The 114,975-nt window shown below is 44.4% G+C and overlaps 2 protein-coding genes and 1 non-coding gene across 4 annotated transcripts; 1 reads left to right on the top strand and 2 right to left on the bottom strand.

The window, feature by feature from the left end:
* The first annotated feature begins 299 nt into the window (after positions 1-299).
* On the top strand, positions 300-49,323 carry RNF141 (ring finger protein 141). 2 transcript variants are annotated; one of them, XM_060018485.1, is made up of 6 exons: positions 300-389; positions 18,270-18,463; positions 21,387-21,495; positions 35,514-35,695; positions 40,588-40,695; positions 45,614-49,323. In XM_060018485.1, the coding sequence occupies exons 2-6, from the start codon at positions 18,321-18,323 to the stop codon at positions 45,762-45,764; spliced, it is 693 nt and encodes a 230-aa protein (XP_059874468.1). In that variant the 5' UTR covers positions 300-389; positions 18,270-18,320; the 3' UTR covers positions 45,765-49,323. The 2 variants fall into 2 exon arrangements, with proteins under 2 accessions (XP_059874468.1, XP_059874469.1); XM_060018486.1 differs by having other exon boundaries at positions 306-548.
* Positions 30,056-30,162, bottom strand: LOC132430406 (U6 spliceosomal RNA). The gene has a single exon (XR_009520497.1). It is a non-coding gene; the product is annotated as a U6 spliceosomal RNA (small nuclear RNA).
* A 6,457-nt stretch (positions 49,324-55,780) lies between the features above and the next one.
* Positions 55,781-97,874, bottom strand: AMPD3 (adenosine monophosphate deaminase 3). The gene is made up of 15 exons (XM_060018484.1): positions 97,796-97,874; positions 88,463-88,688; positions 82,449-82,653; positions 79,059-79,221; positions 76,419-76,638; positions 74,438-74,567; positions 70,111-70,305; positions 67,939-68,070; positions 67,240-67,403; positions 66,397-66,523; positions 63,546-63,709; positions 62,403-62,523; positions 61,092-61,265; positions 59,379-59,489; positions 55,781-58,317 (listed from the first exon to the last, which is right to left on the bottom strand). The coding sequence occupies exons 2-15, from the start codon at positions 88,681-88,683 to the stop codon at positions 58,141-58,143; spliced, it is 2,304 nt and encodes a 767-aa protein (XP_059874467.1). The 5' UTR covers positions 88,684-88,688; positions 97,796-97,874; the 3' UTR covers positions 55,781-58,140.
* Positions 97,875-114,975: the final 17,101 nt, after the last annotated feature.

The raw sequence follows: 114,975 nt of genomic DNA, 5'->3' as shown, positions 1-114,975 counted from the left end.
GGGGCCAGGAGAGCCAGCACCCGCCAGGCCGCACCCACTGAGGCCCCACGGAGCCTTAGCCTCGAGGAGCCTGCCAGGCGAGGCCTCTTCCGCCGCCCCTAGGGCACGGCCTCCTCCTAGGCCTCCGCCGCCACTTCCCTATCGGACGGCCTCCGGGTCCGGGACCTCGCAGGTCCTCAGGAGAAGCTGAGCTAGCTAGCGGAAGTTCTGGGGAGGAAGGTTGAGCACCGTTTCTAAGCAACGCGCTGGGGCGGGGGTGGTGGTGCACGCCTTGTACGTCACTGAGGTGCGACCGGGTAACGGCCGGAGCCGCCGCCGCCGCCTGCGGGTCTGAGAGGCTGGCTGAGGGTTCGCCGCTGCTGCCGGAAGCGCGATGCCTTGAACCTGGGGTGAGCTCCGTAGCGCTGGTCTGTCGCCGCTTCTCCTGCGCTGCCCCACAGCCCTCGGACAGGGAGGAGAGACGCGGGCCAGGCCTCGACTGCCGCGCCGGGCTTCCGTGGGGAGACAAGCCCCGACCCGCCGCCGCCGTCTCTAGGCCTCAGCTTAGGGTATGGAGCTGGCTTGGGAGGCCCTCCCGTGGTCGTACTGTCTCTAAGCCAGTGGTTTCCAGTGACTGAGCGTGAAAATGGCTTGTCCCGTTTTGGGCGGGGCGGGGGGCGGGGGGGGAAGTGGTTCAGGGGGATCGGGAGACAGCTTTTCCTCCTCGAGCGCGGATCCGCTTTTGAATGTTGCCGCCGGCGCAGTCAGTCGGCCAGCAGACGTAGCTGTTGGTTCCGAGTGCAGGTGCGCTTGAGGCGGGGTGGTGGCGGAAGGGTGGTGGGTGTGTTGAGTTAACGCGCGAGTGAGGCTAGAAACCTGTGCGCGTGCCCCACCCTGGACACCCCAGTTAGAAACCCTTGCCTGGGTGATGGCTCAGAAATGGCCAAGTCCGTCTACTTAACCCGTCCTCCCGTTCTAAATTAGCTTAGGCAGCTCCCCTTGCCAAAGGCCTGGCCTTGTCGAACCAGCCACCGTGAGACCCGGCAGAGACCAGAAGTTTTCTGGCTACTAATTGTAGTATTCATTCTTGGAAAGGAAACTTTCTGTGTCGCTTTTGAAATGATTTCTTTGTTATTTTTATCGTGTTACAGAATGTGAGTTTACTATTATTGTTCAAATTTATCCCCAGCCCCTTGAAAATTGCAGTGTACGTCCGTGTTCTGACCCTGTCCTATTTCACCGTGCCAGGTGATGCAGTTCTCATCTCTGGCGTATTTCTAAAGCGGCCGTGACACTTCCTATGGCTTATAACTCTTAGATCTTATGCATGAAGTGATTCTTTTCCACCTCCCCCCTCCCCGCGCGCCCATTCTTCCTGCTATAAAATGAGCTCCATCCGTTCTGAATTTCATCTGGCACATGAGGTGCCCCGGACCAACGATCCTAAATTAGTCGCCTCTATATTGGAAAGCCCTCTAAGAAGTGATGCTTTCTGAATTAAGAACTCAAAAATAGTATGAATATTTCTCCTTTCCTCTGATGCTGCCTGGCTGCAGTTTCTAAATATTTCCCTCCAGGATATGCTTGTGTGTTTCCAAAATGTGTTCTTTGTCATTTGATAGAAGTGAGTTTTATATTTGATGTGTTTTGTCTGATCCTTCTAAGTTCACATTTAAGCACTTGACACACTTCCTTTCCCTTTCTCTTCCCCAAAGGCAGAGAATGTCCAGAGAAAATGCTTACAAGTCTAGTTAGTGCATTTTCCACATATGAAATGTATTTAGTAAACACCCTGGTGATATCAGAAACCCATGTTTTCAGCCTCCAAGTACTATCCTTTTGTAGTTTTTCTTTGCATAAAATTTTTGTCTGATTAAGGTCTTTGACCCCAGAACAGACATTCTAGACTCTACAGTGGCTCTGACTAGTCTGATAGTTTCACTATGGTCTGTAATAACTGCTGTTACTTTCTTGTCTTGCAGGACAGCTGATAATCTGTTTACAGATCTAGAGTTTGAGTAAACAATGAGTAATAAAATAGGGACCTAGTTTTTAGTACTTAGTTTTTTTCACTGATGCTAAAACGGAGTTAATAGTGAAAATAGTTGATGATTATTTCAACTATAAATATCTCTTCTGTAACTAAAGAAGTTGATACTAGATTTCATGGAGGTCTCAGAGAGGTTTTCTAAATACTGCAGTATTTGTGAGCTAGTCATCTTGTACTTCCAGGCTTTTCATCTTTGCTTTAATCCTTTTATGAATGGATATGGTTTAAATTTTCATGAAAGTTTTTTTTTTCCAGTTACCCATGATGTGATTTTTATAGCTTTACAAAGAATATTTGAACTACAGCAATTCATTTTGTTAGAAAAAGCAGTGATCAAGTGTTATGTTACCACCCACTAGGGAATGTGGCATTTTTGGAATCCTTGATATTCTTATGAGTTTCAAAATAACAATTATTCTTTATTTAGAAAATCCTTCAAATGTTTTTTTGAAAGCACATTGTTATCCTGCTTGAAAGGACTAAATTATAGGGGCACAATAGCATGAGAGCTGCCAGTTCTTTGAGAAGTCTTGACCAGAGATTTATCTTTTGCTGAATTCTATGCCAGTGGTTGGCAAATTAAGTTCCTGTTCAATACTACTGTTTCATGATCTAGAGGGAAGTATTTTGCTTCTACCAAATAATGAAAGTTTCTCAATTTACATAAACATTAATGATACATTTTTACAATTTTATATTTTTTCTTCCATGTATTTTTTTTTAACTTCAGCTTCTCTGCAACTAGTAGATGACTGAACAAGTTAACAAAACTGAAAAGAATACTAAGTTAATAATAAAAAACCAGAAACTGTCAGCAATATTTACTGTATCCATTCATAAACATTTATTGTGTGCTTATGTATATGCCAGAAGAGAGAACACAGCTACTACCCTCAAGAAGCTCATAGAGGGGGATGGTCAAGTGACCTAACTGATGATATGTGCTGTGATAGAAGAATGTGCCTAGTCACCAAAGAGGAACATTGAAAAACCTGTGGCGGGTGACGAGAGGGTGGCCTCAGCAGATTGTTTCATGAACATGCATGCACCCTTGATTGTGGTTTTATTTTTATGCCCATGATGGACGTTGACATTTATCATTTTATGGTATTCAAAATGAATTGTAAATCCTGGGCCCTCTCCACTGAACCAGGTTGAGAACCAATTTTCCTTTTTTTTTTTTGCGGTATGTGGGCCTCTCACTGTTGGGGCCTCCCCCATTGCGGAGTACAGGCTCCGGACGTGCAGGGTAAGCGGCCATGGCTCACGAGCCCAGCCACTCCGTGGCATGTGGAATCTTCCCGGACCGGGGCACGAACCCATGTCCCCTGCATCGGCAGGCGGACTCTCAACCACTGCGCCACCAGGGAAGCCCGAGAACCAATTTTCCATGCCCTTTCAGTAGTCTCTAGATAGTGTTCCCTTTTAATCTGAGGAGTTAATAATCAGGTTTCCCAGATACCTGATACCAAGTGGAATTATAAGATAACAAGTTAATATGCTGCCTCAAATTATAAATTTTATTCAAAGTTAGGACACCAGTTCAAAACAATGCAGAAACAAAAGGGACCATTTTCTTTTTTTTGTGGGGGGGAGGTACTGTTTATTGAGGTATAATTGATGTTCAATATTAAATGTTTCAGGTGTACAACATAATGATTTATAATTTTTAAAGGTTGTACTCCATTTATAGTTATTATAAAATATTGGCTATATTCCCTTTGTTGTACAATATATCCTCATAGCTTACCTATTTTATACACAATAGTTTGTATATCTTAATCCCCTATCCCTATCTTGCCCCTCCCCTTTTCCCCCTCCCCACTGGTAACCACCAGTTTGTTCTCTGTTATATCTGTGAGTCTATTTCTTTTTTGTTATATTCACTAGTTTATTTTTTTAGATTCCATGTATTAGTGATGCATATGGTGTTTGTTTTTCTCTGTCTGACTTACTTCATTACTTCAATTTCAGGTGTACAGCAAAGTGAATCAGTTATACATATACATATATCCACTCTTTCTTAGATTCTTTTCCCATATAGGCCATTACAGTGTACTGAGTATTGTTCCCTGTGCTATACAGTAGGCCAATATTAACTATTTTATATATAGTAGTGTGTATATGTCAATCCCAATCTCCCAATTTATCCCTCTCTCCCTTTCCCCCTTGGTAACCATAAGTTTGTTTCCTACATCTGTGACTCTATTTCTATTTTGTAAATAAGTTCATTTGTACCATTTTTTTAGATTTCACATATAAGTGATATCATATGATATTTGTTTTTCTCTGTCTGACTTAATTCAGTCAGTATGACAATCTACGTCCATCCATGTTGCAGCAAATGGCATTATATTTCGTCCTTTTTATGGCTGAGTAATATTCCATTGTATATATGTACCACATTTTCTTTATCCATTCATCCATTGATGGAGATTTAGGTTGCTTCCATGTCCTGGCTATTGTAAATAGCACTGCAATGGATATTGGGGTGCACGTATGTTTTCAAATTATGGTTTTCTCTGCATATATGCCCGGGAGTGGGATTGTTGGATCATATGGTAGGTCTATTTTCAGTTTTTTAAGGAACCTTTATTTTGTTCTCCATAGTGGCTGTACCAATTTACATTCCCACCAAGAGTGTAGGAGGGTTTCCTTTTCTCCACACCCTCTCCTGCATTTATTGTTTGTAGATTTTTTGATGATGGCCATTCTGACCGGTGTGAGGTGTAGGTTTGATTTGCATTTTTCTAATAATTAGTGATGTTGAGCATCTTTTCTTGTGTTTGTTTGGCCATCTGTATGTCTTCTTTGGAGAAATGTCTGTTTAGGTCTAAACATTTTTTTTTTTTTTTTTTTTTGCGGTACGCGGGCCTCTCACTGTTGTGGCCTCTCCCGTTGCGGAGCACAGGCTCTGGACACGCAGGCTCAGCGGCCTAGCCGCTCCGCAGCATGTGGGATCTGGACACACAGGCTCATGGGCCTAGCCGCTCCGCAGCATGTGGGATCTTCCCGGATCAGGGCACGAACCCATGTCCCCTGCATCAGCAGGCAGACTCTCAACCACTGCGCCACCAGGGGAGCCCAAGTCTGCACATTTTTTGATTGGGTTGTTTGTTTTTTGAAATAGAGCTACATGAACTGTTTGTATATTTTGGAGATTAATCCCTTGTCAGTTGCTTCCTTTGCAAATATTTTCTCCATTCTGTGGGTTGTCTTTTCGCGTTTATGGTTTCCTTTGCTGTGCAAAACCTTTTAAGTTTAATTAGGTCCCGTTTGTTTATTTTTGTTTTTCTTTTCATTACTCTAGGAGGTGGATCAAAAAAGATCTTGCTGCGATTTACATCAAAGAATGTTTTGCCTATGTTTTCCTCTACGAGTTTTATAGTGTCTGGCCTTACATTTAGGTCTTTAATCCATTTTGAGTTTATTTTTGTGCATGGTGTTAGAGAATGTTCTAATTTCATTCTTTTACATGTAGCTGTCCAGTTTTCCCAGCACCATTTATTGAAGAGACTGTCTTTTCTCCATTGTATATTCTTGCCTCCTTGGTTGTACATTAATTGACCATAGGTGCATGGGTTTATCTCTGGGTTTTCTATCCTGTTCCATTGATCTATATTTCTGTTTTTGCACCAGTACCATACTGTGTTGATTACTGTAGCTTTGTAGTTTAGTCTGAAGTCAGGGAGCCTGATTCCTCCAACTCCGTTTTTCTTTCTCAGGATTGTTTTCACTATTCGGTTTCTTTGTGTTCCCATACAAATTAAAAAATTTTTTTGTTCTAGTTTTGTGAAAAATGCCATTGGTAATTTGATAGGAATTGCATTGACTCTATAGATTGCCTTTGGTAGTATAGTCATTTTGACAATATTGATTCTTCCAATCCAAGAACATGGTATATCTTTCCATCTGTGTCATCTTCGGTTCCTTTCATGAGCATCTTATAGTTTTCAGAGTACAGGTCTTTTGCCTCCTTAGGTAGGTTTATTCCTACGTATTTTATTCTTTTTGATGCAATGGTAAATGGAATTGTTCCCTTAGTTTCTCTTTCTGATCTTTTGTTGTTAGTGTATAGGAATGCAAGAGATTTCTGTGTATTAATTTTGTATCCTGAAACTTTACCAAATTCATTGATGAGCTCTAGTAGTTTTCTAGTAGCATCTGTAGGATTTTTCTATGTATAGTATCTTGTCATCTTCAAACAGTGTCAGTTTTACTTCTTCTTTTCTAATTTGGATTCCTTTTATTTCTTTTTCTTCTCTGATTGCCATGGCTAGGACTTCCAAAACTACGTTGAATGAAAGTGGTGACAGTGGACATCCTTATCTTGTTCCTGATCTTAGAGGGAATGCTTTCAGCCTTTCACCATTGAGAAAGATGTTAGCTGTGGGTTTGTCATATATGGCCTTTATTATGTTGAGGTAAGTTCCCTCTATGCCCACTTGCTGGAGAGTTTTTATCATAAATGGGTGTTGAATTTTGTCAAAAGCTTTTTCTGCATCTATTGAGACAATCATATGGGTTTTATTCTTCAGTTTGTTAGTGTGGTGTATCACTGACTGATTTGTGGATATTGAAGAATCCTTGCATCCCTGGGATAAATCCCACTTGATAATGGTGTATTATCCTTTTAATGTATTGTTGTATTCAAATTGCTAGTATTTTGTTGAGGATTTTTGTGTCTATGTTCATCAATGATATTGGCCTGTAATTTTCTTTTTTTTGTGGTATCTTTGTCTGATTTTGGTATCAAGATGATTGTGGCCTCATAGAATGAGCTTGGGAGTGTTCCTTCCTCTGCAATTTTTAGGAAGAGTTTCAGGAGGATAGGTGTTAACTCTTCTCTAAATGTTTAATAGAATTTGCCTGTGAAGCCAGCTGGTCCTGGACTTTTCTTTGTTGGAAGTTTTTAAATTACTGTTTCATTTTCAGTACTTGTGAGTGGTTTGTTCATATTTTCTGTTTCTTTCTGGTTCAGTCTTGGAAGGTTGTTTCTTTCTGGTTCAGTCTTGGAAGGTTGTATCTTTCTAAGAATTTGTCCATTTCTTCTAGGTTGTCCATTTTATTGGCATGTAGTTGTTTGTAATAGTCTCTTATGATCCTTTGTATTTCTGTGGTGTCAGTTGTAACTTCTATTTCATTTCTAGTTTTATTGTTTTGAACCCTCTCCCTTTTTTTCTTGATGAGCCTTGCTAGAGGATTATCAATTTTGTTTATTCTTTCAAAGAACCAGCTTTTAGGCTCATTGATTTTTTTCTGTTTTCTTCATATATTTCATTTATTTCTGCTCTGATCTTTATGATTTCTTTCCTTCTACTAACTTCGGGTTTTGTTTGTTCTTCTTTCTCTGGTTGCTTTAAGTGTAAGGTTAGGTTGTTTATTTGAGATTTTTCTTGTTTTCTGAGGTAAGATTATATTCCTATAAACGTCCCTCTTAGAACTGCTTTTGCTCTGTCCCATAGGTTTTGGATCTTTGTCTTTTGTTGCAATTGTCTCTAGGTATTTTTTTGATTTCCTCTTCGATTTCTTCAGTGATCCATTGGTCGTTTAGGAACATATTGTTTACCCTCCACATATTTGTGTTTTTTTACAGTTTTTTCCTGTAATTGACTTCTAGTCTCATAACGTGGTCAGAAAAGATGCTTGATATGATTTCAGTTTTCTTAAATTTGCTGAGGCTTGATGTGTGGCCCAAGAGGTGATCTATCCTGGAGAATGTTTCATGTGCACTTGAGAAGAAATTGTATTCTGCTGCTTTCGGATGGAAGTGTATATTTATATATATTTATGCTGCTTTTGGATGGAAATATATATTTATATATATTATATAAATATAAATTAAGTCCATCTGATCTAATGTGTCATTTAAGGCCTGTGTTTCCTTATTGATTTTCTGTCTGGATCACCTGTCCATTGATGAAAGTGGGTTGTTAAAGTCCCCCACTATTATTGTGTTACTGTCAGTTTCTCCTTTTATGGTTCTTAGCATTTGCCTTATATATTGAGGTGCTCCTATGTTGGGTGCATATATATTTACGATTGTTATATCTTCTTGGATTGATCCCTTGATCATTATGTAATGTCCTTCTTTGTCTCTTGTAACAGTCTTTATTTTAAAGTCTATTTTGTCTGATATGTGTATTGCTACTCCAGCTTTCCTTTGATTTCCATTTGCATAGGATACCTTTTTCCAGTTCCCTCACTTTCAGTCTGTATGCGTCCCTAGATCTGATGGGTCTCTTATAGACAGCATACATACAGGTCTTGTTTTAGTATCCATGCAGCCAGTCTATGTCTTTTGGTTGGTGTATTTAATCCATTTACATTTAGGGTAATTATTGATATGTATGTTCTTAATGCCATTTTGTTAATTGTTTTGGATTTGTTTTTGTAGGTCTTTTTTCTTCATTCTCTTTTGTTCTCTTGTCTTGTGATTTGGTAACTAACTTTAGTGTTGTGTCTGGATAGCTTTCTCTTTTTTGTGTATGTATCTACTGTAGATTATTGGTTTGCAGTTCCCGTGAGGTTTTGATATAGCAGTCTATATATATATGATTGTTTAAGTTTCTGGTCTCTTAATTTCTAATGCATTTCCAATATCCTGCATTTATACTCTCCTCTTCTCACAGTTGCTGGCTTTGATATCATATTTGTGTGTGGATGATTTCCTACCTTTACTTTATATTTGCCTTTACCAGTGAGCTTTCCCATTTGTAACTTTCTTGTTTCTAGTTGTGGCCTTTTCTTTTCGGCCTAGAGAAGCTCCTTTAGGATTGTTGTAAAGCTGGTTTGGTGGTGCTGAATTCGCTTAGGTTTTGCTTCTCTGTAAAGCTTTTGATTTCTTCATCAAATCTGAATGAAGCGCTTGCTGGGTAGACTATTCTTGGTTGTAGGTTTTTCCTTTTCATCATTTTAAATATATCATGCCACTCCCTTCTGGTCTGCAGAGTTTCTGCTGAAAAATCAGCTGATAACCTTATGGGGATTCCCTTGTATGTTATTTGTTGCTTTTCCCTTGTTGCTTTTAATATTTCTTCTTTGTCTTTAATTTTGTCAGTTTGATTAATATATGTCTTGGTGTGTTCCTCCTTGGGTTTATCTTATATGGGACTTTCTGCACTTCCTGGACTTGAGTGAGTGTTTTCCTTCTCATTTTAGGGAAGTTTCTGGCTATAATCTCTTCAAATATTTTCTCAGGCTCTTTCTGTCTCTCTTCTCCTTCTGGGACCCCTATAATGCGAATGTTGGTGCGTTTAATGTTGTCCCAGAGGTCTCTGAGACTGTCCTCATTTCTTTTCATTGTTTTTTCTTTATTCTGTTCTGCAGCAGTGATTTCCACGACAGTCTTCCAGCTTACTTCTTTGTTCTTCTGCCTCATTTATTCTGCTGTTGATTCCTTCTAGTGTGTTTTTCATTTCAGTTATTGTATTGTTCATCTCTGTTTGTTCTTTAAATCTTCTAGCTCTTTGTTAAACATTTCTTGTATCTTCTCGATCAGTGCCTCCATTCTTTTTCTCAGATCTTGGATCATCTTTACTATCATTACTCTAAATTATTTTTCAGGTAGATTGCCTATCTCCACTTCACTTAGTTATTCTTTTGGGTTTTCATCTTGTTCCTTTGTCTGGAGCATATTTCTCTGTCTTCTCATTTTGTGAAACTTTCTGTGTGGATGGACTCCTTTCCACAGGCTGCAGGATCATAGCTCCTCTTGCTTCTGGTGTCTGGCCCCTGGTGTGTGAGATTGGTCCTGAGACTTGTTCAGGCTTCCTGGTGGGAGGGACTGGTGCCTGCCCACTGGTGGGTGGAGCTGGGTCTTGTCCCTCTGGTGGGCAGGGCCATGTCAAGGGGTGTGTTTAGGGGTGGCTGTGACCTCAGTACAGCTTTAGGCAGCCTGTCTGCTGATGGGTGGGGCTGTGTTCCTGTCTTGCTGGTTGTTTAGCCTGAGGCGTCCAGCACTGGAGCCTGTAGGCTGTTGCGTAGGGCTAGGTCTTTGTGCCAAAATGGGGACCTCCAGGAGAGCTCACAATTATCAGTATTCCCTGGGGCTTCTGCCACCAGTGACCTTACCCCCACAGTGAGCCACAGACAACCCCTGCCTCCACAGGAGACCCTCCAAACCCACAGGTAGGTCTAGCCCAGGCTCCTATGAAGTCAATTCTTTGTGCTGGGTCCCAGTACACATGAAATCTTGTGTGCGCCCTCAAGAGTGGAGTCTCTGTTTCCCTCAGTCCTGTGGAGCTCCTGCACTAAAGGCCCACTGGCCTTCTAAGCCAAATGCTCTGGGGGCTCCAATTCCAGACCCCTCAGGCTGGGGAGCCTGACATGGGGCCCAGAACTCTCACTCCTCTGTAATACAATTATTTTCCAGTTTGTGGGTCACCCATCCGACCGGTATGGGATTTGATTATATTGCAGAAGTGCCCCTCGTACAATCTAGTTGTGGCTTTTCCTTGTCTTTGGATGTAAAATATCTTTTTTTGTAAGTTCCAGTCTTTTTTGTCCATGGTTGTTCAGCAGTTAGTTGTGATTTGGGTGTTTTCATGTGAGGAGGTGAGCTCAAGTCCTTCTACTCTGCCATCTTGTTGGGAATCAAGAGGTTGCTTTTGGTTTGGATGCTTGCTGCCTCTTTCCTCAGTGTGTGTTAGCTGTAATTCCTTTGATATGAGGTGTGTAGGTGCAGCAGGCCATGCTCACACCTGATACAGCAGGGACAGCAATTGACTTTTCCTCCCGTGTATCCCAGTGGCAACTATAGCCCACACACTCCCTGTACAGCAGGGGCAGTGCTTGACAGCTGCTCGCTGCCTGTGCACACTCCCCAGATGGTGGGGGCAGCTATTGCCGCCTGCTCACAGGTTTCCCAACAGTAGCGATGGCCCACGCCCCCCCGGGACAGTGGGGGCAACACTTGGCACCCATTCATGGATCTTGCAGCGCCGGCCCTCGCCCTCCCAGGACAGCAGGGACAGCAACTAGATCCTGCTCGCAGGTCTCTTAGTGGTGGCGGCTACCTGTGCCCACTTCTGGAGCCCATCATGACAGTGGCGGTGGCCTGTGCCTGTCTCTGGAGCCCACAGTGGCAGTGGAAGCTCACACCTGCCCCCAGAGCTTGTGTAGGTGGTGTCCTGTTGCCTGAGACCATGCCTGCAGGGAAGGAAGCTCCTATAGTGGTCCCACCCCTCTCCTTGCACACCCCCCCAGGAGTGGCGCCTTGCCTCTCTGGTTGGCCCAGGCTTCTTCTGAACACACCCTCAATTGCCACACTCTAGCCTCTTCGGGCTGTGTCCACACAGCCAACCCTGGTCCTTTCCCTGGGTCTGACCTCCGAAACCTGAGCTTCAGCACCCAGCCTCCGCCCACACCGGTGGACAAGCGTCTCAGCCTGGGGAGTACAAGGTGACGGTACCAACGTCTGTTCAGGTCACTCTCCATTTTGCCTTCCACAATCCGGTTTCTGCACTCCACTCAAGGCTCCAAAGCTCCCTTTCCATCCAGGCTGATCTCCCTGCCAGTGAGGGGACTTCCCCGGGTGCGGGAACCTTACCTCCTTCACAGCTCCCTCCCTAGGGTGTAGGTCCCATCCCAATTCTTTTCTCTCTCTTTTCTTTTTCTTTTGTCCTTCCTGGTTACATGGAGGTTTTCTTGCCCTTTAGGAAGTCTGAGGTCTTCAGCCAGTGTTTGGTAGATGTTTTGTGCAAGTCGTTCCACTTGTAGATGTGTTTTCGACGTATTTGTAGGAAGAGGTGAACTCCATGTCTTACTCATCCGCCATCTTGATTCCTCTCCCTCATGTAGTTTTGATTTGCATTTCTCTAATAATTAGTGATGCTGAGCATTTTTTCATGTGCCTATTGGCCATTTGTATGTCTTCTTTGGAGAAGTGTCTATTTAGGTCTTCTGACCATTTTTTGATTGGGTTTTTTCAAATTATTATTATTGAGTTGTATGAGTTGTTTGTATATTTTGGAAATTAAGCCCTTGTCAGTTGCATCATTTGCAAATATTTTCTCCCAGTCCGTAGGTTGTCTTTTTGTTTTGTTTATGGTTTCCTTTGCCTTGCAAAAGCTTATAATTTTGATTAGGTCCCATTTGTTTATTTTTACTTTTATTTCTGTTGCCTTGGGAGACTGACCTAAGAAAACATTACTACAGTTTATGTCAGAGAATGTTTTGCCTATGGTCTCTTCTAGGAGTTTTATGGTGTCATGTCTTATATTTAGGTCTTTAAGCCATCTTGAGTTTATTTTTGTATATGATGTGAGGGAGTGTTCTAACTTCATTGATTTACATGTGGCTGTCCTGCTTTCCCACCACCACTTACTGAAGAGACTGTCTTTTCTCCGTTGTATGTTCTTGCCTCTTTTTTCAAAGTTTAATTTACTGTAGGTGTGTGAATTTATTTCTAGGCTCTCTATTCTGTTCCATTGATCCATATGTCTGTTTTTGTGCCAGTACCACACTGTTTAGATTACTGTAGGTTTGTAGTTTTGTCTGAGTCTGGGAGGGTTATGCCTCCATCTTTGTTCTTTCTCCTCAGAATTGCTTTGGCAATTCTGGGTCTTTTATGGCTCCATATAAATTTTAGGATTATTTGTTTTAGTTCTGTGAAAAATGTCATGGGTAATTTGATAGGGATTGCATTAAATCTGTAGATTGCTTTGGGTAGTATGGTCGTTTTAACAATATTAATTCTTCCAATCCAAGAGCATAGAATATTTTTACATTTCTTTGAATCAGTTTCCTTTATCAAAGCTTTATAGTTCTCAGCATATAAGTTTTTCACCTCCTTGGTTGGGTTTATTCCTAAGTATTTTTTTGGGGGGGAGGGGGTGCAATTTTAAGAGGGATTTGTTTTTTTACTTTCCCTTTCTGGTATTTCATTGTTAGTGTAAAGAAATGCAACAGATTTCTGTGTGTTAATCTTGTATCCTGATACCTTGCTGAATTTATTTACCAGTACTAGTAGTTTTTGTGTGGAGTGTTTAGGGTTTTCTATATATATTATCATGTCATCTGCATATAATTACAATTTTACCTCTTAAAAGGGTCCATTTTGTAACTCAATAAACAAACAACTAAATCTCTTTAATATCTGTTTGGTGAGCATATTGATTAAATTATCGTTAATATTTTACATGAAATCTTAAGACCATATATTTCAAAAGTTTAATTTTTCTTTGTTAAGAATTGTAGGTATAATTTAAAGTTTTCAGTCTGGTTGATTAGAATATTTTATTGCATTTTTATTAAATCAGTACAGGAATGCTAGAGGGAATTTAAGTTTCACTTTGGGAGCAAAATATTAGGTTAGAGGTTGCCTTCTCCACTTCTCATTAAAGCAAAAATTTTCTCTAAAACACTAATTAGATGAACTTCTTATTTTTGCTTAAACACCTCCACCTTTCCAGTGAATGCAGGCTCACATGCTTTGCAAGACAGCCCTTAACCCTTCTGGATAATTATGGATGATAGGAAATTCTTATATTGACCTGAAATCAGCCTAATTTATACTGGCCATTCTGGTCTCTGTAATTATATAAAGTAAATATTACTTCCTCTTCCACATGAAAGCTCTTCAGGTGTTTGAACAAACCTATCACCATGCTCCATGTTGTTACTGAACTATGATTATCTAGAATAAATTGCTTTGTTTCCTCTTCTAGATCCATAACATCTTGCGTGCTTTCCCAAATATATTCAAATGATTAGTGCCCTTTAAAAGTGTCACTGCTTAGAGCTGATTAGAGAACTCTGGTGTGTTGGAACCATTACAGAGCACAGCGGAACTAGGCTCTTGCTCTGGACATCTGCTTCTAGCAAGAGTTTAGGATTATTTTAGCATCTTTCTTATCACTAGTTACTGTTTACTTATTTTGACTGGAACATTCAGACCTTTTATATTTTATTTGCTTTTAAACATAACTTACCTGTGTGCTTTATGTGCCTTTCAAAACATATTCAGGATTTAACTTTTAGTCATATTTGACATAAAAATTTATTCTATTTCAGAAAATCAGTATCCATTTTCAGTCTTGATTCTGGTATTCTGTGGACATTATTCATTCATTCCAGTTTCAGTCATCCACAGATTGGGCAGGCATGCAGTCTTGTCTTTGTGTCATAAACAAAAATGGTAAACATCCCATCTCTTGGTGCCAATCTCCCTCTCCTTCTGCCTAGGCTTTAGTCACTCCGGCTTTTTTTTTTTTTTAACCTCAAAGTCACCATACTCCTTCCTGTTTAGGCGCTTTCTATAACCTCTGCCTGGAATGTCCTCCCCTTGCCATGCCTCTATCCCTCTCTTCTCTGGCTAACTCTGACCGATAGCAAATCAAAGGTTTGCCCAAGGACTTCTTCCCTGTCACAAGACCAGGTCAAGTCCCCCTTTTATAGGCTTTCAGTACCCTATACTTGTTTGGCTTAGCACTTACTATTTTGAAATTATGTATTTATTGGTGTGATTGTTGTCTCTTCCCCACTGAATCAGATGCTCCATGGTGGCAAGAACCCTGTTTCTTACACTCACTGTTGTATCCCCAGAACACAGCACAGTGCAGGCATATGGTGCTTGTTGAATTTAATTTTTTAAAAGGCCATGTAACAGTGGCTCCCTAACACCAGTGTACAGCCTTTGGCTCCTGATGATTTTTTCACACATCTGGATTAGAACAAGAAAAATAAGGACCATAGTGTTACTGTATGTAGTATAAGTCGGTGTGAAATTACTGCCTTCTTGGGAAGGACTTTTATTCTAGTATTATATCCTTCTATTTCCTAGGTTATAAGTTATTCTTTAAATTTTTGTTAAGTTTTAGAGATTTTTTTCATTTATTTTTGGAAAGTATCCTTACTTAGAATAGAAATAAATGTGTAACATCATGGTGCTTTGAGACTTTATATTAGACTATGAAATCCAGAAATTACTAATGTTGAGTACTCTAGAGACCTCCTCTAAGCTAAAATCTTTGTTTCTCTTTGAATACGATTGCTATGAATCCATTTGGCTATATTTAAAGTATATAATTTTGCCTTCAGAGATGTTTTCTTAGTGGCCTGGATCTTCCTCAACAACTTCCTTTCATTTATCTCTGTAATACATATTTATCATTGCCAAGTAGGCTCAGATTCAAAACAGTAATTGTTGAGTTTTTCTCTTTAGAACAGTTGTACTTTTCCTATATTTAATGTGACTAAAAGAATAAACCTCAAATATAACACATTAAATTTGAATACAAAGCAAAATTTGCATATTTATGGTTACTGAGAACTCTTATTGTAAATGATTTTATATTTTAGAGTTATAACTTTTCATTTTTTTGATTAAATGATAAAGCAGGTTTCCTGACAAAATTTTTACTATAAATTGTTACTGTTTCACCTGCTTTATATGATATGAGTGTTAATTCAGGTGAAGTAAAATGATAGTCTTTGACATGTAAATAAAATGGAATTTCTTATAGGAGGGGGGAGGATCAGATTCTTTTTAATTTTAATGCTTTTTTCTTTTTCTAACTTTATTTTTTTTTAAAAAGTCTAATATTAGCTTTGTGGCTTTATTAATTTAACCTCTCTGTGCTTGTTTCCTTAGCTATCTTGTTTCTTCATCTGTGAAATGGTTATCATGAGGATTTAAATGACTAAATTCATGAATATACATAAAGTACTTAGAAGATTGTGTTACACAGTAGAAGTGGTGAACGAATATTAGTTGATTTTACTATTATTAGTAGTGGTATTCGTATTGAATTGGGATTTCCTTATTCAGCTGTAGAATATATCAGGATACATAAATACTAAAAATTTATCTTATTTTCTATTTTAACCGTATCTCCGTGCTTAATATTTTGATAAATCATTATTTACCAAAGGAGAAAAAACTGTCTAGAATAAACACATCCAACTCTTCTCTAGCCACAATACATAGAATTATATCCTTCAAGACTTTAGAGTGATTATTAAATAAATGTTTTGTGATTAAATTTTAAGTCAATTCAGTAACTTATTGATCTACCTTGATAGTAGATTATTAAAGTAGTGATCCAGCCTTTTAACTAAAATATCACCTTCATATTTAGAAAACAAGTTATATAAATTCGAAATTAAAAATACCTAGAGGAGGGACTTCCCTGGTGGCACAGTGGTTAAGAATCCACCTGCCAGTGTGGGGGACATGGGTTCAAGCCCTCGCCCGGGAAGATCCCACATGCCCTGGAGCACCTAAGCCCGTGTGCCACAGCTCTTGAACCTGCGCTGTAGAGCTCATGAGCCACAACTACTGAGCTTGCGTGCCACGACTGCTGAAGCCCGCGTGCCTAGAACCCGTGCTCCACAACAAGAGAGGCCACCGCAATGAGAAACCCATGCACTGCAACGAAGAGTAGCCCCCACTTGCCGCAACTAGAGAAAGCCTGCATGCAGCAACAAAGACCCAATGCAGCCAAAAATAATTAATTAATTAAAAAATAAATACCGGGCTTCCCTGGTAGCACAGTGGTTGACAGTCCGCCTGCCGATGCAGGGGACACGGGTTCGTGCCCCGGTCCAGGAAGATCCCACATGCTGCGGAGCGGCTAGGCCCGTGAGCCATGGCCACTGAGCCTGCGCGTCCGGAAACTGTGCTCCGCGACGGGAGAGGCCACAACAGTGAGAGGCCCGCGTACCGCAAAATAAATAAATAAATACCTAGAGGAGTTAAAAAGCAAAAGCACTTTTTTTTCTAAGCAGAAAATGTAACATAGTTGAATTAGCTAAAAAGTCTGTTTAATTTACATATATTTTACAATTAAAATTAAGTTGTACATTTATAAATAAAGTAATTCTACAATAAATTTTTTAGCTGATCTATTTATATCATGATTATACATCACAGTATATCATAGCGTTAAAGAATATAAGCACTAGAATCTAAAAAACATGAGTTCAAATTTCACTTCAACCATTTACCAACTGTTTGTTTTTCATATAAATTTATTATTTAGTTTTGGCTGTGTTGGGTCTTCATTGCTGTGCGTGGGCTTTCCTTCTAGTTGCGGCGAGCAGGGGCTACTCTTTGTTGCGGTGCACAGACTTCTCATTGCGGTGGCTTCTCTTGTTGCGGAGCACGGGCTCTAGGTGCATGGACTTCAGTAGTTGTGGCACGCAGGTCTCAGTAGTTGTGGCTTGCCAGCTCTAGAGCACAGGCTCAGTAGTTGTGGCACACAGGCTTAGTTGCTCCGCGGCATGTGGGATCTTCCCAGACCAGGGCTTCCTGCATTGGCAAGCGGATTCTTAACCACTGCGCCACCAGGGAAGTGCTACCAACTGTTTAATGTTTTTTGGGGGGCTGCGTTGGGTCTTCGTTGCTGCGCGTGGGCTTTCTCTAGTTGTGGCGAGCAGAGGTTACTCTTCGTCGTGGTGCGCGGTCTTCTCATCGCAGTGGCTTCTCTTGTTGCACAGTACGGGCTCTAGGCATGCAGACTTCAGTAGTTGCAGTCCCCGGCCCCTAGAGTGCGCAAGTTTCAGTAGTTGCAGTGCATGGACTCAGTAGTTGTGGCATGCAGGCTCAGTAGTTGTGGCGTACAGGCTTAGTTGCTCCTTGGCATGTGGGATCTTCCTGGACCAGGGATCGAACCCGTGTCTCCTGCATTGGCAGGCGGATTCTTAACCACTGCACCACCAGGGAAGTCCCCAGCTGTTTAACTTTAGATAAGTCACTCAACTCTATTTCCTTATCTGTCAACTAGGAATATAATAATGCCTACCTCTTAGGGTTATTGTAAGAGATAAATGAGATAATATATGAAAGCCCTTAGTTTGGAGCCTGACATGGTAAGCAGTCAGGAAATGTTCTTAGGAAAATTATATGAGGTAAACAAACTTCCTATTAAATACAATCACTTAAATGCCTCTGTGTGTGTGTGTAATGGTTTTTAACTTGGCAAAATTATAGGAATTCACCCTCCCAATAAGATAAATGAATCCTGTATTCTCATTTACCTGTATGATCTTTAAAAAATAGAACTGTAAATCTTTACTTTAAAATATAGTTGTTTAAATAAATTCCACCTTAGACTCATGTAAGTCTGTTGAGATCTCACTTAAAAGTATTCCTGTTTTGCTTTACTTTCTTGAAGGGATGGGTATGTTGCCATTTTTATATTACATATTAAAAGTATATATTACATATATATATATATATACACAATATATATACCATATATTACATGTAAAAGTAACTTTTATGTATATTTGACAGAAACGATGTGAAGCAACACTCTTTTTGGATTTCATAAGACATCATTTCATCATGGGACAGCAAATTTCGGATCAGACGCAGCTGGTTCTTAACAAGTTACCAGAAAAAGTAGCAAAACATGTCACATTGGTTCGAGAAAGTGGCTCCTTAACTTATGAAGAATTTCTTGGAAGAGTAGCAGAACTTAATGATGTGTAAGACTTGCTCTTTTTCATTTTATTTTCTCCCCTTGACATATTGCCCCAGTGTTATGACTGTCTGAGAGATAACCACACGTATTGGTTGGTAAGAGAATGTTTTCAGCAGCAGTTAGCAAATATTTATTGAGTACTATAAGACTTTCTATGTAGCTATCTAAAAATATGTCATAGGACTAAAAGAACAGAAGGAACTTAAAACTGAATTTTGACCACAGGTGTGTAAATTGACCCTTGTTTGAAAGCACTGAAGGAGGTGCATAACAGAAGAGAATATACCAGTTAGTCATCTAGAGAAAGGCACCTAGGATAGTTAAAGGGCACTTCAGGTTTCTGAATATCAACCAATTCATCTAGTTAATAAATAAATCTTCTGTGTTTGTTCATTGAACCATTATTTTGCCAGAGAAATATATATATATGGTAATAATTCATTTGTCATCACTGAAGAATAAGATATTTTGTTTATAAATATTTTCTAATTAGCTATCATGTTTACATCTCTACTTAACTCTTGAATAGGTTTCTAAGATGGAGTATAAACTTCTCTGCCTCCTTAGCACATCCAATAGAACAGCCTTCTCTTTGTGAATTATTCTTTATTAAATCAATTTTTATACTGATCTGTATAGAAGCTATTAAAATATACTGAGCTCTGTCCCTGAATGACCCCAGATTGTTACACTTTTAAAATATTCCATTTTTGTTTGTGTGTTCTCCCTTAGTGACAGGAGAGCAGATGTCACTTCTTTCTATTAAGTCTTCCTCTAGCAGCACCCATATCCAACTCTCTTTGTATATGTATCTTCTGTCTCCCTGGGGGTATAGTTATAACTTATTGGCATTGCCTTTTAAATGAGATCTTAAAGGTTCTTTCTTTAGTCTATCCAACTTAGCTAACGTTCACTGAGCCCATAGTATGTGCAAGGCACTCTGCTGACAGTCTGACATTTTAACTGAGGCCTAAAGTGATTACCTAAGTATCGATGGCAGATCCAGCTTTCCCCAAGTCTGAAGATCTTTCCACTATCCCATGTTACCTCTCCTTAAACCCCAAAAAGGCCAAACAAAATCACCAAGCAGTTTGGAACCACTTAGTATATATAAATTTATATTATAGTCACTATTAATAGTTTAGGGTAAAATACATGAATGTACTCCTTAAGCTTTGCAATAACTGTATTGGATAAGAGACATATTATACTTGGCCATTTAGAACACATTAGATAAAGAGAAGGAAATGCAGTGTTTTTATGGACATGGCTGGAGTGTCCTGTTATTAGCCAGTCATGAAGAATAAAGCATTCTTAACTCTTAAAAGTTATCTTAGAAGATCATTTCTTTTAAGAACACTGGATTTCACTCATTAAAAACAGACAAACCAAAAAGAAGCCCTGTATGGATATATGGATGGATCCTGTGTAGATATATATATATATATAAATGCATAGAAAATGAACTGGAAAGATATACACAGCTCTCTGGGGAGGTGATGGAAAAGGGGAGCAGAGAAGGGAGATTTTACCTTTTACTGTGTATATTTGTGTATTGTCTGATCTTTTATAATAAAAATGTAGTCATGGTTTTTAAAACTCTAGCATTTTACTTTGTTCTTTTTTTTTTTTTTTTTTTAAAGATCATCCAAATGGTAGCATTTGAGGCATTACTTCTGAGACTGTATTCTTAAGGAATAAAATTCAATTGAGAATTTAATAGTATCATAAGAGTGGAATTTTTATGTATATTGTGTCAACTTTTTTGAAGAGTAATCAATGACATTTGCCATCCCTTTAGAGTCTTAGAACTTACATACAAAAAAACCTAGTCTCTTATATGAAATTTTGTTTTTTGGCCTAAAGATACTGGATAAAATGTGTCCTATGAAAACATCCTCAAGCTAAGCTTACTGTGTAATATAGAGGTGATGGTAAAAGAGTATCTCCCTTTTATTTATTAGCACAGAATGTTTCTGACTGGATTTGCTTCTTAAAACCAATTCCCCTGGGTCAGAGTTGGAATTTCACAAGTTCAGTGCTGTCTGAGAACTATAAAGTTAAACCTACGCAAAAGACGCATGGCTTGATAGCTAGAAAACAGAACTGGGAACTGGCAGTACTACTTTCACTGGCAGACTTTGTTACCTAGGGCTAGTTACTTAATTTTCAATGGCCTCAATTTATTTAGCTGTAAGTTTCTTAGTTCTGACTGTGATATCCCCACTGGTGCTCAGAGAGAAATGTGAGTAATGATAAAAGGGAGCTGCAATACTTATGTCTTTGAACTGATTTAAATTGGCATTGTTGCACGATATTGAGTTATCCTAAAAAGTGTTATATTTTTTATGTTAGTATCCTGTTGCTTTCTAAATCAGAATTACTCTGCTAGGGGAGGACAGTAAAGTTACATAAGCGTCTCAAAATCATTTGCTTCATCCAGTTTCAAATTATCTGTAAAAATTGTCTTCAAAGAGGTATATAAGTGTTGTTGCTTAAGGAAGGACTCAACCAAGATCAACATTTTTTCACACTTTATATACATCTGAGGCACTAGTCAAAATATGGATAAATGAAACCAGCTAAATTTTTTCTTTAAGTACCTGATTCCTTGCACATGTTTTTCCTAGCTGTCTTTGTTAGAAATTTAAAGACCATTGAGATATAGATATGAAAAAAATAGATTTATAAATATCATTCCACTATGCTTTCCACCTTGAAAATTAAATTGTATGTTTATAGTCAAAACATTCTCTATCCCTGTATTTTAAAAATCTAATTATTACAATCACCATTATTGTTATTTGTCTTTCTGTGTTTTCTTCACATTTCCTCCTCTGTCTTAAACTTTCTTGAATCTGGTTTCGTAGCTCCATTATTTTACGTGACTTTTCATAAAATTAACGAATGTGTTTACCTCTTTTCAGAACTGCTAAAGTGGCTTCTGGCCAGGAAAAACATCTTCTCTTTGAGGTACAACCTGGGTCTGATTCCTCTGCCTTTTGGAAAGTGGTTGTACGAGTAGTCTGTACCAAGGTGAGAGTGATAAATATTTCCAACTCTGAGCTTAAACTATTTTGGTGGTTAGAACCACATTTAATAGTATAATATAATACAGTGGAAATAAATGTTTATAATTTGGTTGTTATTAACATTTATTTGTAAAACCATATAAAACAGTTTTGATACTATTTTTGCCTTCCAGGTTAACTGTTTGAATTTCACTGGTTGTATAATTGCCATATAGCAGAGATTTATTTTTTAATTTAATTTATTTATTTTTGGCTGTGTTGGGTCTTCGTAGCTGCATGCAGGCTTTCTCTAGTTGCGGCAAGCAGGGGCCACTCTTTGTTGCAGTGCAAGGGCTTCTAACTGCGGTGGCCTCTCCTGCTGTGGAGCACCGGCTCTAGGCACTCGGGCTTCAGCAGTTGCAGCATGCGGGCTCAGTAGTTGTGGCATACAGGCTTAGTTGCTTCATGGCATGTGGGATCTTCCCAGACCAGGTATTGAACCTGTGTCCCCTGCATTGGCAGGCGGATTCTTAACCATTGCACCACCAGGGAAGCCCCAGAAGAGGTTTTTATAATCAAGGAAAGTGGTAGTAAACGTTCATCCTTATCTTGTACCTCTCTTTTTGGAATTTAACTGACTGTGGAATCCTAAAGTAACACCCTACTTAGCTCTAAGATGACTTCTTAAAAATTAAGTGTCTCTTAGTTCATCTTTAAATTTTAGATAATAGAGTATATCAACTGTGCTAAAAAATATGGCAGCTGTCATAGAGTATTAGGAAGCCTCATCCACTAATGGGTAGATTAGAATATGTGGTTCTTAACCTTTTTGAGGCCATAGAACTTTTGGTGAAATTAAAGGCATGAATTTTATTAAGCTTCCTCCTATCCCAACCCTTGCTCTAAAACACAATAAAATCATCCATATGCATATAAACAATAAGTTGTGCATTCATGAATGCCTTTATTTCAACTCCTGATCAATCCATGAAGAACTCCTGGGTAAGGAGATTTTTTTCTTTTGTATCATGGACACTGGATGTTACCCAAATAATATGTCACATTTCCCCAGTGGGTTGATTGCCACTACTATGCTATAAGTGGAGTAGGATTGATTGTGTTTAGTTGATCGAATTTGAAGGTCTAATTATTTAAGTAATAAAAGAACTTTAAAAAGGATTAGAGGAACAAAGACAGAGAGATCTTAATTCCAGACTTGGCTAAGTGCCTGAAGTTGAATGGCACCTGTTAAAGTTTACAGTTGATTTAGAGAAAATATATAGTATAGTTTAATACCACTCAGCTGTGTCTATCAACACTGAACATTTGCTTATTGATTTTTTTTAAGTCCAAATGTTAAAAAGCACTTAACAGCTGCCAGAGAACCATCATTCAAAAATTTTTTGCATTATTCATGACAGAGGTAGTTAATGTGATACAGTGTGGTGTGGGTAGCAGTGTAACTTTATATAGTGTATAATATGTCACAAATCATAGTAACAGAATACACACTGAAATACAGCTTGATCCAAGATCACATTTTGTTATTTATACTTAGATTACTGGGCTCAAAAACTGTATACCAGGGCTTCCCTGGTGGCGCAGTGATTAAGAATCCCCTGCCAGTGCAGGGGACATGGGTTCGAGCCCTGGTCCAGAAAGATCCCACATGCCGCAGAGCAGCTAAGCCCGTGCACCACAACTACTGAGCCTGTGCTCTACAGCCCGTACACCACAACTACTGAAGCCCACACGCCTAGAGCCCGTGCTCCACAATAAGAGAAGCCACCACAAGGAGAAGCCCACGCACCACAACGAAGAGTAGCCCCTGCTCACTGCAACTAGAGAAGGCCCGCACGCAGCAACAAAGACCCAACACAGCCAAAAATAAAAAACAAATAAATAAATAAATTTATTTTTTTTAAAACTGTATACCAAACACATATTTTTCCATTTTCTGTTTGTTTTGGGGTTTATATTATATTTATATTACATTCATAAGCGGTTTTTTACAGTGTTATAAATATGCATACTACCAAAAGAACTTTTGAATTTGCAAAGGAATAAGGTAAAGAAGAAATGAAGAACTGTGCTTAAAACATGTAAAACCATTCAAATAGACTAAGTAAATCCCATACAGTACTCCCATCATCTTTGAGTTTACACTGCACATAATCTTTCAGGACTATTTGAAAGTCAACTTCAGAGGACACATGGGTGAATTTATAAGAACTCTAGTGACAAAGGTCATTTCTGAGAACTGTGCATTCTTTCTCCTTTTCTTGCTCTCTCTTCCACAGTAACCATCCAGCTGATCTTTTCAGTTTTATCTCTACTAGGTTTCACTTGAGTTTACTTGTAACACAAAGTTCACACTCTCAAGGAGACTGTAACTAATGCTCAGGCCCCTCTTTCTTCTCATCCAGATTACTTTAGATTCAGTGATTAATCTCCACGCCTTCAGACTCTTCTCCTAATTCCAATTTATTTATTTATTATTTTTTAATAGCTCTTTATTGGAGTATAATTGCTTCACAATATTGTTAGTTTCTGTTGCACAACAAAGCAAATCAGCCATATACATACACATGTCCCCATATCCCCTTCCTCTTGAGCCTCCCTCCCATCCTCCCTATCCCACCCCCATAGGTCATCACAAAGCATCGAGCCAATCTCCCTGTGCTATGCTGCTGCTTCCCACCGGCCAACTATTTTACATTCAGTAGTGTATATATGTTGATGCTACTCTCTCTTCACCCCAGCTTCACTCTCCCACCCCATTTCCTCAAGTCCATATTCTGCCTCTTTATTCCTGCCCTGCAACTAGGTTCATCAGTACCTTTTCTGTTTTAGATTCCATATATATGCGTAGCATATGGTATTTGTTTTTCTCTTTCTGACTTATTTCATTCTGTATGACAGACTCTAGGTCCATCCACCTCACTACAAATAACTCAATTTCATTTCTTTTTATGGCTGAGTAATATTCCATTGTATATATGTGCCACATCTTCTTTATCCGTTCATCTATCAATGGACATTTAGGTTGATTCCATGTCCTAGCTATTGTAAATAGAGCTGCAGTGAACATTATGGTACATGTCTCTTTTTTTTTTTTTTTTTTTTTTTTTGCGGTACGCGGGCCTCTCACTGTTGTGGCCTCTCCCTTTGCGGAGCACAGCCTCCGGACGTGCAGGCTCAGCGGCCATGGCTCACAGGCCCAGCCGCTCCACGGCATGTGGGATCTTCCCGGACCGGGGCACGAACCTGCGTCCCCTGCATCAGCAGGCAGACTATCAACCACTGCGCCACCAGGGAAGCCCCATGTCTCTTTTTTTTTTTTTTTTTTTTTTTTTGCGGTATGCGGGCCTCTCACTGTTGTGGCTTCTCCGGTTGCGGAGCACAGGCTCCGGACGCGCAGGCTCAGCGGCCATGGCTCACGGGCCCAGCCGCTCCGCGGCACGTGGGATCTTACTGGACCAGGGCACGAACCCGTGTACCCTGTATCGGCAGGCGGACTCTCAACCACTGTGCCACCAGGGAAGCCCCCGTGTCTCTTTTTGAATTATGGTTTTCTCAGGGTACATGCTCAGTAGTGGGATTGCTGGGTCACGTGGTAGTTCTATTTTTAGCTTTTTAAGGAACCTCGATACTGTTTTCCATAGTGGTTGTATCAATTTACATTCCCACCAACAGTGCAGGAAGGTTCCCTTTTCATCACACCCTTTTCAGCATTTATTGTTTCTAGATTTTTTGATAATGGCCATTCTGACCCGCGAGGTGATACCTCATTGTAGTTTTGATTTGCATTTCTCTAGTAATTAGTGATGTTGAGCATCTTTTCATGTGCCTCTTGGCTATCTGTATGTCTGCCTTGGTGAAATGTCTCTTTAGGTCTTCTGCCCATTTTTTAACTGGATTGTTTGTTTTTTTGATATTGAGCTCCATGAGCTGTTTGTATATTTTGGAGATTAATCCTTTGTCTGTTGTTTCATTGGCAAATATTTTCTCCCATTCTGAGTGTTGTCTTTTTGTCTTGTTTATGGTTTCCTTTGCTGTGCAAAAGCTTTAAGGTTAATTAAGTCCCATTTGTTTATTTTTGTTTTTATTTCCATTACTCTAGGAGGTGGGTCAAAAAAGATCTTGCTGTGGCTTATGTCAAAGAGTGTTTTTCCTATGTTTTCCTCCAAGAGGTTTATAGTGTCTGATCTTACACTTAAGGCTTTAATCCATTTGGAGTTTATTTTTGTGTATGGTGTTAGGTAGTATTCTAATTTCATTCTTTTTTTTTTTTTCTTCTGTACGTGGGCCTCTCACTGTTGTGGCCTCTCCTGCTGCGGAGCACAGGCTCCGGATGCACAAGCTCAGCGGCCATGGCTCACGGACCCAGCCGCTCCGCGGCATGTGGGATCTTCCCAGACCGGGGCACGAACCCGCGTCCCCTGCATCAGCAGGCAGACTATCAACCACTGCGCCACCAGGGAAGCCCTCTAATTTCATTCTTTTACATGTAGCTGTCCAGTTTTCCCAGCACCACTTATTGAAGAGGCTGTCTTTTCTCCACTGTATGTTCTTGCCTCCTTGTCGTAAATTAGGTGCCCATATGTGCATGGGTTTATCTCTGGGCATTCTATCTTGTACCATTGATCTATATTTCTGGTTTTGTGCCACTGCCATACTGTCTTGATTACTGTAGCTTTGTAGTATAGTTTGAAGTCTGGAAGCCTCATTCCTCCAACTCCGTTTTTCTTTCTCAAGATTGCTTTGGCTATTTGGGGTCTTTTGTGTTTCCATACGAATTGTAAAATTTTTTGTTCTAATTCTGTGAAGAATGCCATTGGTAGTTTGTTAGGGATTGCATTGAATCTGTAGATTGCTTTGGGTAGTATAGCCATTTTCACATTATTGATTCTTCCAATCCAAGAACATGGTGTATTCCTCCATCTGTTTATGTCATCTTTGATTTCTTTCATCAGTGTTTTATAGTTTTCTGAGTACAAGTCTTTCACCTCCTTAGGCAGCTTTATTCCTAGGTATTTTATTTTTGTTGCAGTGGTAAATGGGAGTGTTTCCTTAATTTCTCTTTCTGATTTTTCATTGTCGGTGTATAAGAATGCCAGAGATGTCTGTGCATTGATTTTGTATCCTGCAACCTTAGCAAATTCATTGATTAATTCTAGTAGTTTTCTGGTGGCATCTTTAGGATTTTCTATGTATAGTATCATGTCATCTGCAAACAGTGACAGTTTTACTTCTTCTTTTCCAATTTGTATTCCTTTTATTTCTTTTTCTTCTCTGACTGCTGTGGCTAGGACTTCCTAAACGATGTTGAATAGTAGCAGTGAGAATGGGCAACTTTGTCTTGTTCCTGATCTTAGAGGAAATGGTTTCATTTTTTCACTTTTGGGAGCGATGTTGGCTGTGGGTTTGTCATATATGGCCTTTATTATGTTGAGGTAAGTTCCTTCTATGCTCATTTTCTGGAGGGTTTTTATCATAAATGGGTGTTGAATTTTGTTGAAAGCTTTTCCTGCATCTATTGAGATTATCATATGGTTTTTATTACTTAATCTGTTAATGTGGTGTATTACATTGATTGATTTGCATATATTGAAGAATCCTTGCATCCCTGGGATAAATCCCACTTGATCTTGGTGTAGGATCCTTATAATGTGTTGTTGGATTCTGTTTGCTAGTATTTTGTTGAGGATTTTTGCATCTATGTTCATCAGTGATATTGGCCTGTAGTTTTTTTTGTGACATCTTTGTCTAGTTTTGGTATTAGGGTGATGGTGGCCTCATAGAATGAGTTTGGGAGTGTTCCTCCTTCTGCTATATTTTGGAAGAGTTTAAGAAGGATAGGTGTTAGCTCTTCTCTAAGTATCTGATAGAATTCACCTGTGAATCCCTCTGGTCCTGGGCTTTTGTTTATTGGAAGATTTGTGTGTGTGTGTGTGGTACGCAGGCCTCTCACTGCTGTGGCCTCTCCCGTCGCGGAGCACAGGCTCTGGACGCGCAGGCTCAGCGGCCATGGCTCACAGGCCCAGCCAGTCCGCGGCATGTGGGATCTTCCTGGACCAGGGCACAAACCCGTGTCCCCTGCATCGGTAGGCAGACTCTCAACCACTGCGCCACCAGGGAAGCCCTATTGGAAGATTTTTAATCGCAGTTTCAATTTCAGTGCTTGTGATTGGTCTGTTTATATTTTCTATTTCTTCCTGCTTCAGTCTTGGAAAATTGTACCTTTCCAAGAATTTGTCCATTTCTTCATGGTTGTCCATTTTATTGGCACATAGTTGTTTGTAGTAGTCTCTTATAGTCCTTTGAATTTCTGCAGTGTCAGTTGTGATTTTTCCTTTTTCATTTCTAATTTTATTGATTTGCGTCCTCTCCCTTTTTTTCTTGATGAGTCTAACTAAGGGTTTATCAATTTTGTTTATCTTCTCAAAAAACCAGCTTTTAGTTTTATTGATCTTTGCTATTGTTTTCTTCATTTTTATTTCATTTATTTCTGCTCTGATATTTATGATTTCTTTCCTTCTACTGACTTTGGGTTTTCTTTGTTATTCTTTCTCTAGTTGTTTTAAGTGTAGGGTTAGATTGTTTATTTGAGATTTTTCTTGTTTCTTGAGGTGAGATTGAATTGCTATAAACTTAGCAATTTCTTAGAACTGCTTTTGCTGCATCCCATAGGTTTTGGGGTGTCGTGTTTTCATTGTCATTTGTTTCTATGTATTTTTTAAATTCTTCTTGGATTTCTTCAGTGACCTCTTGGTTATTTAGTATCTCACTGTTTAGCCTCCATGTATTTGTGTTTTTTACAGTTTTTTTCCTGTAATTGATTTCCAACCTCATAGTGTTGTGGTCAGAAAAGATGCTTGATATGATTTCAGTTTTCTTAAATTTTCTGAGGCTTGATTTGTGGCCCAAAATGTGATCTGTCCTGGAGAATGTTCCATGTGCACTTGGGAAGAAAGTGTATTCTGCCACTTGCAGATGGAATGTCCTATAAATATCAATTAAATCTATCTGGTCTATTGTGTCATTTAAAGCTTGTGTTTCCTTATTTATTTTCTGTTTAGATGATCTGTCCATTGGTGTAAGTGGGGTGTTAAAGTCCCCTACTGTTATTGTGTTACTGTTGATTTCCCCTTTTATGGTTGTTTTAGCATTTGCCTTATGTATTGAGGTACTCCTGTGCTGGGTGCATAAATATTTATAATTGTTACATTTTTTTCTTGGATTGATCCCTTGATCATTATGTAGTGTCCTTATCTCTTGTAACAGTCTTTATTTTAAAGTCTATTTTATCTGATACGAGTATTGCTACTCCAGCTTTCTTTTGATTTCCATTTGTATGGAATATCTTTTTCCATCCCTTCACTTTCAGTCTGTATGTATCCCTAGGTCTGAAGTGGGTCTCTTGTAGACAGCATATATATGGGTCTTGTTTTTGTATCCATTCAGCCAGTCTGTGTCTTTTGATTGGGGCATTTAATCCATTTACATTAAAGGTTATCGACATGCATGTTCCTATTACCATTTTCTTAATTGTTTTGGGTTTGTTTTTGTGAGTCTTTTTCTTCTCTTGTGTTTCCTGCTTAGAGAAGTTTCTTTAGCATTTGTTGTAAAGGTGGTTTGGTGATACTGAATTCTCTTTAGCTTTTGCTTGTCTGAAAAAGCTTTTGATTTCTCCATCTAATCTGAATCAGATCCTTCTGGGTAGAGTAATCTTAACTGTAGGTGTTTCTCTTTCATCACTTTAAGTATATCCTTCCACTCCTTTCTGGCCTGCAAAGTTCTGCTGAAAAATCAGCTGATAACCTTATGGGGACTCCTTTGTATGTTATTTTTTGTTTTTCCCTCGCTGCTTTTAATATTTTTTCTTTGAATTTAATTTTTGTTAGTTTGATTAATATGTGTCTTGGTGTGTTTTTCCTAGGGTTTATCCTGTATGGGACTCTCTGTGATTCCTGGACTTGGATGACTATTTCCTTTCCCATGTTAGGGAAGTTTTCAACCATAATCTCTTCAAATATTTTCTCAGACCCTTTCTTTTTCTCTTCTTCTTCTGGGACCCCTATACTTCGAATGTTGGTGCATTTAGTGTTGTCCCAGAGGTCTCTGAGATTGCCTTCAATTCTTTTCATTCTTTTTCCTTTATTCTGCTCCTTGGCAGTTACTTCCACCATTTTGTCTTCCAGCTTACTTATTCATTCTTCTCCCTCAGTTATTCTGTTATTGATTCCTTCTAGTATTTTTCATTTCAGTTATTGTGTTGTTCATCTGTGTTTGTTTGTTCTTTAATTCTTCTAGATCTTTGTTAAACATTTCTTGTATTTTCTCAATCCGTGCCTCCATTCTATTTCCAAGATTCTGGATCATCTTTATTATCATTACTGTGAATTCTTTTTCAGGTAAATTACCTATTTCCTGTTCATTTATTTGGTCTTGTAGCTTTTTTCCTTGCTCCTTCATCTGTGACATATTTTTTTTTAACATCTTTATTGGAGTGTCATTGCTTTACAATGGTGTGTTAGTTTCTGCTTTATAACAAAGTGAATCAGCTATACATATACATATGTAAAAATATGGAACGCTTTACGAATTTGCGTGTCATCCTTGTGCAGGGGCCATGCTAATGTTCTCTGTATCATTCCAATTTTAGTATATGTGCTGCCGAAGCGAGCACTGTGACATGTTTTTTTGCCATCTCATTTTTTTTTTTTTTTTAATGAGTGGGGTTGTATTCCTGTCTTACTGTTTGTTTGGCCTGAGTCTTCCAACACTGGGGTTTATAGGCTATTGGCTAGAGCTGGGTCTTGCTGCCGAGATGAGGAACTCCATGAGACCTCGCTCCGATGAATATTCCCTGGGGTCTGAGGTTCTCTGTTAGCCAGTGGTTCAGACTCGGAGTTCCCACCACAGGAGCTTCAGCCTGACCCCAGGCTCATGAACCAAGATCCTGCCAGCCACCTGGGGTGGCAAAATAAAAAAAGAACAATAACAAAGTAAAAAATAAAATTAGACTAGGAAACTAACAGATATGCTAGGAAGAATATAAAACTGAAAATATAGATGACTCAACAACCAGAAGGTACATCAGTACCACAATAGTAAAAAAGAGGAGGGAGGAAAAGAAAAAAAAAGGGTGGGGGGAGACCTTGGCTGTGGAGGGTGGGGCCTAAACATTGGTGAGGTTTGGGTGGTGGGCAGGGACAATGCTCAGGACCCACAGGGCTGGAAAAGGCCCTGTGGGCTGTGGGGGGGTGGAGCTTAGGCTCAAGGAACAGAAGGGGCCCAGGTGTGCCCCCCACCCCTGGTCTCAGAGGGCAGCAGACCTCACCTGGGAGCCCAGCAGGCTTCCTGGGCTCAAATGGGTGGGGCAAACGCCCTCTTCTCCTCTCCTCCGGTCTGGGAGGGCCCCTCCCACCTGCCTCTCCTGATCTCCTCTGGCCTCCCTCCTGTACCTCCAAGGACCCATGGGGCCTGGAGGGGATTTTGAGGGCAGGGGATCAGCCTGGGACCTCATCAGCCTCCCCGGGCCCAAATGGGCAGGGCAGTTGCCCCCCACTCCTTTCCCACTCTTCTCAGAGAGTCCCTCCCACCTGCCTCTCCTGATCTCCCTGGCCTCAGGGGCACCGATCCTGTCTGGCCTCCACTTGTCCTCCTGCCTCAGTCCCCCATACGTCCTACCAATTCACTTTGGGGTTCCTCAAATCTCCTTGGGTGTCAGAGTCTCCCACCATTGGCTGGCAGTCGCCCTAGTTGTGGGGAGACGCTAACCCCACGTCTTCCTACACCGCCATCTTGACTCCACCTCAGTTCTAATTTATGATGCTGTGAGAATAACCTTTCTAAAGCACAGCTCTCATCAGATCACTTTTCTGTTTAAAATTCCTCAGCAGTTCTTCCATGGCTTCAAAATAGTCCCAACCCTTTGACCTGGCATTTGAGGCCCTCTACAATATGGCTCCAAGCTATCTTTTCTGTTTTACCACTATCCCCTTTTGCAGTCACCAGGCTTAACTAATTTAAGGTTGTATAGCTGTTACTTTCCTATCTCGATGCCTCTGCTCACTGAGTTCCCTCATCTAGAATGTCCATTCCTCTGTTGTTTAAATTGCCATCAGATACAAGTCACAAAAAAACCCTATTCCACCAGTTTAAACAAAAACAGTATTTATTTTCTCACTTATCAAGAAACCCTAATATAAAGTACCTCCTCGATTGGTTAATTCAAAGACCTAGCAGATCCCTCTTTCAAACTCATTGGGTCAATATTAGCTCACATTCCCCTTCTTACACCTACACTGGCAGAGGGGATGTGATTACTGTGATTGATTTAGATGAGACTAACAAGGATTGACTCCTGAGTCATTTCAGGGAGTGGTAGTCACCAAAACAAAATTAGGGCACTACTGGCACAGTAAAAAGTGGGAATGGCATTTGGATAATCAGCCAGTAGTTTCTGCCACATCTTTTATTTCTGCATGTCTAAATTTGAGGTCTCCTTAAAGGTCCACCTCAAATACCATCTCATCCATAAAGTTAACCTAAAGAAATTCTTTTGGCTCTTCTAAACTCCAAAAGCACTTTATTTATACTTCATGATTAAATTTTACGTTATGACTAAAATTATTTGTTTAGGTTCTTAGTTTCCCTAGAAGATATTAAGCTCCTGAGAGCAGGAACTCTGTCTAGATTCATCCTTGTATCTCTTACAGCCTGTAATGCTTAGTACCTGGTAAGAACTCAATATATGTTGAGTGAACAAAAATCTGTTGAAGAAATATTCTCATTTTAAATGACTGGGATAGGTTGAAGCTTTCCTTGTGTATTGATATAGTATAGTACCTAAATTACATTCTCCATCTTTGTTTTATAAATTACTCAGCTCACATTGAAGGGCCCAGTAGAAATTGTAGAAAACTGTAGGAATATGAATGTAGCAGATTTCTGATCCCTTAGTTTTCTGTTGCTTTTCTTTGGCAAACACAGAATTAATGTTTGATTTTACTATTAGTCAAAAAAAATTTTTTTTGCCTCAGTATCTCTAACCATTATATCTTTATGGTGATTAAACATCATCCTTAAAATAAGATTCTAAGTTAGAAAAACAAAAGTATTAAAAACATAGGCAATCAGACCTTTCATTTGTATAATTTTTCTTGATTTTAGATCTAAAGAAATGTTTTATTTGCATTTCTTAGTTTCTTTTTGAAAGACTCTATGAGAAGTCAGTGTTAACATTAGAAAAAAAGAGTTAAAGTCCAGTATAAAAAGCTGATAGTAGGGCTTCCCTGGTGGCGTAGTGGTTGAGAGTCCGCCTGCCGATGCAGGGGACGCGGGTTCGTGCCCCCGTCCTGGAAGATCCCACATGCCGCGGAGTGGCTAGGCCCGTGAGCCATGGCCGCTGAGCCTGCGCGACCGGAGCCTGTGCTCCGCAACGGGAGAGGCCACAACAGTGAGAGTCCCGCGTACCGCAAAAAAAAAAAAAAAAAAAGCTGATAGTAGACTGAAATTTTATATTTCTTAATCTTAAGCAACTAAAAGCCAATTTACAGTAAGACCTTATCCTGAGTATCTGCTATCTGCTGTGGCGGTTATACTCAAACATTATAAAAAAATAATCTAAATAATGTTTAAATGGAATATTTTGTGGAAATAATATTAGAAAAATTAACGGGTTAAGTAAAATTATGGACTAAGGTGGCTGTTAAGAAGCTTCATGAATTATTTTATTTTCATCCATCTTTTTACTTAGACCAACACCTTGGAGTCATCCTTGACTTCTCTTTTTCTCTTAATACCCACCCCACAGTCAGTGTATGAGTGAATCCTGTCAGGTTTCTCTTCAAAATATATTCAGAATGTGACCAACTCTTACCATTGTCATTACTATCACCTTATTCCTAGCAACCATCATCTCTCACTGGGATTATTCCAATAGCCTTCTAACTCGTCTCCCTGCTTCTGCCCTTGTCCCCATTATGTCTAGTCTCAGCACAATAACCAGTCTGTTCCACTCATAATCTGAAATGAAATTAGATCTTATTACTCCTTGGCTCAAAACCCTCCAGTGACTTGCCATGCCCTTGGAGTAAAAACCAAAGTCATTACTATGAACAGCAAAGTTCTATACATTCTGTCCCCACCTCACTCCCTAACCCTATCTTCAACCACTCCTCTCTCTCTCATTCTGTTCCAGCCACGCTTGGCTCCTTGCCAGATTCACTTCTGCCTTTGCACTTGACTGTCATCCTGGAATGCTCTTTCCCCCAGATATCCATATGACTGATTCGTGCACCTCTTTAGTTCCTAAATGTCACCTACTCTGTGAGGCCTTCCCTGTAGCCTTTCAGCATTTTCTCTCCTCTGTTTAATATTCTCCATAGCACTTATTTCCATCTTATCTAATCTGTATTTTATTTGTCTGTCTCTCCTACCTATAGTGTAACCTCCATGAAGACAGGGATTTTTGTCTGGTTTTTACACACTATGTCACCAGTGCCTAGAGCAGTGCACATAGTACGTGTAACACCCACATAATGGGTACTTGATAAATATTATGTGAATTGTATGATTATAATAATAACAGTTTGTAGCGAATATAACAAAAAAGAAGACTCACGGATATAGAGAACAAACTAGTGGTTACCAGTGGCAGGGGTGGGTAGGTAGGGGCAATATAAAGGGAGGGGATTAAGAGGTACAAACTATGAGGTATAAAATAAGCTACAAGAATATATTGTACAACACAGGGAATATAGCTAATATAATAACTATAAATGGAGTATAACCTTTAAAAATTGTGAATCACTATATTGTATACCTGTAATTTATATTGTACATCAACTATACTTCAATTTAAAAAATTGAAGTTTGATGAGCTTTGCTATTAAATACTAAGTTTATATGAATTATTCCCTAATTTCTGAACTGTGCAGTTCCAGAGGAAGACTGGCCCAGTTTCCTCAGCTCTGAAAGTCTTATTTTGTAAGCCTGTATAAATTCCTGTCACCTTTAATGCTATTTATTTGTTCTCTACCCCATGTATAGTCTTTTATTACAAAGAATCTTACATATTTGCATCTCTGTAGAGACCTTACCTTCCCCAAATTTAATGAATTTTCTGATTACTAGAGATGGTTCTACCATTTTCACAGTGGAATCTGATTCATACTTGATTCTGTTTTTTCTCTTACTGCCCTCTCAAGTAATAATTAATAAATGCTAGTTACAAATATTATTTTATTCAAAATATTGAAATGTTGCTATAATCATGTCTTTTTAATATAACCTAACTATTGTACTTCACTTTCTCATGTCTCCAGATTGTAAGTTTTGGTATATAATAGAACTTAAGATATTCAAGAAGGAAATCTGTTGTTTCAGTTATAGTAGAATGGCATGTGGTTGTTGGATTCAAATAAATCTTTAATTAAAAAATTCTATAGGGGCTTCCCTGGTGGTCCAGTGGGTAAGGCTCCGCACTCCCAATGCAGAGGGCCCGGGTTTGATCCCTGATCGGGGAACTAGATCCCACATGCATGCTGCAACTAAAGATCCCACGTGCCACAACGAAGATCCTGTATACCACAACTAAGACCCGGCACAGCCAAAATAAATGATAAATGAATAAATAAATAAATATTTTTAAAAGCTGAACCTTAATTTAAAAAAAAAGAAATTCTTTAAATAAATTAAAATGAAAAGGATTGTCAATACTGATCTCTAAAATTAGTTTCTTAATTCTGGGAAAGTTGCCTGACCTCAACAACTAAACAGGATGATGGCTAATCAACCCTACAGGTTATTTTGAGTATCACATGATATAATATTGTATATTTTGAACCCCACAAATGTAGGGGACATGATATTATTCATTTGCTCAGACTCTTGCTCTCTTGTTAGGTAATTTGCAAACTTTGAAAACTTCTGTTTCCTAGGATGTTTGACTAAATATTTCTTCCCCTTTTTTGGGAAAAATCGATCAAAAAAATTATCAACTTTTTTTTTTCATTTTCTTTGTATTTTTAGATTAACAAAAGCAGTGGCATTGTGGAAGCATCACGGATCATGAATTTGTACCAGTTTATGCAGCTTTATAAAGACATCACAAGTCAAGCAGCAGGAGTATTGGCACAGAGCTCCACCTCTGAAGACCCTGATGAAAACTCATCATCTGTAACATCTTGTCAGGCTAGTCTTTGGATGGGAAGGTATACAGTTCATAAATACCATGTTTCTCTTATTTTCCAACATGCAAAGTACTGAAATCGCATTAATGTTTTTGCTGGTGTTCTCCATGACATCTTAAATCACATTACTTTTTGTCTTAGTTGATATTATATCCCAGATCTGCTTTTGGATTATTCTGTGTGTCAGGACATTGTTAGAGTGCCAAATAAAAGAAAAACTAAAGTGGCTCACACCAGGTAATGCTTCTGTCAATCTAGTTTCCATGAATCCACTCTTCGCTCTACCTGCTTGCATTTAATGACAAAGGATATAGTTAATACCCCTCTTATAATAGGCATTTAGGTTCTTAGACAATCAAAGCTCTTCAGGGAATTAGGTCCAAGAATCTGGCAAAACCATTCCAGTTTTTCTTAAAGATATCTGACTAATTGGAGCATTAACATTGTAAATACTGTCTCCAGGACTTGGCAGTCCATTCAGGAATTAACAAGTAGTTGGTACACATATTGCATGTACTGAGTTACCAGAAGGAAATGAAGTCAGACAGCATTTTCTGTGATGGTGCTTGTTTACTCAGGCCTAATATATTATTGTTCTATCTAAACTTTCTTTTCCTTCTCTGTAATGCTTTTGGCATGTGAAAACTCCCACCTGTTGCCACTTGACAACCATGACCATAATTTAACTTTATAAATGCCTCATTGGAAAAAGGCTTATGTGGGTCCAGACATGTTGACATCCTGTCTTATTGTCATACAGGGTAGACAGCACAAATCTGAATTGACAGTGTCTTTTAACTTGAAGTTAAGAATATGGTTAACAAGAACTTCTTTTTTATTGCTCCATTTACAGTTGCATTTTCCGATCCATTCTTAACCACCTGGTTTCCAAATACTATGTTGTAGTAAGATTGTATTTTAACTTATCATTTCCTGTTTATCTTTAATAGGATTGTTTGGTTTTCTACGTTTGGGCTGTACAAGTGTTGCTGATGAAATGCCAAATGAGTTTTAGAGTATTATAGGCAGGATTTTGGCTTATCTTTCCTGTATTTTGTAAAGTTAATCTTTCAAAGACAGGCGTCTGATTTCCTGCTTTTTGTCCTCTCCCTCTTCAGAATGGTGATTTTTTTTTTGAGTATTTTGAAAGTTGACAATAGTATTTATTAGTAAATAGTATTTACTAAGCTCGATGGTAGCAAATTAATTGAAAGTAATACTTTTTTCTTATTGCAGTCATTGTAATGAAGGAGGTAAGAGTGTTATTCCTTTTCATGTGCGCTTGAGACTGGGAAACTCAATGCCTGATTGGTAGGTTAGGGCTGCTTCTTGCCTTTGTATGATTTTTGGGTTTTTTTGTTACACCCTGATACACTTAGTTCATAGAAAAACAGACTTTTCAAGTTGAGAGGGATCTTAAGAGGTATTTATTTGGTTCAGCCTTACATCTGGTGCCTATTTCTATTAGTGGTTTATATTTATTAAGTACTTGTAGGGTATTAGGCATTGTGATGAGTGCTTTACACGTATAAACTCATTAAATCACAACAACCCCATAGGAATACAATTATTGGTTCATTACAGATGTAGAAACTGAGGTTTAGACAAATAAATGACACGGCTAGAAATTGGCCTAGCTGAGATTCACATTCTGGCCTGTCTGGCAATACAGCCATGCTCGCAACCTCTGCATTAGTACTCTCTGGTGCAGGAAGATCCTATATTAGAGTGCTTCTTAAACTATAATATTCACTGGTTTTGAGAAGGAGCTTGAGATTCTGTCAGGTTCCCAGGTGTTGTCACTACTGCTCATCCATGGATAGCACTTTGCATAGTGAGACTTAACCACATTTAGCCAAGGTAGTCCAGCTTGTACATGAACACCTGCAGCTGTAAGGGACTCACTGCCTCAGAAAGGCAAGCCTTTTGATTCACAAATAGCTTTAATCACTATGTAATTTTCCCTTTTGCTATTTTCCTCAGAGACAAAATCTGGCTCTCCTAAGGCGGCATAGCACAGATTCTAGAACCAAATTGCCTGTTTTCAAATCCTGGCTCTACTCCTTACTATGTCACTCTGGACAAGTTATTAAACTCTCTTTCCTCAGTTTCCTCATCTTTTAAAAGAGGATGACAATGATAAGATCTACTTCATAGGACTCTTGGGAGAGTTAAGTGAGTTAATATATGTAAAATGCTTGGGGGCTTCCCTGGTAGTGCAGTGGTTAAGAATCCACCTGGCAACTCAGGGGACATGGGTTGGAGCCCTGGTCTGGGAAGATCCCACATGCCACGGAGCAACTAAGCCCATGTGCCACAACTACTGAGCCTGCGCTCTAGAGCCCATGAGCCACAACTGAAGCCCGCACGCCTAGAGCCCGTGCTCCACAATAAGAGAAGCCACCGCAATGAGAAGCCCGCGCACCACAACTAAGAGTAGCCCCTGCTCGCCGCAACTAGAGAAAGCCTGCGCACAGCGACAACGACCCAACGCAGCCAAAAATAAATAAATTAAATAAATAAAATGCTTGGAACAGTGCCTGGCCCATAAAAAAAAAAAAAGTGTGTAAAAGTTAACTATCATTATTCTTAAATTATTACTGTATTCTACTTATTTCAGTGACACTGCCCTCTGGAAATCCACCAAACAAGTCTGTTCTCTCTTTCAGTCCTTCAAATACTTGAAAACAGAAATCAGATTCTCACTGAGCCTCTGTTCTCCAGGATAAGCCTCCCCAGTTCCTTCGGCCTTTGTTTGTATAGGTCTCTTCTATATCCCAGAGGCTTTCCTGGATGATCTTTTATTTGTCAATTTGTCTTTCAGGGTAGGGGGCAGAGAACTGAATTCTCCACTTTACAAGTGGTCTAATAAGGACAAACAGAGCAAGACTCTTCCTCCTTCCTTCTTCTGGTCACTGTATTGCTAGGAAGGTAGCAAGAAAAGTGAACATAGTACAGCTTCTACTGGCTGCTTCTGTGTCTCCTGTTCTTTCTTTCACCTCCATCCAGAATGCTGTTCTTTGTAACCCTCTACTCCTCAGTTTTAAACTCTAACCGTCAGGACTCTGTCACTGTTTATGGATTCAATTATATTCTCTGCTACTGACACCCAAGTCCATGTCCTTAGACATAAATTGTAAACTCCTCAAGAGCAGAGACCCTAGTTCTTCTGGGTCTGGCACAATACGTGGCACCTAAAAGGCATTTAAACATTTAAATGAATAGATATAGAAAAATTCAAATAACATTAGATCCACATCCATCTAGGGTTTCATTAAGTTTCCCCATTTCAATTCAGGGGCTGCCCTCTTTTATGCATTGCTAAAGCATAGCATTTAGTCTATTACCACATCCTGATGATTTGTCTTTTGTAATGCCACTTAGACCAGGCCCTAATTATCTCCCAGGTGAATTGCTGAAATAAGGATCTGATTGGTGTTCCTCCCTCTAGACTGTCCTCCATACTGCTCTCCCAATTAATCTCCTACAGCATTATTTCCAATGGGGGTTCACTTTCCCCTTGATTAAACTCTGTCAGAACAAGTTTAAACTTATTATTTTGACATACAAGGATCAGATTATCTCTGCTATACTTAAGCAATCTTTTCTCTTATTTTTCTCCCCGGAGCATGATGCTAGCCTCCTTGTTACACACATATACAGAGTTTTGGGGTTTTTTTTTCCTACCTCTGTAGCTTTGTTTATTCACATAGAACGTCCTCTGTCTGTCGAAATCCTATCATTTTTTTCTACCTCATCTTTCCGACAAGTTTGAAATATACTCATTTCTTCCTTCTTTACTTAGCACTTACTACATGTAATGCACATTTGACATTTGCTTATCTTCTATATACAAATTGACAGATTTTAAAGTACTATATAATGTCTTATATACAGTGGTATAAGCACAGCAGGGAATAAAAACATGTTAGAGATAGTTCCTACCCTCAAGAAGCTTATAGTCCAGTGGCTATACTTTGAAACATTTAATTTTTGTATAATTATAAAAGGTAGTACATGCTTGATGAAGTAAACCTAAAAATTACAGAATAGCACAAAGATTAAAAGCAAATTAAAATCACTTCAAGAAACATGTATTGAGAACCTAAGACAAACTCCTTGTATTCAAAGAGCTTACAGTGTATGGATAGACCAACCAATAAATAGCCAATTAAAATACAGTATTTAAGTCCTTTAACTGAGGAAAATGTTGGTTTTGAGAGCATAGAGAAGATGGTATCTTGAGCTGAGTAACTGAGGTTGGAGTTTACCAAACTCACAAGAGTATGCCAGGAAAGGAAAACACCACATACAAAGGTCCTTGGCTCATTCAGGGGCCTTCAGAATTGTGGCTGGAGTAGAAGGTTCAGTATCTCTTTTCTTCCCAAGATGAAAGAGCTCTTTGAGGACAAATAACTTTGCTTTCTAACTCTTTTTGTATTTCATATAGCAAGCACCTGATCCTTAAGACTAAGCTATTCTTTCACTTATATGCCCATTATCAGCAGTAGCATAACAAGACCCTGATGGCAGGATCCCTATTTTAGAAAGCTTTGTATCCTGCATGGTACATAAATCATATATTGGTTGAATTCATTTATAAAAATTCAATATGATTAAAATGGGCTAAGTTATTTTCCAGTTTTGGTCCATATTTTCCTTTTAACCATCTCAGGATTTATCTTTTATCCAGTCCTTCCTTTATGGAATTTGCCCCTCTAGTACTTCTTCCCTAATATATTAGCTGTCCCTAAAAGATAAGTTAATTTACTCTGATATTGCATGAGTCATATTGTGCTTTATGTTGGGGGCACATAGATGCTTGATAATGCTTTTTAAGGCAATGGAAACAAAGTTTACTGCACAGTGACAACAGAGAATATCATTGCTCCAGCTCAGTTTTCACATTGCAGGGTAAAGCAGCTGACTGACGAGGAGGAGTGCTGTATCTGTATGGATGGTCGAGCTGACCTCATCCTGCCTTGTGCTCACAGCTTTTGTCAGAAGTGCATTGACAAGTGGTAAGTAATCTGCTGCTTTCATGGGTTAGGCCAAGATCAAGAGGGAGAGTGTATATGAATAAACTTCAAAAAATGCAAAAATATTATAGTTAAGTATAAGAGATTTTGTTCTTTAGTACTTTGGATTTTATGACATGCCTCCTACTGGTTAAAATATTTTTATACCTAAAGTTTATAAAATGTGGGGATGTATCTTAGTTTTGACAATTTACTTTTGCTGTAAGGAGATTTGTGCCTGACTAGAGTCTAGAATCAAACATTCCGCCTTTTCTTCTATTTTCCTCCTCATTTCTACTTTTTTCCTCCATATATGATTAGAAAGAATAATATGAATCCTTGAATATTGAATATTGGACCTGGAGAGAACTTTAGAGAATAGCTAGTCAAGCTCATTATTTTACAAAATAAGAATCAAGTGTTCAGGAGAATTTATAATTGACATACAATATGTCAGTTATAACTACATATATTTAACGTACAATTTGATATATTTTGATATATATATATGCCCATAAAAATCATCATCACAATCTAGGTAATGAACAAATCTGTCACTCCCAAAAGTTACCTCATGCCCACTGTAAGGTCTCCTTCCCCCCACCCCTTCTTTTAGTCCCCAGACAACCACTAATATGCTTTCAATCACTATAAAATAATTTGGATTTTCTATAATTTTTATAAATGGAATCATACAGTATGTACTCTTTTTTTGTCTGGCTTTTTTCATTCATTATAATTATTTCAAGATTTACTTATGTTGTAGTATGTATCAGTAGCTCCTTCCTCTTTATTACTGAGTAGTATTCATTGTATGGATATACCACAGCTTATTTATTATCCATTCACCCATTGATGGACATCGGGTTGTTTTCAATTTTTGGCTATTACAAATAAAGCTGCCTTTATATATACTTTAAATGTACATTTGTGGACAACTGCTTTTATGGACATACATTTTGTTTTTTTCTTGGATAAATAACTAGAAATGGAATGGCTAGATCATACGGTAGGTATATGTTTAACTTTGTAAGAAACTGCCCACTGTTTTCCAAAGTGGCTGTGACATTTTACACTCCTACCAGCAGTGTATGAGAGCTCCACTTGCCACACAACCTTGCCAGTACTTGGTATTTGTCAGTCCTTTTAATTGTAGCCATTCTAATAGATGTGTAGTGGTATCTCACTGTGGTTTTAATTTGCCTTTCCCTCCTGACTGATGATGCTGCGCATATTTTCTTATGCTAATTTTCCATCTGTATTTATTTCATCTTTGGTGAAGTATTCATTCAGATCTTTTGCCCATTTCTTTATTGGGTTGTTTTGTATTAAGTTTTGAGAGTTCTTTATGTATTATGGATACATGTCCTTTATCAGATATATGATTTGCAAATATTTTCTCCCACTCTGATTTATCTTTTCATTCTCTTAAGAATGTCTTTCAAAGAGTAGACGTTTTTAATTTTGATGAAGTCCAATTTCTCAGTTTGTGATTAATGGATAATGATTTTTTACTGTCATATCTAAGAAATCTTTGTGTAACCCAAGGTCACAAAGGTTTTCGTCCATTTTTTCTTCCAAAAGATTTATAGTTTTTAGGTTTTACATTTTGGTCTATGATCTATTTTGAGTTAATTTTTATATATGCTGTGACATGTGGATCAAAAAGTTTTTATTTTACGCTTACATGGCTTTCCAGTTGCTCCAGCACAATTTGTAGAAAAGACTATCTTTTCTTCACTAAATTGCCTCTTCACCTTTGTTAAAAATCAGTTGTTAAAGCACAGGTGAGTCTATTTCTGGACTCTATTCTGTTCCATTGACCTATTGTCTATTTCACACCAATACCACACTACATAGGTTAGTGTAGCTTTGTAAGTCTTAAAATCAGGGAGTGTTAATCCTCCAACTTTGTTCTTTTTCAAAGTTGTTTTGGCTTTTCTAGATCTTCTGCATTTCAGTATGAACTGTATAATCAGCTTGTCAATTTCTACAAAAAAGCTATAAGAATTTTGATTGGGATTGCATTAAATAATTTTGAGAGTGTTAACTTCTTAACAATACTGAGTCTGCCAACGCACATCACAGTATATTTCTCGATTTATTTAGGTCTTCTTTAATTTCTGTCATCAATATTTGTAGTTTCCAGTGTTGCATATCCTTGACAGATTGATCCCTAAGTATTTTATAATTTTTATGCTACTTTAAATGGTATTTTTAAATTTCAGTTTCTGATTATTGTATTTCTATGTACTAGCAATAAACAGATTTTGTGTATCAATCTATCGTGCAACCTTACGGATTTATTTATTAGCTCTTATAGCTTTATTGTAGATTCCATAGGATTTTATCAAGTGTGTGAAAAACACTTTTGAAAGATATTTTTTCTGGATATAGAATTCTAGACTGATATTTTTTCTCTCAGTACTTTAATGATGTTGCTCCCCCCCCTTCTTGCTTACATCATTTCCTGTGAGAAATCTGCTCTCATCCTCATCATTTTTCCTCTGTAGGTAATGTGCCTTTTTTTCTCTGGCTGCTTTTAAGGTTTTTTCCCTTTATCACTGATTTTGAGCAATTTGATTGATGTGCGTTAGTTTTCTTCATGTTCCTTGCACTTAGGGTTCATTGAGCTCCTTGGATTTGTAGGTTTATAGTATCATCAGTTTTGGAAATTTTTCAGCCAGTATTTTCTCAAATATTTTTTTCTGTTTTCTTTTGTCCCCTCTCCTTCTGAGACTCCAGTTACTAATGTATTAGACCACTTTAGGTTGTCCCACAGTTCACTGATGCTATTTTCCTTCTTTTTTTTTTTTTTTTTTTTTTTTGCGGTACATGGGCCTCTCACTGCTGTGGCCTCTCCCGTTGCAGAGCACAGGCTCCGGACATGCAGGCCCAGCAGCCATGGCTCATGGGCCCAGCCGCTCCGCGGCATGTGGGATCCTCCCGGACCGGGGCACAAACCCATGTCCCCTGCATCGGCAGGCGGACTCTCAACCGCTGCGCCACCAGGGAAGCCCTTTCCTTCTTTTTTGAGTCATTTTCTCTGTATTTCATTTTGGATATTGCTATATCTTTTCAAATTCACTAATCTTTTTTTCCTGCAATGTCTAACTTGCCATTAATCCCACCCAGTGTATTTTTTTCTTGAGATATCTTAGTTTTCATCCAGAAGTTTAAGTTTTTAATATCTTCCAATCTCTGCTTAATATGTTTGTCTTTCCTCTACTTTTTTAATATATGGAATATAATTATCATAACCTTTCATTTTCTTGCTGCTAATTCTAATATCTGTGTGAGTTCTGGATTACTTTTGATGGATTTTCCTCTTCATTTTGGGTTGTATTTTTATACTTCTTTGTATGACTGGTAGTTCTTAACTGGGTGCCAGACATTGTGATTTTTTTACCTTTTGGGGTACTGGATATTTTTGTATACGTATAAATATTCTTGAGCTTTGTTCTGGAATATAGTTACTTGGAAACAGTTTAATCCTTTTGAGTCTTGCTTTTATGGTTTGTTAGGCAGGACCAGAATGATGTTTAGTTTAGAAGCTAATTATGCCCCACTAATGAGACAAGACTTCAGAGTACTCTACCCAATGCTCCATAAATTATGAGGTTTTCCACGCTGGCTGGTGGGAACAGGCAATGTCCCAGGCCCTGTGTGAGCTTTGGTTACTGTTCCCTCAAATCCTTTTGGGTGATTCCACAGCCTCGAGTAGTTTCCTCACATGCACACACTGATCATTACTCTACTGAATATATCTACGGGGACCTTCAGTAGACTGTGGGATTCTCCCTTTGTGTAGCTTTCTCCTTTGCAGTACTCCACCCTATGAACTCTAGCTGCTTTGGCTTCCCGAGGTCCTCAGCTCTGACTTGTCAACTCAGGGAGTCTACCGGGCTCCATCTCAGTCTCCCCTGCTTGCTCTGTAGCCTGGAAACTCTCAAGGGCAGTAAGCTGGGCAATTATAGGCTCACCTTCTTTTGCTTCCTATCTCTCCAGGGTTATAATCTTTTGTCATCTTATGCTTAGTGTTGAAAACCATTATTTCATGTATTTTGTCCAGTGTTTTAGTTGTTTCAAGTGGGAAGATAAATCTGTTCCCTATTGGCCAGAAACTGACTGTTTTAAAATTGTAACTTTGTGCACAGAAAAGCACACAATTATCTTGAAAAATATCTCTGAGGAACCAGAAATGAATCTGAATTATATATGCCAGCTCTACTTTCACATTGAGTTTTTGGAACAGATTTCTAAATTTTTGCACAGAAGCCAAGGAGCAATTGATATAATTTAATTACTTTGGTCTCAGACTTCACTGAGAGATGAAGAGAAAAATATTTTCCCTCTATGACATGTTTCTGGCTCAAATATGTTATTTTTGAAATTTCCAAAATAATGTTTGACAAGACAAAAAAATCCCTTTGGAAAACATAATCTGATTTAAGTGATTATATATAAGCTCTTTCCTCCCCCCAAAATTATTCTGCATGTAAAGTTCATTTATTATTTTAAACCTTGAATGCTTCCATTCCATTGTTTATAGCAGCAAAAGATAGGAGAAAACCTAAATGTCCTTCTATGGGAGATAAGTTAAATGAAGTATGGCCTATCCAAACAGTGTATGTTTATTTTGAATAGACAGCTCTAACAGGTGCTGATACTTGTAAAAAGAGCAGTGATGTATAGATACACACAAGCTTGGTCATGCCTGGTCTATCTCTAGAAGAATGTATAAGAAACTGGTAACAGTGGTTGCCTCTGGGGATAATAATTAAAGACTGGGATAGGAGGAAGAGATATATTTTTCACTATATACTTTTATGCTGTTTACTTTAAAAAAAATGTACTTGTATTCCAAATCCATTTTTTAAACAGAAAAAGAAAACAAACTGTTATTTGACTTCTCTAATAGGAGTGATCGACACAGGAATTGCCCGATTTGCCGCCTACAGATGACTGGAGCAAATGAATCTTGGGTGGTGTCAGATGCACCCACTGAAGATGATATGGCTAACTATATTCTTAACATGGCTGATGAGGCAGGCCAGCCCCATAGGCCATGACCTTGGGGTGAAGTGTTCTGTTGCTAATGTGGGCTACAAACACTTTGGTCATGGCGGAAGAATGCAGGGATGTTGTAGGACAGACACAGAGAAGTCAATTTTCCCCACCCTCTATTTTCACTATTCTGACAATTTGTCCATTTCCTTTGATAAACTTTCCATGTCTTCCATTTATGGTAAACTAAAACTTGCTACTGTTTTAGACCATATTTTCCTATTGTTTATCTGTTCTAATATATATTAGGACTAATAGCTCTTGACTCCTTTGCTGAGGTAACAGCAACATTTCCAGGGGCTTCTGAAATACTATTATTTTTCAGGGCAAGAGTATTCTGGAATCTATTTAGTTAGGTTTAAAATAAACCTTGAATGTTAAAAAGCTGTAGCCATCTGAGAGAAAATCTTAAATGACTGAAAATGTAGAATACATCAAAGTGCATGTTACTACTTAAATTAGTCTTACTGCTGGAATCTAAGGAGTATGTATGCCCCCTTGTGGTTAGCTATTGCTCCTTTTATAGTTTTTACTTGAAATAATCCGCAATTATTTCATAACTTTAAGTGTTTTGGAACTACATGCTTTTCACTTAAAAGTTTTCTCCCCCCTCCCCCATGCTGTATAATTTGGATTAGGACTATAAACTTGGGCAGGACTTTGCCTTGTAAATGGATTTCTGCTGGAGAATCTTCTTGGCTATTCTGGAAATGCTTTCCCACAGCTGGGAAACTGTTCTAAATAGCTTTTGATAATACGTATGTATCTTGCCGTTTCAGATGGAAATTTTTCTTCATCACAGACCCTAAATTTTATGTCCAAATTATGATAAATCATTCAATATTGGTTTATGGTGCTTTTATTTTCTTAATTTGAAGGCATCTTTCTGAGGTCCCAAAGTCTTCAAATTTCTTAGATTAAGAGAGAAGAAAATAGGGTGTAGCCTTTTAACCATACATACATAAAACACCTCTGAAAGTTAGGAGATTAATTTGACTTACTGTTTCACTGCATTTTATTTGAAATACCCTGAAAGAGTATAGTTATGTTCAGTGGCATTTGAACCATTTTTTTAAAATTTTGCTTATAAAGTAAAATTTTTTATTTTATGCAAACACTAACATTTCAGCATATAATAAACTAGGGCCTGATGTCTTTAAAAAGTATTTTAACATTCCATGTAACTTTTCTGATTTATTATTGGTAAATTGCAAATGTTACTATTTTCCAGAGTACCAAAGTATACAATTTAAGTTGCTGCTTATTGACAGCAGAATTTTTGGATACTAGGGACTTTAATAGGCATGCAAATTAAGTAATTCATTTTTAGGAAAAATGTCTGACAAAAGGTAGCTTGATTTTACCCCAAAAATAGTGATAACTAATTGGTTGACATTCATGATGGGGGCAGCTCAGTACCAAATAGCTAAACACTTGCTATGGACGCTTATGCAAGTAGAGTACTGGGGGCTGTAGCATATCAACCTGGCAGTGTACTTGATGGCTGTGTGACCTAGAGAAAGCCCCTTCCTCTGGTTTGTAGGTTCTTACTTTAGAAACAGACTTTATCTGTGGTTTTCACACTTTATTTCAGCAATAGAACTTTTTTTTCAAGTAAAAATCTTACTCAGAACCCTTACACACACGTGCTGCACATGCATGAACACACACCCTACCCCACTAAATGTCATTTTATCATTATAAATTTCCTTATATAAACTTTATATACCATAATAACTAAATATTTATGAAGTCAACCAATGAAAACATGTATTAATGCACTGGTGATTACCAGTATATTGGAATCTGATGAGTAATACAGTTGTATGATGGGACTTGTTTTTAAAATTTTTTTTCAAACGAAAGAATTAAATAATTCAAGTCAAAATCCAGAACTCTGAATCTCCTCCATGGATTCTTAGTACTCCATGGAACCTCTTTTGAAAACCTTGAGACAGAGAATCCTCTGAGGTGTTTTCCAGCTCTAAGATTTTAAATTGTCTTTATGGATTAGATTTTCTGAGTCTCATTCAGATTGCCCAATTTAAGAATGTTTCTGAAAATGAACAAAGTGGCTTTACTGATTTTTAGATCTTTCCAGGTATAGCCAATGATTTTATCCCCCAGAATCCTTCACCTTTCAAGGAATTATTTAACAGTGAGCCCAGTGACTTGATATTGCCCAAACCTTTTATTTATTTTCCAATATGAGCTCCAAGACACTAACTGATCTACTGTGAAATTAAACGTTTTTACTAGCCTTATCAAATAAAGGAGCACAGTTTTTTGCTCACTCCATTAAACTGGGTGATAATTCTTCAGATGTGAATGTTAGGTAGGTTCTACTGTAATAGCTAATCATAGAAGTTATAAATTTGTTTAATGGATGAAATGTATACTTTTTGTATTCTGTACAGCTTGTCTTTTTTAAATATGAAGTACTTAAACGCACTTACTATGATAGGAAATATGTGTGCCTTCTAGGATTTATGAAGTGGTTTCATGAACTCTTAAGAAATTTGTTTTATAAGTTATAAAGTTTCCCTATCTTAACCCAATAACAAAGGGTTTACTCATAATACTGTAGAACTTTAGTTTGAGAAAGTGGATTTGACTATGTACTGAATTTAGACGTTGAAAATAATAGTATCTGTTTTATTCTTAGGGCAAACTGACATATTGTGCAATAAATAATCTTTAGCAAGTAAATTTTAGCTAATTGAAGAGATTTTTTTTTCTTATCATGTAGTTTCACATTCTTATATACTGTGTTTATATTCCTTAGAGGACTATTTTGTATTGTGCTCTGGGGGATTGTAATGTTTTTGTGCTATGTTTTAAAACTCATTTCAAATTAGACTCAATTTCCTTATACCTAATATATGTATGGGTAATAAGGCTGCTTGAAAATATATTTTGGTTCAGTGATTTTTATCACTGGAAAGTTGGATTCATTAAAAGGTAGTCCAAAGAATTTGCACTTTTCACTGTTTTTTTCTTCATTAAGTAAGTCCAGCTTACTTTGTCTGTCTAGGAATAAGAAAACTACTTGGAGATTAGGGAAATCAGCTGTTCACCCACATTTAAAATGGGCAACACAATGACAATATAATATAAAGAGTTAGCAACAGACTTTCATTTGTTTTCATGGTCTTTTGTTACCCTACTGAATAGTAAAAATAATCGATAAAATACTTTATGGTGGTTTTGATGTTTACCTTATAAGATCATTTCTAAGATAAAAGAATGTAATTAGAGAAGCAGGCTAGAATCTTAGTGCTGAGAAGTGGAAAGCCATTTATAAGAAGGAGTAGCAGTTAATAATTAATGTATATAGTCATGGAGAAGTACACATTTTGGTATCAAAGACATAAACGTCCCCTCAGATATATTTTGATAATCTTGCAGCTGTTTATAGTCTTAATTCTTTGGCATCCTCTTTCTAATCACATATTCCTTTAGAGGTTGAAGGTATAAAAATTTTCAAGGAACTGTGTCTGATGAGTGTTCCTTTTATTGCAGTTATACTTTTTTTTGAGATTTTAATTCTTTTTAATTTTTTTATTGGAGCAAAATTGCTTTACAATGTTGTGTTAGTTTCTGCTCTACAGTGAAGTAAATCAGCAATATTTATACCAATATCCACTCCCTCTTGGACCTCCCTCCCCACCTTTGCCCTCCCCCCCGCCCCCCCCAATCTAGATCACAGAGCACCAAGCTGAGCTCCCTGTGCTATACAGCAGGTTCCCACTATCTATTTTACACACAGTAGTGTATTTATATCAAACCTAATCTCCCTATTCGTCCCACCCTCCCTGTCCCCCCCATGTCCACAAGTCTGTTCTCTATGTCTGTGTCTCTATTCCTATCCTACAAATAACTTCATCTGTACCATTTTTCTAGATTCCACATATATGCGTTAATATACGATATTTGTTTTTCTCTTTTTGGCTTACTTCACTCTGTATGATAGACTCTAGGTCCATCCACATCTCTACAAATGACCCACTTTCATTCCTTTTTATGACTAATATTCCATTGTATATACATACCACATCTTCTTTATCCATTCATCTATCGTTGGACATTTAGGTTGTTTCCGTGTCCTATTGTAAAGCGTGCTGCAATGAACATTGGGATACATGTGTCCTTTTGAATTATGGTTTTCTCAGGGTATATGCCCAGTAGTGGGATTGCTGGGTCATATGGTAGTTCTATTTGTAGTTTTTTAAGGAACCTCCATACTGTTCTCCATAGTGGCTGTATCAATTTACATTCCCACCAACAGTGCAAATGGGTTCGCTTTTCTCTACACCCTCTCCAGCATTTATTGTTTGTAGATTTTTTGACGATGGCCATTCTCACTGGTGTGAGGTGATACCTCATTGTAGTTTTGATTTGCATTTCTCCAATAATTAGTGATGTTGAGCAGCTTTTCATGTGCCTCTTGGCCATCTGTATGTCTTCTTTGGTAAAATTTAGGTCTTTTGCACATTTTTAAATTGGGTTGTTTTTTTGATATTGAGATCCATGAGCTGTTTGTATATTTTGGAGATTAATCCTTTGTCTGTTGCTTCATTGGCAAATATTTTCTCCCATTCTGAGTGTTGTCTTCTTGTCTTATTTATGGTTTCCTTCGCTGTGCAAAAGTTTTTAAGTTTCATTAGGACCCATTTGTTTATTTTTGTTTTTATTTTCATTACTCTAGGAGGTAGGTCAAAAAAGATCTTGCTGTGGTTTATGTCAAAGAGTGATTTTCCTGTGTTTTCCTCTAAGAGTTTTATAGTGTCTGGTCTTACATTTAGGTCTTTAATCCCTTTTGAGTTTATTTTTGGCTGTGGTGTTAGGGAATGTTCTAATTTCATTCTTTTACATGTAGCTGTCCAGTTTTCCCAGCACCACTTATTGAAGAGGCTGTCTTTTCTCCATTATATGTTCTTTCCTCCTTTGTCATAGATTAGGTGACCATATGCGCATGGGTTTATCTCTGGGCTTTCTATCCTGTTCATTGATCTATATTTCTGTTTTTGTGCCAATACCATACTGTCTTCATTACTGTAGCTTTGTAGTATAGTCTGAAGTCGGGTACCTGATTCATCCAGCTCTGTTTTTCTTTTGGAAGAGTGCTTTGGCTATTCGGGGTCTTTTGTGTTTCCATACAAATTGTAAAATTTTTTGTTCTAATTCTGTGAAGAATGCCATTGGTAGTTTGATAGGAATTGCATCGAGTCTGTAGATTGCTTTGGTAGTATAGTCATTTTCACAATAATTGATTCTTCCAATCCAAGAACATGGTATATTTCTCCATCTGTTTATGTCATCTTTGATTTCTTTCATCAGTGTTTTATAGTTTTCTGAGTACAAGTCTTTCACCTCCTTAGGCAGCTTTATTCCTAGGTATTTTATTCTTTTTGTTGCAGTGGTAAATGGGATTGTTTCCTTGATTTCTCTGATTTTTCGTTGTTACTGTATAGGAATGCCAGAGATTTCTGTGCATTAATTTTGTATCCTGCGACCTTACCAAATTCAGTGACTAGTTTAAGTAGTTTTCTGGTGGCATCTTTAGGATTTTCTATGTATAGTATCATGTCATCTGCAAACAGTGACAGTTTTACTTCTTCTTTTCCAATTTGTATTTCTTTTCTTTTTCTTCTCTGATTGCTGTGGCTAGGACTTCCAAAATTATGTTGAGTAAGAGTGGCAGGAGTGGACATCCTTATTTCTGATCTTAGTGGAAATGCTTTCAGTTTTTCATCATTCAGTATGACGCTTGCTGTGGGTTTGTCATATATGGCCTTTATTATGTTGAGGTAGTTTCCCTCTATGCTCATTTTCTGGAGAGTTTTTATCATAAATGTGTGTGGAATTTTGTCAAAAGCTTTTTCTGCACCTATTGAGATGATCATATGGTTTTTATTACTTAATTTGTTAATGTGGTGTATCACATTGATTGATTTGTGTATATTGAAGAATCCTTGCATCCCTGGGATAAATCCCACTTGATCATGGTGTATGATCCTTTCAATGTGTTGTTGGATTCTGTTTGCTAGTATTTTGTTAAGGATTTTTGCATCTGTGTTCATCAGTGATATTGGTCTGTAATTTTCTTTTTTTGTTGTATCTTTGTCTGGTTTTGGTATCAGGGTGATGGTGGCTTTGTAGAACAAATTTGGGAGTGTTCTTCCCTCTGCAATTTTTTGGAAGAGTTTGAGAAGGGTCAGTGTTAGCTCTTCTCTAAATGTTTGCTAGAATTCACCTGTGAAGCCATCTGATCCTAGACATTTTTTGGAAGATTTTTAATTACAGTTTCAATTTCATTACTTGTGATAGGTCTGTTTATATTCTGTAATTCTTCCTGGTTCAGTCTTGGAAAATTGTACCTTTCCAAGAATTTGTCCATTTCTTTGAGGTTGTCCATTTTATTGGCACATAGTTGTTTGCAGTAGTCTCTTATAATCCTTTGTATTTCTGCAGTGTCAGTTGTGATTTCCCCTATTTCTGATTTTACTGATTTGCATCCTCTCTTTTTCTTGATGAGTCTGGCTAAAGGTTTATCCATTTTATCTTCTCAAAGAACCAACTTTTAGTTTTATTGGTCTTTGCTATTGTTTTATTTCTATTTCATTTATTTCTGCTCTGATCTTTATTATTTCTTTCCTTCTACTGACTTTGGGTTTTCTTTGTTCTTTCTCTAGTTGCTTTAGGTGTAAGGTTAGATTGTTTGAGATTTTTCTTGTCTCTTGAGGTGAGATTGAATTGCTATAAGCTTCCCTCTTAGAACTGCTTTTGCTGCATCCCATAATTTTTGGGTCATAGTGTTTTAATTATCATCTGTTTCTATGTATTTTTTAATTTCTTCTTTGATTTCTTCAGTGATCTCTTAGTTATTTAGTAGTGCACTGTTTAGCATCCATGTATTTGTGTTTTTTAGTTTTTTTCCTGTAATTGATTTCCAATCTCATCCCATTGTGGTCAGAAAAGATGCTGGATACGATTTCAATTTTCTTAAATTTTCCGAGGCTTGATTTGTGGCCCAAGGTGTGATCTGCCCTGGAGAATGTTCCATGTGCACTTGAGTAGAAAGTGTATTCTGCCACTTGCAGGTGGAATGTTCTATAAATATCAATTAAATCTGTCTGGTCTATTGTGTCATTTAAAGCTTGTGTTTCCTTATTTATTTTGTTTGGATGATCTGTCCATTGGTGTAAGTGGGGTGTTGAAAGTCCCCTACTGTTACTGTGTTACTGTCCGTTTCCCCTTTTATGGTTGTTTTAGCATTTGCCTTATGTATTGAGGTACTCCTCTGTTGGGTGCATATTTATAATTGTTATATTTTTTTCTTGGATTGATCCCTTGATCATTATGTAGTGTCCCTTATCTCTTGTAACAGTCTATTTTAAAGTCTATTTTATCTGATACGAGTATTGCTACTCCAGCTTTCTTTTGATTTCCATTTGCATGGAATATCTTTTTCCATCCCTTCATTTTCAGTCTGTATGTATCCCTAGGTCTGAAGTGGGTCTCTTGTAGACAGCATATATATGGGTCTTGTTTTTGTATCCATTCAGCCAGTCTGTGTCTTTTGATTGGGGCATTTAATCCATTTGCATTCAAGGTTATTATGAAGATGTATATTCCTATTACCATTTTAATTGTTTTGGGTTTGTTTTTGTGGGTCTTTTTCTTCTCTTGTGTTTCCCGCCAGGAGAAGTTCCTTTAGCATTTGTTGTAAAACTGGTTTGGTGGTGGTGAATTCTCTTAGGTTTTGCTTGTCTGAAAAAGCTTTTGATTTCTCCATCGAATCTGAATGAGATTCTTGCTGGGTAGATTAATCTTGGTTGTAGGTGTTTCTCTTTCATCACTTTAAGCATATCTTTCCACTCCTTTCTGGCCTGCAGTTTCTGCTGAAAAATCAGCTGATAACCTTATGGGGATTCCTTTGTATGTTATTTTTTGTTTTTCCCTTACTGCTCTTAATATTTTTTCATGAATTTTTGTTAGTTTGATTAATATGTGTCTTGGTCTGTTTTTCCTAGGGTTTATCCTGTATGGGACTCTCTGCACTTCCTGGACTTGGGTGACTATTTCCTTTCCCATGTTAGGGAAGTTTTCCACTATAATCTCTTCAAATATTTTCTCAGACCCTTTCTTTCTCTCTTCTTCTTCTGGGACCCCTATACTTCGAATGTTGGTGCATTTAGTGTTGTCCCAGAGGTCTCTGAGAGTGTCTTCTTTTCATTTTTTCTTTATTCTGCTCCTTGGCAGTTATTTCCACCATTCTGTCTTCCCACTCACTTATTCATTCTTCTCCCTCAGTTATTCTGTTATTGATTCCTTCTAGTCTATTTTTCATTTCAGTTATTGTGTTGTTCATCTCTGTTCGTTTGTTCTTTAGTTCTTCTAGATCTTTGTTAAATATTTCTTACATTTTCTTAATTCATGCCTCCATTCTGTTTCTGAGATTCTAGATCATCATCTTTACTATCATATCTCTGAATTTTTTTTCAGGTAGATTGCCTATTTCCTCTTAATTTATTTGCTCTTGTAGGTTTTTACCTTGCTCCTTCATCAGTAACATATTTTTTTGTCATCTCATTTTCTTTTTTTTTTTGGATGGCTGGGATTGTGTTCCTGTTTTGCTGGTTGTTTCGCCTGAGGCTTCCAGCACTGGAGTTTGTAGGCTGTTGGGTAGAGCTGGGTCTTAGTGCCGAAATGAGGACCTCACTCTGATGAATATTCCCTGGGGTCTGGGAATATTCTCTGTCAGGCCAGTGGTTTGGACTCGGACCTCCCACCACAGGAGCTCTGACCCAGCCCCGGGCTCGTGAACCAAGATCCCACAAGCTGCATGGGGCAGCAAAAAAAGGAGAACAATAACGAAGTGTAAAAAATAAAATTAGATTAGAAAACTGACAGACATGTTAGAAAGAATAAAAAAATAAAAATATAGATGAAAACAACACCTGGATGGTAAAACAAAACCACAATAGTAAAAAAAAAAAAAAGCTTGAAAAGGCCTTGGCTATGGGGGGCGGGGCTTAGGCAGCGGTGGTGTTTAGGTAGTAGGCAGGGCCTATGCTTAGGACCCACAGGGCAGGAAAAGGCCCTAGGGGTGGGGGAATGGAGGGGGGCTTAGGCTTAATGCAACAGGAGGGGCCCCAGCCCTGGAGGGCAGAGGAACAGGTCCAGGACCCGAGCAGGCTCACTGGGCCTGAGTGGGTGGGGGAAACACTAGGCACATCCCCCCAATCCTCTGATCCCAAGGGCCCCTCCCCATTGGACTCTCTTCTTCTACCTGCTCCTTCCCTCCTATGCCCTAGGACCCATGAGGCTGGAGGGGGCCTTGGAGAATGGAGGACCAGGCCCGGGAGCCCAGCAGGCTTCTCAGGCCCCAAGTGGGTGAGGGGGAAACACCTGCCACACCTCCCCTGATCCTCCCGTCCCAGAGGGCCCCTCCCATCCACCTCTCCTCATGTCCCCGCTTCCCTCCTATGCCCCAAGGACCCATGCAGCCCAGAGTGGGGTCTTGGAGGGCAAGGGACCTGGCCTGGGAGCCCAGCAGGCTTCCTGGGTCCCAGTTGGTCAGGGGAGATGCTAGGCGTGCTCCCCCTTGATCCTCCAAGCCCCAAGGGTCCCTCCAGGAGTGGAAACCCCTCCCCTCTCCCAACTACCCCTCAGGTGCATTGGTCCTGTCCAGCCTCCACTTCTCCCCCCTCACTGCCCCCTCATCCTACCCGGTCGCTCGGGGGTTCTTCCCGTCTCCTTAGGCATCGAGGTCCCCCACCAGTGTCCAGCAGGCACCCTAGTTGCGGGGAGACGTGAACTCTGCATCCTCCCCCGCCACCATCTTGACTCTGCCCCCTCTATACTTGTTCTTTATAACAGTCGTAGTTCAGGTAGAGAATACCTAGGTATATTACCAACATATCACCTTCAGTTGTATCTGCAAACCCAGAGAAAGGTGGTTTCACCAACACAGCACTCAAACAAGTAAAGAGAAAGCCATAGGGATGTGCTTTCAACTCAGCTTTATCCAAGGTAAGAGAAAGTAAAGGCCCAGGACAGGCCTTGGTAAATACCACCCCAGGAGCTTGATTGGTTTTTATGAGGCAAAGAACAATAATATTGATCATTTCAGCAATGCAGTTTGAAGTAACATATAATGTGAACTTGAGCCTTTTAGAGTAAGCAAGGGATAACATGCCTCAAAAACCATTCTTTTAGAAATGTGGGCTAGTATACAATTGGTTTTGAGTCCAGCTCTGATCACAAAAGAAAGTAGAGATCCACCCAAAAAGGCCAATTAGGTACAATGATGTAATAACAGTGCACAGTGCTATAGAAAAAGGTATCTGAAAAGCTTGCAGGACAGGTAAAATCCAACAGGTGTTGGCTGAACAGACTGAAGTTATATCCAAGGAAAAGGAAATGACCATGTGAGGCTTTGGTCATGAACTGTTACAGCAGAAGTTAGAGAAAAAAAAGCAAAGTTTTACCTTCTGGGTTTTGCTTTGTAAAGCTTACTTTGCAAGCTTCAGTTCAAAATCTCTGAGTTTTCCTAGTGAATCATCCATACCTGAACCTTAGTAAACAGATAAATTAGTAATTATTATTGATAGCTTTTCATGATGCCCATCTTTCTTAAAAACTTAAAGATATGCCTTAAATAGTTTACTAGTTAGCCACAGTCCTAACAGACTTTAATAATAAAAACAAATACTTGATACAGATAAAATGACAATGAAAAACTGTACAATACTTGCTATGTTAGGGCAAAAGTATACAAATGGCTTTTCAAAAAATAGTGGATGCCTAACACAAATACTCGGTTTTCATTCAATTTCATGATTAGCTGTAAGATAGCACATGTCTGCCTAGTAAAAAGACTACATTTATTGTTTGTACTAAGTTGACCAGTAGAGGTGATAAGCATTATAAAGTAACAGGACAAAACAATCTAAAGTCAGGTAAGCATTTTCACAGGCAAAAATCGGGTTCTTCTAACTCTGTAATAATTCAGAAGGGCTTCCTGTAGTCTGCATTTGCCCACAGAGATAGACAGGAAGGTCCTTGAGCAGCTTGGTGAGTACCAGAAGCACACATCCTTAAAAAGTTGCTAAAAGAGGAAATTCATTCATTTATTTAATATACATATATTGAGCACCTACTATGTACCAGGCACTAGTAACACAGATGAAGAATACATTGGTAAAGCTTAAATTCAGACTAGTCTTTAAGAATGCTTTCTACCTAGCCCCAGGGACCACTTATATCTTCTGAAGAAGTCTGCATATTAGGTAAAGGTGAGATTTCACCTGGGGGTGGGGGAATGCACCAGGTTACAGTGACAAAAAAAATCTACATTTGTGAGGTCTGATGGAATAGTGGGGAAAGGACTGGATTAGGATAAGGGAAACCTAGTTCTAGTCCTATTACTTATTAGAGCTGTGTGACCTTAAGCAAACTTTACTTCTGTGGCCCTAACTCTTCATAAGTAAAATGATAATTGGGCTACAATCATAGAATATTAAAGCCAAAAAGAACAGAGGTCATCTAGTCCTGTGCTTTTCAAAGTCCTTAGTTCAAATGTAAATACACAGAAGTCCCAATGTAAAACTGATGAAAGCAGAGTCACCTTGAAGAAGTAAAAGCAGCACCCCAGAACCTCATTCCCCCCTGCCCACCCCTGCCTTGAAGTGGTCCAGGAGGCGAACTCACAGACCACCACCTGAAAATCACTCATCTAGTGCAAACTCTCACCTTTCAGATGAGGAAACCAAGACCCAAAATAGGAGTGATGGTTGTGATGTGAATATTTGGTTTCCTAAATAGAAAGGGAGGGAGGCTAAATAAAAGTTTTAAAAACTCATTAAAAAAAAAAAAAAAGCACAACAAAGGAAGTTTTCTAATTCTCTCGAAGTAGCTCCTTTATGAAAGGGAGCTTTGAAACAGACTTTAAGGCAGCCAGCCCATCAGAGGCTGAAATGAACAAATACCAACTAGTCTGCAGGGCCTACAGAGAGGACTGTGGCAGAAAACCACACAGCCCTCATATATCAGTGGGCACTGGACCATGTAAGATCCTTGTCCCAACAATGCAAGCATTAGCACTTTCAAGAGAAACATCTGGAAAATTAGGAATGAATATAGACAAGTGTCTAGCTCCCAGATCCCCAAGGAGGATTCACCATCTATTACTCAAAAATATTAACAGAAGTGGGCATATTAGACCTTAAAGTGAACAGTGCAACCAAAAATCACTAGTTTGAAAGTTCTTCACAGGCATCCTCTCCGTGGAGGATAGTTTGGTATCTTGAACACTGTTAATCACAGCAGATTTGAAATTAAACCAGAAAGTTAAAATGCATGTCTAGTGCTCGACTACTTGGTCAGGGCTGTGATCTCTTCTGATTTCATGGCGTCAGACAGGAAGCTGAGCTCATTGCATAAGGTCTCATATCGGAACGCCATCCGGATCTGAGCAACATTTGTCTTTCGAATATCATTTCCTTCAGGTCCCTCTTTATAATAATTTTGTCCCAGAAATTTTTGCTTTTCCTGTGGACCAAGAGAAATACAAATGAAACAATATACCTTAGAATCACTTTCTATATCCACATGGCAGCTCTGACATTAACCACACCAAGTCAGGCTAGTCCTCCAAAGCAGGTCCTCCATCAAGACATCTTTCCCCACAGAGCTCTTACAAAATTCCTCCTGGCCTCCCTCTCCTCGGGCTTGTCACCCTGACAACCACATTCATTCCCGTCATTTCCAACTGTGCTTTCCTTGGTCAGAAAGGCAAAGAACTACAAGAGCTGCTGGCAATGAAGAAGGCAAGATGAAGGCGTGAAGACTCTAGCAAGGCTCTCCCGGGAGCTGACAAGAGCACAGGTGTGTCTGGGGACAGCCAGTCCAAGGAATCATGTCCCCACAAAATGAATCTTGAGCCTTAACTCTTGTCTACATCAGCATCCAACAAGAGCAAGATGCAGCCCTCTCCCTGTACCAGTGACACCACCCAGCGAAGGTACCCAGGGACCTAAGACACCATCTGGAGCAATGGTTCTCAACCCTGGCTCCATGTCAGAATCACCTAGGGAGCTACAAAAAATTTTTTTGTAATTACTGATGTCTGGGTCCCATCCCTAGAGTTTTCTATTCAATCTAGGTACTATTCATCTATTCAAGAAGTATTGAGTGCCCACTATGTGCCAGGGTCTATTCTAGGCCCCAGGGCTATAATGCTGAACTTACATTCTAGAAGGCAAGACAGAAAAACACATGACTACATATGGCAATGTCATATAGTAATAAATGTTATGATGGAGAATGAGGGCAAGTGTGTGGCTATTGTAGAGTGGGTAATCAGGGGAGGCCTCTCTGAGGAGGTGACATATGAGCAGAGGTCTGAAAAAGGTGACAGAGCATCCATGAAAATTCAGGAGTCTCCACAGCGTTCTCCCCTAGAATATGAGTTTTCAGTGTGACAGAGACCCTGCTTGTTCTGTTCATCCCCAGTCCCAGGGCCAAGAAAGTGCCTGGCACACAGCAGGCATCCGATGTACACGTGTGTTGAAAGGACAGGAGGGATGGGGTGGTGCAATCACACGGCGTACCTGATGCGAGAGGCCGCTCTGCAGCACACTGTTCCTGGCGATCTCACACAGGTCACACGTGCTCAGCTTCCACACTTGAGCCGCAATTGCATATTCTTCCATAAGTGCTTCCTAGATTCCCCCAAAGTAAATGTGTTAGATGGGAGACTATCCATTTCAATGCTTCACATATTTCCCAAGCTAGAAACATCAGACTGACATTGCAGATTTCATTTTTCTTTAAGGACTGGCACCTGAATAATAAAACAATATCCCCCCACCTTTAAATTACAAACTCCGGAGATCTTTGTGTGAAAGCTCAGGTTGCCAAAGCCAGATATATCAAAGAACACCTACAGATTTATCTGTTGACCAACACATGTTCCAAGCCCTGTGCCCATGACTGGGGATGCCAGCCTGCTCTCCTGTGCCTGTCTCCCTGTCGTGCACACTTTTAGTACCCATCCTATAGTCTTGCTTTGTATTTAACACATTTTCTTAGGATCATCCAAAATAAAAGTTAATCTGAGTAAAGAACAGAGATGGAACATTAAATAGGAATGAGAAGCGATCAAGGATCAGTAGTGAGATAGTGTTAGCCCAGAAGCATTTGGGTTTGAGCTGTGCTTATACTTTGTCCTCTGGGATGTGAAACGTCTGACATTTATCACAAGCCCTTCCGTCACCTCTTTGCCACATCATTGCCTCTGTATTGTAGAGCAGTGGTTCTGAAAACATGGTCCCAGCATTCCTGAGGGTGCCCAAGGCCTCTGGAAGGTCCTCCCTTTTCCAACTATGCATTTTGTGAGGCAAGATTTTCTTCATACACCTTGATAAAAGTAATTTATCACAGCAGATTAACTGAAGAAGCAGAGATGAGAATCCAGCTGTCCTCTATCAAACTAGACATTAAAGAGATTTTCAAAACGCCATTCTTGCCATTCTCAGTATTTTGTTATTGTAGTTTGCAGAAATATGGTTATTCTCATAAAAATTGCTAAGTTTGTTAACATTTAATGATTTATTAGTGTTATTTTACATGAGTTAGTATTTTTCAATTTCACACAGTTAAGTATCACTAGATACAAGGCATGTCAACCACAGCTCTCTGAGGGCCTCAGTTCTTCATAATATAAAGGGGTCCTGAGACCAGAAGCTTGGAGCTTGGAGCCTGTCCTAGAAGACCCAGGCACCTCTATTTTTACTAATCCGTGGCTGGTCTTATCAGTACCACCCAAACGTGCTTGTACACTAAGTGATGCATGGCATCGCCTTTCCCTTCCTCTTCAGTTTCCCAGAGATCCACAGTGTGCTAGTAATAATAGTGGTAACAAAAATGGTAGCTAACATCTTTAATACATGCTGTACGCAGACACTACATTAGCCACTGATTCATTATCTTAATGAATCCTTAGAATAAGGTAGAGGTGGACATAGGAACAATTTTATCCCTATTTTACACATGAAGAAGGATAAAATACAGAGAGGTCAAGTAAGTAGCTCTACCAACATCACAGAGCTAGTGAATATCAAAGACGGAAAATGAAAGGCAAAGAAAAATCCTCAAAGATTCAAGAACCCCGAGGGCTCCTGGAAGGAGCACTTCGCTCACCAGAAAGTTACCTCTTGTCTTCAGTGGGCCACCAATGCCACCCCAAAGGCAGAGCTGAGCCATGTGCTCAGGTGCCAGCAGTGGGAGGCCCTACAGTCCTTATCTGCCCCTAAAGTCCTCACCTTCGTGTAGTGGAACTGCATGGGGTCATCGGTGGAGAGAGAAACATGCAGTCCCTTATGCAGGAATTCTCTCAGAGGGTTTTTGGAATATTCGAGGAACAGACTGTTGTTGCTAAGAGGAGACATGGCAATGGGGATCTGAGCAAGGTAGTAGAGATACTGCAACACTGGACTCTGCAAAAGAACCACCAAACTCAGGAAACAAGAGCCAGCGAGGGGAGGGAGGGATGGGAGAAGCATTCACCAGGGGAAACCAGGGGTCCGGGCAGTGTCTGCGGGAGCCCCCAGTCACCCCGAGCTCCACAACGCCAGGACCCCCAGGCCCACCCTCCACATTTACCTCACTACTGCATCAGGGCCCATCCCTCCCTGGGACTGCTCTCCTGCCCACTAAGCGCTCCCTCTTGGCTCCAGACTGGAGGCACAGCTCAGGGCAGGAAGGGAAGGGCACCTACAAGGCCCCGGGCTGACCCCAACCTACGTCCTCAGCTGCCCTCCCCCAGGAGCTGACCCCAATAGGTCAGTCCTGGAGATGCCCACTTTTGTTGCTTTGCGCTCTGACCACAAACATTCAGGTTGAGACTGTAAACACTGCAGCTCCTCGGAGGTAGGAAGGGGCGGACCTGACCGGGCCAGAGTGGTTCTCTGATGTAGCAGCCACCCCACACAGAAATGTGAAACACGGTTCGACCTCCCCAGGACCAGGGAAGGAGAGGAGTTGGAACAAATATCCTTCCTATGGAAGTGAGTCAAAATACGGAGAAGACAATGCACAGAGTTCATGGTAGCATGATTTACACGAGCAAAAAGTTGGGTGGATTCTGTGCAACAGCTAGAGCCTGGCTGAATCAGGCACAGCCCAAGCAAGTGGCAGCCGTCCTTTCAGCAGCCTTTAGAATGAGCAGCGCAGAAAAACGCTTGTGACGATAAGGGATGAAGAAGGAACCAAAAATTTGTGTTCTTTATGATAATAAGCATATTAGAAATATGTTCTGGAAAAAGATGGGAATTGGAAATACTAAAAAGCTAATAATGCTGTTTCTATTAAAGTAATAGCAATAAGGACGTTTTTCCATTTCTCCATTTTTTTGAAAATCTAAATTGTGATGTATTTGGCTATGTTTTTTCATAATGAAATACGAAGCCAAGAGACTACAGACGGCACAGCCCAGAAAAAGGCCCGGCCTTCCTGCATCACTGGCCAGAGCCTCCCAGGGCGCAGGCAGGAGCCCAGGTGGTCCCACTCCTCCCCAGGGCAGCCCCGGGCGGGACTGTCACTGCAGGGCAGCCATCTGTCAGGGGCCCAGTTACCTTCTTGAGGAGCAGCCCATGGGAAATGTTGTCGGCAGTCAGGAAAGCAGATACCAAGTGAGTGATGGAGCCAGACTCCCCGCAGTGAGGCCGGAACAGGAACGTGCTCAGGCCCCGTTCCCTGCAGACGTGAGGCTTGTGGTGAGAAAGAACCCCTGGTCCACCTGCCCCGGGCCCCACAGGCCTGCACTGCTAGCTCAGGGCCCACTCCAGGGGAGACAGTCCCCCATGGCAGGGTCCGCACCGCTGAGGCAGGGCACCCTGGAAACAACCTCTCCCCAGGTGCTGAGGCCCAGGCCCAGAGCTCCTCAGAACCAAGAGACCTCATCTCTGGGAAGAGAGGGCCTAGTCCTCCATCCTCTCCTCCCCTTCCCCAGGGCCTGGTAGCCCAGATTCATAGACCTTCAGAGCAGGAAAGCCCACGAGAAACTGTGGAGTCCAGCCTCCTTGTTATAAAAAGGGGTAAACCCAGATGTCAGAAGCCACCGAGAGGGCAACAGCAGAGCTAGAACTAGAGCTCCTACCTCGGAGAGCTCAGCCCAGGGCTCCAACCCTGGCCGTCTCCTTTCAATCATGGTCCCCCTCAAAACTTCCACACCCACAAACTAGCGCTGGCTGAGGCTGAGCTCTGAGGCCCCGTGGCCCAGCAGGGGTGGGAGGACACTAGACGTGTGGGGAGGGACTGGCTCAGCATCCTGCCTCGTGGGCCTCGCCTCCATGTGTGCGCTGTGGGGAGCCTGGGCGTGAGACCACTGGATGGAAGCTCCATGAGCACGTGGATGCAATGTTTTGTTCCCTATTATGTGTCCCGTGCCCAGGACCGTGCCTTAACATGGCAGGTGCTGTGATTCACTGAATGGATAGACGCACGTGTGAACACCACTGGCGTGGAGGTTAGTGAACGTGTATCAGCAGGTCCTGTGTCTCTATCATATCAGGGACAGACGTGCACACATGTAGGTGTTGGTGAGTGTGTGTATGGACGTGTGTCCAGGCATGGGGTCTGGCTGCCTTGTATGTGTGATCGTATCTGTGGCAGCAGGCACGCCTGCATGTGTGTGTAGCCCTATGGGTACGTGCCCTGTGGGGTGGGCCCAGGAGCATCCCCTGGTTTGAGGTGTGCACAGGGGCCAGCTCACCCACCTGCGGAGGTTGTTGAGCACCATGATGTTGGCATACATGTAGTACAGGTAGTAGCTGTAGGGCGGGTTCTGCTCGCTGGTCCAGACGTCCGGGCTGGGGCTCTTGTCTGAGAACATGTGATCGCTGTGCTTGGACTCATCATCCACGCTGTCAAACCCCGTCACCTGGGCAGGAGGAGGGGTCCTGGGTCAAGCCAGGGCAGACGAGCTGCCAAAGGCCTTGGCATATGTGCAGCTGAAGTGAGCCTGCTGAAGGCGTGGGAGCCCAGGCCTCTCAGCTGTGAAACCTCAGCTGGGGACCCCCTGGCCTGCCTGAGCCCCATTCTTTCCAGGGATAGTGAGTGGGTGCAGCGCCCCAGTCTGTCCCTCCGGGGCTTCCAGAGGTACCCGGGAAGTCAGTCTGGAGAGTGCCAAGCCCCTGTGTGGTGGCAACAGTGAAGGGGAGCTCAGGCCAGGTGAGCGGTGAGGCAGCTATACTCACCTCCCATCCTTAGGCTGTGCCAACAGCAGCGGTGACAACAGCTGTGAGGGGGAAGGGGACAGGCATTTCCCCTGCACCTACTGTATGTCAGGGCCTGCTTGAAGCACTCACCACACATCAGCTAACTTAATACTCAAGTGACCCTGTGAGGGAGGGCTTGGCTGACAGCAAAGCAGGGCCAGTTAAGGAGCTTTCCCACGTGAGACGACCAGCTCTGAGCCTAAACGGGCTCAGGGTCTGCACTGTTTGGGGCTGTAGGTGGAGGATGCCCTAGAGCGGCCATGATGTCCCAGGTGTGGCCAGCTGGGATGCCTCTCAAACAGGCCAAGGTGTGTGCCATCCAAGAGGGCCCCTTGGCAGGCTGAGCCACGGCTCTTGGGGTCAGAGCAGCTCAGGAGATGCCCACCCTCCCCCTGCACTTACACCTCAGCTGGGGCCCACACTACACCTCCAGGGCCCCACCCGAGTCACAGGCTTCCCGTCACCTGCTCCCAGAGGTCAGGCCCTGATGAAGGATGTACCTGCAAGGACCCAGCTCTCAGCCAGCATGCAGAGCAGTTTTGCTCCTGTCCCTCAGCCACAGCTGTGCTTTGGGAAGGGGCCCCTGAAGGACCGGCTGAGTCTGCCTGTTCCGAAATGGCAGTAGGGGCCCAGAGGAGCAAGCGGCCACCAGGGGCTTGGCAGAATCTTCCCTGTCACAGTCATCATGTGTCAAAGGAAATGACAGGGTCCCACTGCAGCTCTCAGCACGGCCTGGACAGGTCTGGGTGCCAGGGCGGACCTCGAGTTCCGCTCTGCTCTGCGCTCACTAGCTCCATGCTGCACCTGAACTCTGGGGGCCCAGCATGGGGGCAGTGTCAGCCCCTCTCCTGGGCTCTGCTAATGCAGGGCCCCAAACTGGGCCTCCCATGGCCTCAAGCACAAAACATGTCCAAACCCCAACTCCTCCTCCCCAAGCCTGCTGTCCCCCCATAGTTGGCAGTGTCCTCTGAAAGGCACACCATCTGCTCCCCAACGAAGCCAGGCACCAGGAGGCCCCCCGTGACTCTTTCCCCTTGCTCACCTTCAGGGTGTGCCCAGGCCCCATCCATTCTCCACCCGTGCCCATGCCCGCCCAGCAGCCCCGCCCACCGTCTGTATACATCTCACTTTCCTTAATGTGGGGATGACAACACCTAGGCCAGGGACCTGGGTACGAATTCCACTTCTGCCCCTTTCTAGCTCTGTGATCTCTCAGTTTCCACTTCCTCATGTGTAAATCGGAGCTAGTAGCTTCACAGGACGGTCGTGAGGATTAAGTGAGATAATCCACAGTGTCTAACACACAGCAACACATAATCATGCTGCTTACTATTAACACCTACAAAATGATGTCAAGGGGGGCAACCGTGAGGCTGAAGCAAGATCACGTCATGGCGTGGATCACCAGAGCAGGGAGCGAATAATCAGTGTGAGCTGCGACTGCTGGTCCAAGGCCCCCGCACGTCTCCATTGCTGGAGCAGGCCCCTGACTCTCACCTTGCCCCCTTGCCCCCCACCTCCAGCTCCTTCTGTTCCAGGCCTTTCTTCACACAACAGCCTGCATGGTGTTTGTCTAAGACATAAATTCAGTGCCGTCCCTCAGCCCCTTCGAACTTTCCTGGCAACCCCCCAACTCCCCCAACTCCCACTACACACACACACACACACTCTCACACACACACACACACACACACTCACACTCACTCAGTCACCCCTCCTTCCCCCACTCCCAGCCCTCTGGTATCTTCCCCACCTCCCTCACTGTCAGAAACCATCCCCATAAACTACCAGGCACTGAACTTGCTTCTCACCACCTGCAGCCAATTCTATTCTGGGCACCCAGGAGGCGGGACCAGCTCCTGTCCCCCTGATGCCCTTTCTGGTTAAGTCTCTCTTCCACGCTTCTCACACTCTCCCACAACTAACCAGATAAATATATTTTGTGGGGCTTGTGTGCTTAACCAAACAAGGTGGGAGGACCATTGGTTTCTAAGCAAAAGCAGGAGCCTGAAATGTCTGCATTTGTAACAACCTGAGGCTACAGCTGGGACAGAGGCCAGTCCTTCCAGCCCCACCTGGTCAGGAACTAACTCCTCAGTCTTTCTGCCTCACGGCTGCCTTCCCAGCACCCCACCCATGCCCGCAGGCCTGCCCCAGAGGAGCAGGCTCATTATTCTAGACATTCAGCTTCTTGGGCTGGCCACCTCATGCCTGGGGCACACCAGTGACAGGATCTTAGAAGGGAAGGCTGACCCTACCCACCCCCCCCCCCCGCCCCCCCCCGCCCCCCCGGGGATTCCTCTCGTCCCTCCCTCACTGGGCACACTGCCTGGGCACCACCCACACTTACATATCTGAGGAAGAGGTGAAGCTCTCGGTGATCCTGAGGATTAATGGTGGCCTCAAAAAGGGGCAGGAAGATGTTCTCCAGCATCTTCCCAAAGCTTGGCAGCAGCTTCTTTGACCTAAATATGTCACTGGGGGAAAGCGGAGACTTGCTGATTAAGGTGGACCCAACAGCCCCCTTGGCCCATCAGAGACCAGCCTCCCCAGTCCCTTCCCTCAGGCAGCACAGATCCCCATTTAAACACCCAGCGTAGATTCAGAGGTAGGGCTCCAATACAGATCCTCCCCTCCTCGCCAAGTTCTGCAACACTAGGCATTGGTGGCACGCTCAACACCTACCCATGCCCATCAGAGAGCTTTCTCCAGCTAGAGGCCAATCTGGGAGTGGGGTGCCAGGATTCAGGCTGATCCAACTCTCTCCCCTCAGCTCAGTTCCCCTAAACCACGTGTCCCAGGCCCATCCAGGGGCCACATTGGCCAGACTGGAGAGGACAGTGGTGGTCTGAGTCATATCCAGGGAGAGGGCCAGCAGTGTAGGCCCCGCATCAGGTCATTCAGACCCTGGGCCTCACCCAAAAGGATAGCCCATCCTCAAACCACAGTGACAAGAAGATGGGCAGTAGTTCCCACCAGGCCTCTACGCATGTATGTTCTTCAAAGAACAGAGTTGAAGTGTCACAAGGACGTCTTTGCCAACCACCCCGCCCTGTAGGAAAATCCCTGGGGCAGAGAGGCCTAGGCTGGCACTGGAACAGGCCCTGTCCCTCAGCAGCACAGACTCAGCAGCTCCTGTGGGACAGGCTGGCGACCCCAGAGGACACAGGTAGACAGCAGCTGCCTCACTTACTAGATCCGGGGCACCTGGATGATCCAGCGCATGTTGGGTGAGTAGACCTTGTGCTGGATGAACCAGCGGGCCAGGTTGGACCACTCCTCAGGACTGCAGCCGTAGATGGAGAGCCGTGGCTCTGAGTACTGGTACTTGCTCTCCTCCAGCTCCTGGGCCACCTCCTGGCACCAAGAAGAGCTCAGGTCAGCCCAGAGCACCCCAGCTGCTAGATCCTGCAGCTCCCTCAGCCACCTGCTCCTGGGCTCAGAAGGCCTGATCTACATCCCCTTGCTGCCCCGTCAGCACTAACTCCACCTTCCTAGGGAAGAAGGCCTTGGACCTGCACAGTCACACACATGACCAGGCCAGACAGCAGAAGCATCTCCAAATGGGGCTAACCTATACCCGGTGCAGGCTGCAAACACACAGAGCAGCAAGCCTGGATGCCGAGAGCTGGGCCAGCGGTGGACACCCTCCCCCCCCTCTTGCCTGCAGTCAGCACAGTCCACACACAGCACAGCCTGCGCACTCGGGAGTCAGCGGCCAGGGCCACAGCACTTGGCACCCAGGCACCTGCACCTCGCCTGAGCTGGATGGTGGATGGACGGGGATTCACGAAGGGGAAGAGGACAGGAGGCCCTGCGGGGGCCCCACCCCATGAACGCAGATGCTGTCAGGAATCCGAGGAGGGCTTGGAGAGGTCCAGGGCTCACCCACCTTGACCATCCGAGCAAAGTACTCTCCTCCCAGGTAGTTTTCAGTTTTCAAATACAGGTCTCGGAGCTCACTGGCCCCCACAGGGTTGTATTTGGAGTTGAACTTGTCAAAGCGGTGGAACGTCTGCCGGCCCTGGGGAGAAGGGACACCAGCCAGATCACCATGCAGCCACCACACACATGACCCCTTCAGGCCTTTACAAGGTGGCCTCTGTGAGCCACACTGAAAGATACCTTCTGTGTCAGTTCTTGCATGAAAACCTGAGAAGTCCCAGGGCCAGGATCATGCATCCTCACTCAGCCAGCACTGGGGGCCTTTTGCGAGGCCCTCTGTAAAGGGGGATCGAGGGCCTCATGCCTCCAGGAGCAGGGCTGGCTGAGTAAGCCAGAAATACTGAACCATCAGTAATAATGTGTGTCCTATTACCGTTTAGACTTCATAAGGCACTTTTCTCCACGTTGCCTCATTCAGTGTCCGGTTTAAGATTTTTTTATTGTGGTGAAAAGTACATAACACAAAATTTACCTTCTTAACCATTTTTAAGTATACAGTTCAGTGGTATAAAATACATCCACGTTGCCATGCAGCTATCACCACCATCCATCCCCATAACTCCTTTCATGTTGTAAAACTGAAACTCTGTACCCACTAAACAATAGCTCCCCCAGACCCTGGTAACCACCATTCTCCTTTCTGTCTCTATGAGTTTGCCTGTTCTAGAGGCCTCATACAAGTGGAATCATACAGTATTTGTCCTTTTGTGTCTGGCTTCTTTGACTTATCATAATGTTTTCAAGCTTCATCCATGGATGTAGCAGATATCAGTACTTTATTCCTTTTTAGGACTGAATAATATTCCAGTGTGTGTGTGTGCATTTTATTTATCCATTCATCTGTTGATGGACACTTGGTTTGCTTCCACTTTTTGGCCACTGTGAATAATGCTGCTATAAGCATTAATGTGCAAGTAACAGTTTTAGTCCCTGCTTTCAATTCTTTTGGGTACATACCTAGGAGTGGAATGGCTAGAATGTATGGTAATTCTATATTTAACTTTCTGAGGAACTGCCATACTGTTTTCTATAGCAGCTGCAACATCAGTTAGTATTTTAATAACTTTGTAATGTCAATAAGGCACGTGGCAGTCACCATTTTATAAGCAAGGAAATAAAAGCTTAAATGAGTTGCTTAAGGGCATACAACTCCTAAGTGAAATTAGAACAGGGACCTCCCTGACCAAGTCACACACTCTTTTCCCCTGTCCCAGGGCTGCTCCCAGCCCTGTTACTCTCTGAGGACAAACTACCTCTCACAGTCCCCATGAGACAGGCTGGGACCTGGGACTCCTTGCTGCAGTGCTACAGTACTTGCACCTGGACAAACGTCTCCTCAAGCAGCAAAATGCAAAGAAACTATATAGGACTAAAAATAACTGTGTGCATGCACAGTTGGGGCAAATTATGGACAAAAGATACAAAGAGGGCTTCCCTGGTGGCGCAGTGGTTGAGAGTCCGCCTGCCGATGCAGGGGACACGGGTTCGTGCCCCAGTCCAGGAAGATCCCACATGCCGCGGAGCGGCTGGGCCCAGGAGCCATGGCCGCTGAGCCTGCGCGTCCAGAGCTTGTGCTCCGCAACGGGAGAGGCCACAGCGGTGGGAGGCCCGCGTACCGCAAAAAAAAAAAAAAAAAAAAAGATACAAAGAGACCAAAAAACCCAACTGCCACTTCTGAAGAGCCTGGAGCAAAAACGGGGTGTTGGAAGCAAAAGCAGGGTACTGAGCATGCCCCCTGCACTCAACACCACCAGAGGGGTGGGCAAACCACCTAAGCCACCGCTCCCGCCCAACCCCGGGACACATCCCTACCCTTACCCCATATAAGGTACAAGCTCACTCCCCACGCAGGGAGCAAGCACGAAAGGGAACCTGTTTGTTCTCACTCCCCCCTGCTGCAGCAGGGTCCCCAATAAAGCCTTGCGTAAATTTCTTGTCTAGCCTCTAGTCAATTTCTATTGATCAGCAAGGCCAAGAACCCTGTTCCGTATCATCCACGGCTAGAAGAGAAAGAGATGCCTACGTGGCCAGCCTCTCTCCAAGCCCAATCCTGGCTCCTTTCCAGGGGGCTGAGTCCCCTGCCAGGACTGCACGAGGCCCTTTGGCCAAGCTCACTCACCGCATGGACATCCAGCGAGTCCACAGTGAGGTCGTACGGGTCCATGTGCAGGCTGTCGAACACCTGCCGCAGGGTGATCTTCCGGCCCCACTTCTCGGCAACTGTCCGGTCGGGCTCCGTCTGGTACGTATGCTTGATGAAGCGCAGCAGGTGCTTCTGGTTCATGCAGGCAGCTGCGTGGATGTGCGTGTCCACCTGCAACACAGTGGCCCCCAGCACGTGAGCTGGGCCACCTCCCGCCGGCAACAGGAGCCAGGACATCCAGGCTTCGGTGTGGAGCGCAGAGCCTCAGCACCTGCACTGACGCCAGATCCCCCGCCCCATTTCTCCTGTAGACTTTGGAACTGGTCTTCCTCCGTCTAGCCTTGCTGCCCAGTCCCCCTCCTTACAGCACCAAGAGATCTTTTTTAAATGTAGGTCAGATCCAGCCACTATCCCTGTTAACAAATCATCAGTGCCCCCAAGTGTTCAAGATAAAGCCCAAGCTCCTTAGCCTGAGATTCAAGGCTTACTTCAAGCCTTAAGTCTCACCTTGCCACTGCCCTGCTCTCTGCTCCAGCCAGGACACCCCCACTTACAGGTGCCCGAGGTGCCATGCTATTCACACCGCGTGTCCTCAGCCTGGCATGCCTTCCCTCCTCCCCACCGATCCATCCACCAAGAAATTTCCCACGACTTCCTCCACGTGGCAGCCTGTCCTGATCCCGCAAGCACAGCGGATCATTTTTTCCCTTGCCCAACCTGGGACTCTAGCACAGACACTCCCGTCACTGTTTATGTCCTCCAATCTGATCTAATAATTTTCTGTCTACTTCATCACTAGACTGGGAGCTCAGTCCTCAAGGACAGGGACCATGTCTGATGCATCTAAGCCTCCAGCGCCTACCCCAGAGCCTGGTATGATGTTGAATCAATGGATGGATGAATGGACCGATGAACAGGTGTGGGAGGTTCCAATAGTTTCGATGATACCCACAACCTCCTAGAAACCTGAGGACCCACCTAATGCCCCACAAAATCCCACACTTGCCATTGACCTCTCTGGAGCCCTCAGAGCATTCCCCTCAGCCACTAGCCCTAAAGAAACGGAGGCCTGGCTAAGCTGAGAGATGGCCTGAAGTCACAGTGAACATCCTGACCCCCTTCCGTGAGCCCAAGGGGCCTGAGGGAGGTTCCCCCAGGAGGGTGGCAGCAGCCTCACTGACCAGGGTGCTGCCAGCTGCCAGCCCACACTCTGCAGTCCCTGCTGCAGCTGACTGGGCACGCTGCCAGGGCTGGGGTGAGGAGGCGGCTGACCTCAGGCCAAAGAATGCTGTTCACAGCTGGCCAGGCATCTCCAAGTCATGCCAAACCAGACATCTGATCCACTGAACCTCTGTGAGCTTTTTAATCAGCCAGCCCATATCACTGACCAACATCACTCACTCATCAGAGCCCTTCCTGCCCTTAATCCTGCCACTCCTACCAGAAAAACAGACCACTAGGCATCAGAGAAAGGAAGCACCAAAAGTTAAAACGTCACACAGCAGTACACAGGCCCAGGCACAACACGGATGGGCTGGGCTCATGTGGGACACACAAGCGGAGGTCAGCCGGAGTAATCTCATCTGGACACAGCTGGGCTCAACGACCTCAGCATGACTTAGCACATTCTGGGCTTTCTTGCTGTCCTCTAGCATAGCAATGACACACGGCAGGGGGTGCAGCCTGTCCTCATTCCCAGGAGTCACTAGAGGAGGGAGGAAAACAACTGGATAATCCAGGAAGCATCTGATCCAAACTTCAAACTTACCAAGGTGATTATTTTAGGAACAAGTAAAAGAGCCTGTCCTTGGAGGTCAGCATTTTCAACTCACCAGAAGACCCAAGAGCATTCCTTGCTTTCATCTAAGACCTGGGTCTAAACGAACAGTAGAGCTTCTAAGCAGGGCTGGCCAATACCCGGCCCCTAAGCCAACGCTGACTATTTCCACCCCTGTGGCAAACATCGGTGATCAATTACAGCACTCTTCACTAAGCTTCGGGAGTAGCCTCAGGTAGCCGCTCCCCGTTGATCAAGTTTGGCACAGAAGACGAAACCTATCTGCTATCCCTGATATGACATTTAAACCGAAGTGGGTAAGGCCTAATCTTACCCAACTCCCAAGCAGCGAACACTCAGCCCCTCATTCTCAGCTCTGAGCAGAAAACAGTCATCTCAGTGACACAGTCCTGCTGGTTTGGCCTCACGGTGCCATAACCCATGACCTGATGTGACGTTGCAGGTAATTTCACAAGTACCGCCCACACTGACCCACAGCCAGGCACAGCTCCTGCCTCAGAGCAGGACCCTGGCCTGCCCCTGTGACACTGACAGCCACTTGGAAGTATGGAGGCCACCTCCCAGCCCGGCCTGAACTTCAGCAAGTCAGCTCTCCTCCCCTAGCACAGGCTTCCAGGGTAAGATGAAGCAGCCAGCACTCAGGAGGCAGGGAGGGGCGGGCACAGCCTGACCTGGACGTGCGTTTACGGATAGCTGTGGTGCCAGAGAACAGCCCACTGTGTCAGAGCACAGGGCTCAAGGCCACCTCTGTCCAGAGAGCACATGAGCCCCCAGACTGACAGGGAACGCGAGGATGGGCTCTGGTATGTAACCACAGCCCCTTCGCCCCCTGCCCCCTAGGACTCTCGCCCTCATGGTGGCCAGAGAGCGCAAACACCCACTGGGGCCCCGCCTTAGAAGCAGACAGTGTCGGAGCCAGTGCAGTCAGGCGCAGGCAGCAGGAAGCAGTCAGGCCCAGAGCGCGCACGTGGGCAGAAGGCAGGGCTGCGCAGGGCTGGGCAAGGAGTTTTCTTGGACACCCATCTGGGCGTTGTAGGGTTCCTTCGGGCAGGGCAGAGAGGAGCTGACCTAATGACTGAGGCACCCAGCTGTCTGAGCACCTGAGGATCACACAGAAGAAACAGATGGTGCTTGAAGGTGAATATGCCACGGAGGTGGTGTCTACCACACATCCTTTCACCTCTGCCTGGAAATCCCCGAGACTCTTCCATGAGCCTCAGAGCCCAGGAGCAGAAGCCTAACTTGCACCCTGGGGGCTCTTGATCCCATCCAAGTGGGATGCAGCTTAGCAGAGGTGATCTCGGGGCCTCACTGGAGAAGGCCGTCCACGTAGTACTGCTGAGTGCTCCCAGGCAGGGGGTCAGGGAGGCCTGAGCTGGGCTCTCCAGAGGAGACACAACCTCCTCTGGCCTACCCTCCCTTGTCAAAGCTGACCCCAGGGAGAGGGTGGCACTGGGACAGAGGCCCCTGTGGCCATGACAACCCTGCTGTGACTCAGTTCAGATGTGGCCACCCCTCCTCCGGGCATAGCCTTACCCCACCCTTCTCCTGGAGCTTCTGTCCCAGAGCAGCGCCACACCCCCGCCCGCCTCCCTGCTGCCTCTGACAAACCTGTGGGCCCTTGCGTGATCCAGAACCTCACCCACACCTGCAGGCTCACTCCCCACAGCCCGCCACGAGCCTCTGCCCCCACCCCCGAGCTCCAGCCACACTGCACCCCTTGCAGCTGTACCGGCACCCTCGCGCTCCCTCCTGTCTCAGGCCACTCTCCCCCTGCTGCTGCTTGTAGCCACAGCTCCCTCTACCTGCTGGGCCATCACTTCCACCCCCTGCCCTGCCCTCTGCCTGGCAAACTCCTACGCAAAGTCACCTCAGTCCTGGCCTCTCCCTGAAAGACACCCCGGTCACACACCTATCACACTAACAGTAACAGGCTGGGAGCTGCTTGTGGACAAGAAGTCCTCTCATTAGGCATCAAAGGCCCCACGCTTGGCACTGATCCCACGCTCGCTGTATATTAGTCACACGGAATAAAATGGCAAAGCGGAAGTCCGTGATCATTTAACCTGCACGTCGGCCCCGACTGCGGCCCCTGCAGGCTCTCCACTCTAGGGGAAGGCCAGAGAGGGGGGCACATCGGATGCTATTCCTTAAATACGCCCCATGCAGAAGGAAGCAGGGCCACAAACTCCCAAGTCCAAAGAGGCCTTAATAGCTTTTCTCGATCCATGATAAATTTAATACGTTCTCTACTGTAAAAGTAGGCTGGTCTCCACTCTCATAACCACTTAATAGGCCATGCCCTATTTCTCAAGGAGGAGGGCACGTTCCAACAGATACACAACATGGACAAAGGTTTCCACCATGTCACTCCAAGTACCACCTGAGGCGTGGCCTGCCGCACGGAAGGCAACTGGCCAGTCTTCCCTCTGTACATAGGAAGGCTACGCAGGGGGCCGAGCCCGGACGGGCTAGGGCACCGGCTCTGAACACCGGCTCACGCACCTTTCTCACGTTATAGAAGTCTCGGTGAGGGTTGCTCTTCAACTCTTTGAACTCGGCCATTTCATTTAGCATCTCGTGAAGGCTGAACTTGGATTCCAGAAAGTTCAGTCGCCGGTGACAATACGTTTTCCTGCAGATTGGGAAGGGGGAGAAACCACAGTTGAGAAGAAGGCACAGCAAGCTCTCTAGTTTCGAGACCTCCAGTGTCTGCGGCGACCGACCCCTGGGCGGAAGGTCAGGACGGAGCAGGGAGGGGTACGGAGGGGCCCGCTTTCTGCAGACCCAGCTGAAGTGTGGAACCACAGCCATGTGAGTCGATGGGGGCAGTAGAGAGCTGACTGCAACCTCACACGGGTTCCTTAACTTCTAGCCTTACGGGCTTAGGCAATTCATCCCAAGCTGCTGCCTCTCATGAACAGATATGGAGCCAGCAATGCCCAAGACTGAAACGAGGGTTAAACTGGCTTATGTGTGTGAAGGGCCCAACTCAGCAGAGTGGACACTCAAGGAAGATCTCCCTCCTTCAGCCCTTCCGTCTTTCCTTCCTCCCATCTATCCTCAGCCACCTTTCACTCCTTGAAAAGAGTGAAAAAGTGAAAAAGATTGATAATACAGTCAAACCTTAAGGCGTGACCTGCCCACCTTGGCAGCAGAGAACCACCCTGTGACCAAATGACATCCCCCAAACCCTGAGACCTGAAGACTTCTCAACGCTGAGGCTTCAGGATGAGGGGAGGATGTTCTGCATCATGGGCCACTAGAAACGTAGGGGTTACCATCTCTGCAAGGACTGATGTCCCCACCGGCTGGCAAAGGCCACTGCAGGTGGGAGCACTCCCTATTCTCAGCCAACTGCCAGGTGCCTGTGCCCACAGCCACGCGGAACCTTCAATCACAAGCCAGGCCACCCTGCTTCCCTGTGGCCCCCAAACACACACAGCTCCTCTGGCGCCCCGTCACTGAGACGTGCGTGAAGAGCAGCCGCCGGCCCCGCACCAGCACCATCAGCTGGATGAGCCCCAGAGCCAAGCACGGGACAGTCTGGGTCGGACGGGATTCCCAAGGCCATATCACCCAGTCCCTTCCCCAGCGGGACTCGCCCTGACGACAGCCACTGCTCACACACGTGGGGAGCAGTCCCATCCCCCAGGCTTCCCCTCAAAGCTCCTGCTCTTCCTGGCTGAGGCAAGCTCCCGGGAACTACCCTTTCCCCTCCCGGCTCTTACGTCTGCCCTCAGATCACCGAGGACCAAGACCCACTCTGTCCATCCCTTCGGGGCCCACCCTCCCACCTCAGACACGGCACCACCCCATTTCCAGCGAACCCCAAAAGGCAGGGCAAGAGATAAGTCCCTCAGCCGTGACCAGCTTCCTCCCCCTCCCCCGGACCCCCAGTGCTGGCTTGGTATTCACAGCACAGCCGCTGTCAGAGGGGCTCAGGGCCCGGGCGGGCTGAGCCTCCACTGCTGATTCACTTAAGTGCTCACCAAGAAGCGAGGGCCCAGGAAGACAGCTCCCTGCCAGGTTAGCTCGAGCCAAGCCTACAGGCAACACGGGGGTCGTGGCTAAGTTCCCAGGCTCCCTGCACTCTCCCCTCCAGAAACACAGAAAAGCCAACAGAGGAAGCAACAGTCTTCATCACTCCCCCACCTGCAGTAATGCCCTAGGCTGGTAACTCTCTGCAAGGCTGCCGTCCTGCCTGGGGGGAGGAGTGGCCGCCATTTTAAGGTGCACAGGTGGCCAGCGGCAAGCAGATGCCCCACACCTGCGCGTGCAGAAGGGACAGGTAGTAGCGACTTTAAGAATACGTCAGCCTGTGAAGGAAGATTGTGGCAGAAACCCACAAAGCACTGGGGAAAGGGGAAACCACTCTCTTTCTGGGGGTGGTTTAGCTGAGGAGAAGCCCACAGCAAGAGGCCTCCCCCGGTCCCTTCCTACAGGATAGCACCCCTGCAAAGAGAGGCAGACTCGGGGGGCTTACGTGGGGCCATGGGTGATGAGAGCCAGGATGTGGCTCATGTCCACCGTGTAGGTCTCCAGGTCCGGGTAGGGCAGGCTGTGGGGCTCCTGGCATTCCAGCATCTTTGTGTTATCGTACACGTAGAGGATGCCCCCCTGCATGCGGACCAGGAAGCCCAGGTTTCGGGGAGCATCATCCAGGCAGTAAGGGTCTTCCTGGGGCAGTGGGGGAGGGTGGAAGTCTGCAAAACAGGATTGAGTGATGGCCAAGTGCCCTTCACCTCAGGAGCTCACAGGGGCTCAAAAGTCGCATTCCGGGCTTCCCTGGTGGTGCAGTGGTTGAGAGTCCGCCTGCCGATGCAGGGGACACGGGTTCGTGACCCGGTCCGGGAAGATCCCACATGCCGCGGAGCGGCTGGGCCCGTGAGCCATGGCCACTGAGCCTGCGCGTCCAGAGCCTGTGCTCCGCAGCGGGAGAGGCCACAACAGTGAGAGGCCCGCGTAACGCAAAAAAAAAAAAAAGTCACGTTCCCACCGAGGCCTGCCCTGCTTGTCTGATCTAAAACCTAACCACTCCCACTGCCCCCGACATCTCATATCCCCTTCCCTGCTTTATTTTGTCTCCTCAGCACTTGCCACTATGTAAAGTAATTTCTCTTCTTTATCTTGGGCAGTATATGTTCATTTTGTTCACTGCTGTGTCCCCATTCCCTAGCACGGGCCCTGGCACGCGGCTGGCCCTTCACTGCTTTAACTGAAACGAGCTTCAGCCTCCTGGGAACTTCAGGGACACGAGGCTTATGAAAAAGGGCAGCTGTGTCTTCCCCTAATAAGAGAACAGACAGAAGCTGGCACTGCCCGGTGGGAATAACCGTCCCTGCCCTTCCACATCTTCCTGAGCCCAGGGAGGCTAAGGGGCTAGAAGCCATCCCCTCCACAAATAAGCACAGAATAGGGAACGCGTCCCCCCCAGAGACAGAGCTGTCTGTCCCTACGGCTGCAGGCTGTTAGCCCACAGGAGCCAGAAAAGGCCTCTTGGCTATTTCCCAGCTACGACTTGGAGCAAACGACGTTACCTCCTGAACCTGTCTGCTCACCTGAGGATGACACCCTGCCTTAATGGGCTGTTGTGAGGGCTGCGCTAGCAGGTAGAGGAAAATGCTTTGTAAACAGTAATACATCGTAAGGCATTATTCTCATTGCTCTCATAGTGGGTTTTCCTGGCTCTCGATAAGCTCTGTTCTGGCCAAGGAACAGGTTATGCCGAGCGGCAGTAGAACTGGGGGCTTCAGCTCTGCACATCAGCCAACCCTGCACAGGGTCCAGCTGCCTGGCTGCCACCCCAGGCAGGAGGAAACCCTGGAATCTTCATCAATGGAAGGAATGAAGGCGGAGTAGCTGCCTGGGCAACCCCCATCAGTGCTTGGAACAGACTGCCCTAGAGCAGATGTGAGGCATCACGGGGGCGGGGAACTGATGCCCCCCACACACACTTCAGGCACGGCCACAGGCCAGCTCAGGAGTCCCTGATGTGTGCCAGTGCCTGTGAGACACACACAGTCCAAAGGCCTGGGGGGACCACTGCCTCCACGTCACCACACTCACACCCGGGCCCCCGGGGACTCTGTTCTGTATAAAGTACACCTTCAACAGTCAGTCCTGCCTGCCCTTGCCAACACTGGAGCAGGTGGGATCAACTTCCCTCAGACAGACAGGGAAACGGGTTTGGGAGGGCTGAGACTTACCCAGGGCCCTAGGTAGTCACAGATGCCCAAAGTCGAGGTCTCAGAGCTTCAAGGAAAGCAAGAGACAGGAGACATCTTGGCACCAACTCACCCCCGAGGGGGCAGCCAGGGTCCTGGGTGCTGGCACAAGACCACCAGGCCCTCATCCGATCCCCCACCACCAACCTTCAAGATCAAGGTTTCCTGTTGTCTTCATTCATATTAGTTAACTTGCAGCCTCTACTGCTCCTGGGTCTTTCACAGGCCAGACTCCACCAGAAACCATCCTGCCTTCTCTGATCCCTCCTTCCCCAAACTCCACAGCATCAACGTGACTCCTATTCACCAATCACTCCCCAGATGCCAGAACTGCACTAACCACTTCACGTGCGTTCTCTCGTTTCATCCTCACAACTGGCCCAAGAGATAGATATTATTAGTATTCCCATTTTACAGACTGAGAAACTGAGGTTTGGAGAAATACCTTCCTTGCCCAAGACAGTGGTGGAGCTTAGATCGGAATGCAGGTGTGTTGGATTCCAGAGCCAACTTCCCTGCCCTGGGAACACACCCTCTCTACTTACCCACACGCCACCCACCTCACCACCAATTTGGCATTTACTGTCTGATTGTGTTTAAATATCCAGCATGAGGCTGCCTGTCTCCCTGGAGGACCCCCAAGATCAGGGACTGTTTTCACCCCCTCCCCTGCTTTGTCTCTCTCAAATTGTACAGCTCAACCAAGGGCAAGGCACACAGTGCACGTGGAATCAATCCTTGGGGAAACCAGCAAAAAAATATCAGTGTAGGAGAAGCCAACACCAGGGCTCTGCCCTTAAAACACCATCTGGGGGAGATACACCCAACCAGTAAAACCTCCTGACCAACCCTTGGGCCATGCCCTGCTTGAAAGCCCACCTGCAGCCACAGCGCCGTACCTGGGAGGCCCTCTTCCAGAGGTGCAGCGTCTGCCCGCCAGTGACCCAGGTACTGGGCCGTGGTGCGTGGGAAGCGGTGGTAGGCGAGCCGGGCGTACTTCTCCCGGATCACCAGGGCCTTGGCCAGGCTCTTGGCGGCCTGTTCATAGTCCTCCACGGTGATCTGCAGAAAAGGGTTCACACAGCAGGCCTGAGACCACTGACCTAGCAAGACCTGCCGCAAGGTTAGCCCTTGACCAGCAGCAGGCAACTTGGGTTTGGGGAGCATTCCCACCACTGTGGGCCCAGTGGTTCCCTGTGCTTGAACGGTTTGTACAAATACCATGGTTAATGCCGGACACCCAAGTTCCTTCTGGGAGTCTGGACCCGAGGGATGTGCTCTGCAGATGTGTGGCCACAGCCCCAGTGAAAACCGTGGCTGCTGAGTCTCTAAGGAGCCTCCGTGGTAGATGACACTTCACACGTGCTGTCACAATTCAATGCTGAATGGATTAAGTGCGTTCTGGTGACTCCACTGGGTGGGGCTGCTGGGAAGCTTGCTGCTGGCCTCTTCCAGACTCTGCCCCACGTACCTCTTCCCTTTGCTGACTTTGCTCTGCAGTCTTTCCCTGTAATAAATCCTAGTCCTGAGTACAGCTCTGCGCTGAGTCCTAGGAGTCCTCCTGGCAAATCACTGAACCCAGCAGGGGTCTTGGGGGTCCCCTAACACAGGAGGAGATTTGGGGCTGTTGGAGAGAGTCAGGTACCCCAGCCTGCACACTGCAGGCCAGCCTCAGTGCGGCTGATTAAACCACAAGCCAGCTGCTGCTGCCCCCGGCCCAAGAAGAGGCACAGCCTGGACCGTATCCCCGATCAGGGTTAGCATCATCATTTTCAGTTGAGAAAATACATGGTTTCTTCGGAGGTAAAGATAAAAACTTCTGTGTGCTCAGTCTGCTGCTTTGCCAACCCCAGGCTTCTGATTCACCTGGTAATCACCCCCGTTCACCCCGTCAACAAGCACTTGTGTGTTATGGGACAGACCCTTTTCGTAGATTTCATTTTGGTCCTCACTGCAACCCATTTTACAACTGGGGAAACAGAGACCCAGAGAGGATAAGTCACAGGAAGTCACGAAGTCAAACTTCAGACCCTGATCTGACCGAGTCCCAAAGCCCAAGTGTGCTCTGCTTTCCCAGAGCTGCCTCACGCTCAGAGATAAATGAGATAAATTCCCACCTTCCAGAGGGCTCGTTAATCTTTGTCTCTTGGGAAGGACAGGTGTGGAAGAAATCTGAACGTGCTGGGGGAGACAGTCATTCATAAGAGAGGATATGAGACGCAGCAGAGGGAGGTACAAGAGGGAGCACAGAGCCGGAAGGCTGGGGCCTGGACCGTGACCCCTCTGCTTTAGTAAAAAAAAATCATTTTTAGCTTTGAAATGTTGTAAACATACAGACAAGCACTGAAGATAATATGACAGACACCCATGTATCTACCTTCCAGAGCTAACAATTTTAATATTTTTTATTGTTGTTTCAGATGTCTTATATGTTTACATAAATAAATCACCTCAGATAACAGCTAAAACTCTGCCCTCCTCCACCCACTCCATCCTCAGAGGAAGGAAGTTGGTATACATCTTTCCCATGCACGTTTTTACACTTTTTTTTTTTCCTTGCTTCTTGTTAAGGAAGGAGCTTCTCCTTTCCTGACTCCAGGTGTCCCCATGAGGGGGTGTTAATTCCATTTTACACTTTCTGATGGCTTAGGAGAGCAACAGGAATAGGTGAGCGGACAACACCGTAGACACAAATATGTCCCTGTCAACAATAAAGCCAAATACTGTCTGCAGGACTGAGGGACTCAGCAGGGCAAGGGGCTCAGGCCACGGCTGGAGGTATCAGAGACGTGCTCAGAGTCCCAGCAGACCAGCCAACCTGTAAGCACTGCAGGCCTCATGCCTGGCGGCTGACCCACTGGGGGCCAAGGCGACCTGCAAGGTCAGCCTGCCTCTCATAGACTGGTGGCTCTCTGGGGACCACTCACCAGTTCAGGGGCTCAATGCCCTACAATGTGCCAAGCAGGAGACTGACTGAAAGGAGCTAGTTAATGCACCAGGCCAACGTCCTCCCCCCCTTCAGCTGGCTGTCAGCCCACCTCTAGTCTCCCCTTCCACTGTTCTGCCCACATGCCAGAGGCTGGGTGGACACCACGGACTCCTGGTCAGGATACTGTATCTCCAGGCAAGGCCTGTGTTGTTTCCAATCCAACCAAAATTCCCATGCACAGAAAGGAATTTAAATAAAGTATGGTCCGTCCACACAGTGGAATACTATGCACTTGTAAAAAAGAAATAACAAGGAAGTTCTTGATGTATTGATATGGCATTATCTCCAAGATGTACTGTTACATGAAAAACCCAGGCTCAGTATAATGTATAGTAACCACCATTTGTGTAAAAATAAATAAATCAACTACACGGGCATAGTAAACTGTAGGTACACAGGCCATCTATGTGAGAACACACCAGAAACCAAAACCAAGGATTGCCTCTGAGGAGGGGAATCGGGTGGCTAGAGGACTGATATAATTTTTGTACCTTTTAAATTTTAAGCCATGTGCAAGGATTTTCTATTGCTCAAAAAATAAATTTTTTTAAGCTAGAAGAAAACGTATAGAAGAGTAATAAGTCACTTTGCTTTCTCAGATACACTATATATTCTAAAACTACTGTTAAAAAAGAAGAGAGACAGAATAACAAGGCCAACTGAGGGTAGTAGGTTGAGGGCCAGGGAGATGGAACCAAACCTGGCACTAAGTGATACTTCTCTTCAAGAAACAAGCAATAAAAAGGCATCATCCAACCAGGTGAAAGGAGCACATTTGCAGTGACTGAGCTAACCGACTTGGTGCAAACCAAGCTTGTTTACTTTCTTGTCGAGACCTGCTCGTCCTGCCTGGCTGGTCTAGCCTGTATTTAAGGACATGAGTCCAAGCACAGAGGAGGAGCTGATTCAGCAATAACTGATTTCGCACAAACCAATCAACACCAGGACTTAATCCATTCAACATCTGGGAACACTAAAGAGCCCAAGCTGGAACTGTCCCCAATGGGCTACAGGGACAGAGGGCAGTGTTTCTGGGCCCACAGCACATATGGAACCTACGGGACACGGTGTACCAACCTGCAGCCCTAGGCCCTCCTCACAGGGAGAGCAGCGCCCTAGACACACACCCGCTACGTCGCCTAGAACCCTCCTTCTCTCCAGGCTCCTGTGCCTCCTGCCTGCCACCTCCCAGACACCCACAGACCAGGCCAGGCTTCAGGGCTGGACGTGACCCCACGGGACCCCAGCTTTGGCACAAGGTATATACAACACTCACAGAGCCCCCGCAGAGACGCCTTACCCCAGCACAGTAGTCTCCGCTGATGGTGACCCGCTGGTACTCAGGCATGGCATAGGGCGCAGGTGCGGGCTGGGGAGGGGCTCCGGGGAGCACAGGAGCTGCTGCAGACACGGCTGGGCAGGCTGTCGGGGGGCCCTTCCAATCTTGCTGCGTCGGCATTTGCAGAGACAGGGACTGGGACCGAATCATCTTAAAACTTTTCTTTCTAAAAGTCGAGGACAAGGAAAAGTGAAAGAAAGCAGCGAACTGGGGCGAGTGATGAAGAGTCTCTGTTGTGGACATGGCAGGAGAATTTGGCAGGAGAATTTGGCTCTGATTAATCAGCGGTGCTGGTCCTACCGTGAAGAAGTTTCTAGTCGTTCGTGGCGTCCTCTCACACTCGTCTCTCTGCATGCAATATCCCAGACACCCCTCCCTGCGGCCACTAAGAACTGCTGTGGCCTGCGCTTGCAGGGCGCGTGGAACATGCAAGTAGGCAAATGTCTCAGGAGACAGAGGGCAGACCACCCTGCAGGGGTCTAACACCAAGGGCAAGTGAGGTGAGCACGATGTCGAATCAACCACCATGCTGTCTTCAGATAAGCCAGACTCTGGGTCCCAGCATATGAACAGTCTCAATCACAGTGCACTTCACAAAGTTAATAGTTTGGGGCATTGGAGCCAGAAGAGATCATGACAGTCAAGCAGTCCCACCTCCTGTTTTCATAAAGGAAGAGTCAGGGGACCAGAGATGGGAAATGGCTTATACGAAGTCACGGCAAGGTGCAGCTAGCCCTTAGCTTCCCACCTCCCTGGTACCCTGTCACCCCAGCTGCTCCCTCCTCTAGCCTGGCATGTGCCCTCCTGGCCGCTGCTGGGGCAGGCACAGGTCTGTAGCTTTGTTATGGGAAAGGGACCGATCAGCATCAATTTCAGGTCTCTCTGGACCTGTCACCTTGGCACCAAAAGACGATTTCACAAACTCTTGGGGAAGTAAGAACAAGGTTGGTTTAAAACGCCACAAGCTCATGCTTATTTGCAATGCTGATTTGTGAACCCTCACCTTCCTCATTAACTAATCAGTAATGTTTCAAATGACACCACCCCAAGTCCTAGGATCTCCAGGCATAGAGTTAAGCAGCAGGGAGGTGAGGCCATCAGCACTCCCCTCTCCCACGTCTCTCCCCTGCACTGCCACCCAGTGATGTCCAATGCCAGCAACCAGCTGACTACTTGCCCTCCTGTGTCACAGGGCCCAGCAGCCTCCTGGGTACTATCCCAGCACAACCAGGGCCTACAGCCACCAGCGAAGGACTCAGTGACAACCGTGACCCACCAGAGCCCCTGGAACCCCTCCTTTTCTCCAGGCCCCTGCGACACCTACAGGGTGTGGAGAAATCAGCTGATCTCCAAACCGACCTTATGACTCACCCAGAGGCAGCTGTCTTCCTCCTGGCTCTTGGCCGGGTCTCTTCTCACAGACCCACAGCTGATTTTTCAGGAACCACCAGTCTTTCCCTGCCCTGTCTATACACCCACTGCTTGTCATGGCTCTCTGGTCCTTATCTGCCCACATGTGTTATCTCCTCTTTGGGGACAAGACTGTTTAGACCTGGAAAGTGGAGGCGGGCGGCCCTTTTTCAGAAGTGTGTCTTTGCCCTGACCCCAACCCTACATAACAGATGCACTGAGTTGTTCAGGAAACCCAGGCTGGACTCCAGAAACCTCCAGCCTAGGCTTTCCCCAGCCCACCATCCATCCATCACACGGAGCTGAGTCAAGCATCCCGTTCCAAGGAAGATCCCAACTCACGTCTGTCAATCATTCCTCAGAGGCAGACTCACCTTGAGCAATGAGGTTCCCACTTTGGCATCGTTTGGATGTTCGCACCTAGAGGAAGAGCCGTTACTTTGGGCTCCCTCTCCTGTTCTGACAGGGTCAGCCAGACCCTGGGAGACTCTGGCTTCTGTGTCACCCACACATCTGCCAGGTCACTGTTTTTATCTCTATGCCAACTATACCCCTGCAGGCCTCAGCCAATGCCACCTGATGACCAGTCCTGCTAAGGAAAAGCAAGGTGACATCTAAGGTGAGAAACAGGTAAGTTTAAAAAAAAAAAAAAAACCACAATCAGAAAGCTGTCTGAGCCAAAGCCCACCAGACTTGTGCAAGGAACGTCCATATTCCTCTGCCCCAGGGAGGAAGCCAGGACCCATCCATTATGGCTCCAACCTTGGTTTCAGGTGAGCCCCAGACTGTCACACGTGAACATGGGCTGGGAGCTCGGACTCCACAGGGATAAGGGACAGGTTTAACAACAGATGGGGCAGCTCCTTAGGGCCCACACGCCATGGGCCAGGGCTTGGAATAACCAGAGCTAACCACTAAAGCTCGTCTCTAAGAAAACCGGAAAAGCTAAATGGAGCCCAAGGAGAGGGCCCACTTGCTGGCTCGCAGCTCTGTAGGTGAAACGTCAGCATGGGCTCGGCTGGGCTCTATGTCCGGGGTATTGAAAGGCCAAACCCAGGCTGGCCACACTGGGCTCTTAGCTGGAGACCCTGGGAAAGAATCCACTTCCAAGCTCATGCAGGTGGTTGGCAGAATTCATCTCCATGTGGGCCTAGACTGAGGCCCAGGCTCCTTGCTGGCTATTGGGCAGGGGTCGCCCTCTGATGTTTGTATGTAGCGCCCTCCATCCTCAAAGCCCGGCACAGCGCCTGGCTCTGGCGGGAAGGCTCCACATGAGCATTTAGGTTCCAGAATGTCAGGGAGCAGCCAGAGACAAAGAGGAAGCTGCAGAGAGGGTTCCTCCTCCGAACGATTCACATCTGAGTATTTGCATAACGGTGCCTCTACTGAACAGCGAGGCTGAGAGATAAAGCTGGGGGGGCACAGCTCCAGAGGATGCTGGGACATCTGACAGGCAGTCTAGGAACCAAGCTGTCCTCTGGCAGAAAAGAAGCCAGTGGGCAGCAAGGAGCTACGGTCCAGCTTTTCCCTCCATTTCATTCAGAAGCTGGCAATTATACCCTGGGGAGCAGCCCCCAGTGTCATTCCAGTGTCTTCTCGTGGAAGCAAGGACCCCAGCCCTGACTGGAGATGGGACAGCCTCGTGGTTAAAGTGTGAGGTCCTACCTTCGAAAGACGTGGATTTGAGTCTCTGCCCTGTCACTTACTGGCAATGTGTCCTAATCAGCAAAATCGAGATAAGAATATCCACTTGATAAGCTTCATGTGGGGCTTAAAGAATGAAAGTAAACTGCACAGGGCAGCACTTAGCCCACAGGAAGCAGTAGCTGCTGTTGCTGCCCATCTCTGCCGCAGGAAGCTGGACAAATAGTTAACATCTCCGTGGGGCTTCCTGTGATCCAGGCACTGCCCTAAGCCTTTTGCGTATGTTAATTCCCTCATTCCTCACAACACCCCAAGAAAGTAGCTCTTTACCGTATCTACTTTACAGATGATGAAAAACTGGGGCACAGAAAGGTTTCCTAATGGGCCCAAGGTCACAGAGCGTACCAGGGAGTGGTAGAACACAGTGGCCCAGAGAGCCGTGGCCACCCCGAGGTAGCATCTGTGGTGGCAGTGGAGAAACAGGATGTCTTTCTTCTGCCACACATCATCCACTGCTCACCAACACAGGCCAGGTCCTGGGCTAGATCCCGGGGATCCGGTGGGAGCCAGATAAAGTCCTCAAGGAGCTTCCAGTCAAAAGGGGCAGACAGGGCTTCCCTGGTGGCGCAGTGGTTGAGAGTCCGCCTGCCGATGCAGGGGACACGGGTTTGTGCCCCGGTCTGGGGAGATCCCACATGCTGCGGAGCGGCTGGGCCCGTGAGCCATGGCCGCTGAGCCTGCGCTCCGCAACAGGAGAGGCCACAACAGTGAGACGCCCGCATACCGCAAAAAAAAAAAAAGGGGGCAGACAGATGCAAACCAAGACCATCACAACCTAACAAGTAGGGAAGGAGCAAAATTTCTGGAGATGAGCTTGCAGAGGAATTTCTGGAAACCACGGAGCATCGTTTAGACTTAGAGTAAGAAGGCTTCTATTTTGCCATTAGCCTGGGCATCGATAAGAAGAGAAGACTCTCTTTTGAAGACGTCAGGCCCAGTGTCGCTCTGTAATGGAAACTGGCCTCAGAAACCTATTTCTAGTAATACGAAATGCCAGGACTCCTTCTCATTATTAAGGGTCCAAAATGCTCAATTCTTAAGACACAGAACGCCGGCAGACCATTCGGTTCATGAAGTTAGCCCTCTGTTCAGTCAGTGTAGTGTGGACCAGGGTCTCCCCCATCAGCCTCTTCTTTACCCTCCAGGGATGACCTGTCCCCACCTCACTCAGCACAAGGCTGGCACTCAGAGCTGGCCAATGGCACCAACGACCCCTTCACTTCACAGCCCTCGGAGGAAGGAAAACACTTAGTTTTTGGATGATGAACCTCTGTTCTTGCCTTCATACAAGTACTTGCCATTTTACTACTTTCCAAAACAAGTTAAGGAAATACTGAAATTCTGTCCTATCAAGAAAGGAAAGGACTTGCCTTTTAAAATAAGGCGGTACCTTAGGACGGACCTGATGGTGGACTAGGTTGCAGAGAAAGCCCAAGTTCTACGACGTTAGCTGTTGGGGTCTGCAGTACGCCAGCCAGCCAGGCACCCAGCTACGGCCCTGCCAGACATGTTCTCAAAGCTTTTTATTCTTTAATTCTGCTCTCCCAGGTGAAATACGCTAAAAGGGTGAGGGCTTCCCAATGCACTTGGACAAAGATCCAAACTATCGGGTTGGATAAAAAGTGTATTCGGGTTTTTCCGTAACATCTCAGACAAACCTGAACAAACTTTTTAGCCAGCCCGATACTTACCAGGGAGCACAGACCAACCTGATCTGGGCCCTGCCTACCCCTCCAGCCGGAGGTCATGGCTCTTCCCCCTTAACCACACCTCTGCCCAACATGGGCCTCCTTGAAGATCCCTGAGGGCCTCTGTCCCGGCTGCTCCACCTGTAAGACTCTCACCCAGCTCTACCCAGAGCTAGCTCCTTATGCCCTTGCATCAGCTACAACGTCACCTCCTAGGAAAGACCTTCCCGAAGAACCCAGTCTGAAAAAGGACTCTCCCTCTCCATGCGTCAGCTGGCTGCTGGCTAGGTTTGGCCAGTGGCAACCGGTGGGGAAAACTGGAACATGCCAGAAGGATTAAAGCCAGGTATCCCTGCCTCCGTCTCTGCCTTGGGAGGCATCTCTGCAGCTGCTGCCTCTCCCCCTAGGCTACATTTTCCACTGACAAGGCCACCACAGTTCCAACTTCTCTACCCCAGGCTCCAGCAACACCACCTCTCTCCACTGTCTCTCTGCCTGGGGTAGTGGCTGCTTCCTACTGTGTCTAATCTCCGGGCTGCCTCTCTCCCCATTGCTTGCCTCCTCGGTTCTCTACCCCCTGTAACCAATTCCCCGCATGAAAATCCTATTTCCATTACTCAAGTAGTTTCTGCTTTTCTGGTTAGACCCTGACTAACACAGCACTTATCATAACTTGTCATTTTTCAATTGAGTGGTCCAGTCACTTAATTACTGTCTAGGCTGACTGTAAGCTCTACAGAGCAGGGACTATACCTATCTTGTTCACTAATGCATCCCCAGTGCCCAGCACAGCACCTGGCAAACAGTGAGCTGAGTTAATTAACAGTGCAAAGTACATATACATTGTTAATTAGCAATGAAAAGAAGTAGAACATGTTTCCCAAGAAATCCTCGAGTTTTCAGAAAGAAAATGGAAATGTCATTTGGAAACGGTGTGTACTTGTGCACATGATTTGTTATTAAAACATCAGGAGAGAAAGTGGTTTTTGATCTTTTCAACCAAACAAAGGCACCAAGACACACTTCAGTGAATAAGCGGTGAGTTCAGTAGTCTTGGTTAAGAAATAAACTCAGTTCCCAGGACAGCCGAGTTCATACAAAGCGTCTCATCCAGGACACACGCCCACAGCCCGCCTGGGTCTGAACAGCCCCACCCAAGTCAGGGGGACAAACCTTTTCGCAGTCTCCACAGACTTCTGCTCCGCCAGTTCCTTCTGCAGCTCCCTCTCCTTGGCCTCCTTCTGCCCGATGGGGCAGTCCTCGGGGACGGTGAAGAGGGACAGGACATCTTTGCTGTCCTCTTCTCGGAGCACTTTAGCAAACACCTTCTCGGCCAGGAGCCGGACTTGCTCGTCCACCTCGGAGATGTTCAGCTTGGGGAACTGGCGCGGCATCTCGACTGGCAGAAAAAGAACCAGCGTGAGCCTATAAGAATTACTGGACCACCTGAGTCACTGGTGAGTGGCAGGAGAAGACACCGAAAAAAGGGCCAGGTGCCCTGGTGCTTGTGGTCAGCTGTCTACTTAGGAACTCCCCAGACCAAACCCTGCAGGCCAATTTTTAAAACTAGCTCCATAAGTGACTGGATGTGAAGGGCGTAGGTCCAGTTACATCTCACGAGAACGCAAACGTTCAGAAGTGAAAGAATGAACTGTCCAACCAAGTCTACTTCTGTTGTCCTGAACCCAGGGAATCCTTAGCGCGTGGGCGGCCCCGTCCTTCCCGCCTTGGTTTCCATGACAGAGCAGGAAGAAGAGAGTTCAGAAGCCCCTTCCTGCAGGCTATGAGGAGGCCGTGCCACGTACTACAACGTCCAGACTTGCTTCCCACTGCACATAGGGGAAGACCAAAGACCTAAGGGGTTAATGATTAGCATAAGGTCCCAGGAGATCCACAGCTACACTCCTCACCACATAAAATGAGGCCTTTTGCTGAAATGAAATCATAATTCCACCATCTCCCAAACCCTCTGGAACTTCTAACAAGACAGCAAATAAAATAAAGGTTTGGGGACAGGGAGACTCTTTACCTCTCACAACCCCACTGAAAACTCACTTCCTCAAAGAAGCTTGCCCTTATCCTCCTCTGCACACTGGGCTCCTGTCAGTAGCTGGTCTAAATCGCCTGGTTGGCTCCTTTCTTTACTGTCTTTCTGCCTGTCTTTCAACACTTACATAGCCCATAGTAAGTACACTCTGCGAAGCCCTGTACATTCACGAGCTCAGTTTATTCCCATTTTACAGATGAGAGAAGGAAGGCACAGAGAGCTAACTTGCCCAGGGTCACACCTCTCATAAGTGGGCAGAGACCTGAGCTGTTCTCAATCTCTGGCTCGCCTGTCCCTTTCCTCTCTAAGCCTCTGCTGAGGGATTTGAATGCGGGTACCTGGCTCCTGCATCTGTCCTCTAAACCACTACGCTGTGCTGCTTCTCTCTGTCTATTTGGGGGTCAGGACAAGTGTCCACACTGTCCCTCACACTTATGGAACAGACCAATACGGCCTCCTCTCCACAAGCCACCTTCACCAGGAGCGGCTCTGGAAGAGGCGTTTCCTGTCCATCCAGTTTCTTTAAGGAGGGTTTTGAAGAGAGACGTGGCTTTGTCAGCCCGACAGAGGAGGACGAAGGTGAGACAGGGCCCAGTTGCTGCCTGGCAGGGAGAGGAAGCAATTACAAGGGAGGAGGGACTCACTGAACAACCCTGGGGCAGTCATTCTCTCGCCTCACAGTGTTCTCACCTGTGAGATAAGGGGATTAGACTAAGTGATCTCCAAGGCCCTCTCAGTTCTAGGTACCAGGGAGGTTTCTGGTGCCTGGGGAGCCTTGCTGCTCTGGTCTTCTCTGTGGTACATGGGTTTAATTCATGACACAGACAGGAGTGAAGCAAGCAGGCTGGTAACGGACAGGCACAGTACCCCTGTGGGCCCCTAGACTGTAAAACCAATTTCCTCCTTCCCCCCCACCCGGCCCCCAGGGCCAGGCCTTTCCTGGGCCTCCTTCACCCTCAGGGGCTTGAGTGGGAGGGAGCTGGGAGGTGAGAGGCAGCCCAGCACGCAACTGCTGGTCCGTGGCAGCAGAGACCAGGACTGCAAAGGCCCATCCTGCAGAGATGAACAGCTGACTGTGGAGATTTCCACATCCTGATAGCAGAGAGAAGGGGAAGCTGGAAACTATCAGAGCAGAGGCCAGAGAAGGTGACAGAAGAAAGAAATGGAGAGAAAGACAAACAGCTAAGACCCGGGAGGAGCTGTTAGGGGAGAACAAAGCTGGGCCCCCAGCCCTCAACTCTAAGGCCCCGGGCAAGTGCAGCATTCCAAAACCTCACATCGCATCTCAGAAGCAGACCTCCAAAGGGCCCCAGGCAAGAGGCAGCAAATGCCATAAACCATTCAAGCATCTGACAGAGTAAACCCACTTCTAGAAATTGCTTCTAAGAAAAGAATCTGAAGGAAGGAAAAAGCACAAACATGTTTACCTTCACTCTTTATATAAATAGCTTTAAAATGTCCAAATGAGAGCATACTCGCTTGAAAAAAAAACATTAAGCAACCAAAATTATAACTATGAGGACAGTGCAATCACATAAAAAATACCTTGTGAGGACTTCCCTGGTGGCGCAGTGCTTAAGAATCCACCAATCTCAACAAACAGGAACGTTTTCATAGCACCATGACCCCTCCAGAAAGGGAGCACAGTGCCTCTTAAATCCCCTCCTTATACAAATGATGCTGTTTCTTGCTCTTGCCAGACTCCCACAGTTAGAACCCATGACACAGACCTGAGCCTGGCACTGGAGTCTCCATGGCCGATTCTGAGGATGCCACCCAGGTGACGCACTTGGGCCAAGGGCTGCGTGCTGCCGGGGAGGCTGAGCTGAGTCCGTGTAAGTGCAGCTAGCTCGCTTCTGTCTGCTGCTGGGGTGGGAGGTCTCTGCTTTGCATATCGGTGAGCACCCCTCAGTAAGAGCAGGAAAAGTCTGGGCTGGAAATTCTTCCGTGAATATGAAATGGAAGCGGAAAATTTCCAAGAGTCCTACGGGGCCCAGGTAATGCTAGTTATCATGGCTGCTGTGTCCGGAATGCAGCGTCCTGGCCCGGTTCACAGCCCTCTTCAGAGCAGGAAACTAAAGCAACTGCTGTCCAATGCAATAGTGCATTCAGCCTTCCTGACAAACCGCAGACGATAAGCCACAGCCTCCCTCTAACGTCCAGACCCCTCCTGAAAGCCGCGCACTAACCGCGATACCATCACCCCCGTGCTGCTTCCGTTTTGAACCCCGCCTCGGGCTTGGCCTGGGACCCGGTTCATCTTACCAAGGGAAGTCGTCTATACACACAGAGCCTGCCCTGGTCTCCTCAGAGGGCCCCCCAAACAGTCCTGAGGGCACCCCAGGGCTGGCGGGGGAAGCTCCGGGCCAGTTGCTAATATAAGCCTCTCCCCACCCCCTCTAAAAGAGGGAAGGGCCAGGAACTGGAAAGGACAGAGACTCAGGGGGAGGGGACATCTCAGCGCAGGAGCAGGCAAGGATGAAAAGACGGGCATGCCCTGTCTCATTCCTTCCCTTCTTCCCTGAAAAGAGCTGCACATCACAGGTGACAGGGCAGCCTGACCAGCTCTGCCGGAGCGCACGTGCCTGCCCACCCCTCCACACCCAGGGAAGAGGCGCCTCCCGCCTGACCCACCCAAGCCCACCTGCCCCAGCCTCCCCTTCTTACTGCCGCTCCCGGCTCCCATGTGGGCCTCCAGCTCGGAGGAGCCTCCTGAGCGCCGGCTGGACGCGGCCACCCAGCCACCACAGCTGCCGCTCTCCCTGCCTCAAGGGACCCGCAGAGCAGTCAGGGTGGATCACAGCAGCATCACAGGTCGCAAAGCTCCACTCTTCATCCGTCGTTTAGGAGAAGGATGGTCCTCTGTGGGGAAGCTCACAACAGACACACAGCTTCCCCGTGACTCAGACCAACAGCGTGGGTCTGGGAAATAACCATGAGCAAAAGGGCTATTTCTGTGGTGCTGTCGAAATCCTGGGGAGAAGCGCCCAGAAAGGATGGGGCCAGTTGTTTACCGGGAGGCTGGCTCCAGCCCTGACCTGGGCCTGAGTCACCTCCTCACGTCCAATCATGAGGTTGTGCCTTCCTGAGCCCACATAATAACTCCTGTGCGTACAGAGCAGGATTACAGGGTTGACACACGATCCTCAGGCCGCTGCCGGGCTTTAGCTACCAAGAGATTATGAACCCCCCGTCCTCACAGCTGTTTCATAAACAGTGCAACCAGCAGGCTACAAGCAACCTAGAGGGAGGGTAATGTGTATTCATTAAATAATTAAATGACCTTAAAACGGAAAAAAAAAAAAAAAAAAAAAAGAAATCCGAGCCCTTAGTACTATCCTGCCAGAGGGAGGAGAGGCAAACGATTCCTTCTGCTAGTGTGTTTGGGGGGCGAGGTTGGGGGCGGGTAGGACGGGGCTGCCATGGGAGCATCCTAGCCCATGCACCTGAGAACCGACTTAGACCCAGCACATCCAAGGAATCTTATTCTGCACCTTTAACCAGACCATGGATACCCTTGGTCTAAACAAGCATTTTCCAAAGTGTAGTGTGTACAACATAAAAATGTCAGAAGGCTGAGACAGGACTGCATACCACAGTCTTTATGGGGATTCACACACAATTCCTACTAGTAGGTCCTAAACATCTGAGAAGTCCTCCAGTCAAGAAAGCTGCTTAACTTTCTTTAACCCAACACACTTATTTGACCCTCCCACCACTGCCACCATAGGGAAAAACACCCATTAATATCCTGGGCATAGGCTTTGGAAAATGCCTTCCACTTTGAGCCTTCATTTTCCAACCTAGAGAAAGCTGCCTTCCTGGGCCCCAGTGACCAGTGTGAGATCTACTCCATCATGTCCATCATGTCCAGTGGGCAGCAGACCCACTAAGATGACACAGGTTGGGACAATGGCCAAGGGCCCCGCTGTAGGGATACAAGACCCTCCAGAGCAGTTTAGGAGGAAACTGTGGCTCTGTTTTGGGAGGGCAACCTTTGCTCAGGACCTAACAATTCCACCTTGAGCCTAACCTGTCTCTGCTCCCCGTGGCCCAGAAGTCCCCCTGGATGGAGGAACACTGGTCCCAAACGCAAAGCCTTTTCCCTTTTGAAGGAACGTTAAGACAATCTATGATACTACTGAATGGAAGAAAATATTGCTAATGATATAACCGATAAGGGGCTAATATCCAAAATATCAATATAAACAGCTTATAAACTCAACATCAAAAACACAAACCACCTGATTAAAAAACGGCCAGAAGACCTGAATAGACATTTTTACAAAGAGGACATACAGATGGCCAACAGGCACATGAAAAGATGCTCAGTATCATTAATCAGAGAAATGCAAATTAAAATCACAATGAGAGGGCTTCCCTGGTGGCACAGTTGTTGAGAGTCAGCCTGACGATGCAGGGGACACGGGTTCGTGCCCCGGTCCAGGAAGATCCCACATGCCGTGGAGCCGCTGGGCCCGTAAGCCATGGCTGCTGAGCCTGCACGTCCAGAGCCTGTGCTCCGCAACGGGAGAGGCCACAACAGTGAGAGGCCCGCGTACCGCCAAAAAAAAAAAAAACAAAAAACAGGACTTCCCTGGTGGCACCGTGGTTAAGAATCCGCTTGCCAATGCAGGGGACACGGGTTCGAGCCCTGGTCCGGGAAGATCCCACATGCTGCGGAGCAACTAAGCCCGTGTGCCATAACTACTGAGCCTGCACTCTAGAGTCCACGAGCCACAACTACTGAAGCCCGCGCGCCTAAAGCCCATGCTCCGCAACCAGCGAAGCCACCGCAATGAGAAGCCCGCGCACTGCAAGTAAGACCCAAGACAGCCAAAAATAAAATATAAAAAAATTAAAAACAAACAAAAAAAATCACAATGAGATATCACCTCACACCTGTCAGAACAGCTGTCATCAAAAAGACCACCACAAATAATAAATGCTGGCGAGGATGTGGAGAAAAGGGAACCCTCGTACACTGTTGGTGGGAATGTAAATTTGTGCAGCCACTGTGGAAAACGGTATGGCGGTTTCTCATAAAGCTAAACACAGAACTACCATATGACCCAGCAATTCCACTCCTGGGTACGTATCTGAAAAAATGAAAACACTAATTTGAAAAGATACATGCACCCCAACGTTCACAGCAGCATTATTTACAATTGCCAAGATATGGAAGCAACCCAAGTGTCCATCAACAGATGAATGGATAGAGAAGATGTGGCACATATATACAATGGAATACTACTCAGCCATAAGAAAAAATGAAATTTTGCCATTTGCAACAACATGGATGGACTTGGAGGGTATTATGCTAAGTGAAATAAGTCAGAAAAAGACAAATACTGTATATTATTTATATGTGGAATCTAAAAAATACGAATGAATATAACAAAAAGGAAACAGACTCACAGATATATAGGGCAAACTAGTGGATACCAGTAGGGAGAGGGAAGTGGGAGGGGCAAGATAGGGGTAGGGGATTTAGAGGTACAAACTATTATGTATAAAATAAATAAGCTACAAGGACATATGGTACAACACAGGGAATACAGCCAATAACTTATAATAACTACAAATGGAGTATAACCTTTAAAAATTATGAATCACTATATTGCATACCTGTAACATATAATATTACACATCAACTATATCTCAATTTTTTTAAATAGACTAAAAAAAAAAGACAATCTATGATAACCAGACCCAGGCCTGCACCTCCCTCCCAGGAGACCAGACTGCATTCACTTTTTTTTTTCATTGCCATGAGATAAAGACCTACAATATTTATTAGGTTCAAGGACATAAAGTTATTGTGCCAAATCAGACTGCATTCACTGTTATCGCTTAAGTGTCCCTTACAAAACCCCAACAAACAGGAAAGGCTGGAATCAAATTATGACTCATCCAAAAAGACACGACTCTCCCCTCCCCAAAAGGATGCTGTGGGGTTGCCTATAGGGGCCCATCTTCCTTCTCATTTCTGAGGTGTGCATGACTCAGAGAGGCGTTGGGCAAAGGGGCTTTGCCCACTATATATCACCTCCATGACAGACCTCGCCCACCTCATTCACTATTGTATCCTCATGCCTGGAATATAGCAGGTATCAAGAAATACTTGTTGAATGAATGAACGCATAACGTAATGAATGAGTCAATGAGCTAAGTGGTGCATCTATCTATGCCAGTGTCAAGAGTCAGCTCGGTGTGTGGTTAAGAATATGGATTCAAGCCAGACTACCCAGGTTGGACTCCTGTCCCACCACTAAGTTGCATGACCTTGGGCAGGTTACTAATTTCTCTGGCTCAGTTGTATTCCCTCTAAAATGGGGATAATAACAGTGCCAACCTCACAGGTTGCCATGACAATTAAATTAGTCAGCATGTGTGAAGTGCATAGAATAGTACCTGGCACAGAATATGTGCTTTATAAATGTTATCTCGACTCATTATCATCCTGATACCAGGTACGAGAAAATCCAGCTGGGAAAATGAACATGACCTTTCATGTAGACACCGAATCCTTTCACTCAACATTATTTACTGAACACTATTATGTGACAAGTACTCTCTCAACCCCTATTTGGGTGCAAGGAGAAGGCAACCATGTTCAAATGTGAAACCCTATCAGGAAAAAGAGCCTTCTCCTCTATGAGTGATACTTCTTGCTGACTTTGCATGGCCAGCACCCCAGCCTTGAGCCCATCCTCTTGGGCCCTAGCCGCTCCTAGATCAGAGCCCAAAGCCATGACCTCCTGTCCTAGATATGCAGCAGCACACAGAAGAAATAAAGGATTCATATTTGGGGGGAAGAACCAGGGAGGCCAATGAGTAGCTTTCGGGGAGAGAAGATCTTCTCCCTGCTTAACCCTAAGGCTACATTTTATCTGCCCATGATATTTTCAAAACCAGGGATTGATTTCAAAGCCATTTGAAGAGTGATTCACCTAGTATGAGGACAAGGAAAACAGGCCTCATCTCTCCAAGAGCTTCCTGACCTTGCTGAGAGCCTTATTGAGGCTCTCCAAAGAGCCGAGGTTGGGCTGAGGGTGGGGCTCAGAGGTCCCAGAGTCTCCCAGCAAACCACCCACGTAAGTCTCATGATTCTTAGTGCAGCCCCGAACCGGCATCTTCAGAGTAAGCCGGTCCCTCAGAGCTGCCACCAGAGTTGCAGCCAGGTCAGGCTAACTACTCCAAACCTGCTAACACTCCAGAAGGTGAGTGCCGACAGGGGCTCTGTCTGCCTGGCCCTACGGCTTGACTACCACTCAACACTGATGCTTCACAGCCAGGGGAGGAATTTCTCCCATGAGGGTTCCAGCTGCAGCCAACTCCCCCCTAAAGATGGCCAAATGTTGGTCACCACATCCAGGGGGATAGCCAACAAGGGCTCGGGACCATGCTGAAATTCCTCCTAGTGCTTCCAGCTGTCTTCACTCAGCTCCTTTGCTAATTTGTCATGACCAAGCTTCCAGCCACATACAAGGACCCAACAGTTAGTGTAAGTGACACTCTAGTTAGCAAGTGTCTCCTACTCCAGGGCCTCTCAAAACTCACCCCAGAGGCCTCTGCCAGCCAAGGCAAGCAGTTCCACTGGCAAAGCAGCTACCAGGAAGTTCAAGGGCACAAAGCAGACTGCCAGATGCAGTACACCTACCTCCCTTGCCAGGAACGAGCCAAAGAGGTAAGGATGAAGGCCTCCAGTGACCCCATCACTCTGCCATCCTGCCCATCCCCCTGCCTCCAGGTGGAAATCCTCAGCCCTCGGTATCTGGCCAGTCCTCAAGCACTAGAAAGTGGTCCGGGCTCTTAAGTGGCGGCAAGTCCCGGGTCCCATGATTTCTCTAAACCTTTCGAATCCAATGTCGGTCGCCAGGGAGCTGAGGTATGGCGGGCTCACCTGAGGCCTCTGGAGCCCAGGCCACCGCAGGAACTGGGACAGGAGCACAGTCCAGGGCCCAGGCAGCGGATGAGCCCGGGATCGGAGCCGCCGCCTTAGCGGGCAGGGAAGCCCAGGGCCAAGATTCCGACCCGGGGGCGCTCCGACCCCCACTGTGGGCCGCCGGGGGCCGCGAGCCGTGGGTTCAAGGTCAGTAGCGCAGCGTCGCGCGCACTCACGGGCTTCAGGGGACAGGGTCATGCAGTGGGCCGAAGGGGGCGGCTCGCAGTCTGGAGAGCAGGTGGCGGCGCGGGTCAGGGCGAACAGCGAGCACCGCAGAAGGGCTGCCCCGCCCTGCCGCCGACCCGCGGAGCCCGGGCCGGGCCTCGCCCCACGGCGGGCGCTGGGCGGGAGCCGGCGGTGCGCCCCGCGGCAGGGACAGGGGCCGGCGGTCCCGGGGCGCGGTGCTGCGCCGCGCCAGCCCGGAGCTCCCGGGCCGCCGGGCGGGAGGAAAAGGGCCGCTTCCAAAGGGGAGAACCCCGGGGGTCTCGCGCCGCCCCAGCCGGTGACCTACCTGGGCGCGGAGCAGAGGAGAGGCGAGGAGCCAGCGGCAGAGGGGCGCGGGCCGAGCCGCCGCCGCGGAGGTCTGCCCTGTCCGCCGCCCGCCCACCCGGCCGGGCCGCTGCTACCTGAAGCGCAGGGCCGCGCGGCCAACAGGAAAGGAAACTTGAGAGAGCCCGGGGCGCGGCGGCCTCCGCCCTGTCCCTCGGCCGGAAAAGCGCCCGCCGCAGCCGGGGGTCAGGTCCAGCCCGGCTCGCCTCCGCGGTCACCCCCGGGCCCCAAAGCGTTCCTCACGATGTTCGGATCTTCCCAGACCTCCTCCCCTGCCGGGACTTGTCCCAAGGAGAGATTCTGGGGTCAGCGCCCCCGAACAGGTGACTTACTCCCTGGAGCTGAACTGACACACTCTCTCCTCCAACCCTGTGCTCTGCCTTACACACCCGCCCCTCTAAGTCCGGATTGACCTCTAGTTGCCAAAGCCAGTGGGTGCTTTATAGCCTCCCCTAGTCGCTTCTCCCCAGCCTTTGAACCTGCTGAGCACACCTTCCCTCCTGCAACCCCCTTGGAGTACAGTTTCCGGAGTCGGCGCCTGCAACCACCACCCCTCTCTCTCTCCAGATTTTCTACACACCTTAATGACTGCAGCTTCTCAGCCTCCAGGGCCTGGCTTTTCATTGTGGTGGTGTTCTCTGGGGTTCCACTGCTCGGCTGCCTGCCCCTTCTGGGGATCTCACCCACTCCCATGTTAAAACCTCCTGCCTGCTAATGACTCTGGAACCTCCCCTCCAGCCCAGAATGGTCCAGAGCTGCAGATGGCATATCCAACCAACTGGACACATCTCCACTAGAGGTTCCTAGACCGGAGGAAACGTGTCCAAACTCAAACTCCTAATTTCCTTCCAGGAACGTGCCAGAACCCACTCCTGTTCCTGTGTTTCTGTAACCCAGCAGGACCCTATAAGGCCTTCTAGGGACAGACTCCTCCCACCCTCCCTGTCCTCCACCTGCCTCTTGTTTGTAGAAAAACTTTAGCATCCTAGGCCTTTCCTGAGTTCCACATTTAATCAGAGAAGTGAGAAAATGCAGAAGCAAAGGAAAACAGTCAAGTAAGACAAAAATAATAATAGTTTAGCTATAAAACAAAGTCAAGGACCTTTAGTTCCTCTTCGAGGGCTACAGATAATATTCTGAGCCATATGCTTGAGCTGTTTTGCAGAGACTGAAACCTCCACCAGGTGGAAGGCATTAACTGCATGCTGATCAACAAGCACATAGACCCCAGACAATTAGAACCAGAAGGTTGATGATGTTGACTCCCAATTATCTCACCACCCATCAGAAGAATGTCCAGGATCTGATCACCCACCCTGTTGCCCTCTCCCTGTCTTTAAAAACCCTTCCCTGAAATCCATCGAGGAGTCTTTTGAGCTTTACCCACCAGTACTCCTTGCTTGGCCTTGCAACAAATGCTGCACTTTCCTTCACCACAACCCAGTGTCAGTAGTTTGTCAAGTGGACCCAAATTTCATTAGATAACATTTCCAGCCTTCTGGGTGACAGCACCACCACCCACTCCCCCAAGCCACTCTTGAGAGCTATCCTCGACTCCTCTCCCTTTCATATCTCACACCGGTTAGTCACCAAGGGGGAAGCGAAACTATTCATTAGTGTCCTGATGGTGCTAACTGCTTTCACATTGTCACATTTGTGCACCAAGTTTTATTCCTTCTATGTCCTAGCCTGATATTTACAATTTATTTGTAAGTTATATGCACATGTAACTATATAAATACATTATGTATTACAAGGCATGCTAAAAGTCATTACAGGATTGGGTAAAGATGAAACAATAATCTTAAATTATTTCAATTTTAATGAATGGTACATTATACCCTTTTCCCTTCACTTTAAAGTTATTAGCAAAAATCTGTTTGAGAGCAACATGATTAAAAATGATTTCAATCAATCTTAGTTTAATATTTTATGAGACTAGAAAGTATGCTTTTAAGTTCAGTTAATGTCAATACTTAGTCCTAATGGCTGTTAATTGCAAAACAAAGCCAAAAACCTCACAAAGATAAATACACCCAAATAAAAAAGTTCTGGGTCTTCCCTGGCGGCCCAGTGGTGAAGACTTCGCCTTCCAATGCAGGGTGGGGGGGGGGGGTGTGGGTTCCATCCCAGGTGTGGGAGCTAAGATCCCACATGCCTTCAGGCCAAAAAACCAAAACATAAAACAGAAGCAATATTGTAACAAATTCAATAAAGACTTTAAAAATGATCCACATCAAAAAAAAAAAGTTCTTTCACTACACTTATTAAATCACAATTCTCACTGCTTAAATCCCATCTACCAATTTTGCAAATGTGAAATTCCCCCAGGAAACTCTTCTTTGTCCATGAAGCCCACACTCCCAATGATGTTTTTGTTATCAAGCAAAGGTTCACTGCCTGATGTGCATAGGAGCCAATAATATGGCACTGGTTTTGAGGGAGAAGAAGCTTTATTGCGAGGTTGACCAGCAAGGAGACAGGAGGCAAAGTTCTCAAATCTGTCTCCTTGATCCAGGGTTGGGGTGAAATTTAAGAGGTTAGGGGAACTTCAAACTTGGAAGCTGACTGGCTAGTCTTGAATCAGAACATATAAACTACTCGTGCTACTGGAAGATGTTCCTTATTGAAGGACTCCCTTTGCTTTGTTAAGAGTTCCAGTGGCAACCTTTTGATTCTTTGAGTGCTGTAGACTGAAGATTCTCAGTTGGGGGTCATCCTGAAGAGATGGCTTCCCATCTTGCACTGCTGTTTCTGTAAAATAACTCAAGGTTTGATTAATCAACCTATTTAGGGAGGCAAAACCAGTTTAAGCTGGGGCTGTTTCAACAACCTATTTAAGGAGGCAAAACCAGTTTAAGCTGCTCAGTGTTTTATGAGCTGTTTCATTTTCATCAGTTGTTCCTGCAGATATTTTTAACAATGGGATTTTTTTAAACTCCAGAAACTCTTTATTTGAAAGAATGTAATATAGGTTTAAAAAGTATATTTCTTAATTTTGAAGACAGTGGCTATGACAGTCTATATAGTTGAAACTGACACACTTCATTTTGGCATTAAAATCACATGATAATGGAAACAGTTACAGCATCAATTTTCAAAGTGCTTTCCCCATAACATGATTATTTTAAAGCACAGTTACATTCATTGCTAAAATATCACCTATACCTGAAGGGATACCTTGTGTGACTCACATGGAGCCCCTCCCTGCCCAGCCCCAGTTTTGTATTCCAGTCTGGGCAGCCACTGCATTGATATTTACTCTTACACATAAAAACCACAGCATGTTATACTAGATATATCATTCACATTATAAACACATCTTTTCTTTAGTAGATCACAAGAAGTATTTCTTTATGAATGCCATCACTGAAAAGACTTAAAGTAAAACATATTAGCAACTGGCATCCAACCATAATCCAACTTCCACAACACATAATATGTTCTAAACCATTTTTCCAAATCTTCGACGACGTTTTCTGTGTGTCTTTCAACAGAATGCATTTTTACGTGTTGCCATCTTCTCTCTGTACCAATTCAGTCACTTTAATCATGGCAAATAGAACAGTGGGTTTTTTCCAATATACTGACTGACATTTTGCCTTTTACTATTAAATAAAAGAGATTTTACTCAAAAGAGATTTCTAAACATGTTTATTACATTTAATAATAGTTCACAAAAATACACGACTAAGTATCGCATGACGTGGAAAAAAATCATCGAGATTTGTCTTCATGCTCTGGGTGTATAGAATGTACATATCTCGCTGATCATGATGGCATATTTATGTAATTATTAGCTAATACCTCAAAGTGCAGTATCCCCCTAGGCTGGTTGTTAACTATAGCGATGTAAATCCGTATTTTGAGAGGTCTTTTTTTATACATTTGAACTTTTTTCTGATAGACTTCCGTATCAGAGATATCATCATAATGGATCTCATATGAATAGCAGGAAATTGTTAGCTCTACCATTTTTCTGAGTTTGCTTTTGATTGTGCTATCCATATTACAGCGTCCCTTCCAAGACCCCTGCAGATACTAAAATCCATGGATACTCAAGTCCCTTATATAAAATGGCATAGTATTTGCATATAACCTATGTACATCCTCCCGTATACTTTAAATCATCTCTAGATTACTTATAATACCTAATACAATATATAAATAAATACTATGTAAATAGTTGCCAGGCACACTGCAAATTCAAGTTCTGCTTTTCGGAATGTTCTGGAATTTAAAAATATATATGTTTTCCATCCTCAGTTGGTTGAATGTGCAGATGCAGAACCCATGGATACAGAGGGCCAACTGGATTTTCAATCTATGGATTTCTTTGCAGGAATCGTTTCAAGCTACTTGTCCCTTTTGTGAGAATTAGTTAAATGCTAGTTAGATGATATAATCTATCTACCACCTGGGCTACAAGTAATTCATAATACCTTGCGATCCACTTGAAAGTAACTGGAACAGTGAGGGTGCCACTGTCACCCCTCCCCTATGTAGTAGAATTCCCTCTTCCCTGAGGACACTTCTTCTATGACACATGACATGGACACCTGACAAAAATGTCGAGTAAGGGTGACTTAATCCATACAGTAAATATTGCTAAATTTATTTTTACACTAAAACATAAATACAAAAAACATACCTCATTTTATTGTGCTTCGCTTTATTGCACTTAGCAAATATTGTGTTTTTGACAAGTTGAAGGTTTGCGGCAACCTTGCATCGAGCAAGTTGGTGAGAACACCAACTAGTAGCAACCAACACAACCGTCCCCCGCCCCACCTCCATCCCCCAGCAGCACCATCAGTCTCTTCTCCATTCTTCTGCCACCAGGGGCAGACATCCTGAGTCCTTTCTCTTCCTCTCCTCCAATCTGCCCTTCCCTCCAATCATTCAGACCTGAACGCTTTGGAGAGCACTGGGCCCCGAGCTGTGGGTTACCTCCAAGGGTGCTCTGACACTGGCAGATGGGGATTATCTGAGCATTTTTGGAAGCCCAGGGGTCTGCGCTTCATCCCCCCAACCCCTACTAACACCGTCCTCTGGGTAGTTGTTCCACAATGCACACACGCACATCCAAGATGGGCATGGCAGCCTCCAAATAACCAATTCATCTGTCTCCTTTTACTGTCTCCTGAACTACAGAAGCAAAAAATCTCACCCAGGAGACGATAAGAAGGGGGTTCTGCTTCTGAGAGTGCTTTAGCAGAGTCTCAGCAAATACATTCAATTTTCAAACCAAAGTGCCCCCGGGCCTTCTACTAATTGAGTGAACTGAAATCATAGCATATGGTCTGGAAACGGGGCAGAAATAGGTCCATCAGGAGTATGTAGTGGCTGGAAAATGAGTGCTCCGGGCATGGAAGGGCATTGTGGCCCCCACTGGTGCTGTAGCATACAGCCTTCGCCCCACCTGCCTCCCCACTCCAGCTGGAGGTTCAATTCCACCACCCCCCCAGGAATTCTTTTTTTTTTTTGGCACAATGCACGCCGGATGTCAGTTCCCTGACCAGAGATTGAACCGGGGCCGTGGCAGTGAAAGCCTGGAATCCTAACCATTAGGCCACCAGGGAACTCCCTCCTCCCCTACAGTTTTGAACTCCTGTGTGGTCAATCATCCCTAAGCAAGCTGGAGTCTGACAGCATGTCCCCTTACAGTTAACAGCTGGTTCCTTCTTTCTGAAATGGGTTTCTAGAAAGGAGAGAGACAAACCCGAGCACCTTGAAAGTTAGCGTGAGTGTGAGCTCGCCCCTAGACCCAGAGCACGTGCACTCAGGATTGGAAATGGAGCTGTTGTGACAGGAAGTGGGGAGATGTCTTGTCCTCATGCTCGGGCCCGGAGTGGGGCTAGTGTGGAGTCTTGGGGTGCCCGGAGATCTTGGGCTTAGAGTCCCCCAGTCACTCCTCTCTGGACTGGAGTGAAGAGGGTCAGTGAGTGGGGATTTGAGGCTTGGGGCCCACAGCACATGACCACAGAACACCCTCTCAGTAGGCAGGGGGCTGTTCCCCAGGACACACCTGTCTGCTTGTGGGCACACGGTCTCTGTATTTAAATTGAAGTCTGGGAATTAGCAACCCCCTTCCCCACCTAAGAATGGCCTGTTGTCTCTGCCTTCCCTTCAGGACTCTGCACAAGATAATGCTTGGCTGTAGCTCCAGCTCCACCCCCAGCTCATTCCCAGAACTTGAATTTGTGTGGTTTTCATATTCTCTGAACTCTACCATCAGCCTAATCGTTATACCATCTGGTGAGACTCTGTGGTGGGACTCCTATAGATGGGAATCACAGCCTCAAACAACTTGCACGTTTACCTCATTGTCTGAACACCCCAAATCACCTGCCCCAAACTCCCTTCATCTCTCGCTCTATACTTTGAAATTCAGGTGTCAATTTCTAGCATGAATATAGCCCTCCAGAATTACTTGGGAAGGGGGAGAAGGAGGTGGGTAGAGTACAGCCTCACATGAGGCAGTGACCTCTGTCTCCTGGGGATGCAGTCTTCCCCCATTGCCACCTACACACACACACACACACACACACACACACACACACACACACAGGCACACACACATTCCCCTTAGGCCATACTCATTCCTAAGATCCCTCCTGGCTGCAGACACTGTCTGCTTCCCAGTTGAGTGTCAGACTCCAGAAGGCTGACCACCATCAGCGTGACAGTACCATCAACACCCAATCCATCCTCAGCTCTGTGGATTCTACCAGGGACATCTGGAGGAATGCGAGCAGCTTAAATTGTATCCAAGAGAAGCACAGGCATTTTTCCAGTTCCTGAATTTCTATTATTTAAGAATGAGCCTAACTATGATCTCACTGAGAATAATGACACCTCTGGGTGAGGGAGGAGGACTCTGCATAAGATTTTGATTTGGGAAATCAAAACTCAGAAAATTGTGATGATTGCACAACATTGTGAATGTAATTGATGCCACTGAATTGTACACGTAGAATTGTTCATGTTACAATAGCAAATGTTATGTTCTATATGTTTTACTACAATAAAACATTGTTAAAAGAACCAAAAATAATGAATTTTTAAAAAAACTGTTATTTCACAACTCCACTGTTTCTTTGCACCATTAACTGTGAAAAGACCCAGGGCAAATGGCTCTTTATCGACTATCCGACTATCCCCAAACCTTCAGGCAAAGTGGTTTCAGAGGTGCCCTGAAGGAAGAGTTATGTTCCATGCTGGAAAGACCCAGGAAAGAAAGGAGAGTGGCTGTCAGAGGAGAGGGGATCTGCACATAACAAGGAATGAGAACCCAAAGGTCACTATGCAGCAGAAGCTCCACCCAGAAACCCTCAGAAATCTTGGAGAGAACACTGGACGAACCCCAAACAGTTCAGGGTGGGCAAAAGTCCCTATGGCTCATGACTTGTCTAAAGGGTGAGTCTCTGAGAAAGAGAAACAAAGCAGTTGGAAGTCCCTGATATCTATCACCTGTCACATGTTCCCAAAAGGTAAGCCCCAGTCCTTGACCCATCTGCATAGTTCCTGTCTACAGTCACATTCTAGACAATCCCCACTTGAGCCGGATCAATTTCCAGTGACATATGGCAAAGTTCAGATCCTTTCTAAATAAACATTGCAAAAGCTTGTGGTTTATCAATAATTGAGTATTCTCAAATGTATTATTTGGAATTAGATTCAGCTGAGGATAATAGCGACCTAAAATAACAATGAGATAAATAAGAGAAATATTTTTTTCTCTTTCTTCCTGTAAATAGTCCAGAGTTGGGAATTATGGGCACTTCACAAATCCTCTGACTCTTTCCAGCCACCACTCTACCTGCCCTCAAGTGTGGTCTCATCCTTGTGGGAATTAGCAGTCCCCCTTCCTTTGCTAAGAAAAGCCTACAGATAGATCTTCAGCCATTACTTCCATGTTTCATGAAGCAAGAGGGAGGAAGGACCATATAGTGGTTCTATTTTTCATCTTTTGAGGAACCTCCATACTATTCTTACAGCAAATGCACCATTTTGCATTACCACCAACAGTGTATACAAGGGTTCTAATTTCTCCACATCCTTACAACACCCATTGTCTTCTGTTTTCTTGATAATAGCTATCCTAACAGGTAGGAAGTACTATCTCATTGTGGTTTTTATTTGCATTTCCCTGATGGTTAATGATGTTGAGCATATTTTCATTTACCTGTTGGCCATCTGTCTGTCTTCTTCAAGGAAATGTTGATTCAAGTGTTTGGCCCATTTTTAAATTGGGTTATTAATTTTTTTGCTATTGAGTTGTATTACCATATGATCCAGCAACCCCACTTCTGCATAGTTATCCAAAAGAATTGAAATCAGGATCTCAAAGAGATATTAGCATTCCACATTCACTGCAGCACTATTCACAACAGCCAAGATGAAAATGCAACCTAAATGTCCATTGATGGATGAATGGACAAAGAGAATGTGGTATGTCCATACAATAAAGAATATTCAGCCTTAAGAAAGAAAGAAATCCTGCAATATGTGACAACATGGATGAATCTTAGGACATGATGCTAAGTGAAATATGCCAATCACTGAAAGACAATTACTGCATCGATTCCACTTATATGATTCTTTTCCATTATAGATTATTACAAGATATTGAATATAGTGCCCTGTGCTATACAGTAGGTCCCAAATGTCTTTTAATGAAGCCACCATATCATATTTCCACTTATCTTGCATTGGCCACACTGAGCAGTTCTGTAACATCCAAATATAACTCCCACAGATTTTGTGATTAACTTGATTACATCAGGCCTAAAATCTCACATCAGAGAAAGCAGGGAAAAATACAACACTATGCAGTTTAGATATCCTTGCCACCTTAGAACTTCTCCAAGTTGGTATCAGTGCACCATGATATTTGCATAATCATAGCAACCACTCCGAGACCCAAGGATCTAAGTTAAGGGTAAACGTTTTGGCAATTTCAGGGAAATCAAAGGAGTTGTCTTTCATGCTGTGAGGGCAGGACTCTATCTGACTGAAGGATTCTATCTGACTACCCTTCCACATGAAGTCCTAACGTCAGCAGTTACCATGCTGGTATATGGCGTTACATGCTCCCACCCTGCTAGTGTGGTGTCAGAAAAAGGTCTTTTCACGGAGCAATGCAGGGAATATAGGCCCAAGGTTAGCAGAACTATACACTGTGGTTCACCTGCTCTTTTTTTTTTTTTAACATCTTTATTGGAGTATAATTTCTTTACAATGGTGTGTTAGTTTCTGCTGTATAACAAAGTGAATCAGCTATACATATACATATATCCCCATGTCTCCTCCCTCTTGCGTCTCCCTCCCACCCTCCCTATCCCACTCCTCTAGGTGGTCACAAAACACCGGGCTGATCTCCCTGTGCTATGCAGCTGCTTCCCACTAGCTATCTGTTTTACATTTGGTAGTATATATATGTCAATGCTACTCTCTCACTGCGTCCCAGCTTACCCCTCCCCCTCCCCATGTCCTCAAGTCCATTCTCTACGTCTGCGTCTTTATTGATTCACCTGCTCTTACTTGGGAAGCCAGTCTTGACATGCTCTAAAAGTCCTTTGGGCAGTCATCCATGAAATATCTACTGAGTATCTAGCAGGTGTCAGGCTCTAGGTCCTAGAGCAACAATGGTCAGCAGAACACTTCTTGCCTTCATGGAGGTTACAGCTATTTAGCAAGACAGGACATTAATCAAATGACCGCCTGAACACTTAACTTCAACAGTGATAGTGCTGGAAAGAAAAGTACAAGAGCTGTAACAGAGCATAACAAGAAAAACTGACCTCCTTCCAGGTTCCACACCTTGGAAACAGCATGTGCAAAGGCCCTGGGAGAATTTAGGGGAATAAATACCTGAGTCATTTTCCCACATTTTATTTCTGTCACATATTCATGATTGGAAAGTCTGTAAAGATTACACAATAAAAGCTCCATTTCCAACGTGTATAAATCTCTTATTTTACTAAAGGAAATATCACATGGCCTGGGTAAATAAAACCAGATTTAGTGCTCCAGGGTGGTGATGTTTTCAAATTAACTTTTCCAAATTCTGTCACTTTTCCAGCATTTATTAAGTTTATAATAAACCTGTTTTTAAATTCCTCATGCCCACCCTCCCCAACCCTTCATGTTTTCTGGATGTTTCCAGTTCTGTCTCTCTCAAACATTCCTTCCATGTGAGTATATCCTGGAAGTCAGTGGGGAAGAATGTCCTCCCATACTGTTTTGTGAGCATCTTTGTTCCTTCTGCCAAAGCTGTAGAGGGGCCCGACCCTGTGCCGGGACTCCAGGGCCAGGTCCCACCCCTCCCACCCTACTCCTGCTTCAGTGGGCTCTAGCTTTAATCACTCATTCCCCCCTCCAGGGTCTAGACTGCTGCTCAGCCCTTCTCCAGAGAGCAAGTGGAATAAGATCTGGGTGATATTAATGGTCCTGCTTCCTAATACCACCACCCCACCCACTGCTTCAAATCAGATCTGTCTGATCTCTACCCATCCCGATGAGTTAGGCATAAATGCATTGCCAAATTCCATTCCTACCAGGGATCTCTGGAGTATGTCAATGAAGTTACACTCTCTGTCCTTATCTTTTGTCCTTTCCCCTCCTGCAGGCATCTACTATTTAAAGCCCTGTCCCCAGACTCCATCTCCAGAGCTGGTCCAGAGGGCCTCCCCAGAGCCATCAACAGAATGGCTTCTATATCAGTAGGGTCCCAGAAGCAAACAGATGCTACCTTCATATTAGGATAATTGATTTAATAGATAATTTAATAGAGGGACTATTTACAAAGATGTGGCAAGGGTGTAGGGAACCATGAGGATTTGTATGATACTCAAGGGCTGGTAGCATCAGGGTGTCACCCTCCCTGGGCCTGAAGAGGGAAGGCGAAAGAGCATCTGCACTGATTCCATGGCAGGCTTCCAATAAAGCCAGATTCCCAGTGTTCTTACTTGTCTCATATTACCTGGCCCTTTGGTCCTGGTAGGCCTTTTTCCTCGCAGCTCTAGCCTACATCTTCAGACCCCTCCCTAAGCCCCATGCAGAGGTTACTCTTCAGTATAGGGTTTTCCTGTCTCTAACCTGGCCCACAGGCCTCCCTATGAACCCAGTGGCTGCAGGCACCTGGCTGAGTCCACCTGTCCCTGTAGCTTCTCTCTCTTCCTCAGTTGAGGATCTGAGAACAGTGCTAAGAGTCACCACATTAGCCCTCTGACCTCTGGCCTCTATGTTAGTTGGTGACTGGTACCCAATCAGGCTGAACGTTGAAGTCATGGCCAATTTTTGTGGCAGCCTGTTGTGGTGGTCTTGCAACCCTCCTTTTCCAGACCAACATAGTTCGGTCCACTCATGGCTCAGGCAGCTGTATCCAATCTGTTTCCAGGATTATCTACCATGAGAAGGAAGGATCCCTCCCACCATCCCCTCCCTGTCCTCCATGGGTCACTATTACAGAGAACACAAAGCAAGGTGGCCCAAAACTCCCACAGAAATCAGTGAAGCAGCCCTGTTTTTATTCACTTTCCATTATAGCCCCTCCCTCTGAGGATGGTCAGGGCAACACGAGCAATGTGCACAGGCTTGACCCTCTCCCAACAGGTTCCTAGATCCTTCTGAGAGCAGACTGCTGCCTCACCCCCTCCCCACAACTGCTCCAGACACACAGATGCATCTAACCTGGCAGTCCTCATTCCCAGCACACCAGGCTGTCCCACCAGGGCCATGGCTCGGTTACAGTTTGATGAGGGATAGCTCTGTCCAAGCAGTCACTCACAGACTTTCCGAATATTTTTCTTTCTGTTCAACTGTCAGAAGCTGAAGTCATGCAGCCCACTGTGTAAAATGCTCTCTGTCCAGTGGATGGGATTTCAGGGGGACAAGTTAACTTCAGTTAATTTGTCCTTCTTTACACCCTGGGATTGATCACTGTGTTTTTAAATAGGAAAAAAATGCAAATGTAAAAAGATGCTTACCAAAATCATACAGTAAGTAGTAAATGCTTATGATAGAACACTAAGTTACAAAAGTGCAACGCAAAGCGTGATTTCAACTATGTGAAAAATAAAAGAAGTGAAATAAAATAAATAAAAACCCAAGCATAGAAAAAAAAAAGTGGCAGGAAATTTTTTTTAAATACAACTCTAGGTTCTGGGAAAAAACCTCTTAGCTTGGAAGGCCCACCCTGATTCTCCAACAGGCTGCCCACAGCCCCATTTCTGCCCCAGACCTCTGGGTGTGCTTTGGTCAGTAGAGAAGACACCATGACTAGGAATTTGATTTTATCCTAGGTAAGGAAAAGCTATATGTAAAAACTGGAGAGTTTTGAGGTGCCTTAGAATAGGAAGGATGGGAAGAGAAGAGAATACGAACTGTGAGGGAAAAGCTTAAATAGAGAAGAGAACTCAAAAACCTGGCAGGGCCAAACCAAAAAGAGAAATAAAGACAAATTTCCTGTGCGATGAAGAGGAAGGCATATTCAGTGTAAAGTTGTTTCCTATTGTGTGCTGTGCTGTAATACCCCTCCATTACCCCCACATATTCAGTAAAAACCTCTTATAACAACAATCTCATAATATTGATATTTGAGTAAATAAAGGAGAAGAGGTCTTCTGCAATGTGGACCAATACAGGAGCTGATGTAAGACAGGCCCTCTTATATTAGCCACGATAAGTTAGGTTATGGCAACCTATTCAAAACAAACAAACAAAACTCAGTAGTTCAACACATTAAAGTTATGTTTCTTGCTCATATCACAAGCCAGCGCAGGTCAGGCAGCTCTCCCGCATGGCTTCCCTCCAAACAGTGACTCAGAAATTCACACAGTTTCCATCCTGCACTTTCACCATCTAAGAGTCTTTCACTACTTGATCAGTGGGAGAAGGGAGGTAGTGTGGTCAATAACACTACTGAAGCTGTAGCTAGAAGAAACCTATACCATTAAATGTATATATTAAGGAACATCCCTGGTGGTGCAGTGGTTAAGAATCCGCCTGCCAATGCAGGGGACACAGGTTCGAGCCCTCATCTGGGAATATCCCACATGTCGCAGAGCAACTAGGCCCATGTGCCACAACTACTGAGCCTGTGCTCTAGAGCCCGCATGCCACAACTACTGAGCCCGTGTGCCACAACTACTGAAGCCCGCGTGCCACAGCTACTGAAGGCTGTGCACCTAGAGCCTGTGCTCCACAACAAAAGAAGCCACCGCAATGAGAAGCCCACGAACTGCAACAAAGAGTAGCCCCCGCTCGCCGCAACTAGAGAAAGCCCATGCACAGCAACGAAGACCTCACACAGCCAAAAATAAATATAATTAATTAATTTTTTTAAATGTATATATTAAAACATAAGAAAAGTTGAACACCAGTGATCTAAGTGTCCAAATCAAAAACTTTTAGAAAAAAACCCAGCAAATTAAACACCCCTCCAACAAATAGAAGGGAAAAATAAAGATAGAGCAAAAATCAATGAAATAGAGAAAAAGACATGCAATAGAGAAAATCAGCAGTCAAAAGTGTATTCTTTGAATAGACTAATACAATTAATAAATGCCTGGCAAGGCAGATCTAGAGAGAAAAAAAAAATGAGAGAGAGAATACAAATACCAAAATCAGGTATAAAAAATGGGATATCACTACAGAATTTACATACATTTAAGGACAATGAGAGGCTATTATAAGCAACTTGATGCCAATAAATTGGCGTTCTATATGTGCATATTTATGCCAATAAATTGGAAATTTTAGGTGAAATATTCAAGTTTGTTAAAATATAATTTACTGGGCTTCCCTGGTGGTGCAGTGGTTAAGAATCCGCCTGCCAATGCAGGGGACACGAGTTCAAGCCCTGGTCCGGGAAGATCCCACATGCCACAGAGCAACTAACTCCATGCTCCACAACTACTGAGCCTGCGTGCGCTCTAGAGCCCGCGAGCTACCACTACTGAAGCCTGCGTGCCTAGAGCCCGTGCTTTGCAACAAGAGAAGCCACCGCAGTGAGAAGTCCGTGCACCACAACAAAGAGTAGCCCCCGCTCACTGCAACTAGAGAAAGCCCGTGTGCAGCAACGAAGACCCAACGCAGCCAAAAATAAATAAATAAAATAAATAACTTTATTAAAAAAAAAAATACAATTTACCAAAACTGCCACAAGAAGAAATAGAAAATGCCAATAGTCTTATAGCTATCAAAGAAATTGAATCTGGCATTAAAACTCTTCCACAAAGAAAACTGCAAGCCCAAATGGAGTCACAAAAATTTAAGGTATAAATAATACTGATCTAAACAGATGCATCAGAGAATAGAAGAGGAGAAACATTCAAACTCATTTGGTAAGTCTTGCAAAACCTTGATACCTTGATATCAGAGATACTTTACAAGAAAGAAAAATTACTGCCCAACATTGTAGGCTGAAAAATGTAGAGGAGCACATGGCAAGCCTCTGTGGTAAACAAATAACAGTCTCCACCACAGTGTCCTCTTCTGGTCATTAAATATCCCTTTGTTCCCTTCTTCCTACAAATAGAACACCTTCTACTGCTCTTCATGGAAAACAATCCAAAATCCAATCTGTCATTGCGTTTCTCAGTCCTGTCTGTCAGGAACAAATGTGACTTCTTTTAGACTGTGAACTAAAAGGGCAAGTTGTCTGTCTCATACCCATGCCAACATACAAATGTGCAGTGATGGAACAGGAAGAGGATAACTTCACTTAACACTCCCATTCGGAAAGGGGAAGACTGAGAGACCCACAGGGGTCACTGTTCCACAGCTACACTGGTATGACACTGCTGAATACATGGGTATTGCAATGCTGAAGTACCAACGGGCAGACGTTAGAACGGCTGCCTAGCCAGGGGTAGGAATTCAGCCCTTCACTGTTCTTTGTGATCCTAGGCACCACCATCTGAGAGGCTTCCTCTTGGACCCTTACTCTCTTTGGCCACATCTAAAGAGGGCACTGGAGAGAATGTTTTCTTAGGGGCTGTGCAACTTCCTGCACAGTTTTAAGGCTTAACTAAAGGACTCAAACTTTTTACACAGGCTTGTGGTTTCTTTAACAATACAGTTTCCTCAAAAATAACTTTCTAACCTATTTGCATCCAGACCATTCCATGTGCCAATACTCACACTCAGTGTTCCTTTTCTAAGATACAGTTTTCAAGTTTGCTTTATTCTTTTGCCTTCTTGCCCCCGCATACTCTCTTTCAATGTGAGAGTGATTTCGTTGAAGCTAGCTGGAACAAAGGAACACAACTTTTTTCCTTTCTTTTTGCAGTACGCGGGCCTCTCACTGTTGTGGCCTCTCCCATTGCGAAGCACAGGCTCCGGACGCGCAGGCTCAGCGGCCATGGCTCACGGGCCCAGCCGCTCCGCGGCAAGTGGGATCTTCCCGGACCGGGGCACGAACCCGTGTCCCCTGCATCGGCAGGCGGATTCTCAACCACTGCTCCACCAGGGAAGCCCGGAACACACCTTTAATCAGGTATTTTCCATGATTCACTTTAACCAGCTGAGATATTTCCTTGGGCCTTTGCACGCAAAGCCTTTTAAATTCCCATCTCTTTCTATCTGGGAACTAGAAGCAGTCAGCTTTTCTAACTCTGCAGGCCTCAATATTCTGGACTTTGTCTATTCCATTTAATTTAATTGGCAAAACAGCCAAGCCTATGCTTTTTTATTTTAAGTTGAGATATAATTGCGACCATAATACTCACCCTTTTAAGATGTACAATCCAGTGTTTTTTGCTATACTCACAAAGATGTGCAACCATTCCCACTGTCTAATTTCAGAATATTTTCATCACCCAAAAAGAAACCTTGTAACCATTAGCAGTCACTCCCCATTTCCCATTCCCTCTATCCCCTAGATTCATCTGTTTTCTGACTCTATAGATCTGCTTATTCTAGGTATTTCAGATAAATGGAATATGTGGTCTTTTGTGTCTGGTTTCTTTCACTTAGCATAATGTTTTCAAGGTTCATCCACACTGTAATATGAATCAGTACTTCATTTCTTTTTATGGCGGAATAATATTCCATTGTGTAGATACACTATACAGTAAGTCCCCTACATATGAACCTTCACGTTGCAAACTTTCAAAGATGTGAACACGCATCTGGTTCCAGCAAGGAACCAGAACCTGTGCCATCACCGTCAGGCATGAGTGAAACTGCAGCTTGCCCTCCATCTCCTATTGCTGACGATCCTTCAGCTCTACCATCTCCCTCCTCCAGTCAGTAACTCTTCTTGCCTGTTCACTCGATGTGCCCCTGTATGCCAGCTGTTGTACTGTACTACTGTACTTTTCAAGGTACTGTACTGTAAGATTAAAAATGTTTTCTTTATTTTTTGTGTTTGTTTGTTTTTTATGTATTATTTGTGTGAAAAGTATTATAAAACTATTACATTATAGTACTATATAGTTGATTGTGTTAGTTGGGTACCTAGGCTAACTTTGTTGGACTTACAAACAACTTGGACTTACGAATGTGCTCTCAGAATGGAACTTGTTCGTACGTAGGGGACTTACTGTATTTTGTTTATTCATCTGTTTATGAACATGTGGACTGTTTCTACTTTGGAGCTATTATGAATAACGCTGCCAAGAACACTTGTGTACAAGTATTTGCGTGGGTGTATGTTTTCATTTCTCTCGGATAGATATCTAGGGGTGGAATTTGTGGGTCATATAAGAACTCTACGTTCAAGATTTTGAGGAACTGTCAAACTCTTTTCCAGAAAGGCCATCCCATATGACGTTCTCACCAGCAACGTATGAGGGTTTCAATTTCTCCATATTCTCACCATCACTTGTCAGTGTCTCTATTTGACTATAGCCAGCTTAGTGGGTGGGCAGTTGTATCTCATAGTTTACTTTGCATTTCCCTAATGACTAATGATGTTGAACATCTTTTCATGTGTTTATTGGCCGTTTGTATATCTTATGTGGAGAAATGTCGATCAGATTCTTTGCCCAGTTTTTTCTTTCTTTCTTTTTTTATTTTTTGGCTATGCAGTACGGCATGTGAGATCTTAGTTCCCCAACCAGGGATCGAACCCTTGCCCCTGCAGTGGAAGCGCAGAGTCTTAACCACTGGACCACCAGGGAAGTCCCCATT

The sequence above is a fragment of the Delphinus delphis genome, chromosome 8, assembly GCF_949987515.2.
Source record: "Delphinus delphis chromosome 8, mDelDel1.2, whole genome shotgun sequence".
Taxonomy (NCBI): Eukaryota; Metazoa; Chordata; class Mammalia; order Artiodactyla; family Delphinidae; genus Delphinus; species Delphinus delphis.
The sequence above is the reverse complement of the archived record's forward strand: the minus strand, read 5'-3'. Positions and strand labels throughout refer to the sequence as shown.

Bases quoted from the DNA above. Each gene is read 5' to 3' on its own strand.
- RNF141 (XM_060018485.1), top strand. From the start codon at position 18,321: ATGGGACAGCAAATTTCGGATCAGACGCAGCTGGTTCTTAACAAGTTA. The intron at 18,464-21,386 runs GTAAGACTTGCT...ACCTCTTTTCAG, and splicing joins GTAGCAGAACTTAATGATGT to AACTGCTAAAGTGGCTTCTG. The intron at 35,696-40,587 runs GTATACAGTTCA...TTCACATTGCAG, and splicing joins GCTAGTCTTTGGATGGGAAG to GGTAAAGCAGCTGACTGACG.
- AMPD3 (XM_060018484.1), bottom strand. From the start codon at position 88,683: ATGCCGCGCCAGTTCCCCAAGCTGAACATCTCCGAGGTGGACGAGCAA. The intron at 67,404-67,938 runs GTGGGTGAGCCC...TCTTGGTGCCAG, and splicing joins ACTTTGCTCGGATGGTCAAG to GAGGTGGCCCAGGAGCTGGA. The intron at 66,524-67,239 runs GTAAGTGAGGCA...GCTTTCCCCCAG, and splicing joins ATCCAGGTGCCCCGGATCTA to TGACATATTTAGGTCAAAGA.